The sequence below is a fragment of the Amphiura filiformis genome, chromosome 16 (genome assembly GCF_039555335.1).
Source record: "Amphiura filiformis chromosome 16, Afil_fr2py, whole genome shotgun sequence".
NCBI classification, from domain to species: Eukaryota; Metazoa; Echinodermata; class Ophiuroidea; order Amphilepidida; family Amphiuridae; genus Amphiura; species Amphiura filiformis.
Genome location: NC_092643.1, coordinates 4,545,901 through 4,665,799, shown reverse-complemented (window position 1 = coordinate 4,665,799; position 119,899 = coordinate 4,545,901). Strand labels below are relative to the sequence as shown.

General features: G+C 37.2%; 4 protein-coding genes and 1 long non-coding RNA gene across 6 annotated transcripts; 3 read left to right on the top strand and 2 right to left on the bottom strand.

Moving 5' to 3' along the window:
- Positions 1–10,663: 10,663 nt before the first annotated feature.
- LOC140135442 (alpha-crystallin B chain-like) lies at positions 10,664–12,304 on the bottom strand. The gene has a single exon (XM_072156937.1). The coding sequence runs from the start codon at positions 11,751–11,753 to the stop codon at positions 10,989–10,991; it is 765 nt and encodes a 254-aa protein (XP_072013038.1). The 5' UTR covers positions 11,754–12,304; the 3' UTR covers positions 10,664–10,988.
- Positions 12,305–22,365: 10,061 nt separating this feature from the next.
- Positions 22,366–42,097, top strand: LOC140135440 (ADP-ribosylation factor-like protein 2-binding protein). Its single transcript, XM_072156936.1, has 7 exons — positions 22,366–22,413; positions 33,341–33,398; positions 35,497–35,558; positions 39,178–39,284; positions 39,835–39,920; positions 40,867–40,963; positions 41,546–42,097. The coding sequence occupies exons 1-7, from the start codon at positions 22,395–22,397 to the stop codon at positions 41,696–41,698; spliced, it is 582 nt and encodes a 193-aa protein (XP_072013037.1). The 5' UTR covers positions 22,366–22,394; the 3' UTR covers positions 41,699–42,097.
- On the top strand, positions 25,565–29,858 carry LOC140135439 (uncharacterized). Of its 2 annotated transcripts, XR_011856513.1 has the most exons (3): positions 25,565–25,969; positions 26,954–27,072; positions 28,158–29,858. It is a non-coding gene; the product is annotated as an uncharacterized lncRNA (long non-coding RNA). The 2 variants fall into 2 exon arrangements; XR_011856512.1 differs by lacking the exon at positions 25,565–25,969 and having other exon boundaries at positions 26,808–27,072.
- Positions 42,098–51,955: 9,858 nt separating the features above from the next.
- Positions 51,956–95,121, bottom strand: LOC140135438 (nuclear pore complex protein Nup93-like). The gene is made up of 20 exons (XM_072156935.1): positions 95,039–95,121; positions 73,945–74,147; positions 72,985–73,102; positions 72,592–72,654; positions 71,995–72,198; positions 68,425–68,517; positions 67,555–67,694; positions 66,880–67,012; positions 65,592–65,689; positions 64,804–64,863; positions 64,139–64,216; positions 63,167–63,254; positions 59,397–59,688; positions 57,808–57,934; positions 56,469–56,703; positions 56,121–56,239; positions 55,164–55,281; positions 53,892–53,975; positions 52,809–52,946; positions 51,956–52,244 (listed from the first exon to the last, which is right to left on the bottom strand). The coding sequence occupies exons 2-20, from the start codon at positions 74,121–74,123 to the stop codon at positions 52,125–52,127; spliced, it is 2,487 nt and encodes an 828-aa protein (XP_072013036.1). The 5' UTR covers positions 74,124–74,147; positions 95,039–95,121; the 3' UTR covers positions 51,956–52,124.
- Positions 95,122–101,664: 6,543 nt separating this feature from the next.
- LOC140136458 (uncharacterized) lies at positions 101,665–114,699 on the top strand. The gene is made up of 6 exons (XM_072158181.1): positions 101,665–101,704; positions 106,438–106,583; positions 107,589–107,741; positions 108,458–108,657; positions 109,263–109,311; positions 112,783–114,699. The coding sequence occupies exons 1-6, from the start codon at positions 101,665–101,667 to the stop codon at positions 114,616–114,618; spliced, it is 2,424 nt and encodes an 807-aa protein (XP_072014282.1). The 3' UTR covers positions 114,619–114,699.
- Positions 114,700–119,899: the final 5,200 nt, after the last annotated feature.

Sequence of the window (119,899 nt, the reverse complement as noted above, 5' to 3'; positions counted from 1 at the left end):
TATATGATTCTATTTATTTATGATGTATACTTACATATATATATATATATATATATATTTATATCAACATGTGATGCAATCTGTTCAAGTTCAAGGCATTTTATCAAATTAAGATTTAAAGATGCACACTGGATGGTTGTGGCGGGAAATTTGAATTTCAAATGGGGTTGCCTCTGAATGAGTGACTCCATTTGAAATCTACACCCCCTGTGTGGAAGATTAAGGTCATGTCTGCCATAGGGGGTGTATGGATTTCAGTTTGAATAGCCCAATGTTAAAGGACAATGTACTTGATTATTTTAATGATCAAGTACATTGTATTTAAAAATACATACCAAGCATGGTTTAAAGGGGAGAGTAATGGCAGAGAACATGGACCTAAGAGCAGATTGGATCACATGTTGAATCACAGTATGTGCCTGGATTGTTTAGGCAGTTGAGTCAATAACTTAATATAGAAAGTCAGGAGTAAACTCCAGAATTCAATCACAATATCTATCATGGCTAGAAATTGTAAAATTCCTTATAATGTACATAAACCTATGCATTTCAGAGATGATTATCTAAGACCCAATGCATCAAAACTGTCCAAAATCATTGGTATAGTTCAGATGCAAAAAGCAACACCATTTCCATTTTTTTATGTTAAGGCCTGGGGTTAAGGCCACCAATGGCAGCTTGTAATTGACAATCAACTTTGAAATCCATTGTATATTTTTGAACCTAGGATCGAAAACAGCACATATTTTCTTATTTTGATTAGCAGGGGCGGATCCAGAAATTTTCAATAGGGGGGCACCATGGATGACGAGCCGCCGGCTTGGTGCATACACAAAGTCTCTGCAAAAATTAAGGGGGCGCATGCCGGTCCCGGCTCCCCCCTCCCACAAATCCACCTCTGATTAGCTGATTGATTGAAGTCATGAAATATTGGCACCGCATTTGATGATTAATGTGCATAATATCGCTTGCCCTGGCATGACATGCTTCTTTTCATGTAGCAGACATGATGAGCACTCACAGAGAACTAATAAGATGCCATTGGATTAGTGGCTTTTTAATTTACCATCCCCTTAGATGCTGTTGGACATGTTGGACTCATAAAAAGCGGGACTCATAACATCGTGGATTGATAATGATTGATATTCAAGCAGTTGGAATCAGCAAGTGAGCTGAGTGCGCTTTGCTTGTTGTGTGGTTGGTTCTTTTTTTGTGAACGTACATGAGTTTAATAACAAAAACTGAATAAATTTTACCTATTATGAACTCAACAAAGTCAAATATATATGCATTTAGAAGTGACAAAGGTGCTGATATGAGTTATTATTTGGTTTGTTTTTATTGATCTAAGTTTAGTTTTAAGGCACCAGTATATCACATTATTTTTGTGCTAGGTCTCAAAATCCCTGGGGGGAGGGTACTCAAGTTTGGTTTGGGTAGGGGTGTGTCTCTGATAATTTGAAAGGGTACCCATCAATATTCCAATACCAATATTGAAATTTGGACACATCGATATACCAAAATTGATCATTTTCGGCCAAATTTTGTTAATTTTTACAAATTTTCCTCCAAATTTTGGGGAAATTTCAAAAATGTTGGCTACAGTGAGGCAAAATTGGGTTATTTTCCAAAAACATTAAGAAAATTTGGAAAAAATGACCATCCATTTACCAAAATTGGCCTAGAAAATGGAGTCTTTTGAGAAAAGTCCTTTAATCAGTATACCAAATATGTTGTATACTTTGAGGGTTAAGGGGGTACTACAACCCTCGATAAATTCGTGTCTATTTTTGCATTTTTCTCAAAAACTAATAACACAGTGGTAACAAAAGTTATGTATATTATAGGGGCAAGGAATCCAATTACTACACTGGAATTTCAGTGACCCAAAGACAAGCGGTTTGTTATTTATGATAAGAAAAGAGGTACCGCCAGAATGTACCTCGTTTCCTATCATATATACTGAATATACTGTTACCAGTGTGTTATTAGTTTTTTAGAAAAATGCAAAAATAGTCCCAAATTTACCACAGGGGTGTAGTACCCCCTTAAGGACCAAAATCTGCAATAGCTGCCCCATTGATACAACACAAAAGTTGGCAACCATGAGAGTTACCAAATCTTTCAAAGGCCCTTTTTGCAATGATTTTTAATCAAATTTACCCCCCTTTTTCATGCAAAATCGAGGACAAAATTTGGCCAAATACAACCCCTTTTTGTGGCTTTCAATGACTAGAATTTCAAACACCCCTTTTCAATGACTAGAATTTCAAACATCCCTTTTCAATGACACTAAATATTGACATAAAATTACTGGATTTTCTCAAGTACCCCTTTTATCCAAATTTCGCTGACAGTCCAAATTAAATACCCCTTTTTTGCTGATTTCACGGTCAAATTTCGCGGACAGTCCAAATTAAATACCCCCTATTTTGCCAATTTCGAGGTCCTTGCTACTGGTAAAACGATTACCCCTTTTCCGCGCTATTTGGTAACTCTCATGGTTGCCAATTTTGGGTTGAGTTGGGGGGGGGGGGGTGTTTTGATTGTTTCTGTATTCTAAATTATAATGTACACATGTAAGAATATGACACTATTGCAGATAGGGCTTTGTTGCCCTAAACCCTCGACTTGTAGGGAAAATATAGACATTCTGTGGTGTGCCTGCTTAATAGTTCTGTCCCATCTGGAACATGTGGTGAAAATTACAAAGCTTTAGTGTAGGGGAGAATAATATTGGATCCAGAACTTATAAATTCCCCCAAACATACTTTGAAATAAATCGAAAAAAAAAATTATGAAATGTAAAAAAGTACAAGCCTTATTTGTTTTCCACATGTGGACCAATGTATAGCATCACACATCAATGCGTTCAGTCCCAGTGGTTCATTACGGAAAAACAATGGACGTTTTAAAAGTTGCATAGGAGTCAACTCTCAAACTGGGAACCAAGGGAGAACAGTGCCAGTGCATTGATTGGTCACCCCAGGTTAAATAAGAAATAAATAGATAAATAAATAAATAATACAGTTGGTCATGCCTATTTATGTGTTTGTCAAGGAAAACCTAACTGCTATGGACTCAGTTGCAACTTTTAAAATGACTTTTTTTTTACATAATGAATCATTGTGACTGAACGCAAGGTGTGACGTTCAATTAAGTCCACAAGTGTAAAACAAATAAGGCATTACATACCTTTTTACCTTTTACATTTCATAAAATATTTTTCCGATTTGTTTCAAAAAGCATTAGCATAAGTTGTTGTGGATCCTACAGTATATGATGTAATATATACAAAATTTAAGTGTGTGATAGATTCTTATAGCTAAAAAAGATTGCAGTATATGCAGTATAAATAAAAAATGAGTGCTTCCATGAGGGAAGTATTTTATGTTGAATCATAGAAAGGGATCACAAGACTTTGAGCCTTAAGTCTGATTAGTCTGATGGTTTCATTTGACTCTTGATTGCATCATCATCATCCCTCAGTTGCAAAGTTCTTTGTATTAACAGTGTATTATGAAATGCAATCGAAACTTTTAATGGCCAGTAACTGGAACACATTGCTCAATTGTTAATTCATTATGTCAAGAGAAAACAAGCAGTGAAAATAAGCTAGCATATTTATCAGCATTATTTTGCCTTTATACATATCAAATAATATATAATATTTGCAAGTTATTTCACTTCTAGCCTTGAATTTAAATGAATATACAGACATTTTGCCGGCAAAAATAGGTTTTAATTTCGACATCCCGCTACCCCTGTGGAAGATTTTGGAAATATGTTCCACAGGGGGAGTATGGAATGAACACATTAGCAGCTCCATTGAAACTCAACCTCCCTCTATGGAAGATTCACATTGAATATTTCACAGAGAGTATGTGAAATTCAAATGGAGCTGCTAATGTTCCATTTGAAATTCATACTCCCTCTGTGGAAGATATTTCCAAAATCTTCCACAAGGGTAGTGTGAATTTTAAATGGAACAGCCCAATTCAAGGAGAAAGGAGAACAATAAAAACGAAAAAAAGAAATAAGATGGCAACCTTAAACTAAACTGTCTGATAAACATACAAACAGAATGTGCTGTTTATTTGAGGGTGCTCTATTTTACTTAAAGAACATTTGAAGAAAATAGTTTAGAGTCAAAACTTTATCAAAATATTGATAATTTGTTCTTGCATTTTGGGTGTCGAAATAAAATGACTGTATATCACTTGAATTTAACGGCTAAAGAACTATAGTGTAAATAGCAATATGAAATATATCAAAACTGTGCAAGTAAGCTAAATCTTGTGTCAATATGTACAAGTATAATGTACATATCATATTATATTTACCTAACTATGGCAATGCTGGTATGGTAGCTATTTTTATATTTCGCTACCAATGGTCTGCCATCATTTTCCTTTTTCACATCTTTAATATTGGAAAAGAGGTTTGTTTCAAACCAGGTATTGGTGTATGGCTGTTTTAGCATGTTCAATGCAAACATGTTTTCTGTTTTGTGATGTGCTATCTCTTGAATGTTAACTCCATGCATTCTAGCAGTTGTAGTTCCTCGTTAAAGGCCTATTCAGTGAGTGATATGCTTATCAGGAGGATTGTAGAAATTATCCAAATTCAGATTTTGGCACCTCTGTTAGCGTAGATGTGCTAACATAGCATGTTAGTGATTAAGCCAAAAGCAGAGTATTGAAGACAAATGAGACATTTTACATGAATCTGTAATTTGCCTACTTAAGGAGGTACTACACCCCTATGGTAAATTTGAGACTATTTTTGCATTTTTCTCAAAAAATAATAACACAATGGTAACAAAAGTTATGTATATTATTGGGGCAAGGAATCCAATTACTACACTGAAATTTCAGTGACTCAAGACAAGCGGTTCAGTATATATGATAGAAAATGAGGTACATTCTAGCGGTACCTCTTTTCTTATCATAAATAACGAACCATGTGTTTTGGGTCACTGAAATTCCAGTGTAATAATTGGACTCCTTGCCCTATAATATACATAACTTTGTTACCACTGTGTTATTAGTTTTGAGAAAAATGCAAAAATAGACACAAATTTATCGAGGGGTGTAGTACCCCTAAGTTGAGAAATTAGCTGCATGTAATTGAATGGTGGTTTACCTTTCTCACTACTGCTGCTCTTCATTTCAAAAATACCTAATGACAATTTTAATGAATTATCCTTCACCTTTAAACAATTTTAATTTTTACACTTTCGCTGGAATCACTGAATAGGACTTTAATTTTGAGGAAGTTGCTGGTATTATTCAAAGTGCCATGCATGCACATCAGACTTACCCCCCCACACACACACACCCCCACACCCACCCACCTGCCAATCTCTTGTCTCTATTTGGCATACACAAACACTAAATGCATTTTGTGAAAGAATTGATAGAGCTATCCTGGTAAACACAAATGTTTCTAGAAAATGTTTAAATGTCAGGTTATATAAATGTAATATTAAGGGTATAAAATGTTTTCATAACATTCCAAAACATTTTTGAAAAATTGCTGCAAAACATTCTAACATAATCTAATTTAAGTTTGACAAAATATTTTACAAAAATGTTTGGAAAAAGTATGTATCATAGACCATTCCTATAATTGTCATTTTTCTGCTGTTGGTGGGGTGACCATCGATGTCACATAATAAAATAATGAAAGGAAGCTCAAGAAGGGTATCACATGATTATAAAATAATAAAACAATGAGTGTCAATTGTTTGAATGGTCTACTGCATACAACACAACATTTAAATGTTGTTAAAACGTTTTTAAACCCAAACCAAACCATATTTATAATGTTTTAAAAACATGTATGTGTTTGTCGTATAATAGATCTTGAATTTGGCATGTTGTAATTTCCTGATGTGAATTCCAAGTTTCATCTTCTTGGAGATGTACAATAATTATTAGCACAGTGCTTCTTATCCAAAGACGAAAGTATTTAATGAAAGAGTTGAAGTTAAATGTAATTTTATTTCTTGTGTTGTTGAATTGTATGTTTTGTTATATATGTACATTTTGGGTTTTGTTGTAATTATTATAGTAATCTATCTTTATGTATGGTAACAATTTATCATTCCAAATGTTATGTGTGTTATTTTAATGGAATTAGTTCCATAAATGTATCTTTCATATATCAATCACAATGTAATAATGATAGTCATTTAATAAACGTCACAATGTCAGCATATCAGCCAGCATTCATAAACTAGATAGCAGTCAATATTGTAAAAACTCAATAGTTAGCATATGTGCTTACTATCGAGCGCTTTTAAAACATGCAAACATGAAGTGCCCCATCCACAAAAGTGTAAAGGGTTTTGAGCATGCAAATCATCGATACACATAGTTATATACGAACAAGTAAACCTGTAAATTTGTGTCTCAACCCCATTAGCTCAGTTGGTAGAGTGCCAGACTTTGGTACAGTTTCATGTTTTCAACAGCGCTTGATAATAAGCACATATGCCTACTATCGAGTTTTTACGGTATGTGTTCAGTTAACTTAGACCAAGGCTTCCCAAACCTTTTTTTTTTTTTGCCGTGACCCAAATTTCATTAGAAAAATATGGCATGACCCACAACATATTATACAAATCAACTCGGAGGGTTTAGAGCCAGAAAGCCTTAATTCACAATGTGCGAGTTAAGGTTTTCTGGTTCTCAACCCTCAAACTTCTTGAAGTGTTGTTATTTACCAAAACTAATGTGATATGTGTGCCTGTTTATTTGCCTGTTTCTAATCATCCGAAAGTGGATCCATATCATACCAATTTTCCAAGAAAATTTGAACCATTTTTAAACCTGCGGCCCAGATATGATTTGTGGCCAAATTTAAATACAATTTCTCAAAAGTTTCACACACAAAAAAAGAAGAAGACTATTAAAATTTGGGCTCCAGTTAGGTGAAATTGTCGCATTTTTCGAAAGATTTGAAACAATTATAACAAAATTTAAACACAAATGGTTAAAACCCTTTTGGTATAAACAATTTTTGTTTAAAACAATTTTTGTTTAAAAAAAATTAATAAAAATAATTGAAAAGAAGACAATTAAAATTGTCTTCTTTTCAATTATTTTTATTAATTTTTTTCTTTTCAGTAGACGTGTGCGACCCCCTGTTGAAGTGCTCGAGATCCACTACCCCCTGTGGAAGTACTCGCAATCCACATTTTGGGAAGCCCCGACTATGACAACTCTGTTCAAGAATTTTAATTCCTTCCTAATTTTACCAATGCATGACCTTTGACGAAAGGCAAATCTTGATGCTGGTGCATGTGCTTAAGATTGCACTCAACTCAACCTTTGCATATTAAATGACGATAGTGATATAGTAAAAGAGTCAGTCTACAAAACATGTCTGCCTCAAAGCGAATGGACAATATTGATGCTATAGCGGGTTTTTAGCATATTATAAAGATGATGATGATGATGTAAAAGAACAAAAATCTCTCCAAAAGAGTGAGAAGAGTGTAAACCACTGGTATGATATAGGGATGTTACTCAAAAAAGAATTATGTCCTTTATATCATACCTTGAAAGAGTGATTTTCACTCTTTTTAAATAGTGATTGTCACTCTTTTATGAGTGATATTCAACCTCTTTGTAGTGGTTTTCATTCTTCTCCCTCTTTTACATCAACAGTTATTTACAGCATGCTTACCTGATTACCTCTACAAACATCACCATTTTACAGAGGTTGATTAACATGTCATTCTTCGTAAACAGGCTGATTTTGCAGTATGTGTTGGTTAACTAAAAGTTAAACGAAGTCTCTGTATTTTTCTTAATGAACCTGTTCCTTCAGTCCTAACTTTCAAATCTCTCTCTGTTGTCTTACAACACGTGATAAATAGAAAATATCAAAATAAAACATTTTCAGTACATATATCTTAAAAGGGTTTGTTTATTTATTTTTAACTTAGTCAAACTTTCTTTGGGATAAAACTGGAATTTGCTCATATCATTAGATTTATAAAGTTTACTTCGAAGACTGTTAAATATCAAAAATATGAAATATCAAATTTTAATAATTAGCCATAAAATTTGTATTGGACTATGTCCCGAATATCAAAAAAATCTAAATTATTTGATATGAGGACATTCCTCGTATTAAGGGTATACGAGGTATTGTTGGTCGAAGCAGCCAAAAAATCTATTTTCATTATCTGAATCAATATATTGAAAAATAACACTTTGGTGTTTTGCAAAAGTTCATTCTACAAATCATATACTTTGAAAACTTGCTTAATTTATTGTTGTTAATGAGTTATGTACGTTTTACCAAGGTGTTGTTGTTTCAGCCCTCTTTACAATATAATTCAAGAACCACAGGACCTACAAAAGTATATCTGTGATATTTGAATTCTTCTACACGCTCGATATGAATTGAGCAATTCAATTTTTGCTATAAGCTCACTACCATTCGCAAGGTGCTGCAAACTACTTTTTTGGCTGCTTCGACCAACAATACATTGTATATTCTTAATAATGCAATTTGATGTATCTGATGTGCTCTCATGGCCCATAAAAAGTACTGTGCAAACGTTGCTATCCGATCCCTTATAGATTACGTTACTTTCACGTGTGCCATTTTCAATATAGGGCGTATTGATTTAAGCCAGATTTGAACATTTAAGCCAGCCCACAAAACAACAAATTATTACAGGGGTTTTTTTTTAAATAAATTTAGGGAGTTCAAGTTAGTCGATGGCGTGACACCAAATAAGACACCGTATTTCAAATTAAGTGTTAAAATAACTCTTTTACCCAATATTGGCGCGTACATTTGTCGCATTTACGTCGACAAGCAACTTTTACTATAGCCTATTTACCAGTATTATACAACTTGGATCACGTCCAGCCAGTGCGTTACCCTGGAACTAATTTTTGCACGGTCAAAGACCATTTCACAAGTATACTTTTGAGTTAATTTAGCAAATAATACTTGTATACTTTTTCTCTTTAAAACCTGTAATTTAGTTTTCTCTTGAATAGGTTTTATAGGTCACGGACCATTTTCACGCGTCCAATAAAGTGTATTGATTGAATTGTCTGCAAATTGTATGATAATATGACGAATAATACTTTCGATTGAGTTTTTTATAGACGACGCCAAACTTGATAAAACAAACATGAAAATAAAATAATACGTTTAGGTTATTTTTAATTCATCTGTTAATAATTGTTATTCTACGTTACTTTACAACTGCGTGATTATAACACAATTGGATAATTTACTACAACGTTTTTGAGTGAAAGTTAATATCATTAAAAAGTCTATGACGGCATGATGAATCATACAAATACTATGTATAATAAGTAAGCATATGGGCTTTCTCGATGGGAATTCATAATAAATTGTACTATTTCTATGATACGCAGTTTGTTATCACAATACCGGTACAGCAGATCCATGTGGTCGAGCTTTCGTCAGACTTGTCTCTGACTTCACTATATGTACCAGGACTGATGAAGTCCGAGACACATCTGACGAAAGCTTGACTAGTCGCACAGGGACATGCTGCACCGGTACTGTGATAACCGACGGCTTACTTGTAGAAATAATATAATTCGTACTAATACTATTTGTACAGAGGGTCATACAAATTAATATACCATTGTTTTCATCCACTATAAAATTCAATTAATAAAAGTATTTGAAAGAAGTTTTACCCTGAAGTTTTTGGACAATACGTGTACAAATACACTAATTTAATTGATTTTCCCGCTATCTAGCCACAATAAATCAGACATTTGTAATCAATTTTATCATTTTAAAAGTGCATGATTATCATAGGCCTATAATACTCGTGCCATGAATTCGAGCACACTCGGACTTTATGGCATTTCCTAAACAGGTTATTCGAAAATCGAGAACAAGCTGCGAGTATTATGAATCAGAACTTCTGTTGCGCAAGAAAATTAGAACTTATGTTGCGCAAGAAAATATAATTTCGATATTGTCATGAGCAGATTATATCGTTGCAAGGCATTGATATCATGGCAACTTTATTCACGTCCGCGTCTAAAACTGCTCACTATATACGCATCCTGCAAAGCACATGCAATTTGGTATGTTTTTATACGTTTTAAAAATATTTTTTTCACAAAGTTTCAAAAAGTTTTAATATCATGTCGAAACACTCAGTATCAAAATTCAACAAAAAACATTTTTTATAATGTAAAAATGTTATTGTAAAATTATTTATCTTTTGTATCATTGTTGTAACTTGTTTGAAAAAGCCATGAAAACGTTTATATACCCGAACGTTTCTGGCAACCTTTGTGTGACCTTTGACAATGTTACGAAAACGTTTAGTGTTTGTCAGGTAGATAATTAATTATCATCCCGACTCAGTCGTGTCGTGTCTGACAATTTAGAGTTCCCGTCCATCCCCTAAAATAATGGTCGTAGCACCAAGATACGAACATAGCACCGTCTATCTACAAAATTTAATAAAAAGGCAACATTTCTATTGATAAATATTCTGCGATAGTCCATATCAAATCAAATGAAAGTCCGACATTGTATACGAATGAACTGGATCAATGGAAAGTTAATCTTTTTCATCATTAAATTCGAATCTGTTCGTTCCTTCTGATGGTTAACCATTTTCGTTGAGTCAGTATATCTTCGGTCTTCACATTCTGCACAAACATTAGGCTATATCTGTTATATCCTGGCACATGATATCAATATCCTCATGTTAAAAGCAACGCCACACGATGCTTGCATACAAGACTTATGCCATGATAAACGAGTCTCCGTCGTCATAAATCGCAGCCTCCTCAGCCATATCAGCCTGTGATTAATCATGTCATTTTATGTCAAAATGTTTAGCTGCATTAATGCCTTTGCATTAAAGCAGCATTCGTTTTCAATTCAAAGAATACTGTACTGATTAACAAAAAATCACATCCACTGTATTAATAAATTCGGTACCGAAATCAAGATCACTTAGCTTCTGCACTAGCCTCTGTTGCTGCTTCCCCCTCTGCAAGAGGGGCAGATTTAGCCGGCACAAATTGAATGGGTACCTTCTGCCCTTCAATCGCCTTGGCCTGCTTCTTTGGTGCCTCAATGGTCAGCGTACCATCGGCACTGAGCGACGACTTGACGTCTTCCGGATCGACGTCTTCGGGTAGGTTATATTTTCGCGTAAATTCTCGCGACACATACCCATGTTCGTCCTCCTTCTGCTCGTGTTTAGCGTGAACCAACACTTCTCCATCAATAACTCTTACATCAAGTTCGTCAGGGGCAAACTGCTGTACGTCAAGAGACACTGCAAAGCATTTTTCATCCGATTTGATTTCACTTGATCCGCTTGTTTGACGTTGAAAATCTGGTCTACGAATGTAATAAGTTTTCGTCGGATAGACTATCTCTCTCTTCTCACCTGTACTACTTATGGCACCTCCTGCTGGTTCGCCTCCGAAGTACTGTTCCCATATTTGACTCGATGGGAAGTCTCCGCCACTGGTACCGCCACTGGTAGTAACTTCCCGTCGGTGGTGTGTTCTTTGAGACTGAATTTGTGCACCTTCTGGAAATGATCCGGATGGGAAGGATCCAGCTGGTGGACCTTGTCCAGATGGACCGGTGAAGCCAGAACCGGTCCAGAATTCTGGTGGCATACCTTCATAACGACGTGACCAGAATTCATCTGGGTCTTGTGTAAAGAATGGATGGGAAAATGGTACTCTACGTCCAGCCATCTTGCTTGTATACTAGGTATCTCGTTCAATAAATTCTATGCTGAACAAAAATGTCACACAGTTTTAATGCCGCTCCGATAAGCACAGCAGTAGTCGAGCAATGCAGAATTGCGATAATGGCTTCTGCTTCTTAAAATTCCGGCGTAGTTTGCTCTCCAAACAGTATGCTATCACAACAGAAATCAGCGCTACTTTTCCTCATACATTGAGCACAGATAAGACTATGCTTAAATGATGTTCTAGAAGATGAGGTCAAGCTGTTTGTAATAAGACTCGAACAAGCTTGGCGAGAGAAATCTCTGGCATGTACGGCTGTTGCGTTTATATAGTCACCAATAGATATGTGGTGTGCCTTTGGCATACGCTATGCCCTTTGGCCCGTTGTATACCTTTTATTTCCAGATATTTCTAGACATGAACTCACTCAGACTGACTGCACTTGCACTTGCACTTGATAGGTCTGCTGTCGGCGGAGTATACTTTGATATGTGACACACCAGTGCACATCCTATATTAGCAATAGACAGATAGACATGACCCAAGTCTTTTTTCGACGCACCTGTTTCAAAATTGTGACAGGAGTGAAATTTACGACAAACGTGAAAATATGCCTTTATATATTTGTATTCAGTAGCCTACAACATAGCAGAGATGAATCATTTTGTGTGCTTGAATGTTGATTTTCCTCCATTGATAGTCATCTGGTTTAATACCAACGGTGTATAAAAGTTCGGGTGGTGTTTTCCCAGGTGTTTTTTTTTAGTTCGTTTGGTATAACACCGTTGGTTGGCCGACATTTGTAAGTGGTAGACAAATAATTATCGGGTCATTAACTTGGACTTGGAGTCAGGCTATTCACAAATTAAAATGTAAGCATATACATATAAAAATATCCAGGGCCAACCTAGAAAATTCTACTTTTGAATCATAAAATTTTGGAAATGAAATAAACGAGTACCAGTAAACCATTGTGCGTCTTAGGAAGAAAAATGGGCTTCTCTTTTTACAGTAATTAGTTCTCCAAATGTGTCTTTTTAAAGCTAAAAATGACAATGACACTTATAAGTTTTAAAGACACAATTCTATAGCCTTTTTAAAGATTTTTTCTTATTTTAGCAATTAATGTAATTCAATTATTCAACCAAACGTATAGATTGCCTGGTAGAATTGTCACGTCATAAATTTCGGCACATAGTTGCTCAATTAAATGCTTGGCATATTTCAAAATGCTTGGCATGTCATTTATTTCTACAGTGGAAGTTTTCTTTAACTAGTCATCTTTCATATTTGAAATTTATTCATCATCGTACAATCAATAAACAGTCCCAAATGAGCCTGCGGTCGGAGTACTAGCATTTAAGAGGTCACGATAAACATGTATGCGTGCTATCTTCAGTAGACGAACATAACGATGAGATATATATAATACCGTACAAATAAACACCGGAATGAGCTGCATGACGACAACATGATAACATCATACGACGCGATCCCTGCATGAGTGATTCATGCAATTAGTTGAGTTAAAATGATATTTTAATGTTCAATTTATATAAAAGCCTAAAATAGGCAATTACGTGTGCTATCTACGGTAGACGAGATAATGAGTTGACGATCTGTAGGCATAGAACGCAACATACACAAATTGTGCATGCATATACGAGAGTGTCTTGATTAAAACGCTGATCTTTCAATAAAAAACGTTTGAAACGTTATTTTTTTATATACGTTTGACATTTCTCCCCCTATTGTTATTATTTTCTTCCTTTCAGCATTGGTCAAGTTTAAAGAACCCCAATGTTTTCCGTTTAGTCACCTGCTTAATTATTGGTACAGTTATAGCATATTAATTTTGTTAAACTATGTTGCGTAATTATGTCCCTATCATTGCCTATGTAGACAAATCCAAAGGGATGAATCTATTACAAAATCAAAGAATTTAATCGTGTTAAAACTATAATCTAAGGGCCAAACGCTGCGGAATTGCATGGAATAAAAAATAAGTGTATTTTCCCATAGGATATCACAGAGTTATCACAGCAGGTCCCTTCAAGACTGAATTAGTAGGTCGGGATTACCTGCCTCATGGCTATATATCGTATTCATGGGTTCATATAGTGCAGGCAGCCTCATGTATGCTTACTCACCCAGTAGTAAATTATATTGCATGATGTGGAATATTAGCTAATATTATTATAGGTGATAAGTTCATGATGAGGCTGATAAGATTGACTACACGAGTTCATCTCTTTTATTGCAAAAATTAATATAAAATGCATCTTCAGTCGCGATGAGGTCCAAATCACTTCAAAAGATTAAAAGTAGTATTTTCACAAACTGGTGCCTGTTTTCTTACATTTCTAAATAGATTCTTATCTTTGAATGCCAATTTAAAAATACAGTTTATTCAGGACTCAAATACTAATAATTATCATTAATACTGTAAATAACAGAATAATAAATATAATCATCGGAAAAAATTACGGTAATAATTTCAATAATGACCGAGTTTGATTTAGCGTTTGATATTGCTTTACATAATTATAATTTACCCTGAGCTGAAATATGGTCCAATTTCCAATGGCATAGTTCAGACCACCCACTGCACAAAATTTGACCTCAAGGCGTGGTGTATGAGTTTTTGTACCTAAATTATTGAATCAATTCTTTCTCTCCGCAGTGTAAAATCACACCATGGTTAAGGACTCGGATAGCGACGTTTTCACGTATTTTATGCGGGACCTGAGAGCACATCAGACATATCGAATTGCATGAAAATTAATATTTCTGACATTTAACAGCTAGTCCTCGAAGTAAATTGTAAAAATCTAATGATATGTACTTTGAGTGTATGTAGCTGGGATGAAAAGCCGATGATCAATTCAAAATTTTGACCTTTCATATTGAATATATATAGATTTTTTCCTAAATTTTTTAATCATTTGCCATGATATGTGTATTAATCGCGAATTTCAAAAATCAAAATGAAATTCGATGTCTGATGTGCTCTCAGGTCCCGTGAAAATGGCGCTTTCAGAGCCCCTACAGAACAACTTGCCTAAATTTATAAGTCGATGAAAACTGCTTATGGTCGAAAACACATAATTATACGCTCTAGGCCTACTGTTTTCTCAAATTTTTGAATCAGAACCTTACACTATTTTTATACCTTAAAGTAACAAAAATGTTGGTCAACATTAAATAAAAAGGTTCAAAATGTTAGTCAACATTAAAAAAAAAAGTTAAATTGTGACCCTTTTTTACCCATTTTGTTTGAAACGAAGAAAAATTCTAAAATTTGAGAAAACAGTAAATAGTTCTTTAGAACATATGTGCAGTTTTCATCGATTTGGACATTTCGTAAATTGTTATGGTGGAAAAAAAAGTGCGCTTTTAAAGATAGGCCAACAAAACAACGTCTAAATTTTCATGCACCTGCCTGCCCATTGTCTTGTTCAAGTTGAGATCCCCATTCCCTAACCCATATTGGGGCTATTCCGCATTCAAAGAATTGGAAAGAAAGTCTGACACCAGTTCCATGTGAATTCCGATACAGCGTGTAATGTGCACGGCATGCCGAGTGAGTCAGCGGGTCGTTGACGGTGAACTTAGTGGTGTCAATTGTCTCAATTTGAGATGGTTGGATTGCAATGATAAGATAATTCTCACATTTCATTGTCAGGGTCACCGTAAATCATATTTGGTTCGCTGATTTACATTTATACCGTGTGAGAACAAAACGATGTGAATTTATGCAATGTCCGATCATGCCACTAATAAAAATCCCTTTAAAAAGGGATGCGTCTGGTCCAAAGAGAAGATTGGGTGCGTTGTGGGCATGGAAACAGACTTGAAGAATCAGGAATCAAATACTAGTATAATATGTACTCTCATGGCGTTTTATTATTCGACATATAAAAATAATTGTAGTTAGTGGTAATTAAATATAAAAATGATAGAAAGTTTTGATATCTTGACAATTATAGTGGTATTAGAGATATAAGATGCACTTGAGTTATGTCTGAACAATTATAAAAAAAAAGACTTAAGTGAATGTGCAAATTGTATTTGTCTAACTGATTGTATACTGTTTGAATAGTTTAGTAGGCCTAAACTGTTTGAATAGTAATATAGCAGCGACAGGTGTTTTCTCTAATTTGATAGGTACTTTTTGACACCATTGACCCCATATGACCTTTGACCAAGGATGACCTCTGATTGATGACCTCTGACCTTGGATGACAATTAATTAATTCATTCATTCGTTAATTAATTAATATTAATTAATTAATTAATTAATTAATTAATTAATTAATTAATTAATTAATTAATTAATTAATTAATTAATTAATTAAATTTTTTTTAATTTATCAGTTTTCAGTTAAAACTGAAAACTCTTTCTGTCACCATTTATTAATTTATTAAGGGTTAACATATTTTTAAACCAATCCCTGTCATAAAATATGGTTACAAAAATTGTTGTGTACTTGAGGGCAACACAACAATATATTTTTTTGGCCTAGTTTCATATCGCAAGTCTATTAAATGGTGGGATGGAGAAAGTTCACTGACATCGACCTAGGCCAGGTACGCATGCTGCCCGTCTCTGTCTCAGACACTGTATGTATATCTTCAGCTGAGTTATAACAGATAACTTCTAGAATGTGTCACTGGAACTCACTGGGGATTTAGTTCAGACACTATATCAGCGTCAGGTCCCGTGGGACCAGACGCGAAAAGCAATGTGAAAGACAAACATTAAAGGTGAGTGGTCAGATTTTTTGTCAAATTGTGTTTTTTTGAAAAAGTGGACTTTTTTCGGGGGGGGGGGCGATTTTGTGAAAAGTGGACTTTCTTCCCAAAATTTTGACCTTCATGACCAAAAAAGTCCAAAAACCCTGTTTTTGTGCTCGCTACGCTCGCAAATTGTGATATTTTTGGACCTTTTGTATACTTTTGCAAATTTGAGGCCGCACCCCCTCCCGCCTCCCCCGCGTACGGGCCTGTTTTTATAGCTCTCGTTGAGGCCTGATTCCCATGCTTTGAGTTAAAGGCTGTCACTTTTTAGCTCATAGCATCTAAAACGGAACATATTCCAGGGCTATAAAATTTCGTTATGCGAAAAATATGCGCTTCAAGTTCTATTGATCCCAAACATCTTCATGAGGCTGCCGTCGATCTGGTCGCACCCCTTTTAAAATGTTAAATTCACCGAGTTTTAGTCACCAATTTGTCCTTTCAAGTTCGCAAACTAAGAATGATAATTGTTGATATTTAAATTCAATGGTCTCAAATCCACTTTATTGTCAAGGTGTCAAAATGACCCAAAAAATCAGTACCACTTGATGCAGAAATCCTTTAACCTTAAAGTTACATCTGGTCTCTATTGTTTCGTAATGCATTGACAAAGTTTAACACAATAATATGAGTCAAGACCTCGATAGTGACACCAATTTCTGCATTCAACCGTTACCATGGTGAACGAAAACAGTGATACGAAATTGTGGTATTATAGTAATACAATGCTGTTGGCAATAATCATGATATTATAATCCAAACAGAATGAATATTGCTTGATATGATATGAATCATTCTGTTTGAATATCAGTATTTGTATCCATTATATTGAAAATATTTTGGCCTATCAACCGTAAATCTGGTGAAAGTGCAGTGATTGAATAAATAAAGATTAGATTACAACGTGAACAATGTCGTCTGGTCTGGTAGTATTGGTAGCATTAGAGTCTGTATAATAATAATTCAAACATTTGCTGACGAAAAAGTTCACACGCCTCCGCGTGCTTGTTCAAATATTTCGTATTTTACTCAAATCTATACAGTTAGTCAGTTACATTTCATATTCCCCATTTTCTCAGAACAAAAATGACGTATGAGAAATAGTGATCATGCACTTTTGAGGAAGAGCAAACAATTTGGTATAAATGTTGCTTTTATATCATGAACAATATTTAACATGGTTATTCAAAAAGACGCATCGTGTGTAGCATCATGTACATCCGTTTAATAATATGGATACCACATAATTTGGCATGTTTGGGGGAAAGATCATAATTGTCAAATGTGTTATACTTTCCATTTGCGTGAGCTGATATCATACATGTATAGGCCTATATAGCTGGCAGACTCATTATTTGAAATGCAGCTATTATTATGGCAAATTTGATTTTTAAAGGGGCATTTCGTTATCCATAGATTCATCCCCACCACTTTTCTCAACAAAGTTAAGATTTTTTATACAACCGGAAACCTCTGGCTACATAATGTTTTGTGCGTGCAAAAAAACATTGTCCAATTTGTATTTAGGTTATGTTAATAACAGAACGAAATTACAGCACAGTGGCCTATGGAGCAATGTAATAATATATTAGCGCCTACATGTACTCGCAAGCTCAAGATCGGAATTAGCTGAAATTTTGCATGGATATCTAGGCCTACTCAAAAATACTCAAAAAGCTCCATAAAAAGAGGGTGCTATGATCACAAAAAACTCCTTTAATCATGAAGATCTTCCGATCATTATGATGAAATAAAAGTACAAAATGGACGTTGTTATAGCAGATGTAAAATCAATCATAATCAAACCAGCTTTAGGATGGAATTCTTTTACATATCGACATTTTAATCATTCTGTGCTTTATCTCTATGATCTGCTATGTATGGCCTATGCATTAGTATTTGATAATTCATGGTATAAGCAAGTGCCATCTCGAGCCAAGCTTACCTTAGGCAATTTATATTTGGTTGTGATACCTTCACTAAGAGGGCGCGATTTATAAACTTCAATAAAGTCAGGTTGTGTTATTGGTAAAGTTATAGAGGGATACATGGGAAACCATTCAATTAAATACAAATCCAGTGCAAAGATTATCAACTCATGACAGACAAGGTGCATTTAGTATAATAAAGACCTACTTGTATAACACTAGATTGGCAATGATAAACTACATGAAATCGGCAGAAGATATATAGGTCATTGATGAAATATTCAATATCAGCAGATGCCATTGATAAAGTACAAAGGCTGATTATCAGGAGTAGATAGGGGCATTGATGACCTACCTGATTTGGCACTCGTATATATAGGCCATTGATAAACTACCTGATTCGGCAGTAGATATAAGGTATTGATGAACTATGTGATATCAGCAGTAGATATGGCATTGATGAACTACCTGATATCAGCAGTAGATATAGGACATTGATGAACTACCTGATTCGGCAGTAGATATAGGCCATTGATGAACTACCTGATATCAGCAGTAGATACAAGGCATTGATGAACTACCTGATATCAGCAGTAGATAGGACATTGATGAACTACCTGATATCAGCAGTAGATATAGGGCATTGATGAACTACCTGATTCGGCAGTAGATATAGGCCATTAATGAACTACCTGATTCGGCAGTAGATATAGGCCATTGATGAGCTACCTGATATCAGCAGTAGATACAAGGCATTGATGAACTACCGGTACCTGATATCAGGAGTAGATAGGGCATTGATGAACTACCTGTTATTAGCTGTAGATACAAGGCATTGATGGACTATACCTTATCAGCAGTAGATATGGGGCATTGATGAACTACCTGCTATCAGTAGTAGATATAGGGTATTGATGAACTATATACCTGATATCAGTAGTAGATGAACTATCTGATATCAGCAGTATAGATATGGGGCATTGATGAACTACCTGATATCAACAGTAGATATAGGGTATCGATGACCTGATATCAGCAGTAGGTATAGGGTATATTGATGAACTACCTGATATCACTAGATGTAAGACATTGATGAACTACCTGCTATCAGTAGTAGATATAGGGCATTGATGCACTACCTAATCATTATGGAACGAGCTTCCGGAAGCAATTAGGAGCATCTAATCCATCAACCATTTCAAAAAAATCACTGAAGACTTCTCTGTTTAACCTGCACTTCAACTGATGTTCCTTTTTTGAACTTGCACGGCTTATACCAGTACTGTGGCCGCCCCAACCCGGGGGGGGGTGTAGAAAATTCAATTTTGCCGCCCTTCCTCAACAGCCCGAAAAGGTTGACCAATTTTTCTCGGTCGTTTGAAAAGTGAAGAGCAAAAAAATTAAAAAAAAAGGTTTCAGGCGCTAGCGCCCTAAAAGCATCACATTTTGATGTATAGTATCATTTTTTTCAAAATTTTTATGCTTTATCAAATTTTTCCGCCCTTTTTATTTACTAATTCTTTTTGCCGCCCTTCGTTTTTTTGCCAGCCCTGTTGCTGCCCTTCTTCTTCCGCCGCCCATTCATTTTGGCCGCCCCCTGCTTTTACCCCGGGGGGCTGGCGCCCCCAAGCCCCCCCCCAAATACGCGCATGCATATGTATGCCTTTTTAATCTGTTGTCTTTGAAGAGAATTTAATTTTACTGCTGATACTGTGTTAACTAAAACTAGCGCTTTATAAATGTCTTTATTATTATTATTATTATTAATATCAGCAGTAATTATAAGACATTGATGAACTACCCGATATCAGCAGTAGATATGGGGCATTGATGAACTACCTGATATCAACAGTAGATATGGTATTGATGAACTACCTGATATCAGCAGTAGATATAGGGCATTGATGAACTATACTGCTATCAGTAGTAGATATAGGGCATTGATGAACTACCTGCTATCAGCAGTAGATATGATATCAGCAGTAGATATGGGGCATTGATGAACTACGTGATATCAACAGTAGATATAGGGCATTGATGTACTACCTGATATCAACAGTATAGATATAGGGCATTGCCATGAACTACCTGATATCACTAGGACATTGATGAACTACCTAATATCACTAGATATAGGACATTGATGAACTACCTGATATCAGCAGTAGATATGGGGCATTGACGTGATATCAACAGTAGATATAGGGTATTGATGAACTACCTGATATCAGCAGTAGATATAGGGCATTCAGTGGCGTAGCTGCCGGGGGGGGGGGGGGGCAGGGGAAAATGCCTAGTGGGGCCCCCCCCATTTGGGCCCCCCTACCGCAGGGCAAAATAATAAAGGAGTGAGAGAGATGGAAAAAAGGGGACTATATTATTATATCAAAATCAAGTCGCTATCCCTTGTATTCCCTTTTTTGTTTGGTGGATTTGGGTCCCCGCCCCATACAGGCTTGCCCCCCCCCTATAAAAAATCCCAGCTACGCCACTGAGGGCATTGATGAACTACCTGCTATCAGTAGTAGATATAGGGCATTGATGAACTACCGGATATCACTAGATATAGGACATTGATGAACTACCTGATATCAGCAGTAGATATAGTGCATTGATGAACTACCTGATATCAGTAGTAGATATAGGGCATTGATGAACTACCGGTACCTGATGTCAGCAGTAGATATAGGGCATTGATGAACTACCTTATATCAACAGTAGATAGGGCATTGATGAACTACCTAGTATCCGCAACAGCAGAGATATAGTGCATTGGTGAACTAGGCTGATATCAGCAGTATAGATAAGGTATTGATGATATTGGGAGTAGATATAGGGCATTGATGTTGATGAACTACCTGATATCAGCAGGATATCAGATATCCCTGTAAATTCGGCATATTACCTTAAAATTATAAATTTTATCATAAGTTTTTGAATTTTGCCCTAAAAAGGTTAAAATTATGAATTTCACCTCAGAGTATGGGGGGGGGGGGGCAGGGTACTTGTGCCCCTCACCAAAATTATTGAGGGGGAAGGGTCCCAGTCACCCGGTTCCGGAGCCACTGTGATATCAGGAGTATAGATAGGGCATTGATAAACTACCTGATATCAGCAGTAGATATAGGGCATTGATAAACTACCTGAATTCAGCAGTAGATAATTATAAAATAGGGCATTGATGAGGTCCCTGATATATCAGTAGTATATCAGCAGTATACCGGTAGATATTGGACATTAATGACATTATCAGCAGTAGACATGGTATAGGCCCTAGATAATTTATATAGCTTTTATGAACTACCGTACCTGATATCAGTAGTACTGCAGTAGATATTGGAGCTTTTATGAACTAACTGATATCAGCATAGCTAGGGCATTAAACTACCACCTGATATCAGCAAAATATAACTATTTATTTATTTATTTATTTATTTATTTATTTATTTATTTATTTATTTATTTATTTATTTATTTATTTATTTATTTATTTATTTATTTATTTATTTATTTATTTATTTATTAATTTATTTATTTATTTATTTATTTATTTATATATTTATTTATTTATTTATTTATTTACAGTATAAAAACCAGCTGGCACCTGATAGCAAAAAGCTGAATAATGTAGTACTTTAGTAGTACTTATAGCAGTATTTAATTAAATAATTATTCCCCCCCTCACGCAAATGTTTCTCAAGAGTCACAAGTATTTGTAAACAAGGGGTTTATACAAAAATGTATTTATAGGTTTTGTTTTTAATAATATTATGTTTGTTCAGTGTTTGTTTTTAACAGTTTACCTTAGATGTCCGGTGGAATTTGCCTGGAATGGAAAAAAATTAATGGAAAGTCTTTCTGTAACTAAAAACGTTCTCAATTATAAACTTTGTTCTAGAAACACTAAATTTACAAAATGGCTGCTGATAAGTCTGGTGAGTAACGGGACGCTTGTTATATTTTACAGACACAAATCCGTTGCTATTGAATGTTTTATGCATTCTTATTATTTAAAAAAATAGTTTAGATTGTGTGCGATTGAACAGGGGCATTATGTCGTGTTTACTTTGCTGGTAAATGAGACGAAATGCTGTAGGGCCCAAAAATCAAATTTTGCTGCACTGCAGAATTTGGAACCATTTTCCGAATTGATCATGTTGATTGTTGATATTGTTCGTAAATTTTTAAAATTGACATTATCATGCATGATTTTATGTGTGTTTGTTTGTTTGGTTTACAATTTTATCAAATTAGGGAAAAGCAAGAAACACCATGAGCATGAAAAGATGAGCAGATGATGAGTGGAAAGTGGCAAAGAATTTGTGAAAAATAATATAATATTAGGAATTTTCTTACAAAAATACATCATTTGCCATCTTGATGACTTGAATAAAAAATACTGAATTGCATCATGACTTAATAATTGTCAAACACGCTTAATGATAAAAACGGGGATTATTTTTAGAACAAAATGTTTGGGAAAGCCATTGGCATTGCACATGACAATGTGACATGCATACGTCTACGAGTTGGCTGCAGCAGAGTCCCGAAAGTAATCTTGAGAATAAAATTACGGGAGTGATCGTTTTAAAAGAGGAGAGCGTGGCCTAGCGGTTAAGGCATAGGACTGTGAACCCCAGTGCCGTACTATTACGCCGACTTTCGTATTCGGCGAGGAGGACGATTTCGACCTTTTGGTTTGTTTACAAACAGAGAGGTAGACAAAAAACCGTTCCGCTTGTCCAAACACTCAAGTATCAGGAGGATGGTCCACAATAGCGTGATTCACGTAACCTAAATAGGGATTAAAAAGCTGTCACGTAGAACCATGTGCTTCTATTGTCCAATTTGCCATCAAGATTTCATATGGAAACAGTTCAGACCCAGTACACGATCATGTCAGAAATTACTATTTTGTTCTGGGTCTGATTATTCGGACTATGTGAACCCAAGGGTCAAGGGTTCGAATCCCAGGTCCGGCTCTTTGTGTCCTTGAGCAAGACACTTCACTCTACTTGCTTAGTGCTTCGGAGGGCACTTTAAGCTGTCGGTCCGATGTACATGCATATTTTCTCACATTAATGTAGTGTGCACGTTAAAGAACGTCACAGGCTATTCGAAAAGAGCAGGGGATCATCCCGGTCATGTTGACTGTACTTCAAAATACACTCATCTACTCTAGGTTCCAGAGTAAAAAATAAGTACAGCTTGTCTGTACGCAGTGCGACAATACTCATACTTATGAGGGAGGCACTTATAAGGAAGAAGAAGAAGAAAAAAAAAAAGTAGCTTCTTGAAATAAGGCCAAAAAAAAAAAAGGTTTGTCTCACGAACCCGGCATAAGTATGTGAAAGCGATACAGCGCGTTTGTCTCACGGCTGACCGCCTTTTTAAAGGTTTTTTTTTTTTCCCCGATTTTCCGGTTCCCGATAGTTCGACCAACGTAGTAAAAATGAATTCCTCAATGTCAGAAAACCATCGAAAATGTCAGGCAGCGCGTATGCCATTAGTGTTGCAGATAGCCCGTAACCCACACCGTAGCCTCAGTCTCGCTAGTTTCACGCCATCCTTGCAACGGCACGGAGCGTAAAAAGCCGACGAAGCAAAGTGGATGCAATATAAAAGGACTTAGCCTACGGAGAACTCTGCGATCGAGTGAAGCCATGTTGTTTTCATAAATTTTTGTATTTTTTGTAGCTGTTTTTTAACGAATTTTTTACCGTTTATTTCAACATGATTGTTCGTATTCGTATAGTTAAAACAGGGGGGACTGTGCTGAGGAATTGGGCACTGCATCGGTGCGCCGATTCGGTTACTCTGAATGCCCTAAAAAATGAGTTGGTGTCGAGGCGAAGCTGTAACCCGTATTTTGCACTGATTTTTAATAGTGATCAGCTCTAGGAAGGCAAATAAAATACAGTTACAGAATATTAACATTGTAAATTTGTTACAATCGCAAATTTCCAATTTGCGAGTGTTCTGTTTTTGGTCAGTTCTTCTTTCTTTCTTTCTTTCTTTCTTTCTTTCTTCTGTCAAACTTTTAACGAGCCATCGTAGCCATATGCTTTAGGCTAATGTGACCATATTTGGTCACAAGGACCATTGGGTGGGGGCACAAATGTTACATGACCAACTCGGGGTCAAAGGTCATCCAAAGGTCATTATGGCCAAAATGAGATTTTCACTAAAAATGCTTCTTCTTCCATAAATTACATAACACAATGTCGTCACTCGCATACCTGTATTGCCTTTAGCCAGTGTCTAAAAGTTGTACAAAGAATTGGGGTCAAAGGTCATTAAGGGGGAAAAATCTTACAATTGCAATATCTCAACATCCGTAAGGGGTGTGGGTCTCAAACTCGGTGACAACAAATCTCATGACCAGAGGAACATTTTACAGGGGTCAGGTCAAAGGTCATGCAGAGGTCAAATTTTAGAAATGCATTTTCTGTACATCTGTAAGGGGTGCAGGACTCAAACTCAGTGACAACAAACTTAATGACCAGGGAAATATTTTGGAACACTTTGCAGGGGTCAGGTCAAAGGTTATCTAAGGTCAAATCTTATAATTTCCTTTTCTGGACATCTGTAAGGGGTATGAAGCTCAAACTCGGTGACAACAAATCTCATGACCAGAGGAACATTTTACATGGGTCAGGTCAAAGGTCACACAGAGGTCAAATTTTAGAAATGCATTTTTGGACATCTGTAAGGGGTACGAGGCCCAAACTCGGTGACAACAAACTTAATGATCAGGGGGAATATGTTGGAACACTTTGCAGAGGTCAGGTAAAATGTTATCTGGGGTCAAATCTTATACCGTAATTTCACTTTCTGTAAGGGGCATGGGGCTCAATTTCGGTGACAACAAACCTCGGGAAACATTAAGGTCAAAGGTCAGGTCAAAATGTCATTAAAGGGCACACCACCTCAATGCCTTCGGCAAAATATTTCCCTAAGTTCAGGTGTGCCATTTGCGCATGCGCGAAAGTAGTTTGATTGACAGATTTCACCTCTGACCTCGATCAGCTGTTTTTGCGACAGTCATAACACTGACAGAAGTATCCAGTTGCGAAAATCGAATTATTTGCCTCATTTTAGCGGCGTGCTTGGACTAGTTTGCAATAGTAATATTAGTATTCAATTCACTGAATATTTAGAGAAGCAAATGACATGATGGATAAGGACAGTTTAAGGCCACGGACATCGAATATACCACGAAAACTAGCTCGTTCACGTAGCGTTTTCGTTGTCCCACTGGCGTAGATTGCCTGGCGATCGGAGTGTTATCGTCAGAGCACCTCGGACTACACGAAAACATGACGAGATTTGTCCCATTCACCACTGCATCACACAGATCTGTTGTTCATGCACTGTCATGACTGTACATTCATGATCATTGCAATACAGTGTATGTCGTGTATGTGTATAGGCCTACCGTTCTCCTGGCTGAGTATGTTGGGTGTGTTGTTTGTACCTCGACTCTGCAAGGTGAGTTTCTTTTTATAACTCATTAATTTTTTTAATGCACAAGTAAAACTAAACGACACAACATTAATTTTAACTGGCAGTGAGGATTCGCTATAGTATAGACGAATCCAACGAGCCAAGTCATGGTCAGGATTTGGTCGGCCATTAGGCCAAGTAAAATAAAAAACATGTTTCACGTCCGGTTTTCGAAAAAAAAAAAAGGAGGAAGAGGGTCTTTTTATTTTCTATTTTTTATCACAAAATTGGTGTAAATAGCCATACTTAGAGCTCAGTGTTTTAGCGTATACAATAATGCCTGGAAAAAGGAGGAGAGTTACACCCCTCAAATGATCACAAAACCTTCCTAACGTGTTTCTTGTATCTTAACAAGGCTATAGAAAGCATCCTAACTTCCTAGACATATATTTTGAAAAGTTATAACCGAATTTCAAAAAATAAAAATATATTTGAAGAAACCTCAAAAAGGAAGCGGGAGGGGCGTGAAACATGTTTATTTTTTTATTTGGCCTTATTAGGGTCCCTGCATGCACCAAACAGGTGTTGTGAGTGCCCAATTGGGTGGATTAAACCCGCTTAAAATTTGATGTGAGATTCTTTTGTGTTGTAAACTGTCATCATTCTTTTGTCTGTGTGTAACACGGGTGGTAGAATGCAGTTTAAAATATCCTTCAAGGCCGCATCATTTCACATTTTAGGTGAGATAGTTTGGTCCCCGTCGCGGCTATGGCTGCCATTAAGGTGCAGGAATGCGTGAAATTTGATTCGTCTATAGGAAAATATGATTTTGACTTCATCTTTAGTCTCAATCCCAACCCACAGCAAGTGAGCAAACATAAAGTCTTGATTTTTGCAGAGTATGTAGGCCTACTATATGTTTACAAAGCAATTGTGTAAAAACAGAATTTTGAAAAATATTCAGGGCTTTCCCCTTAGCAAATGTTACAATGGCTTTAATTACAATGTCATACTGTATTGTCTTTCCAGAAACTGGCACACGAAAGGTCCATTCTGCAAGGCATATCTTCCAAAAATCTGAACTATAAACACACGCTGAAGCAAAGCACCTGCAACCGAACAGCACAGCTTTCCTTATTGAGGAGGATGTAAGTAATTTCATTTATTTACAAAGTTGTAGCCAAGGGGGTGCAGCACACCACACAAAATGCCAATACCTTATTCCTATGTGTTCCTATATTTAATTCTCAGGCACGACAGGTATATATGAAATGAAAGTGCCCCTCTGACAAAAAATAAAAGAGAAAATCAGAAGGGCAAAAGAAAAGAAAAGGGACAAGGAACCCTACCGAAATTAACCTGATCATGACCGAAAATAGTGTAAAATACGAAATTTTTGCGTGCTACGTCCCAATTAAGCCTTTTTTAGAAGCTCAAAGACATACAACCTCTCTATGTATAATTGTATGATGCAACTTTTTTTGCAATGCAGAGTTTTTTTGTGTACCACCTAAGTTTTATTTTGCCCTCCTTACTAAAAAAGATGGCTATGCCCATGAAACTATCCACGACTAGTAGACTTAGTAAATTACAGATTAGTGCTTTAAATCTGTCTCCGCTCTCACAGTTCATAAAAAAATTAAAATTGCAAAATGATTGCAAGTGACTACTTTTGACTTTATGACCTTTGACCTCACACCTATTGAAATAGCATATCATGACTCTGCTACAATAATTTATCATTTTGGAAGGAAAATCTAAAAATTTAAAAAGATAGTACATTAAGGCTTTAAGGGAGTACTACACCCCTGGCCAATTTTTTGCTTATTTTTTTGCATTTTTCATAAAAAATTATAGCACATTGGTGACAAGTAAGATATGTATAGGGCAAGGACTCCCAACTACTGTACTGAAAATTCAGCAACTCAAAGCAAGTAGTTATTGATTTTTTGATCAAATATTGGTTTTCCCTCATTTTTGACTGTAACTCCACAACTGTTGTCTGTGCTGATATAAAATTTCCAGTGCAGTAGTTGTAGTCCTTGCCCCTATAATATACATATCTTACTTGTCCCCAATGCCCTATAATTTTGAGAAAAATGCACAAATAGGCACAAAATTGGGCAGGGTGTAGTACCTACTAAAACACACAAACAACCTAGATACCATAATCCTGATAATAATGTGTAATAATTAATCATTGGCTATTATTTTATTTTATTCCAATTTCCAGGTGCAGCAGTACTACTGAGGATACTGGTTTCGTGAAAGACAAAGAGGATGATGGTTTGGAAGTCAACAGCTGGCATCTGTTATCTGTCGCATCACTCGCTAGCCGTACTATAGGGCTTTTTAAACACACTATATCCGAGAACTGCTAAAACCCACTAACCGCTCCACCCAAAAGGGGGAATTAGCAGTCTGGGTTTAGCAGTTCTCTGGATATAGCCAGGTTTTACGATATAGCATGGTTTTGGACCACCACAGTCAAAAGGCCGTAGTAGGGCTATCACTCGCATGCATTGAAAACTTTCCCAACATTATGTCAACAATTAAATTTTTTGTTGATAATCTTTTCTGGAGGGTGAACATTTGATGAGAACTTAAATACTTGCATAGTAATTTATGTGGTGCATAAACTAACTAGTAAATGTTTGCTCCAATTATTAAAATAATAAGGACCTCAACAAATGACTCTGACATCATGTGATGTAATCATAATGCATAGTTCCTTACAGGCTGTAAAAGTTGCATGGAATTATTGGAAATGTTCTAGGCACTTTTCTTTGGTTTGCCTCAAATTCAGCAGTGATGTCAATGTCTTTTCATGGCTGCGCCACACGAACCACCCTTTTTTGCTACACAATTAACTATACGCACACGATTCAATACGGCGCCCACCAAAATATGCACCTACGTCACTACTGAACTTGAGGGGAACCAATGTATAGCCAAGGTTCCCTAGTCCAAAAATACGGATCGCTAGTCCGAAAAAATAGGAAATGGTTCACAAGTCCAAAAATAAATAAGGTTTACAAGACCTTAGCAATGGAAAATCTGCAGCCATTAGGACTAGCGACCATTTTTTTCTTGGACTAGTGACATTTATGACTAGCGCACCTTAGGATTAGCGGATGCAGGATAGAGTAATTGTAGACCAAATTGTTTAGTAGCTGCTACTGGTTTACCTTCATCCCGTAAATATGATGAGTATCCAGTCCACTAATCAAGGGTTTAGGACCAGAAGGCCTAACTGCAATAGCTGCCCCATAGACATTTTGATAATTTATCTAAAATATGACACTTGGCAGCTATTGCAGATAAGGCCTCATTAATGTCTGTTATTTATTAAATAAATAAAAGAAGACCCTACATGTAAACCCTTAACATAAAACTAAAATAAAAGAAGTTCCTACATGTAAACCCTTGAATTATAAATGCTTTTAAAGGAGTGTAAGTGTTCATAGTTTATTATTGGCAGACACTGTTTCTTTCATGAAAGCTGTGACTGTGCATCAATGCATTCACACCCAAAGCCTTCAGGAAAGACTAGCCGATGTCAGTCAATGCTACAATGTAGTCTTTTGTGAAGGCACCATATTAACACACAAGCTGGACTCGAATTTCAGTCAGGGCCATTGCCTGCAGTTTTTCAGTTTTGGCCTTTGTGCCCTGATCTTTGTTAACTTCAAGGTGTTCTTCATTCCTCTTGACAAGTGGTGCCAAATGGCCTTGACAAAGGGTCCCCCCCAAATGAAGGTCTGAACAAAAGCCTTCTCAAAAGACTAGTGGCTGCCAATAGACTGTAAATAAATGGTCTTTTTGCACTCATTATCTCATACTTCATTACTAAATGTATTTTTACACCTATTTCTCTGGTACATAATTATTAGAAAGACAAGAGTTCATGAAATAAACAAAAATGCATGGTGAATATGTAGCTTTGATCATTGTTTTAATTTATTTTGAGATCTGTAAGGAAGTGAAAAAATAAAAGCACTATTTTTTTCATTAAAAAGTATGAAGAAGGAAGTCCAACAAACCAAAACAGTTGAACACACCTACTTAATAGATAATAAATGATGGGGATTTTTTTACTACATGTATCCTCTATTGTGTGATGGAAGATATCAATAAAAGTCTGCACAAAAAGTAACACAGCTGAAATATGCCTATAAGTTCAGAACTAGTAATCGTTTCCACAATATTTCTACATAGAAAGAAGGATGATTTATTTACGCTCATTTTGATACCCCATTTGTGAAATGTTGTACAATACTGATAACACAGTACATAGTGCTTTTAAAGAAAAACCACAAATTTAAAAGTTGCCATTTGCAGCAATCAATGGTTTCAATCAATGACTTCATATCAATACAAATAACCGCAACTTTCAATTCGGGTATTTTTCTTTAAAAACACTGCTGTGTTGTTATTATTGAACGAGATTGGACTAATGGGGTATCAAAATGCGCGTAAATAAATCATCCTTTGTTCTATGTTGAATATTGTGAACACAATTATTAGTTCAAACGCTACAGGCATGTTTATAACAGCTACGTTATTTTTGTGCAGTCTTTATTTTTATAATACAATTCAGCATATTCCTCTAAGTGATTGTGATCTGGGACAAATCCAAAATTGGATCTAATCTATTAGAAATATTCAATCTAGAATTCAATCTTATTTGAAAAAAAAAAAAAAAAACATTTGGATGGATTTTTAAAAATCTAATTTGAATACATCTAATTTGATTTTAATCTAAGGGGTTAAAAATCAATCTAAGCAATTTTAATCCCATATATTAAAATTGAATTAGATTGAATTCTAATCTATTGGATTGAATATTTCTAATAGATCTTAATAAATTTTCACACATTCTGTTACACCTAATTTATGAGTCCCGACTTTCAACACAAGTATTGTTCTTCAATTAGTGAGATTGAAGTGCGTTTCTGAATCCGGTCATTATTTCAGTCCTTTTTAATATTTCATTTGTTCCATGACTTCCATCTGCCTCCGCTGCAAAATGTGACATGAAATGGCTCACAGTGGCATTGGTTAATGGTGTCTGGCAGTTGGTTGTTACTTGTACAGTGTAGCTCTGACCTTTTAGTAGGCCTGAAAAAGAAAAAGATGATTTTAGACAATTTGTCAGGGTAAAGCTGGGACAGTGGCACAATCCTCCGCATGGGGCTGTTACAGCGGCTTTGGTTTGAAATCCTTGCCCACCCACTTCCCCCAAATGAGCACATGCATCTGTATTCCCCAGCCCCCCCCTTGGCGGTGGTGGCAGATTTACCCCAGCTAGCTGTTCCCTTGATTGCAATGAAAGTGTAGTTTTGCCACTGGTGCCCCAATCCCCCTCCACCATCGGTTGCACACCACAGGGTTCATTTATGTGCCATATTAGGGGCGGTGCAATAATTATCGGGGGTAATACAATGTCCGAACGACCCACCTTAAATGGCTTGCCCCCCCTCTCAGTCTGCAAAATAATCGCTTTCCTCCCTCTTTTGGCCTGCCAAAAATCTTTGCCCCAACACATGCCAAATTTTTGGGATCCCAATTTGCAAACCTTAAAAGGTCTAGATATGTTGCGAGCACAGCGAGCATGAAAATTTGCATATTTCAGCGTTTCCATACTGTTTTCCTAAGCCTTTTTAGAGCATTTTATTTAAAAGGCACCCCATGAATGTGTGCCAAAATTGCTTGCCCCCCCCTCGGATCGCTTGCTTGCCCCCCAATTTTACCCTCCTTCCAGGGCTCATAATTATTGCACAGCTGAGCCCCTAATAGGTAGAAGGGGGCTATCATTTTCTTCAGAAGGGGGGTCATGAATATACTGGGGGGGTCATAGAATTTTAAGACCAAAAATAGGGGGGTTATAATTTTGTAGCAATCAAAATAGGGGGGTTATAGAATTATTAAGGGCTGGCGACTGGTGTAACTTTTCTTACACTTTTTTGAACAAAATGTGCACACAATCTTTATACAATGCAAGATTTTTTGCGCACTCCGTGCGCCTTCTTTACGCTTATGGTCAAAAATTTTAACGCGTGTCGTGTACTCCGCTCTAAAATTTTGACAGAAGGGGGGGTCCTAAAATTTTTTGACCCACGATAGGGGGGTCGTAAAAATTTTAGCCCTTGATCATGATGGAGGGGGGGTCATAAAAATTGACTTCAGTCACCGACATATTCATGACCCACTGCCGAAGAAAATTACATCCCACTAAAAGGTGAATTCAGTCAAATTTTGCCATCAAACACTGCATCATTTTATATCAAATTAAACTCCTTGATTATAAAGAAAGCCAAAACTGAAAATCGTTTTGTCATAGCACTTTCCGTAGCAAAATTACATCTTGTCACAGATTGACTTTCATGATATCATCAAAAACATTCAGCCAACATTAGAAGCTTCAATTGGCAAAACAAATCAGGATCTAGGCTCATGATGGAATTTCCGGCTCATGACAGAGCAGCTTTTCTACGGTAAAAGGGAACTGCTATCAAAATCCCTCTAAAATTCCATGTGCGATTCTCTCATTACAAAAATAAATCATATATTTGGGTCAAGTGAAGTATTGACAACATATTCATATCTCCTTGACCGATCTTTTCTTTACGAGGAAAATTTACAAAATATTGTTGTATTTTAGCCTAGTCGTAAGAGATTCCCATTGAGTTTACATGTACGAACCTGTTATTCCCACCTAGACCATGCCAAAAACATGCCCACATTTCAACTCGATTATCTACCAAACTGGTCATAGATCTCCTACAATTTTTTGATATGACATAAATGAAAGTGTTACTTACCTAATGTATCCATTTTCAGTCGAGATCTATGACTGGAATTCCTGTAATTCGTTGCCAAATATTGGTATTTTCCTCATTTTGCACCACACAAACCAATGGAAAAAGTTACTTCGGGTTGCCGAGAAGGCAGGGAAAGTAGGCGGGGCTTGTGAGAAAAACTTCTAGAATCGTTTGAGTCGGGACGGTAGAAACACCGAGTGCATTAAAATATACGAACCCAATGTGGTGGTGTGATTAAAGGGTTTAATACATGCTATGCGATTGTCTGCGCTCTGTGAGCGCAAATTATCTCTAGTTGCTTCTCTTTCATTGTAAGACCACTTGTAGTTTTCCAATACCTGTCTTGTGATTTTCATTTGTCTCAGGCTAAAAAAAAAACAAAAAAAAACAAAAACGCATTAGCATAGCTTCTAAACCAAAAAAAAAAAAAAAAAAAAAAAGCATAGCACTTAGCTTTTTTGGAAAATGTTCGTGAGACAAACCTTTTTTTTTTTTGGCCTAAAGTACAGTATTTTGAGGCCTCTCTAACCTTGATATGAATTCATGCTGCAAAAAGACCAATTTTAATTAGTCTGATTTCATTTTACTGCAGGTGGTGGTGATGGCCCTGAGCCAATGGATTTTCAAGAGGAAGAATTGGCTTCATCTATGTAAGTACTAAGTAGATCATGCAGATATTCACCTTCATTTATTATTGGTACGGTACTTGTTAGGGCTGTTGTCGAGCAGAATTTTCATCGTTGACAATAGTCAAATCTCAAGATCTGATGTCTGCAAGTTGTCGACAAAGCAATACATCAATAAAGTCCAAATATTAAGTTCAGAGACCATGTTACTATCAATTACACGTAATCATATCGGTAACTTACCATAAAATAAAAAAGAGGTTTTTGTTAGGAGGCAGCAGGCGTATCTTTTCAATGTTTTAATGTTTTTCCCCCTTGCTTCACAGTCAGATAAAAAAGCAAAGTCGGCTGCAAATGAAAACACTACGTTGCCTTTTTCATTTGCTCCTGAGACAAACTTCTTTCTTTCATTAAAAAAAAAAGTTTTGTTGTGAAATGACTGAAATCCTGTCATTATGATACAGAGTGTACATTCAATGATTTAATTAATATTGTTTTTTTTTCAATGCTATTAAGATAATTAGATAACACTTTAATTCATATCATTTTATTTAGACTTTCATCACCAGTGTCATTTCAAGTTAATGTATAGATAAATAGATATTTGGGCCTTTTCTGTTGTTGAGTTGAGTCATATTTCCACTTCATAGTGTTTCAGGTCATATTAGAGAATTGATTTAGATTTATTAGAAATGCCTGTTTGATAAAGTATCCTGATATAATGATGGTTTAATGCTGCTATACAAAAATGACGTATTTGCTGCTTTTGATGTCAGAATTACACCCAAAAGTGCTTAATTTTGGTGCTATTCTTTTTCAGTATCAACAAGCCCAACCTGTTAAAGCAATATTATAACATTTTCATTCCAAATAGATAAGTATTTCTTTGCCATAAAATGTTAGCTTTTATTATCAGATATGTCCCCTTTTAATTTTGAGCCAAACAACCGAGGTAAAGCAAAGAAAATAGGAATTTACTACCAGCGCCGATGTCGCCAATGTGTATCACTCCGTCTGTTGTGTTACGGTACTAGTATCCTTTGATGTGTCAGTATATCCGTCCCGCACGCAATGCACGTACTGTGTTGTCAATATCGTGTACGCGTTCGACTAATATTTCCATCGTAATAATAAAACGCTGAATCCGGCGTTTTATTCAAAATCTCGGATTATGACAAAACTACAGCACCTATATAGTCTTGATTTTTTCAGGGTATGTTAGTTTAATAAAGTACAATATAATCAATCATGTAAAAAACAGAATTTTGAAAAACTATTGAGGGCGTTCTCCTCAGCAAATGTTATAATATGGCTTTAATGGATTGTCCAGCATGTCATTAATGACAAAACATTAAATTTTTAATGATAATTGATTTCATTCGAACTGGGGTATGAGCGTTTGGACAGTATTTATTTTGGGACATTAGAGCACATCAGACATATCGAATTGCATTCTGAATACGAAGAATGTCATTCTGATATCAAATAATTTTGATTTTTTGAAATTACGCAATTTAATACACATTTTATGGCAAATCATTAAAAATTGATATTTTTGATATTTAACAGTACTTGAAGTAAACTTTCTAAATCTGATGATTTGTACTTAAAGTGTATGTAGGTGGGATGAAAAGCCGACGATCAATTGAAAATTTTGACCTTTCGTATTGAAGATATGGATTTTTTTTCCCAAAACACCAAAAAAATTAGGTCTTTTGGGAAAAAATCCATATCTTCAATATGAAAGGTCAAAATTTTCAATTGACCGTCGACTTTTCCTCCTGCTACATACACTTTAAGAATATATCATTAGATTTATATAATTTACTTGAGGACTGTTATATCAAAATTTGAAAAATATCAAATTTTTATAATTTGTCATAAAATTTGTATTATATTGTGATTTTCAAAAATGTAAATTATTTGATATCAGAAAGACATGCTTCGTATTCAGAATGCAATTCGATAGGTCTGAGGTGCTCTCATGTCCCACAAAAATACTGTAAAAACGCAATAAACGCTCATTTTAGATCCCTTAAGAAATCTAGACTCATTTTGCTTTATTGTATTGCATAATTATTGTGTTGAGTTCACATATTTCTCTGTTTCAATTTTCCTTCAGGTCAAGTGTTTCAGATACCAAGTTTGATATCACCATTGGTCATATAGAGGACATAATTATGGGTGAGTATTGCATCACTGTCACAGTGTGTTTGTAACCATGTGTGTGCGGGGGGATGGGAGGGGGTACAGGTGTTCCAACATGCCTTCAAATCAGGGGTGTGTATTCTTCCAGAAAATTGAAATTATTCCCTCACCCTACCGCGCTGTGTCACATCCGTCCCCAGATTCTTCCCCACCTGAGATCCCCAAAAATGGACCTACAAAATGTATGTGTATAAGGGAAAATTTTAAGCTGGTTGCTATCTACATGTACTTTTCCTTATTTCTTGTAACCTCCCTTCCTGCCTGAATATAGGTATGTGTTGTCAGACCCAGAAACTTCTTTATACAACTGTTAGGCTAAGTTGTGAGTTGTTCTATTCTGTCTTCCCAAAAAACATCAAAGTCTTTCATAGATGGTACAGTCTGGACACTGAACCATTGCATCTACAAATGTAAGGACTAATAGTTCAAAGGAAAGACAGGCTGGCAAACATCTCTAGGCTCTTTATTATTTTCAGAGCTAGCTGTGATTTATTATTTACAGGGGTGTGAGAGTTCAGCCTTTTGTTTTGATTTTCAGCTTTTTTTTGTACCAGTACACTTGCTCTGTACAAATGTATAGGATCTTTCCAAATTGCAGCTTTTTGCTAGGTGTTTTTAGCTTTTTGCTAACTGTTTTCAGCGTTTTCAGCTCTATATGTGGTGACTCATATGCTCCTGATTTATAAAGCCTTAGAATTAAAATTCTTCTGTAGCAGAGTTTGGAGATTGCAACTGAACTATTGCATCTAGGCCTAGGGAAGGATAATCAAGGATTTGGATCTGAAGCTGAGGTTTAAAAGGGAAGATAAACTTGGACAATAGAGCTGTTAACTAATTGATGGTTCTGTCTTCCCTTAGAATCCCAAATACGTCCCTAGATAGCCATATGTCCAAACTAAAAGGAAAATGGATTTTGTATGAAATATGCAAAGCAGAGCTCCCTTAATCTTTGTGTGAATTATTACCTATAGTATGACCACTAGTCACTATTGCCCAGGCAGGGAAGAATTACTGACCCACCTTTTCTGTTTTATGCTAAAGTCCATGGTTTCCCTCAAAATAATTATTCCCTCCCCTTTGGGGGCGATTAACGGAAGAATAAACGCCCCTGCTTCAAATTTGTGGTGTGTGAAAGACCTGAAAAAAAATGGTTGGGACCCCAGTAATTTTTATAATCTTGCTATTTTGTCGGGTAATTGACCCTTATCCACCCCCCCCCACCCCCGGTCTATTTTGGTGAGGTGGAAGTAAAGAAGTTAGGAAGAAAGAAAGAAGAGAAAACTTTTTAAGAGAAAACTTTTTTCTCAGGTGCCATTTTGAACCAGGGACCAGACACGCACATACTGCCATACCTGGCCATGGGGGTTACTTTGGCCGGCCAAGCTTTCCTTGCTCATATGCCTATTCGCATGATGACGCAATCACATCTTGTGGGATACCCACGCTTGCAGATGCAGATGCTTTGTGAATTGAAACATTTTGCTGTATGGTTTGGTTAAGGGCTGGGGTAGCAACGTTGACACAGTATTTATTTTGGGACCTGAGAGCACATCAGACACATCAAATTGCATTCTTAATATGAAGAATGTCCTTCTGATATCAAATAATTTTGATTTTTTGAAATTGGCGCTATAATACAAATTTTATGGCAAATTATTAAAATTGATATTTTTAACATTTCACAGTCCTCGAAGTCCGAAAATTAAACTCCTTTTGCAGACAGGTAACACACATGACTAGGAAAAATTTCCAACCGTTTTTGCTAAAAATCACTACTGCCGGCAGTAAATATGAATATTTTTTCCGAGGAGCTTACAATTTTTATGGCTTTTAGGAAACTTTATTTATATCTTCAATACGGAAGGTCAAAATTTTCATATAATCGTCGCAATTTTGTCTATATTTCATACACTTTAAGTACATAGCATTAGATTTATGAAGACTTACCTAGTTTTGGTGAAAATGTGCATTTTGACATGACACTCGGGGCGAATACAGCGAGAATATGATTTGTAAATATAACAGCTGAATGCTGAGAAGTTTGCACCCGTCACTTTCACACCCAACCATTTACACATCCTGTCACACCGGCGCTTTGGCGTATTAGTCATAACTCATTACGGCAGCAAACACCGCTGGGAGTGGAATGCACAGCACGGGGCCAAAAATATCTCACGTTTGTTTTGCTGGTGTGCACATTTGTCTTTAAGAAATTGGCTAATTATTGTTTTTTTCTTTAGGCCTTAAATATTGGTAAAAGATCGGATGTTAAAAGAATTTTGTTGGAACTATAAATAGGCCTATGCCTACCTGATAACAATTGATTTAAATTTCTGACAATATTTCTGTAACAGAGTATTTTCTCTGATATAATACTCGTAATTATGTTTATAGGACTATCAATAACATTGTAAATAAGAAATCAGATTCAGAACTCATAATCGACCCAGGCCCCACAGCTGAAAGGCACCAAGCCGTGCAAAAAAGAAATAACAATTATCATAGTTGGCTCATTGATGGTCTCCGTAGAACACTATAGGCCCCATACAAAAATTGTGTTGAAAGTAATGTAGGCATATTTTGCACTTTCGCTCTATACCTAGGTAGTGAACCCTCGTTCAAGTGCACATTTCGCTATATGGAGCTATATGGATATTAGGCTATGGGACTGTAGAATTAGTAGGAACCTATTGAACTAATTTAAAATATATTTCCGGGGAAACAGCCCTAATTTATAAAATCTTCATTCATGAAAACATACCTGCAATTTGAAATTAAGTGAAGAAAGATTTTAACATAAATAAATATAATTATAATGCTATGGAACTGAAACAGATTTAATTTCCACATTATTATTTTGAATTAGAAATTATATCACTAATGCTTTAATTTCAGACATGAATTATTTTTCATGAAAATGCAATGTGATCAATGGTCTATGCAATGAGTGTGTATTAAATAAACTGAAGTTATGTGCATTGTATCATTATATCCACATACCGCAGTTAGTCCGTGCACATAAAAACTACATTACACAAAAAGAATCGGAGAACCACAGCAGCAAAATCTGTTGATGTCTCTTTAAATTTATCCTGTGACCTTTCTTTTCATTGTATTACAAATTTGTTAAGGCCAAATAAAAACATGTTTGTTTCCTGTAGCAGGTCAAAAAAGTCAAATGCGAAATTCATGTCTTCAAATGACAAAAATTACCTTTTTTGCTGCAAATTGGAATGGGAATTTACAGCGGGTCTCTCTGACACACACAAAAAAAAATATTCAAAAATATTTATGATCCCCTTTCAACCTGCAGATTAAAAAATTAATTAAAAAAAATGTGTGATGTTTTCTCCAGTAGTTTTTCACTACATTTGTTTGTTGTGTAATGTGTAAATGTTTAATCCAGTAGTGTTTTATATTATTTTTTGTGATTTTTCCAGTAATTTGTTTTTTATTTCTTTGAAAAGTGAAAAAAAAATCTAATGCGCAAAATAAGCCAAACAACGTTATGTGTGCGCTACAGGAAACAAACTTGTTTTTTTTTTGCCTAATAATATATTTTTAGTTAACATTATATGTGATGTGTTTCTTGCAGAGGATGGTTTTCAGACACTTCAAAGAGACTTCATGGAGAAGCATTATGAACACTTTGAAGACACAGATGAAAACAAATTTATATACACGGATATTCATAAAAACTATGTAAGTATTGAAAAGTAATACTCACCTATACTGCCCTAATGACATAAAAATTGTATTGCATGCCTGTAGCCAGGGGTTGCGATGCACCCTCAATGTATCAAAGTGTCCATGTTTTTGTGAACATTTCTTATACCGGGGTGGGGTACTTGGTACACATGACCACATGGGATGTGCTGCAAACATTGGTCCCAGTTTTGGCCATGTTGTTTGTTTGTTTTATTTCTTCTAAGTCAATTTGGTATATGGATGGGTCATCTTTTCAAAAATGTCCTATTTTTTTGGTCAAAAAATGACCCAAATTAGTCTAACAGTAACCAAAATGTTACAATATGCTAAAAATTGTGTGAATACTCGTAAAAACTTCAGCAATTTGCACTAAATTTGTCCAAAAAGTTTTAATTCTGGTATAGCGATGGGTCCAAACTTCTAGAAAAATTGGTTTATGGGTGGGTTCCCTTTTAAATTCTGAGCACAAATTTATCAAGGGGTCTATTACCACCTTCAACTGCAGCAAATGTAACATATCATTTGTTTTTCAATTTTTCCGCAGACTACACTTATAGAGACATACATTGATGAGCAGCTTAGATCCAGAATGCCAGGTTTTGACATGGATGAGTTCGCTAAGCAGCTAGAGTAAGTCAGTAGTTGTGTTCTGTATTTACTTTCTCTGGAAATTAGGTGCCAAATGAAGTATTTTTTCCAAATTTGGTACAATTTTGGTTAATAAAATCCTCATATATTGACTGCTCTCTGTTTCAGAGAAGAATGGCAATCCCTTGCCCAGATTGATGCGTGTGCCCTGTTAATGAGCTACATATGTGTAGCTTTATTTGCGCCGACCACCGTTTTGACGCGTAATCAGCCAATCAGATTACCGTGCCTGTTGTTATGATTGTCAGACGCTTGAATCAGCCAATCAGAATCCCATGTTTATGCTTGCTGTGCACGCTCTCAAAATTAAAACAACTGTCGTTCTTCTTTGGCAGAAACTGTAATTCAGTTGCAATACAGAATTGCACATTTTTGTGTGCCAAATCTAATTTTCATTGGGTCAAAATTGCAATATTATAGCCTCTGAGTAAACACTGTTTGTGTACTATTTTTGCTACTGGGTAAAATGATTATGAAGTGCTCCAGAAATGTAAAATACAATTTATCTTTAAATGAAAGTAATAAACCAAGGATGATTCAGGTAACACACAAAGTGTGTGGATAGGCAACTGACACATCTGAGGATGTCTGAGGATAGCGATGTCATACTTTTGATTTACGTAGGCTATATAATTGCTTTTGACAGCATCATTTTTCTTTTATTAATTATTCATGAGGTCATTAATATCTTCATAGCAATATCGTTATAGCAATAGCAATTTTGCGAAGCCCCGGATATAGCCTCCTTGTGGCAGCGTCATTTTTCTGCTTCAAATGAGATTTTTTAGCATTTCAGTGTATTGTTTTGGAAGTTTGATGGAATTTAATGTTCTCATGCAGAGAAAGTTTAGACAATATGTATGTTACAGTACATTGCTATTGCCAGTGAGATTAATTGATGTATTTTTTGTCCTGATCCTCTTTCCAGGAAAAGAAAAGAGAGTTTAGATGGTGAGGTATTTGAGATGCTGTACACTTTCACAGATTTCTTGACATTCAAGGAGTTATTTTTAGATTATAAAGCGGTAAGTCTACCACATCATGGGATAAAGTTGTTGTACAACACAGGCTTATTGGATAATATTATAAAGGGTAGTATAAAGTCCGATTCTTACTCCACATCGCAGCGCGATGCGATGCTTTTAAAACCTTGCATCATCGCGCGATGAAATTAAAATGTACATTTTAATTTCATCGCACGATGCTGCAATGTTTTAAACGCATGTGGGGCCTGCATCTCCTTTTATGGTCATTCTGCTAACCTTGGTTTTCCAGCAGCCAATCACAAGTGTGCGCACGGCTGCGATATCGCAGCGCGATGCTCTAAAGTTGAACAAAATCCAACTCCATCGCGGACCAAAATTTCCACCGCGCGATGAGAATTTTTATCGCCGAGCTCATAAAAACCTGGCTCAGATTTCAGTTTTCATAGCATCGCATCGCGCTGTGATGTGGAGTAAGAACCGGACTTTACGTTATGAATGTAAAGCACTTGATGTTGTTTTTCGTCGCATAATCACCATTTCATGTTGCTCACATACTATCATCCATCTGATATAAATATTAAAATCAATATCTATGATATTCATTGTTTTATCATGAAACAGGACAAAGAAGGCAGGACGGTTGATCTTAGCTGTGGTATCATGGTCACACCATTAGTAGAGGCACAGCCATCAGAACCTACAGCAGCAGCAGAGTCACAGCAAGGCGCATCATCAGCAGAATCATCAGCATCAAAACCACAGGGTGATCAATAACAGCAGGTTAATGTTTATTGCAATAAGTGTTTTGTAGTAGCTTGTATTCAGGACATATGAAGAGTTCTGATGCAAAATGTGATAGATATATATAGGCTGCCTTGTGTAAATTTTGTATTATATTTGTTATTTTATGTAACAAGATGTTATCACTTATTAAGGATACTAGCTTTGAGAGCTTCTTACTCTGATCGAGATATGAAATTCTCGAGAAATCTAAGAAGACTAAAAGAGCCTCTTGATGCTGATCAAGGGCACTTTTGAAAAGATGTCATTCTGGAAAAGATGTCATTCTGGAAAAGATGTCATTCTGGACACGTAATAAAGCAGTTTTTGTACTGTGATGACGTCTGTAAGCGGATTGAATGCGGGAATGTAAGCAGTTTTCCATAAGATAAGATTGTAGCTGCAGAACAGTGACTCTCTCAATAACTTTGCCTAATATGGTGAATTCGAGATAAGACGAAATTTGGCATACACGTCTCTGTCCAGGCCAGCTTTCTTTAGCAGTGGACGGATGCCGGCATTTATGACACTACATGAGCGCAGAACACAGCTTTAACCTGTCAATCCGCCAATCAAATTACAGGTCTGATGTTGTGAATGTGTGACAATTGTCATCGTAATAAATCAGCCAATCAGACCCCACTCACATGTTAATGCTGTTTTAGCTCATCACAGTCAAGTGAGTGTTCTTCTTCTGTGAAAGCTACTTCAATCGGGGTGAATACAGGTTTCAAAAAAAGAAACTTGTACATTAAAATATAAAAATAAGATTATCTGTAACAATAAAGATAGCACAGGGCAGCAATATCATATATCTCATTTTGCATCCAACTCTTCATTTTCAGTTTTCAGGGTTTCTTCTTGAGTGTATTCAATAATTTATATTCAAATTAATGTATGTGTGCTACAAAGAATTCCTGACACACTTCTTTGTTTATTATAATCTATGCCAGAAATTTGAATCTTAGTAGTGATATGAAAACCCCCAAAATGAGTCCCACCCTTTATAATGCATATCCAGTTTTATAGGATGTGTAATGACTTGGTTTCTGACATAGAACGAGTCGAAACATTTGGCAGAATGGGAAAACTGCTAGTTACCGTGTTGGAAACAGTTAAGTTTCTGTACTACATGAAGAAATCCTGAAAAGAGCTTTCAGTTTCAGTGCTAATAATAATGTTTGTATAATAATAGCAAAATATTACCACCAAATACATGTCTGTTTGCAGGTTATGTTTGTGAACTAATAATATTCAGACCATTCACCGACTGACAAAATCCCAGCATCATCTGTTATTATCTGTTCCAACTTCAATGACACCTGTGTCACTTTCAAAGTGGTATTAGAATGGTTTGATGAGACAGGTGCCTTGTTCAATTCCAATGTTTTATTGATTACATGTTTATTTGCTTCATTGCATTTACACCACAAACCACCTCTGACAGAGGATGGAATTTTCACAGTAGCTAGAACGCATAATAATGAGGGCCAATTGTCCAAGACTGACAGCGGTCTGTCGCATAATGCGAAGGTACGTAATGGTGGTATGATTTGCTAGCGGCATGCTATCAAACAATTGGTCCTCATGAATAAGCAAGAATTCTCAGCATACAAAGCATAGGGACTTTGCCTGTTGGTGAATGGTCTGTAACTCATTAGTCTTTTATCATGTTTTACAAGATCCCATATTTGGATCTTGTATTGCGGCTGTGGTATGGAACCACCAAGGTCTTTGTTTACACGGGGCATCGTATTTGAATTTACCATCATACCATGTAAGTTTTGATACAAGTTTGTAGCATATAATAGTAGGTGGTTCAGCTTTTCATATCTTTTAGAATTATAGAACCACCATTTTAGCCAGTGGTGAAACCAGGGTCTTGCTACAACTTACGAGTTTGTAGCACATACATAATAGGTGTTTTTACCTTTCATACCTAATGGAACTGCCAGGGGGTAGATTACCCCTTCTGAAAAATATCATCAGGTAAAAATTAAAAATGGCTGTTTTTGGATGGCCTTTGGGACCAAATTATCAGTGACTGGTATGTTGCCCTCTCGGAACACCAATGCTGGTTATGCGCCTGGGAACGGGTCCAAACATAAAGAGCTAAATCAGATTAGTTGTTCTTGTATGCACTCTGTAAACTGAAATATTAATTGTTCAATTGGGGGGGGGGGTAACACACAATGATGTAAGCAGATGACATGAAAACAAATTAGCACTGATATGTCATTGTACAAATATGCTTGGATGTATATATATAATTATACAGAGATTGTTTTGTGTCTTTTTCCATTTAACTGTGTTGGTATTTGTTATGTAGCTCTGTTGATAAAATTAGCCTTTTCGAAGCATGGCGTACACAATAGAAGGGCAGTCTTCAATATGGGTAAAACCCGGCAAATTCAAAAGCCTTTACCCATTTCATGCAGTGCCATCCTATTGTGTCCGCCATACCTCTAAAATGCTAATTGTCTGCGTACTTAATTTTTCTGTTAGATATTATCCAGCTATCTTATTGCTTTTTTGAGCCTACATTTACTGAATAGGCCTATATATCTTGATTTGAGAAATGTTGAGAGCTATAAACCAGATATAGTACTGTGGTCACAAAGAAGTTCCTTGAAATTTAGTAAGTTTGAAAAGGTGGTGTAAGCAATCCATGTTAGCTTGCCTCTGGTGCTTGATGGTATGTGTTCAAGATCCTGCAATGTCAATTCCTCTCGTTGTAGCAAATTGAGTTAGCTTGACATTCCCCTGCACAAGGAACTTACTGCTAATTATCCTATATGTAACTCAGGAGCTGATCCTGTCTGGAATAAATGTAGGTCGAATATAGGACTTTGGCTATTCATGATTTATTGAATGATTTGGGCCACCATACTGGTCGACTTTCTGTAAGCTGCCTTGTTTGTTCTGGCAGCACACTATTATGATCATCACTCTGTGGTTGGGTCACAGCATAGGGTGATCACTAACTCCATTGATTTATTTACTTTTTGTAAGAAAATTTATAATTTTGTGCTTAATTCCACATTATAAAATGTGAAATATCTCCCTATAATGCCCCTATATCATGTTGTATATAATAAGTGCTAAGTGAATAATGTGTATTTTGTAGCATATGAAGATCACAAACAAGAAATGCACTAAAAATGAAGTTTCCTGGGCACATGGTGCAACAAGCTGGAGGAGTACTACTTCTCACTCCTTGAGGGTTATACAAACAACATGTTGGACTAAAGGTCCATTCATTGCTTTGTGGCGCCGGTGCGGTGCCGCACTGCATCCTACTGCAAAATACTGCATTGCGGTATCGCAATAAAGTTAAACAACTTGGAAATGCAACAAGTTGCGTTGAGTTGCGGCAAATAGTGATTGATATATCGGCAACGCAAAGCAATTGCGGCATAGTATGAACGGACCTTTAGCCTTTTGGAATGACGTGTATATGGTTTGCATCTTTCCCATGTCATATGTGTGATGTATATCACACATTCCATATGAGATATGAACTGGATCACTAGCACATGTGTTGTTTATAAGACAACATTGCACAATACATTGCACATTTATGAAATCAACAAATAGTTATTCTATAATACCTTCACATTATGTTTTGTGGAATAAAGTGAATTAGGCACAAAAACCCACCATGTTGTATGGACCCGACCAACCAGATTTTACATTTTTGCTGTGTGCTTTTAAAATCACCTGTTTTTTTCAATGGTGGATTGATTTTGATTGAGAAAATGCTACCAAAATGGTCGGAATTTGTTTTACAGATTTTGATTATTTTAAGGGTTATTTCAGGCATGCGCCATTTTAAGGGTAATTTCAGACATGAACCAAAAGGAGAATTAACCCAACATAAAATGTTCGTCTGCCCCTAGAACAGGTTTTTTTTGCCTTATATATTTGGGAATTGTGCCACCGATTTATGTACATATTATAACCCACTGATGATAAAGAAAATAGAAAACACTGTATTATGTTAAATAATGATACCCACAAGACACAAACTTGAATGCAAAATTTAAATCAGTAGTCTTCTTTTTCATGTTAAATCAATTACTGATACACAATGCAAACTTTGACAAAGTATTTCCCACCTCTTTTTCCTCTTCATAAATCAACTTATTCTCAACTTGCTCACTCTATAATGGTGACATCATTTGTCATTTAAAGGCACTATTAGTGATCACAATATCAGACAATCTTTAAATATCAGACTTGCATTTTTATTGAGAAGTTTAGGTGTGCAAGAGATGAGACCAAAAAATGACTTTATAAGTTAAAAATTGGATGTTTTAGTCAATGTTGGAGGTTTCACTTATAGCAACACATAATTGAATGGCATTTTACATTTTCTCAACATTGCTGTTTTCTTCCCCTTTTTTCAATATTTCATGTGAAAGATACATGAGAATTTTATAGACTTATCCTTCACTTTGTAGATATTCCTGCAAATTTATTTTCAAAATCTTTATGGGGATCACTGATGATGCCTTCATGATATTGAGCAAATAGTTGAGAATAGGATTGATTCATGCCTCACTTGTGTCTTATCAGAAAAGAACATTTTCTTCTCTGCACTCCGTCTTGTCATAAAGATAATTGAGAATCTTTGCTTTAATTTATACTATCAACATTTACTAGAATTGTAACTAAAATATATTTCATGTAATTTATATGACAGTGAAAGTACCCACAAACTTTTATGTGTTCTCTTAATCATACGTATTCAGCTGAAGTCTGTCATGTAAAAAAGTAGTGTATATTGGTTGCAATAAATGTAATGTTCAATATATTCTGTAGCTAAAGCATAGAAGTTGACTTTTATGGTCATATCATACTAGCAATCAATGCAATTGAGAGACAAAATGCTGGTAATCAAAGGCTACTATCAATTGAGCATACTCTAAATGTGATCATTTGTGACGTGTCATGTCAAAATCAGACACTTTCGGGCAGGTTATCAAATTTGAGGTTTTTACATATCTTAAATATAGAGATATTTTGCTCCACAACGCTGTTTTCCCCAATGAAATCAGACATTCCTAAGCAAAGATATTGAGTTTGTAAGTTATGGTATTATAAAATTGGAAATTGAGATATCGGCCTTTGAAAATATTATTGACAATGTTGAGAGTAGAATTACCTTGAAAAATGTCTCAAAAAATACAAGATGCCAGTTATATTCCGGTCTGAAACTATCAGACAATATTTTTAACATTAATGACATCACAAATTCGCAACAAACCCAAATTGTGAAAAAATCACCCGGGCAGATTTTTGGCTATTTCTCCATTTACGATCCTGCCCAAAAGTGTCTGCTTTTGACATGACACGTCACATTTAGTCTTTGCTAAGTTTACTTGAATTCAGTTGGTTGTGATAACCTAATTTGCCAACTTGTGTTTTTGCAAAGGTTTATGCAAACAGTTTAAATGTTGTTAATCATATTTCTTGTATATCAAAATATTTGAAGATAGAACCAGGGCTTTTTTAAAAGTCAGATGCTACTGTCTATTTAGGTAACCCTATTTGGGGGGGGGGGAAGAAAGAAAAATATCAATGCTAGTATTTATAAGTAATTTTGTCACAGCACTTAGCATGAGTAATGACCAAATTAGTGCTAACAAAAACCAAATGACCAACAGTGTGCTGTGTTATATTTAAAGGAACTATTTATTCATCACTGCCAAAATCTTGGATGTAACCACCTTGATATAGTGTCCGTCCCTTCCATATTTTTACCATTCCAAACTTACCCATGAAACAAATGACTGTTGGACATTCATTGATGATTGAAGTACTGAAATCAAATATTAGTGGGTTTTCAGCTCTCAATTGTTTACTGTTACTATAATTAATTGCATGTAACAATTTTATTAAAAAGAAATACCCATAGACATATGTTTCCTCTTGCATTGATTAAGAGGTAAAATTATAGACCAGTATTTGAAACTCAACCTGAACCAAAGAAATACCAGTAGTTTCAAATTATGTAGTACTTTTAATAGTTTAATAGACGTGTACCTGAAATTAACTACATCAAATGAAATTAGGGTAAGAATCCTGCATCAATCCCTAAAGATTCCAGTTTGGGATTCTGGGTAACAAATGTGAATTGTGCAATAATTGCACCAATTGGCTGTTTTGCATATAAGGCAAAAAGTTACGATTAATTCTACATCATTTACCTGTATTTATATGTAGGTGCTATTATCAATGGAGGGTTTAATACACCATTTGACATCAGTACGCGCCACACCGATGCACAAATTGTTTAACGAACATCGTTACTGCGCATTGCATGTCAGTGTGACGTCAAATGACAACATCTCAGGTGTACTCGCAAAGGCTTATGGGATTTACCGAAAAAGTCAATTGACTCCATACTATTAAGCAGTAGTACTATTATGCAGTTAGGAAGATATTAATAATACTTATGTAAATTATATTTCTTATTTCGTACATTGGGGTATTGCAGTTGAAATCCATACACCCCGTGGAGGTGTAGATTTTAAATGGAGTCACCCATTCAGGTAACCCCATTTGAAATTCAGGTCAGGTGGTGTATGGATTTCAAATAGAATAGCCCATGGCCAAGTTGGCATTGTGTACAGGGTTGTGCTGAATTCTTTATCCCAAGAAATGAAGGCAGCAATATAGTTATTGTAAAGTGAATGTAGTACTATGTATTGTTCTTGTATCTTATTTTGTAGTGTTATATGATATTATATCACTCATACATAAATTCTAGACAGTTCATTGGTTGATTACCATTTGCCATTTTTACCATCACCCACTCAGTGTGAGTCTTTACTATCATGTGCTTTGCCGTGAGTGCGCCTGCGCAAAGCCGGCGCTGACTCTTGGACTCGCCAATTTAGTTATGGGTGGACCCCAAAATGTGAAGTATATCACCATAAAACATGGTGTTATGTTGATGAATAAATGTATTTCATACCTTAAATAGTATTTTAGTAATAGAATTTATGCATGAGTGATATAAAACAAATATTAACTGTCTTAAATTCGTGCAATGGTCGAAATATAATCACTCTGTGAAAGATGTATTGTTCCATTCCACTCGCCGTTCCGGCTCATAGAATGGAACAATCCATCTTTCACCTCGTGATTATATTTCGACCATCACACTCATAGACAGTTAATATTTGTATACCATTAAGTGGATATGGAGGATACAATTGACTTGGTTTATATTTTTATCAAAACAAGACATTTGTATGTTAGTTTATTAACCTAAGTTGTTCCGTAAGGCACACACGTCAGACCTATGCATAATGCACAAGCCAGGCTAGCTTAGCCTATAAAAAGCTTGCTGGTCATTTAGTTAAAAGGAAGATAAATAGCAAGATTAGAAAGAAGTAAAGATAGCTACTCCCAACAATCAATCTGCAGATATCCGTATTTATTTAGTTTGTATTAATTTAGATCTTGTGAAAAATTGCAATCCCAGTGGAGGTTTTGTAGAGGTTAAAACAAAAAGATTTTTACCATGTACACTTTTTTCAGTCACTTGTGTTGGATTAGTTCAATAATGTATCCTCCAGCGTTCGAAATAGGGCCGGTCAGCCGGCCATTGGCCTGTAACTTTTTGGATTGGCCGGTAACTTTTCTGACTGGCATCTCAGTTGCTGGTCCGGCTGGCCGGTAACTTTTTAAGGTCAAGCCCGGCTGGCCTGTAACTTTTGAAGGCATATTTCGAACACTGGTATCCTCCATATATGACTTGATGGCTACAGAATGTTGCTTGTTTGCATGTCATTGTATTTATAATCTGTAAATATTTGAAATGACAATTACATTAAAGTACTTTTGAATTTTTGAAAACTTCGTAATGTTTGCTTTCTTGTAGATAGATAAGATTCTTTAAACATTGGAATATCTGAGATTATCAGCTTGAGTTATGTCAAATCAGTCAAAGTTAATTTAATTTTACCATGTCAGTATGATAATTACAAAAAAACTACAATATTGAATGGCTTATTTTTGTGTGATTGCCCTCGATAGAAAAATATTCTTATATCATACTCAAAGCCATTCAATATTATACAATTGTTATGAATCTCCCCTTGGTTTGCTTTGACCAACCCTGGTAATGATCTATTCCAGTAGTATTTGTGCATAATGATGCCAAGATGACCCTTTAACCTCAACATCCTTCAGCTCCCCTACCCATGATTGTTGATACCAAATTTGTGCATGCTAGTAGTGACAGTTTTGAAATGCTACCTTTTAGTCTCTTTCTGCACGAGTTCAGACGAGACAAAAAACAAAACAAAAAACACTAATGCTATAAGTTTTATACTTCACAATGCATTTTAATACATTTATTGTTTTTCTGACATCTCATATTACATATCTCAAATACCAGATGAAAAAAATAGTTTTTGTCATTTTGAAAACAAACTTACATAATCATGAAATGTCTTGGCCTGGCATGATTGTTCCTGTCAATATAACCAAGACTTTGAAAGTAGACTCAAACCTTTGATTTATGCATGCATGCATGTGTCCTTTCTTGAGCCAGGCTAGGATCAGCACTAAGGGTACCAAATTTACTTTGTTGTAAAGCAGGCACCTTTTGATGAGAACCATCTAGTAATAAGGATAGCTCTTTCAAGTGTCTCCTTCCTGAGTAGTCAATAAATAAATATTTATTAGTCGATCCTTGGTAAGTGATACTTATATGAAGTGGGAGTTGATCCTTGATAAGGTGTTTTTTTAAAGGTCTACACAAGTCACACCACTTTCTTCTAGAATAATCTCGGGACAAAAATCCTAATTGAGGGTCATTTTTGAACCAATTTAAACCCTAGCGTTGGGCATTTTGTTGGTAGGCATTCATTTGCATGCTAGGGACTTTTATACATGACCCTCTTGAAAAAGTTGAAAGCATTTCATGCTATTTGGGATACATTTGAACTGAAATTAAACCATATCTAAGGGGAATTACCCCTTTTTGAACTGTTTTTGACAAACATGAAATGCAGTATTTACTGCATTTTAACTTTTAATGGCCTTCACAAATTGCTGTTTTTGTTTTTTCTTGATCCCAACAAAGTGCAGTAAAACAAAGAAAATTCTTATGTTCCCAAATGTATGTTGCTTCTCTTGACATCTTTTACTTTGATTGGTTATTTACACAAAACGTGTTTACATTTGTTTTATAAAACAGGGAAGCAACCTGACAGAAGTTTGAACTGTCTTAAATAATTGTATTAATAAACCACTTTTAGGTGCAAGTTTGTGCTTACAATGATGGCAAATTTCTACATCAAAATGGTGTCAAATGAAAGGATCTGTGGGAACATAATTAAAGACAGAATTGAAAAGACTAGTTTGCATCTGACGTCAGTGTCAATCAAATTCCCTACGACCCTGGATTGGTTACTAACACGTAAAAGGAAGGTCGATTCATTGGTGGTGCTGATCGGAGAAAAGGAATCACAGAAAATGGTGAAAAATTACGTACTTTTAAAAGGCAAAAGGCAACTTTTCTACACATTGTTGACATCAGGAAAGAAAGTTTCCTACTATGAATACCAGGTGGTGTATGACGTGCAGTCCCTAAATTCAGTAAATTTTCATCGTCAACCGTGTAATTCAATGGGATTATTTTGAAATTTTAAAAGCGCTTGAAATATCACAAACAAATAGGCCTATGTTGATAAATAATATAAATACAAGCTAAAACCGTTGGGGTTGAAAATGAACCCCACAAAACTAACCAGTATATGGAAAATGCCATACGGCCGGGCGGTTTCACGAGTTGCCGGCTCGATCATGTCATCCGCCGCCTGATGAATACCTAACTTTTGAGACATTTTGTATATTTGAAGGTGCAAAATTAACCATAAGATGCCCAGTTTTACCACAGCATTTGTAAACAAACTGTTTGATTGACAGATGATGTCAGAATTTTTTTAATTCTGTCTTCAATTATAAACAAGTTATAATATTATTAGTGACACTTGAAGATGAACATGCCAAAGACTTCTCCACACATCTTTCACATAGTCTCATTGATTCATATACCCTGTTTATCCCTAGAAAAGAACGGGAACTGGGTCACAATACAGTTTATCCCATGGAAAAAATGCATACTAAAAGTTTATGACATCATTCAACAAGCCAATCAGGACCACTCTTGCATATTTATGAAGCACAAGCATTACATGCTGAATACAATAATAACCAATGCTAATAAAGGGTGTAAAAACATTGGTTCCAAATGTTAACAGATTTTGGCAAATTTATAGTATGGGATAACTAGTGGCTTTCTCTTACTGACGACACAAAAACCGCAATGCTATGTATGCAAAAATAGAGATTCAGTCCCTTCCATATTTTATTACATAATTCAAGTGGAGGCCAATCATTAGTTCATGAGGACTTCCATCTGGACGAGTCTGGCGTTGGTGTCACCTGGCATTCTGTATGGGAGCATACCAGCAAATGTGATGAGAGCTTTGGCTTGTCTACGAAGGTCAACCAAGTGCTGCGGAAAAAGAAAACAACATGTTTGTTAGACACTGGAAATGTATGTGCTTTGATCAAAGGTAAATGCAAGTCTCAAATATTTGGATATTCAAGAGTCAGTTTGGAATTGAGCACAAGTAAGATTAGTATGTCTTATTTGCATCACTTAGTTTCCTTGAATTGTTTAAAGCAAACGTGCGGGCACACCACAAAGACAGACAAACAAGGACCTACATATTCTGACTGAGGACCTTGAACTTGGAGCTATAGAAAAAGGACTTTTTTACACCTTACCCTTTTTTCCAAACCATGGATCTGCTAGAAATGTTACTATCCAACCAATACCTGACCCTATCCCAGTAAACCAACATTCTTACAATGTTTACAATACGCTAGTGGGGAAAATGACCAAATGAAGTTCTTGCTTAGTGTGTGTCCATGTTTATGTATCCAGGTGTGTCCTTGTTTAAAGGTTTTTAAATACATTCACACACACCCCCACACATATACAAACAGACAACTCCCCCATGGGGGTGGGGATGGGTGGGGGTGGGAGTTCACACAGGTTGAAAACATAACCTACCCCTTCTTGCCCTCCATCCTCTGGCCTGTGTGGTGTCCTGGGTCTAGTTCTGTGATGTGAAGCAGATCTTGTTGATTTGTATTTGGTATACAGGATCTTCATGGTCGCTAGTAACACATCGGGTAGATTACGTCGGATCTGCGGAAATCAATTGCGATATCATTACAAAGGAGAATTGTGATAACACTTGCATTATTTAGTTATGAATATGACAGACGGCGAATCCGGATTAATCTTTTTGGTAAATTTATTTTCACGAATGCATTACATTTGAATTAGAGAACAAGGGATCAATGGTCTACATGATAGAGGGCAGCATATCATTTTTCAAATTTTTAATCAAAAGAGGGCAGCATACAAGGTTAGGTGATGGTGCATCACAGTACGGTCACCGACAGCAACCGTTAAAAAATCGATATGCTGCCCTCTATAGATATAGCATTGATCCCTTGTTCTCGAATTCAAATGTAATGCATGTGTAAAATGAATTTACCAAAAGCCGAATCTGGATTCGGCCGTCTGCCGTATTCGTAACGATTTGAATTAATAACCTAGAAATACTATTCAGCTTGTGTGTCAAATTTAGTTATATTTGTCTTTCATGATTAAACTTTTTTTTTATCAATATCAAGATAAAACAAAAAGTTTCAAATGCTAGGCATATCCTCAAAGGGGAACAATTATTTGAAGAGGAGTAATTTCAAGATTTGGCAAAAGACTGCTATCTACAACAGCACTGAGCATGATCACTTGCCGTTAGTTTAATGAAAAAGCCTTTCAAGCATTCTCAAGAGCTTTTGAAAAGCAATTCACTGCTATCACTAAGCAATCAAGTGTAAATCCAGTATAACATCTCATCAAAATTTCAGAACTATTATCTATTCCATCTCCAGTGACACCTTGTTAATTTCCCTGGACCCTTGGATGTATTGAAATAGGTATTAGCATATTACTTGAAAATCAACATAAACAGTGCTGTAGTGCTAGTTTTTGTGTCCCTCCACTGAACAAAAGCCTAATCCTACCCAGAAAAATATGCTTGAGGTGTCACTGGAGTTAAAACAGATAATAATGAAAACTTACCTCATCTGTGTATTGTTTGAAGGAGTTGACTCTATCATCCACTGATTCTGGGCTGAGTGGTACTAGGTACAGTTGCTGCATAGTCTAGGTATCCAATTGAATAAAAAAACAAACAATGATGAAATCATAAGTGACAACACAATCACAATCACAAAATTAGAATGATACTCCAATGTTTGCATGTCATTCATGGAGGGTAATATGTGATGTGATCAAGCAAAATGAGTCGATAATGAACCCACAAAACTAACCGAGTATATGGAAAATGCCATACGGCCGGGCGGTTTCACAAGTTGCCGGCTCTATCATGTCACTCGCCGCCTGCGTGTCAACTGCAGTTTCAATTTTATTTTTAATTCATAAATTTCAGAATTGTAAAATGTCATGACCATATTTGGAATCAAAATTAACAATGTTTCAAAATGAATACAAACAAGCCTAGTATTGGTTCAGTGGTTCTTAAGATAGCTCTTAATATTTTGAGAAATATCTCAAAACTTGGGGAATTTTTATGTTGAACCTCATGGCTAGCATGCAGAGCATTAATATGCAGGCTCATTGTATATTAAAAACAATGTCACTTTCAAAGCATATACCAAGAATTATAATGGATGACAGCTTCCTCAGACTGTAGGTGTATATTTACTGCCTTTTCCCTTAGAAACAACATAAGTACATGAAGTAATTTTCTACTTCACATAAATGATGCATTTGTCAATGTCTCAGTTGTATATCCATTGGCTGCAAGTTTGCAATTATGTGTGATATGCAAGAGCTCACTCAATACACAATGCATACCCTGTTAAAGTGCATAATTATCACAGGCAATTACACACATATCAGCTGATGGAGATGAATCTTATAGCCACTGAGCAATCAACCTGATATAACTATACTCTGTCTTGTCTCAAGTTGAGAGTAACGCCATGTTGGATTTTCCTGTGATAGATTTGAATCAGTGAATTTACGCAGTTGCGTCGCCAGGATATGACAAATTGCTTTCTATGTGTGTGTATATGCCTTGTGTGATTAGGTTAGCGTGCACTTCAAATGAGCCACTGCAAAATCCAACATGGTGATACTCGCAACTAGAGACGAGACAGACTATAAGGATGTCAACCTTCAATTAGAGGAAGCTATCATCAAATATGTTGAACGGTAAAATCATGGGGGTGGCATGTCACTATCCATGACACCAACAGGCCTGGAAGGGAAATGGAATCTTACCGTGAGTGCTCTATCCATGTCCCTAGCATGGTACTAATCACTTACCGTCAGTGCTCTATCCATGTCCCTTGCATGGTATTGATCAAAGAATGTCATGAGATCTAAGAGAAGATGGAATGATTTAGTAGTGGATTGGTTTGCACTCAGAGCCTGGTCTGCATATCTGAAGGAGACATAAAGAGCATAAAACAATTACAGGTGTTAGGTGCCATGATATTCATAGTTTCATACATGTGAATCAAAAGCGCAAATCATTTGTCCCTGCTCATGATACACTTACATGTAAATTCACATAAGCGCTCACCAGTGACATGCATTACACAACCATAGCAACTAGCATAAGTGCTGCACCCAACAGCTGTGTGATAACCCAGAATTATAAAGTGGGTCATCATAAACAAATGGCTGTCTTTGGAAAAGGTCTATTATAAGCTACTATGGAAAAGGGTAAATGAGAAAATATGAGTAAGAGTATTTTCTTTCTGGGATTGGTATAATAGTTTTCACCACGCTAGAGAAGCAGCTCTCAGTTTACGATTGTCTGACATTAGTATCCACAAGACATCTATTATGTCTTGTAGCTTCACAGCATAAGGACGGATAACATCACAGAGCCACTCTAGGCATTTACTCCCTCCAGAGGCGCATCAGGGGCTAGTTACCAAGATGAACGTTTTCCTCGATATATGTTCAGTATCATATACTGTAAAAGTGTTTACTTTAACAGAATATTAATTTTTGCGTTGAATGCAGCTACCGGGAAAATTGGGGTTTGGAGTTGGGGTTTCCAGCTCCTGACCTGGGTTTATATGTTCCTTCTTTGTTTGTTTTTTTGTGTTTTAAATACAGATTGATTAAAAAAAAAGTAAAGTAAAAGACCATTTTGGCCTTTGACAGCAAACTGACTCAGAAAAACCAGCCTCCTTATTAAAAGCGCAAAATCTGTTTTGTAGTTTCTTATAAAGATCCTGTGTGTTTACTTCGAGGGCAGATATTATTTACCTTTCTGCGATTGCTACCGCTAATCTTTGTAGTCTTTCTCTGGTGGATTGATGACTGTTAGGAGATGACACCACTGGGCTTAGCAGGCGATTTAATATCTCAAGTACCTTGTCTGTGTTCTAGAAGATAAATAACATGGATTCTAGTAGTTAATGTAAATTTTCAATCAATATTGTTATCACAACTTTTTGATGAATAAACAAAGCTAAACAATGGACAAAGTCAAGGCATTATTTAATACATCAGGAAAAAGGTGACTAAAGCATTTGGTCACTGCTAACTTAAAGGAATTGATGACTCAAAACAATTCAAAAACAGATTTACCAAAATAGAAACTAAAATTCTTACCCTTGCCAAATCATACAGTTTCAATGCATCTTCAAACAACCCTTTAGCTTCTGTATCCCTAGCAACTGTCTCTATAATCTTCTGTGTGTTGGTCTGGAATTTGTCTACTGCTCCAGGACGGCGTGTGCCATTTCTGTCTAGACATCCCAGGAGAGCCTCAAACTCTCTAGTCTCAATCACCAATTCACTCAGGCACTTGACAAACAGGTTTTCACCTTGAGAGTCTTTAAGATTCCTGTAGGAAAGTAACAATATTACATTAAATGAGGTACAAAGTTTGTATTAATATTCCTCATACTAAAATTTGTTCGGCTTATATAAGGCGGAAATTATTCAGCTTTTGTTACTGCGCACATAAAGTCCCAAACCACGCTCGCGTAAATTCACTTCATATAAGCGTGCGCCAGCCACACACTACACAACGCACAACAAGCGTAAGCACTGCGCCCCACAGCGTGCATGCCATTCTATATCAATACACAGTGTTATGAGTTTTTCTGCCTTATATAAACAGAACAAACTTAAGACATGATCTGATGCTCTCATTGCTAACAGGGGAATTTCCACCCCATGTGCATGATTTTTGTTGGGATGGGGAAACCCAAAAATTATTTTTGATATGTTAATGGCCTTAACTCAAGAACTGCCATGACTCATTTCCTATAGGAACAATGTGTTAATATTAAGAAGTACTTACACTGCAGTTTCTTAATCAAATGGTAATAACGAGAAACAAGCATCATTTTAGTTCTTGAAACAAGCACCTTCTTATTTTTTCTTAACACTATGTTTTAAGTACTTACTTTATGCCATCTATACGGCTAATCAAGTAGAATGTCTTGCATCTATTAACACTAACCTTAGTATATAGAAGTATTGCAGTGCTTCCCTGGGATCAGTGGCTTCAAATTTGGATGTGTATAAACTGATGACACTAACCTTAGTATATAGAAGTATTGCAGTGCTTCCCTGGGATCAGTGGCTTCAAATTTGGATGTGTATAAACTGATGACACTAACCTTAGTATATAGAAGTATTGTAGTGCTTCTCTGGGATCAGTGGCTTCAAATTTGGATGTGTATAAACTGATGACACTAACCTTAGTATATAGAAGTATTGTAGTGCTTCTCTGGGATCAGTGGCTTCAAATTTGGATGTGTATAAACTGATGACACTAACCTTAGTATATAGAAGTATTGCAGTGCTTCCCTGGGATCAGTGGCTTCAAATTTGGATGTGTATAAACTGATGACACTAACCTTAGTATATAGAAGTATTGCAGTGCTTCCCTGGGATCAGTGGCTTCAAATTTGGATGTGTATAAACTGATGAGACTAACCTTAGTATATAGAAGTATTGTAGTGCTTCTCTGGGATCAGTGGCTTCAAATTTGGATGTGTATAAACTGATGAGACGGGCAAAGTTGATTCGCCTCATCGGTGCTGGGTCATCTACATCTTTGCTTACTGTAGAAATAAACATAATCATGGTTTGGTTATTTAAAGCATTAGGCACCAGAACCAAATTTGGTTGATCTTTGAATCAACTGTAGATGCTGGTTCGATGCTTGTAATTAATGAATTATCAACTAATTAATCTGAATTACAGATAGATAGTATTGGTCAACATCCTTATATGCATAGATTCATATGTAAGCACAATTAACAATAGTCAATTAATCAAATTTTATAAATAATATGGATCGACTAACCATCAATGGTCGATCGAAAGATTGAACTAATTCGGTTCTATTGCCTTACTCACTAGTATGATGCTCAAAATTTTCTTTTGAAATTTCTGATCTTCACATGATTGTGAAGTACAACATATTCTAAAATAACCTTTGACTGACAGAGCTTGAAGTACTCCAATTTCAACTACATCTGAGCATTTGTATTGTACTTTTGGATCCTGAAGTACATTCACAACTTGTTTTTGAGCTCTAATTGGGGGAACTGATTTCTTTCTTTGATACATCATTACATCTTGTTTACCTGATATCAATTACCACGTCCTCAGCCCCTTGGTTTTGAGTCCACATGACTCATACTACCAGGAGGTCCCTTTGTTGTCTAGCATTGCATGACTCACATGATGTGTGTCATACTACGAGCGCAAGGATGGGTATCATCATTGGACATGAAGTTGCAATACACTCTGGCAGTTAACATTACCCGTAAATCATTTGTAAGAAAATTTGTCAGAAATGTTACAATTATTCCATCCATATTTCACTAGGATGTCTGATATTTTTAAAGCACTACTCATCCATTTCTTACAATTGGGGTTTAATGGTTAATAAATTATACACAATTCTCAGTTTGGAAAGCAGAAGGCTCCTATAAATGTGTAGGTATTTTATTAAAAAATTTGTGAGATATTGGAATTGTAACTGTGCATAATTTGGTTTTAGAGTAAGAAATTTTTCTGTGAAACAAAATTCACAATTTGACTTAAAAATAAAAGAGAAATAGTTGTTGAAATATTTGCTTCACAACACCAATTACATCATTCATAATGCAATCAAGGATTCTAAGTATGATTTGAAAATATCTTACAGACCAGCAGGGGCTGCTTTTTGAGGAGAGCAAGAGCAATCGCTCTCTTCTCACTACTGCTCTCCTTAAATATGATATTTTTAGCTCTCCTTAGTTACCCATTCTCTTCTTACATTCTACTGTAAATTGTCTAAACAGCTCTCCTTAAAGGCTCCAGAAGAGCTATTTAATGCTCTCCTGCAAATTGCAGAAGACAGTCCCTGGACCAGTGGACCCTTCTTTGACACCCCAAATATTACATACTAGAAATAAGGGGTGAGAGGTTACAGACTAAAAAGAGGAATATTACTAAAAAAAAAAAGCTGAAAACAATGTGAAATTTAGGTAAAAATGCCAAATATGGGGAAACCAGCTGAAAACACACACTTACAGAGTTGTGCTTGGATGTTGTCTGACATGGCCAGTAATCCTAGCTCATGAAGTGATATAGCAATGTGTACCGCATGGCATCTCAGTGATAAATCAGACCTTGATAAGAACTCAATAGCTGCTTCAAACTGTGCTGATAGGAATAGAACTTCAAAGTAGAGGAACGGGTTCTGATGGGCACTGAAGTGGTTCTCCCCGTACTCTTCAAAGAGCATGGTCTGTAGCTGTGGTAGGGCGAGGCGATCTGCAGGTGTACCAGGGCCAGGATCTTCTGTGACGCGGACTTGGCTCAGCTGTGTTTGAGGAAATATAAAATATATTCAATTACTAATTGTTAAGTGTGAGATGCTCATCTTGCTGATTATTGTACAAAACGCTATTCTGCAGTTGATGTGTGGCAATTTGGACGGTAGCTGATAGTATACACAACAGTTATGTACAAAATTTGACCACTTTTTTTACTGTCCTCAGCCCCCTGGTTCCAAGTCCACATGACTCATACTACCAGGGGGTCCCTTTGTTGTCTAGCATTGCATGACTCACATGATGTGTGTCATACTACGAGCGCAAGGATGGGTATCATCATAGGACAGATTACAACTACATGTTTAAAATATCATCTATTCTAAGAGCCTACACCATTTTTCATCTTGATGTGGCAGTGACATCAACACGTTGAGGCAGCTATTTTGCATGCGCATAACATCTTTAATTGCATGTGCGTGTGTGTATATGCCAATGCTTTGAGCAAACATTAGCGTGTGTGTACCCCAGTGCTTTGAGCGATGTTAGCAAGTTGAAACTGCGCCCAATGAAATGCACACTGACGTCACTGCCGCATCGGGGTGAACCAGTTTCTGGTCTTGGAATTGAAAATTATCCATAGTTTGATCAGCTCGTAATTATCATCGCGGATTAATATCAACATACTTTATTTCGAGAATTGTCTTGTGTAACCGCCAGAAGCATCACAAATAATTAATTCAAGCCCTATATTTTGTCTTTCTTTAATATGCACATGATAGACTAGACAGGTCATCTATGCACTTTTTAACATGGATCTACTTTTCGGCGTAGTTGTACTAGCCTAACAATTCCCACCAATTACAAGCTGATAAAACTATAAGGGCAAAAAGGCACTAACCTTGAGCCATAAGTAATCCTCTGTCTTGTCTGCAACCTCTGTATGATTCTCCATTGTATCACAGCATCCTATAACACAGTATACAGCCCTGATTACAAGCTGATAAAACTATAAGGGCATAAAGCACTAACCTTGAGCCATAAGTAATCCTCTGTCTTGTCTGCAACCTCTGTGTGATTCTCCATTGTATCACAGCATCCTATCACACAGTATACAGCCCTGATTACGAGCTGATAAAACTATAAGGGCATAAAGGCACTAACCTTGAGCCATAAGTAATCCTCTGTCTTGTCTGCAACCTCTGTATGATTCTCCATTGTATCACAGCATCCTATCACACAGTATACAGCCCTGATTACAAGCTGATAAAACTATAAGGGCATAAGGCACTAACCTTGAGCCACAAGTAATCCTCTGTCTTGTCTGCAACCTCTGTGTGATTCTCCATTGTATCACAACATCCTATAACACAGTATACAGCCCTGATTACAAGCTGATAAAACTATAAGGGCATAAAGGCACTAACCTTGAGCCACAAGTAATCCTCTGTCTTGTCTGCAACCTCTGTGTGATTCTCCATTGTATCACAGCATCCTATCACACAGTATACAGCCCTGATTACAAGCTGATAAAACTATAAGGGCATAAGGCACTAACCTTGAGCCATAAGTAATCCTCTGTCTTATCTGCAACCTCTGTATGATTCTCCATTGTATCACAGCATCCTATCACACAGTATACAGCCCTGATTACAAGCTGATAAAACTATAAGGGCATAAAGGCACTAACCTTGAGCCACAAGTAATCCTCTGTCTTGTCTGCAACCTCTGTGTGATTCTCCATTGTATCACAGCATCCTATAACACAGTATACAGCCCTGATTACAAGCTGATAAAACTATAAGGGCATAAGGCACTAACCTTGAGCCATAAGTAATCCTCTGTCTTGTCTGCAACCTCTGTGTGATTCTCCATTGTATCACAGCATCCTATAACACAGTATACAGCCCTGATTACAAGCTGATAAAACTATAAGGGCATAAGGCACTAACCTTGAGCCATAAGTAATCCTCTGTCTTGTCTGCAACCTCTGTGTGATTCTCCATTGTATCACAGCATCCTATCACACAGTATACAGCCCTGATTACAAGCTGATAAAACTATAAGGGCATAAAGGCACTAACCTTGAGCCACAAGTAATCCTCTGTCTTGTCTGCAACCTCTGTGTGATTCTCCATTGTATCACAGCATCCTATCACACAGTATACAGCCCTGATTACAAGCTGATAAAACTATAAGGGCATAAGGCACTAACCTTGAGCCATAAGTAATCCTCTGTCTTATCTGCAACCTCTGTATGATTCTCCATTGTATCACAGCATCCTATCACACAGTATACAGCCCTGATTACAAGCTGATAAAACTATAAGGGCATAAAGGCACTAACCTTGAGCCACAAGTAATCCTCTGTCTTGTCTGCAACCTCTGTGTGATTCTCCATTGTATCACAGCATCCTATAACACAGTATACAGCCCTGATTACAAGCTGATAAAACTATAAGGGCATAAGGCACTAACCTTGAGCCATAAGTAATCCTCTGTCTTGTCTGCAACCTCTGTGTGATTCTCCATTGTATCACAGCATCCTATAACACAGTATACAGCCCTGATTACAAGCTGATAAAACTATAAGGGCATAAGGCACTAACCTTGAGCCATAAGTAATCCTCTGTCTTGTCTGCAACCTCTGTGTGATTCTCCATTGTATCACAGCATCCTATCACACAGTATACAGCCCTGATTACAAGCTGATAAAACTATAAGGGCATAAGGCACTAACCTTGAGCCATAAGTAATCCTCTGTCTTGTCTGCAACCTCTGTGTGATTCTCCATTGTATCACAGCATCCTATAACACAGTATACAGCCCTGATTACAAGCTGATAAAACTATAAGGGCATAAGGCACTAACCTTGAGCCATAAGTAATCCTCTGTCTTATCTGCAACCTCTGTATGATTCTCCATTGTATCACAGCATCCTATAACACAGTATACAGCCCTGATTACAAGCTGATAAAACTATAAGGGCATAAAGGCACTAACCTTGAGCCATAAGTAATCCTCTGTCTTGTCTGCAACCTCTGTATGATTCTCCATTGTATCACAGCATCCTATAACACAGTATACAGCCCTGATTACAAGCTGATAAAACTATAAGGGCATAAAGGCACTAACCTTAAGCCATAAGTAATCCTCTGTCTTGTCTGCAACCTCTGTATGATTCTCCATTGTATCACAGCATCCTATAACACAGTATACAGCCCTGATTACAAGCTGATAAAACTATAAGGGCATAAGGCACTAACCTTGAGCCATAAGTAATCCTCTGTCTTGTCTGCAACCTCTGTGTGATTCTCCATTGTATCACAGCATCCTATAACACAGTATACAGCCCTGATTACAAGCTGATAAAACTATAAGGGCATAAGGCACTAACCTTGAGCCATAAGTAATCCTCTGTCTTATCTGCAACCTCTGTATGATTCTCCATTGTATCACAGCATCCTATAACACAGTATACAGCCCTGATTACAAGCTGATAAAACTATAAGGGTATAAGGCACTAACCTTGAGCCACAAGTAATCCTCTGTCTTGTCTGCAACCTCTGTGTGATTCTCCATTGTATCACAGCATCCTATCACACAGTATACAGCCCTGTAATTGACAAAATAGTCATCCTATAGGTAACTTCGTGTAATTAAATGTTTGATTTATACATAGGATTATTACACAGGACATGTTGAAGGTAGTGTTGGGCGACATGCACTTTTCTGAAGTCGACTAGTCGGAAGTTTGAAAGTTGTAACTTTGACCGAGTCAGCGACTTTGGTAGATCATAAATTTTGAGGTTGGATTGTTGTAAACACAGATGAAAACAATGCATACAGTCATCAAACTTGTATAATAAATAATATTTAAAATTGCATGCAGCAGAATTTTCTTTATTTTGAAAATTCTGGAAATTTTTCTTTTTTATTTTGTTAAGACAATGGAGAAATTAACGGCATAAAAGAGGCATTTTATAAGCTGGTAAAAAGTCAACTTTGACAATAGCAAAAGTTGAGTTGCCAAATGTTGTTAACAGTCGTGACTCCGACTTAAGTCAACTGAGTCGCCCCATACTGGTTGAAGGAAAACACACAATGTCATACCAAACTTCCTGAAGAAATATCAAGTAAACCACTGTTTTGACTCTGTCCTCAGCCCCCTGGTTTAGAGTCCACATGACTCATATTACCAGGGGGTCCCTTTGTTGTCTAGCATTGCATGACTCACATGATGTGTGTCATACTACGAGCGCAAGGATGGGTATCATCATAGGACGGCGTGATTCAGAACTATATTATCAATCGGTGGCAGTCATTATTTATCACAAACAAAATGTTATTAGATCCAAATTACTGTAATCAAATTAAGCCAAGAGTCATTAGATTCTAATCATCTTGTGTAGAGTGTAAGCTTTTGTATAATCAAGACTGATTCATTTTCTGAGAACAGCTGCCAACCTATTTATGTCTTGTCAGACCTACATAACATACCTTTTGTAAGGATCTGTGCTATTTCTGACAGCTCGTCTGTAGTGCAGTCTAAGTTTTGTTTCTGTTGATGGTGATAACCTTTAGAATGTAAAAAACACATTTGTAATGTTACTTTTGATTTTTTATGTTGAGAATACAAGCCATGGATTTAGAGAATAAACGATAGGAATTTTTGTTTTGACCATTATCTACCGTGTGATAGACGACAGGCAGGTCCAATATCTTGATGCCGACGACTACGATAACAATATTGGACCTGCCTTTCGTCTATCACATGGTAGAGGAACTTCCTATCGTTTATTCTCATTCTTATTCAGTTAACTATTAACTAAAACTAGTTTTATTTAGGAAAAAAATAAGTTACCAAACTGACGGTCATGAAAACTCACCTTATTCTAAAATGAACAAAACCTGTTTACAAATTCAGTTGCAAGTAGTAGTGCGTTGCGTATTACTCACTATGCCTTCAACACGCTATTTATGTGCAGCTAGTGCACACCTCTACAAGAGTGTTCGAGTAACGACGCGGACCATGTGATAGACGGCATGCAGGAACTAATAAAATTCAGCACTTACAAGCTAAACCACATTCACTGACTATGAATGCCTAATGCTGGGTCATTTTAATCCCAATTCATCACATAACCCTACTGTAGTGTACTTACCTTCTTTCATCACTTTGCATGTATTCTGTCAGATACTCCTGAAATTCACCCAAGTCTTGCCTGAAAATTGAAATAATAATAATTTTATTAACTTATTGAAACAGAAATGATGCCAGATTTATGTGAGGAAAATGTGAAATGAGATATATCAGCCTTCAAAATTTGAGTCCAGTAAGTCAATTTATATCGTCCATGTGAGGTAAGTACACACTTGGCACTAGCATCCAGTGTAATGGGCTATTCTATTTGAATACCATGCCCCTTATCCTGTTATGGCAATGCTTACCCACAGCCTGCATGCCAAAATCTTGGCCCTGTGAAATGTATCATGGGGAGAATGGAAGCCAATACTCCAGCAAGTCACCACTGCCAGGAATTGAACCCAGAACATCATGCATCACATACATTGTATCCTCACCACTGCATCACACATTTTCCCTTGCAAGATGGTTCACATATACACTGCTCAGAATCCATTCTTGTAGAGATTCTCCTAAACTGATTGACGTTAATCAAAGGAGACTGTCACAGATTTTTTGAGCCTACACACTAGGTAAATGAGGGAGAATATAAAGATCCCCATAAAATGCTGTTGGAGGAATCCAAGTGGATTATGGTAAAGTAAAACAAATTTAAAGGCTCCTGTAAAATGCTGTTGGAGGAATCAAAGTAGATTCTGGCAAGGTAAAACAAATCTAAAGATTCTCATAAAATGCTGTTGCAGGAATCCAAGTGGATTCTCACAAGGTGAAACAAAATTCTACCCTTACAAGATAGTTGACACTTACGCTGCTCTTTGTACTGTATCCAAAGCTGCTTCCAAGTCACCACATCTTAAACAATAGTAGACTACAGGCCATACTGGATGCCCATCAACATCTCCATCCTGAATATAAAAAAAGGGCAAATACTATCATTACAATACTATTGGCCAGCGGCGTAGCTGGGATTTTTTCCAGGGGGAGCAAGCCTGTATGGGGCGGGGCCCAAATAGACAATTTTGCCAGGCTTATTGATAATAATCGTATGGTATTGCATATCGTATGGATTAAAATATCTCTCTTCCCTCCTCTCCCTCTCTCTTCTCTTTTTCCTCTCTCTCCTCCTTTTTCCTTGCACTAGGGGCGGGGGCCCAAATAGGCAATTTTTGTCAGGGGGGCGATCGCCCCCCGCCACTGCTATTGGCACAATATTGAAAATTGCTTGAAATAATCAATCAGTCATGTTCTCATGCCTGCATTATACTTGCAAACACAGTGGTCACAAGAGAACTAAATTGCTGGTGACCACATGCTGGTAATGATTGTGCAAATGCCCTGATTTGACTGCTAGCAACTGTGATCAAGGCTTATATTAAGCAGACACCACAGCTTTTTTTACCCCCTGGTTCCTCAGTTTTGGCTCCTAGTGTGTCCAATATTTACACTACAAACTATAGGACCAGGAGCCATCTTTGGGACCAGGAGCTCATTTTAGCTTTTGGTCCAAGCATACTTAATAAAAGGCCTGACTGTGATTTGTGCAACTTCAAGTTACACCAAGATTAACTGGTAACAACTTGGCACTGTGCATGCTAGTAACTTCTGATGGAGTAAGTGTTTCAATATTGCTATGCTTCTAGTGACTGCTTAGTATAGTAGGATACGACCATTAATGACATTTAGTTTTGACCTACTCTTTCATTTCTTTTCACTGCATGAATCATAATTTCCGTTTTTGTGACTATTGCTTGTTTACCTGATATCAATTACCATGTCCTCAGCCCCCTGGTTCAGAGTCCACATGACTCATATTACCAGGGGGTCCCTTTGTTGTCTAGCATTGCATGACTCACATGATGTGTGTCATACTACGAGCGCAAGGATGGGTATCATCATAGGACATGACTTACTCTGCATCTGTATGCTACACAAATTTCATTCTTAGATGGAAGAAATAACTTTTGAATGATTAAGTCACATAAACTACACCATTTCGAGCACTGTGTTATGCACAGGGCTACTTGGAATCGGAACTCTCTGATATAACCTCTTTGTAAAAACAACACCAGAAAAATCACATCTTTCATGTCCTTACCTCAAATCCTGGTATGAATTGAGGAAGCCTGACTTTTAGGAATCCATGAACCAGATGATAGGTGCCTGGTATACCACCAACTTGAGCTTGCTGTAAATTCTCACTGATGATAGTACTGATGTATTTCAAATAACTGAAATAGAAAGAATATAATCAAGGTAATGATAGCACACATATGAAACATTGAAACTAACTCAACTTTCTTTGGCACACAAGCAACTCCCATCAGTTGGCAGTTTGTTGGAAAATACTATAGGATTTCCTGTCTTTTTTGATTGGGACATACTGGGAAATATTGAAAAATACTAGAAAATACCCAAAGAGATTCAAATCTTAAATCCAAACTAGAATTAAGGTTCCATGCCCTTATTTGCTGGTAGGAATTTTATGGGAGGGCACTTTTTGGTTGTGCCTAAAATTCCACTTATGTCAAGGGAGCCCATAGTGCCATTAGGTGAACCTTTACAGTATAGCAAACTCTCTTGAACATTAATATACATGATGGATAGTTGAGTTCAGTGGTGCAGAAAGTTCATTGATTCCCTTCCTAACAAGCTAGGAGAAGGGTTAAACTACATGGTGCTATGTACTCATATCATATCTCTACTTTCCAGCACCGAGTATTATAAGTATATATGCAATGCATTCATAATTTAACAAGAGCTCAGTTCTAACCTTTGTTCCAAGAAGCCCTTGGCCTGCTTGACAAATGCAACTTGCATTTCCTGTGTGGTCCTTGCTATGATTGGATTAGCTGAAGTCTGCAGTGGTAATGAAGTCATTTCACGAACCATGGCCCACATATTGGCAATACGCTATAATAATAATACCACAATAATACAATAGATACAAGGTATTATTAAAAGGCATTGTTATACATTTGCATATCTTGTGTTATTTTTTACTAAGATTGAATTCTGTCACATAGAGTGTTGTCATAACTTGGCTATTCTGTGGATCCTCCAGAATTTGAAATGCAGCCTCATCTTCACAAAAAAGTTTAATTTATTGTCCAATTTGATATTCTCTCAAGTTTTGCCTATGAAAATGCTAATGCAAAAATGAATAAACAGAAAGTGTACATTCCAATGCAAAGTTTCAATCCAGATCTGATGAGTAAAAGTGATAGATGGAGTAAAAGCCAGGATGGCAAGTCTGCAGAGCTGATAAATGATATCAAGTTATTATCTTCATCTCATGTACCATGGCTACAGATTTGTAACCACTTTTTAGCTCTACCTTTAATAGCATGTAAGCTACATTGATACTGATGCCACCAATAGAACGCGAAGATTTGCCCCTTCATTTTGCATACCACTTTGTCCAATTTTTTTTCTCATTGTTTCACAAAATGCAAAAAAAACCAAAACACACACACAAAAAATGCAAAAATTATTTACAGTTTCAAAAGTTAAAGGTTAAACCACAAACTTGATACTAAAATAGCACTTACAGATGTACAAAATCTAAAAATAATGCATATTCAAAAATATGCAGAATCAATACTACACTTGTTCCATGTTAAAATCCAGACTTTTTTTATACCTTATCTTCAAACTGCTGTCCAACATGTTCAAAGAGTTGAATTAGATTGGGTCTGACTCCACCATGAACAACACTGTCATTGTATACATACACCTGTTGGAAACAAAACAAAATCATCATGTTAATTCAATGCATTATTAATACATATCTATCAACAAGGGTGAAATTAACAGCTTTGCTATAGCTAAAATAATAGTTTTCTCGAACCTGAGAGCTCAATTGGCACGCAATGACAATTACGTCAAGCCTACAACGCCTACCACACACGCTTTGGGTAGCACTGCATTTCCTGTGTTTGCACAATAAATCGCGCTATTGTGCTATTGTGCCATTCCACTAAACTTGCGACATTACGCAGTGCATGCAGTACGTTCATACTCCCAGGATCAAGAAATTTAATTAATATTTTCGGTATACCAGAACTCAGTTTCAGGACTCAATTTCAGCTTACCAAGAATTTTTTTTATGATTTTAGGAAAATTACAAATATTGGCAGCAAAATACACTATCTAGAAACACCTTCGCTAAACTACAAGATTCAAGATGGCAAGAATTTGCACCAGTAAACAAGGCAAAATACTGCCAAATTATGACACCTTTAGGAAAATAACAAGAAATATCCCACAAAGATCCCATTTTACTCTTTATCATCATCTCTATTTTGCATCCAATTTAGCCAATATTATCCGTGACGAATATAACTAATTCATCTCAGATATTTTAAACATTTAGGCCTAATGATCAATATCACATACCAGAGTAATGAGAATTGGCTCCTGACCAGGACCAATCATTGTAATCAGAATTGTAATGGTCTTACCTGTCTGGCATAAGCCATTTCCATGCTATCCATGGCACTCCTTCCTTCCATAGACACCCCATCTCTTGATAGGTTCTCAGTTTCAGGTGCAATATCAATTAGATCTTGACCGGAACCAATCAATGTGTCTTACCTGCCTGGCATAAGCCATTTCCATGCTATCCATGGCACTCCTTCCTTCCATAGACACCCCATCTCTAGACAGGTTCTCAGTTTCAGGTGCAATATCAATTAGATCTTGAGCGGAACCAATCAATGTGTCTTACCTGTCTGGCATAAGCCATTTCCATGCTATCCATGGCACTCCTTCCTTCCATAGACACCCCATCTCTAGACAGGTTCTCAGTTTCAGGTGCAATATCAATTAGATCTTGACTGGAACCAATCAATGTGTCTTACCTGTCTGGCATAAGCCATTTCCATGCTATCCATGGCACTCCTTCCTTCCATAGACACCCCATCTCTAGACAGGTTCTCAGTTTCAGGTGCAATATCAATTAGATCTTGACCGGAACTAATCAATGTGTCTTACCTGTCTGGCATAAGCCATTTCCATTAGGGTGCATCAAACGCCCCTCATATCAACCATATTTTTTGTACCTAGTGTCAAACTGTGCCATTTAACTAGAAAATCATCCCCTCCAAATTTAAATTCAATCTGAGGTCGGGAAGGGGGTCCACCGTGAGCTTCAAGTTCGGACAAAGGCAACCAGTAAAAGTGCGGCCGGCAGCTATTGAATTATATATACAGTTATACATACATATTAATAGCTGCCTTTAGTGAATGTTTTTATAGTACCTCATATCTCAGACAATACTCAATAAAATGCAAATCCATTTGAACTAAGCAAAAAGGCAGCTATTTTCAGACATATTTGAAGTCATAATAATAGCTGCCATGTGCACGTTTCTCTATTTACAGCCATTTCTGCATGGAAAATGGGTCCATGATAGGTGTCTTTTACTTAATGACAAATCAATCAGGCAGCTATTTAGTTTTCATTACTTTATACTGAACATCACTGTGGCTGCCATATGAATAACAATGTAATAAATGTACTCATCTATGTTGCTTATCAGTCCATATGATATTGGTAATATCATTTATGCTCTCTCAGATTAGGTGTCCGTTTTCTATCTTGCTCCACCACTTGCAAGACATTTTGATAATGTTCCTAACTCTGGGCAGCAGCTAGGAAATCTGCACTGAGTTCCACGCCACGTTCTGCTGCATCATTTACCACATCGAGCTACATTGACGGCTCTAACATTGCTAAGCGATTGCAGATAAACTGAGGACTCGGGCCAAGTGTCAACATTGTCTGCTAGGAATTTGTCATTGATCTGCAGGATTTTCATAGTGAACCTTGCCTGCAAAATCAGCTAGGACGACTGTTGACTAAGTGATATTCTCAGGGTCAGGGAACTTTGGCTTTCCAAAGCCTGCGCCAAGCGAATATATGGCTTTAGTGCTGCTGCATCAGGTTTAAATTCAAGTAGCCTTCTCGCTAAAGCGTGTCTCTATTGTACTGGTACCTTTCCACTGAAGAGAGCAAGCGGTGCCATCTCTTCGGTGAGATACATGTACCACAGATGTCTGCTCAGGGCTTTGTGGGTTTGCGTGCACTTGCTGCAACACCGAAATTGATATCGGCATACTGCAGGAGGCGCTGGTATAACTGAAGATCATTCCATGGCGGGTCAGAAGCAACACTGCATGTTATCCAGCAGGAACTTAAGATTATTGTTGCAAATACAACAAATTCACATATCTTTGGTAGCTGGTGCTTTGTTGTCACAGTGCCTTGCGGAAGCTGTTCAATGTGATTCTGCATTACAGAGATTTTGATACTATACAGCAGTTTGGACATACATGACTAATGTAATTGATTGGCTCGAGTCCTTAGCTTTACTGCTATCGCTTAACAATGTTAGAGCCGTCAATGTGGTAAATGATGCAGCAGAAAGTGTCTTGAAACTCATACAGATTTCCTAGCTACTGCCCAGAGTGAGGAACATAATCAAATGTCTTGCAAGTGGTGGAGCAAGATAAAAAACAGACGCCTAATCTGAGAAAGCATATCATATGGACTGATTAATATTAAGCAATTTATTACATTGTTATTCATATGGCAGCCACAGTGATGTGCAGTATAAAGTAATGAAAACTAAATAGCTGCCTGATTGATTTGTCATTTAGTTAAAGGCACCTATCATACACAAACTTTAAGCTTGTAGCGCGTGATGGATCCATTTTCCATGCAGAAACAGCTGTAAATAGAGAAACATGCTCATGGCAGCTATTATTATGACCTCAAATATGTTTGAAAATAGCTGCCTTTTTGCTTAGTTCAAATGGATTTGCATTTGATTGAGTATTGGCTGAGATATGAAGTACTTTAAAAACTTTCACTAAAGGCAGCTATTAATGTGTGTATAACTGTATATATAATACAATAGCTGCCGGCGGACTTTTATTGGTTGCCTCTGTCCGAACTTTAAGCTCACGGTGGACCCCTTCCTGACCTCCGATTGAATTTAAATTTGGAGGGGATGATTTTCTAGTTAAGTGGCACAGTTTGACACTAGGTACAAAAAATATGGTTGACATGAGGGGCGTTTGATGCACCCTAATTTCCATGCTATCCATGGCACTCCTTCCTTCCATAGACACCCCATCTCTAGATAGGTTCTCAGTTTCGGGTGCAATATCAATTAGATCTTGACAGGAACCAATCAATGTGTCTTACCTGTCTGGCATAAGCCATTTCCATGCTATCCATGGCACTCCTTCCTTCCATAGACACCCCATCTCTTGACAGGTTCTCAGTTTCAGGTGCAATATCAATTAAATCTTGACCGGAACCAATCAATGTGTTGAGTATCCTCTGCTTCTCTGTCTCCCACTCATTACGCATGCTGTCCCAGAAACGCCTCTCAGCTTGCTCGTAGGTCTGTGATAAAGTTGTATAATAGGTTATTATACTCTACACAAGTTACACAACCCACTTGACTTCCCTCAGGGAATATATAAACATGCTTGATATAATCCAAATATCATTTCATTATTGTTCAGTTTGGTATTTGGGATGCAAAAGGCTGTACCCAATGCTTTGTAGAGGAGACTACAAAACTTGTAATTAGTTTTGGTGTCATTGTTTTCGAACACATAATAAATAACAGCATTTCTAGCCACATTGAATTCTGAGGTGACTTTCTTGAGAAACACACAAAGATGGTGGAGTCCACACTCTCCTTGTGTAACCTCTTTAGAATAATTTAAAATCATGCTACAGGGCTTCAAGGTATGCCACTCTAACTCTAATATTAATTGATTTACAACTTACATTCCTCTTGGTCTCCTCAATCACAGAGAGTAGAGCATTTTCTCTTTCGTTGCGTAAAAATCCCTGCAGATAGAAAGTATAAAAAGATTTTATGCTTAGTAGTCTTTACTCATTTATTCTGAAAATGCATACAATTTATGTTCACATTGTAGCTACAAACATACACATACACGTAAACCATGTTTTGTCAAATCATTTTCTCCATGTAAATACGGAAGGCTTATTGAATCATGCCATGATATCAATACCTCATTATTCTCATTCTCATTGTGTGACATGGTTATTGTCATGTGATCTACAGGGGCATGATTGTTTGCAAGTTGGAAGGGTCTTTGCTGAGAACTGTATGAAGCTGGGTTAGATTTTAAAAGATTTTATATTTTTTATAAATACCTGGATATCAGTGTCAGCTACTGGTTCCAAAGGTTCAAATGTCTTTGCAGCACTCAGTGTTTCTAGTCTATGTGAAATCCTAGGAACATCAAGGCCCTTGGAGCCTAATAGGATAGAACTATTTCATAGAATGTGAAAAAGAAAAAAGACAAATTAATTAATAAAGTACTTAAAGTGGCATCAGAGTTCACGAATCATTTTGCCAGAGAATGAAATTATTAAGGAAATTCAAAGTACAATTATAATTATAGAATTGATCAAACTAACTTGATTCTGTAATACAAGTTTTAAATGGTACGGTCAGAACAATAAATAAGGTAGCAATTCACAAATCATGACCTTATATCCAAAGTGAGTGTCAATCAAGGTAACCATAATGTCCTCACAGATGTTTTCTTTCATTTGAGTCCTCACTCAATGAAAATGGTTACAAATTAAGGAAACAGGCTGTGAACAGAATCTGAACAGTTCTGAATATGGACCCAGTATAAAGAAGAAATAAACAAACAAACAAACAAACAAACAAACAAACAGGCTGTGACTCACAATCTGAACGGAATGTTGTATTGAAATCCATGTTATGGATTGCTTGTTTGTGAAGCAAATCAATGGTTAATGTTGGCATTCACTGAAGCGAAAAATAACAAATTCTGTTGGGTACCTACCTTTCATCAGTTTTCGTTTCATTTCTGCATCATTTGCTTCCATTTATGTTACCTCAAATTTAAAGAAACATCCTTGCAGTCATTATGATTACCTTGATTTTCAAATGTACCAAGCATAGTTATGCTGGCCATATAAGGACAGGAACTTACATGAAGGACAGCTAAGTACTGAATTTCCAGGACTGAATCATCAATTTTTTGAAAATTTTTGAAAATTAAAAAAACAGTTTGAGTTCCACTGAGTGACCATACTTAGTTGAGGACAAACACGCAAATTTTCTTGGTCTTAACTTACGCCTTGACATCCGCAGCATCAGGTGCCCCAACTTGGGCAGTCTTTGTCCAGAGCCTTTCGCTGGTTTCCATAATCTGACGCAAATTGCGCTCCACACGTGGTAGTTCGCCACCACTATCTACATCTGCTGTGAGCTGTTCAGCATCACGAAGCAGGTCTCCAAAACCTTCTGGGTCCATCCTGCCTGGATTGGAGTTTACTGACTACATAAAAAGACAAGAAAATATAAATAAATTTAAGCCTAGATACTGTCCAGTCCTGGGCTGAAAATTTCACGACTTTAAAAAAAATAATAAATTGGTATTTCATTTAATGTTTGTGAAAGTTGTCATTCATCCAGATTTAATAAATATTAAATTGGAATCATTAAACTAGTCAACTGGACTCATTTTTATTTTGAGAGGCTACAATACTGTCGTCAAGAACATTAATGTAAGAAGTTAGACTCAAAGTCAACGACATCTGGCAACCCCACCTTGTCACAGGTCAATGACCTTTTGCCGCCATATCCTCAGACTGCCTGAAGATGCACCTAGGATAAGGGGCGATACTGTAGCCTCTCAAAATAAAAGAGTTCATTTAAACGTTCACACGTGTAAACGTCCCAGCACTAATAGGCGCCTGTGTATTAATTAATTAGTAATTAAAAGCATTATTACAAAAAACTACACATGTTTTCAAGTTTAACTTTAAGTTGGTGTTAATTATTGAGAGAGTTGCTACATGTAGTGCTACCTATAACATATATCAAAAAGTACATGTTTTGTTAATTTTGAACATGTAAATTGTAATGGAAATTGTGCCCACCTTATGACATATGACCATATACGATAGAGAATACTCTGCCACACATCACAACACATCATGGAAAATCGGACATTTGAATATCACATGTACGAGTCGAGTTTTGGCAGGGGATTGGGAGGATATTGTATGTATATTGTATATTGCTCGAGAAGTCTAGCCAAGAATTTGCTCACCAATAGATTCACATTCCAGGCTAGAGACCATTGCATTCAAAATCGAGTCGGATTTGCTAAAGCATGACACCGTGCAGGGGTAGCGCTAGAACTAAACACTCGAGTGTCCGCAGGGACCCCCGAACTTGCAAAAAATTAAAAAGCAGGGGGTCCGGAGTAGAGTTTGGTGAGTCCCAGTTGCACAAATGCAGCATAAATAGTATATCTGCAATAGCGCCAGTTTGAAAAACTGGGGGTCTGCAGGGACCCCTGAACTTACAGAAAATTTAAAAACAGGGGGTCCCAAGTCTATTTTGGTGGGTCCGGGACCCCAAAAAGCAACTTAGCGCTACCCTTGACACCGTGTACAGCAATGGAAGAGAAGTAAACACAGCCGATCACAACAAGCGATTGCATTAATGTTGCTAAAATTACAATTCAGCGAAATTTTAGACTGTCCAAAAAAGGCAAATCTTGCTCAAAAGATACAGTTGAGCTGTTGACTCATCGAAATAACTTTAATCCAAATTTCAACATTTTTTTGCATTAAGGGGGTACTACAATGTACACCCCTGCCCAATTTTGTGCCTATTTTTGCATTTTTCTCAAAAATTATAGCGCATTGGTGACAAGTAAGATATGTTTATTATAGGGGCAAGGACTACAACTACTGCACTGGAAATTTTATTTCAGCACAGACAACAGTTGTGGAGTTACAAACAAAAATGAGGGAAAACCAATATTTGATCAATAAATCAATAACTACTTGCCTTGACTTGCTGAATTTTCAGTGCAGTAGTTGTAGTCTTTGCCCCTATAATATACATATCTTACCTGTCACCAATGCGTTATAATTTTTGAGAAAAATGCAAAAATTGGCACAAAATTTGCCAGGTAGTACCCCTTAACAGAATAAATAATTTCCGTTCCGGTGCGCACGCGTCGGACCAAGCTAGCATGAAATTTGATTTCTCGTGCAAAATTTGAGATTTGTTTTCATCTCTGTCGATTACGACTCTTCATTTCTCATCAAAATCTCAATTATATTTTGCACTTGCCATTATTTTCATGCTGTTGCTCCGGCTCATGCACACCACGTAGTGCGTCTATTCTCACTTATGTGAGCTTGCACTTTTAAGGAAGGGAGGAAGGAACGAACTATGTGTAACAGGGTGGAAAATTTCGTTACGCAATAAATAAACACATCCACGCAGATGGAAAACTTGTAGATATACGATGATAATGCTCCGGCTTTAATATGATAATAATAAGTATAAACAATATTCCTGAAGATGGATGCAATTAATGATAATATGATATGAAGACTAAGTTGGTGTTGATGTTGAGCAGTTGGAGGCTCAGATGGAAGTGACTTGCATATCACAAACCCAGATAAACAAAATTAAATTTCAAACTCTTCAACAGAATACCTCTAATCCCTAACATACTAAATATAATGCATATTAAAACTACTTTTAAAAACTTGTAAAAGAGATGGTAGAGATGAGAGGCTTCCAGAAAGTAAAGAATGCCCTATTGTTGTCAGATAAGCAAAATGCAAATACCTTAAATCCCAGCCTATTCACTAAGGTCCTTCAGTAAACATTATTAAATTAAGTCCTAAACAGTTTTCTCCCTCACTCTCTCTCTCTTATATATTTGTTAACACTATTATCTAACTATCTATTGTACTCTCTATATTAGTTATTCTAAATAAACAATCTTTTTCACTAGGTTCCACCATTGTAAATAATTAGTTATTCTTTCTTTATCCTCCAAACATTTATGCTCCTATTATTAAGACCAGCCTTTCTGGTGCCCGTTACATTCACCTCTGCTGCCAAGAAAATGATGTCCTCGGCATTTTACATGAAATTTGTAAGATGATAATTTGAAGAATGTTGCCAATTTCAACAAAAACATAATGATCAAGATACACAATGACTGCATATTATACTAAGTGATGTAACTATCTCTTTTCAATTTAAACTGCATTATGACTAGCTAATTTGGTGTGAAATCCAAAAGGTACACTCTGCTGTAATCCTAAGTATTAATAAAAGAATCAATAGGCATATAACTTTCATGGCTACATCCAAATCTGACTTTAAAACAACAAAAACTGGAATTTGCAAAGAGTTTATAAAAGAATGAATGTTTAGAAGAAAACTTATATTAATAAAACACTTTACTTAAATTGACGAAAGAAGCCTACTATCTTCTAACATGCAAAAAAACAAACAAATATGAATATGATGGTAATTAAGTCTTCTTTTTTTATGATGATCATTGTGGTGGAAAGTAATTTTGGAAAATAAACCAAAGGCCTATAAAATAAGGTAGAATACATTTTTGATTCTATTTCTTTAATTAATTGAGTCATGTGAAAAAAAAATAATAACAATCAAAATAAACAAAATAATAACTTGCGTGTAAATGACGAATAGAAACAAGTGAATAACTTTGCATAATACGGTGGAAATAGAGCAAATTATAAGATGACAAGATAAATTTTATGAACTTAAGATGGAGGATACATAATTAACTAATCATTAATATTCCTGACAATGAAATCAAGAACAAAATAGAAAACATGATTGATGTTTCTACAAATAACTCTTTCATGTAGATGACATAAAATAAAATCAATATCACGATGAGGCATGATATCATAAAATAATAAAACATTGGTGAGTAGCTATTTGGAAAAATGTGATGACATGTTGCGCAAATTAAGATCATCTTTTCCTGTGATCCTCATGCCAAAAACATAATTAATAAAATATAGGTTTAATTTGTATAACCTACACTACTCAAACAAAATAGTGAACCAAATAGGTCCTTAAATGTAAGCTTACATAACTTTTAAAAACAATCCTAGCAAACCATAATCTTTATGAAAACAATGTTAAGGTTCATAACTTAGGTCATATCAAATGGCATCTTTAAAGAAAAATAAATTATGAGATAAATTTGTTGGCAAATTACTCAAGATGGTATCATGATGGAAATGAAAAATGCTTTTTTTTTTTAATAACGGATGCCAAACAAATATTCAGATGATTTGATGATAATTTTGGATTGACAATAGCATGCAAATTGGATCTCTTTTGGTAATGATCTAAAATATGTCAAAACACAAAATACCACAACAATAGGTTTAGTTTGGAAACCTGTTCAAATCAATTCATAAAACATTACTCACACTTAAACATATGATGAAAAAAAAAATCAGTTTGCAAAATGATAATCAATAAACTTGTAAAATAACAGGAGACTACTATCAAAAACTCTATTATGAAGAGAAATTGGTTTTGAGCAGTTAGCACTAAATGCTCAACTGAACTCCTTTGGCCTACATAAAACATGGATAATTTTTAAAAATTGCAGTGAAAGCAATAAACAATTAAACCATGAAAAAAAAAAAATAATACCACTTTTAAGAATACAAAATTTAAAGTTGAATACACTGAACATGATAATGAATATAACCAGCCAAGGGGTCGTATAGTGGCGAATACATACTCTTCATGCTCACCCCTGCTGCAGAGAAAATGTTGTCCTCTACATTTTAGTGAAATCTTCAGATGATAAAATCATGTAAATTGTACAATACTTAGGAGTTTAATATTTTATGATAATTTCTTAAGCAAATAATGTCATTTGAAATGTTTTCAAAAGTCAGTTTACTTTTGTTGCTCTGCTGTTCGCTGATAATAAACCTTCCATCTCCGATAACAGTTGTATAACGTAGTGGTGATGAGTTCCTGCTCTTTGCTAATGTAAAATAGGCGACATAATTTATCAAGCAAATGTCCGTATTGTTCCATGTTAGTATGTTGATGATTGCAGAAGATTTTACTTGCGTTGGCACTTGTTGCATTCGTGATTTCAGAGTCTGAGTATGGTGTGAGAGTCGTTTCAGATGGGTTATACAAAGTGCGATGCGAGGGGTGGGTGTTAATGACATCATACCCAGATGGGCGAAAAAAATGATATTTCCTAAGTACAGTCACAAATGGTGGTATAATATCAGTAAGATGTCCATGGTGGTCAATTTCTAGAAGGTGTTGGCATAAACATAATAATACTTCCAAAATATCTTGGGATGGGACACGACGGGAAATATCTTCCAGTTGACACAATATGAGAAAATCAAACTTTCTATCTAGTAATTTATCGCAACAGTCATCAGTGTGTAAATTGCTCAGTTTTTCCCAAGCTTGAGACATAGAATGTTTTTCATGTTCACTAACGAGGTGATTATCAATAGTTGCTGCATGATTAATAGCTGTTGGTGTGGAAATCAGTTCAGAGTCAGAGTCACAATTAGATTCAGATGATGGATCTTCAGGAATAGTATCAACTAGGGGAATAATATCATCAGGTATAGAGTGTTCACTTACATCACTAGTATCACATGGGAAGTCGTCAGAGTTATACTCAAACATATCATCATCAGTGTTACTATCAACATAATCAGGTTCAAGATCAGCTTGACTTTCTGGTTCAGTTGCATGACTTTCATCAGTTGGATCAGTTTGCATTGTTGTACATGTAACAGGTTGATGCTGGACACTAATCACACTATGGTTGAAGCGTGGTCTGTCCATGGCAAAGCTACTTCCACGGACACACATGCCTCCAGGGCCGGTGACGTGAATGGCTTCTGGAGTGCGTCCTGGAACAAGCACAAGATCGAATACAACTGCTTCACCATCGCCTACACTTGATTGAACTTTTGCAGGGTTGTTCCTGGTGATTCCACGCCAATGTACAAACACATCTTCGTTAGTATCATCGCGGGTGATGAAACCATAACCGTTCTTGACGTTGAACCACTTTACGTGTCCTGTGACTTTGCGTGCAAGAAAATGAGGAGTATGTAGACCGGGATGTAGACCTATAGATGGATGACCCAGATGATGAAAGCGGCGACACAAAAGTTGCTGCTGTCTAAGATGAGCAATTTGCCACTCCAAACATTCTACTCTGGAAATCAAATTTGCAGTAAAATCAGGCATGATGATGATAAGTTCCGAGGGTCGTGGGTGCCCTGATCCAATTTGTTGAAGAAATGTTATCGCCAGGGGCGTCTATTCTTCCGTTAATCGCCCCCAAAGGGGAGGGAATAATTTTACCCCTTTGGGGAAGAATTTTGCATTTTGAAAAAGACACAAAAATAGAGGAATAAAAACAGAAGAAAGTAAACAGGATTCAAGGAAGATTAAAAATAAAATTAACTAATTTGGGGGTACATGTATAACTGGAACATGTATTATTATGTTTTATGGCTATTTTTGGAATGAAATAGATGGTCACTGGCTGGCAGTGACTGCTCTACAGGGTAGGTGAATTCATCACGTGTCATTTAGGGAAGAATTATAAATGGGTACATAGCATTAGCATACATGTAGTGGTCCCTTGGCTTTTACCCATTCCCATCCCAAAAATAATTATTTTGAGGGAAACCATGGACTTACATGTAAGCATAAAACAGGGAAAAGCTGGGTCAGTAATTCTTCCCTGTCTGGGCAATAGTGACTAGTGGTCATACTATAGGTAATAATGCGCACAAAGATTAAGGGAACTCTGCTTTGCATATTTCATAAAAAATCCATTTTCTTTTTAGTTTGGACATCTGTCTATCTAGGGAAGCATTTGGGATTCTAAGGGAAAGTTTATATTCCCTTAAACCTCAGCTTCAGATCCAAATCCTTGATTATCCTTCCCTAGGCCTAGATGCAATAGTTCAGTGGCAATCTCCGAACTCTGCTACAGAAGAATTTTAATTCTTATGCTTTATAAATCAGGGGCATGTGTGTCACCACATGTATAAAAGACCTGAAAACACTGAAAACATTAGCAAAAAATCTAAAAACAATTTTAAGCTGCAATTTGGGAAGATCCTATACTTTTGTACAGAGCAGGTGTACTGGTACAAAAAAAGCTGAAATCAAAACAAAATAGCTGAACTCTCACACACCTGTAAATAATAAATCACAGCTAGCTGTAAAAATAATAAAGAGCCTAGAGGTGTTTGCCAGCTTGTCTTCCCCTTGAACCATTAGTCCTTAGATGCAATGGTTCAGTGTCCAGACTGTACCATCTAGGAAAGAATTTGATGTTTTTAGGGAAGACAGAATAGAACAACTCACAACTTAGCCTAACAGTTGTATAAAGAAGTTTCTGGGTCTGCTCTGACAACATACTATATTCAGGCAGGGAAGGGCGGGAACAAGAAAATAAGGAAAAGTACATGTAGATAGTGTAACAAAAATGGATTTTCACTCATTCTCTAAAAATTGGTTATTTGAGCTCGTGTGAGGCTTATGGTCTTATTTTTGTATTGTTACACGTACCTATCTCTCTTGGACTAGTTATCATGATTTTTATAACCAAATTTGATCAATTTTGATTCGTCCTCGATTTCGATGTTCTGGTCATGCATTTTATAAGCTTACTGAATGAAGAGTATTGTATTACTCACCAGTCACTGATTTTGGTCGCCAGATTTTCATGACCCAAATTCTTTTATTGTGCAAATTAATAAAAGTTTATTGTAAAGCACAGGTGGAAATACTATCAAAATTACTTTTATTGAAATCTGAAATGAATTTCAGCTCAAATTAATTGATTTAAAATGATTTGTTTAGTGCATATTGTCGATCTGGGAAAGTTTTGATTTGTTTACTAGTTGCCAGTTCTTTGTCGATTTTGGGTGTAATTCTCTGAATCTAGTAAAGATTCTGTCAAATTTATGCCCTGGCAACTCGCTTTTTATTCTGGAGATCGACCCGTATGGGGATGTCTATATGGTCGGATTCTCGCTTGTCTGGGTTTGCGCCACGCTCGTTTTTCATGTTTTTCAGTCAATCAGAAACCTTTTCGGTGAGTGAGTTCTCGTGAGCAGAATGTGCTGTTTTATTGCTCACGAGAAAAGGCGATAAATTGCTCGCGAGCAAGGAAAGTGATTTTTCTGCTCACTCAATTCTCGTTTTGTGCGTGTTTTCGCGATAAATTGCTCACTATAAAAGCGGCTGCTCGCCAAAATTGCTCACTTTTTGGTTTGACGCTGCCAGGGGCAGTCACGCCCCTGGTCAGCTCTGTCACAGCAGATTTGAAATGAGACTCATCGGGCATTGGAAGTGATTGCCACTCACTGCCGTAGCCTCACTTTCCTTGACATTGGTTCACTAAATTTCAGCTTCGATGTGGAAGACATTTAATGCAATTTATGGGAACTTTCAGCCAAAAATGATGGTCAAAATGTAGCAGACGACATGCAGCCATGTCAGCAGTGTAAAGTGGGTTGTCATCTTGAGCCTTTTTCAAGGCTAGCCTAGCTTTCTCCACTTCGTAGTTTAATAATTTTTTTTTCCCATGAATGCTTAATTGTCTCCCTCAAAGATAGGCCTATAGAACTGCACCATTTTTAGCATCTTTACAGTCACAAATCGTCATAAATCGGTAAGCTTAGGTGGCCTAGGCTGCTGCCTTGCGACTTTTAGCGCCTGTAGGTGGCTTGGAAAGTTTAAGCTTACTTAGGCTCTTTGGGCCTTCTGCTTCTCTTGGACATCTTGGTTCATCGTGACTGTTAAACAATGGTTTAATCATCATTAATTTAATTACGATAGAATATAAAAGGGGAAGTTCCTAGTCTTCAAGAAAGGCTAAGCTTAGCCTTGCATTATGATGTGCATGCATGCCATGCAGATGGTGGCTCTGAATTTAGGTGTTATGAATTAAAGGCACACTCGTCGTTTATGAATTAAAAAGGAACTTCCAGTTTATTCTATCAATTGTGCAGTTCTATCTTAAGCAGAATCAAGGAAAGTACGTGGAAAATCTGCCAGTGACTTCAAAATTAATTAAATAGGCTGAAGCCTATTATTTTCTGAATTTATTTATTGATTTTTATATCACAAAGAAATTTGACTTCTGATTGGCCTAAATTGCTCAATTGCCAAACTGATAGACAAGCTGGCATCAGTCGAAAGCTCCCGCCATGAGTAATATTTTTAAGAACCAGTGAAATTCGCTCAATAAGAATAGTTCACCATTTTAGATGGCATTTCGTACAGTTTGTCTTTTTGTCCAGTCGTTCCAGGTTCCGGATTCTCAGTATTCACCACCGCGGCCCAGCCGCGTTACAAATTTTTGGTGGCAGCTTGTGTGGATGAACTTTGCTTCTTAGGAGAGTTGACCTTCTTCATCGATGATAGACCTACCGAGTACTGAGAGCGTCCGGAACAGCCTGGACATGAATTTCGACATTCCATGGTAAGCTTACCTGTGCTGTGGCTTCGCATCTCTATTTACATGTTTAGCCTATGGTGTTGTAACGTACTGATTCTACGCCGCTTCAGTAAGTTCAGTTTCTATGCTACCCATGCCGTGTCTACGCTACCAATGCTAGCATATGGTGATGTTTATGATGTCAGAGCTGAGTCTGAAATGCTTCAAAGCCTTTTGACATGTTTGAGCATGTGAGTGCCTGTATTCCTTTATAATAATTATGGCTTGAAAATGCAGCTTCAGAATTGAGTAGTATCAAATGACCAGTCTATCACCTTTTAATATGCAATGATGTAATTGCAAGTATTTACAACTGCATAAATGTTCTTCATGTTAACTTTTATCAAAGGTTGCTATACTTTTAGTGTTGCCAGATTGGCCTACAGTCACAGCCTCATCTTACATTATCTGGTGGTATAGCAATCCTAAGGTTGGTAGACAACCCAACTCCGAGATCAGATAGAAAATACTGTGGATGGTGATCCAGGCGCTGTAACAGGGACTACAGGCACAGCAGCAGGGGCTCAAGGCGCTGTAGCAGGGGCTGCAGGCGCAGTAGCAGGGGCTGCAGACGCTGTAGCACGGGTTGCAGCAATGGATACATACAGTAGTAGACGCCACTGCCCATTGAACTGGAAGTAGTCGCAAGGCCACGTAGTAACCACCCGCCGCTCCCAGAGAAGGTGCTCGATAAAGGAGTGAGGAAGAGGGCGATATAGCGCCATGCCTGGAAGATGTATTTTTACATGGGAATTTGTTGGAAAGGACCGGTCCGCTTTTACTTCACTGTAGCCAGGACGAGCAAGGTAAGCTCAGCAGCCAGTGGAGGTTTTTGATCGCAATGGTTGAGTAAGCGCCATTGTTTTGATCTGGTACTACGCCTTGAGACGACTACTACAAAATGGGTGGAACCTTAGGATGATTGCAGGGAGATAGTGAGAGTGTGTGAGACTCTTATCATTCTACTTTATTTACATAAACCGAGAGAGGTAAGATGTGGCTGTATCAGCTGTGCTGTACTAATAATTGTACAGTGCTGCTGACTGGAAGTTAAGAATTGAGTGGCTACCAACCAACAACTGTTTACACCAATTTTGAAAATTGGCATCTTTATTAATTTCTTCAAATAGATCTCACCTGGGGTGATGAATAATAACCACCTTTCACCTGTATGACCTACTGGTGTTGCTGGTACCACTTCATCAGGGGTCATACCATGTATTCTGGGATGTTGACATTGATGCTTGCAGTACTGATCACACTGTAAAATTCATTTTCAATATTTCCTACCTACCTTTCAGGGAGAGATGGTTTGGCTACACTCAACCTTGCCAACCTTGATGATCAACTTTATTTGATAGAGAAGAGAAGTCTTACATGTACCGTCAATTTTACAAAATAACTGCAAAATGTCATGTTTTATGGTATTTAATTGTTCAACCAACTTTAATAATTCTGATGATTTGGTACTACACATTGTACATGTACAACAATACATGTATGATGCTATCAACTTGACTGTGTTGATGTGAATTACAGAATGTACCATTGCTTCGCTTGTGTAAACAACCATCTTTACTAGTTGTATCTTTTCAGTAATGGTTCATCAGTCAGCATGTGGTGACGGTGGTTCTTCAGTCTTCGATGGTTCTTATATTCAACCTGGAGATGGCACGCACCTGGGACATGTTGCAATGAGAAGTTTGACACTGGTATTATTTATTCTCTACCTTGGGCTCAATGTTGACAGGGATTGTCTTGCAAAGGTCTTCCTAGTACGGTGTTATGTCTTCTTTAAAATGTTTCATAAAGCAAGCGCTGGAGACCTCAGTGGTGGAAATGTTCACGGGTCACAAGACGAATAATTCTTGGCAATGATGAGTGCACTAAAATGACTTAGGTATGGAATTGGTAGATATAACCAGTTTAAATCCTGTGCATTTTTTTAATGAAATTTTGGCTTTTATTCAAATTTTGGTAAATTCAATTCTCTTTTGAATTTTAATAATAGTTCACAATTTAGATTGTTCACTTAATTCAGAAATTAAATAAAATTTCGAGGACGAAATTCTTTTCAGAGGTGGGGGTAGTGTAACGAAAATGGATTTTCACTCATTCTCTAAAAATTGGTTATTTGAGCTCGTGTGAGGCTTATGGTCTTATTTTGTATTGTTACACGTACCTATCTCTCTTGGACTAGTTATCATGATTTTTATAACCAAATTTGATCAATTTTGATTCGTCCTCGATTTCGATGTTCTGGTCATGCATTTTTATAAGCTTACTGAATGAAGAGTATTGTATTACTCACCAGTCACTGATTTTGGTCGCCAGATTTTCATGACCCAAATTCTTTTATTGTGCAAATTAATAAAAGTTTATTGTAAAGCACAGGTGGAAATACTATCAAAATTACTTTTATTGAAATCTGAAATGAATTTCAGCTCAAATTAATTGATTTAAAATGATTTGTTTCGTGCATATTGTCGATCTGGGAAAGTTTTGATTTGTTTACTAGTTGCCAGTTCTTTGTCGATTTTGGGTGTAATTCTCTGAATCTAGTAAAGATTCTGTCAAATTTGCGGCCCTGGCAACTCGCTTTTTATTCTGGAGATCGACCCCGTATGGGGATGTCTATGGTCGGATTCTCGCTTGTCTGGGTTTGCGCCACGTTCGTTTTTCATGTTTTTCAGTCAATCAGAAACCTTTTCGGTGAGTGAGTTCTCGTGAGCAGAATGTGCTGTTTTATTGCTCACGAGAAAAGGCGATAAATTGCTCGCGAGCAAGGAAAGTGATTTTTCTGCTCACTCAACTCTCGTTTTGTGCGTGTTTTCGCGATAAATTGCTCACTATAAAAGCGGCTGCTCGCCAAAATTGCTCACTTTTTGGTTTGACGCTGCCAGGGGCAGTCACGCCCTGGTCAGCTCTGTCACAGCAGATTTGAAATGAGACTCATCGGGCATTGGAAGTGATTGCCACTCACTGCCGTAGCCTCACTTTCCTTGACATTGGTTCACTAAATTTCAGCTTCGATGTGGAAGACATTTAATGCAATTTATGGGAACTTTCAGCCAAAAATGATGGTCAAAATGTAGCAGACGACATGCAGCCATGTCAGCAGTGTAAAGTGGGTTGTCATCTTGAGCCTTTTTCAAGGCTAGCCTAGCTTTCTCCACTTCGTAGTTTAATAATTTTTGGTTCCCATGAATGCTTAATTGTCTCCCTCGAAGATAGGCCTATAGAACTGCACCATTTTTAGCATCTTTACAGTCACAAATCGTCATAAATCGGTAAGCTTAGGTGGCCTAGGCTGCTGCCTTGCGACTTTTAGCGCCTGTAGGTGGCTTGGAAAGTTTAAGCTTACTTAGGCTCTTTGGGCCTTCTGCTTCTCTTGGACATCTTGGTTCATCGTGACTGTTAAACAATGGTTTAATCATCATTAATTTAATTACGATAGAATATAAAAGGGGAAGTTCCTAGTCTTCAAGAAAGGCTAAGCTTAGCCTTGCATTATGATGTGCATGCATGCCATGCAGATGGTGGCTCTGAATTTAGGTGTTATGAATTAAAGGCACACTCGCTGTTTATGAATTAAAAAGGAACTTCCAGTTTATTCTATCAATTGTGCAGTTCTATCTTAAGCAGAATCAAGGAAAGTACGTGGAAAATCTGCCAGTGACTTCAAAATTAATTAAATAGGCTGAAGCCTATTATTTTCTGAATTTATTTATTGATTTTTATATCACAAAGAAATTTGACTTCTGATTGGCCTAAATTGCTCAATTGCCAAACTGATAGACAAGCTGGCATCAGTCGAAAGCTCCCGCCATGAGTAATATTTTTAAGAACCAGTGAAATTCGCTCAATAAGAATAGTTCACCATTTTAGATGGCATTTCGTACAGTTTGTCTTTTTGTCCAGTCGCTCCAGGTTCGGATTCTCAGTATTCACGCGCTGCCCAGCCGCGTTATAATAGCAACCAGCCTAAAAGTTTCCCTTTCGGGTCCATTTTTTTGGTTCTCAGTTGGGGAAGAATCTGGGAACTTATGTGACATTGCGCGGTTGGGTGAGGGAATAATTTCAATTTTCTGGAAGAATAGACACCCCTGGTTATCGCCAAGCGAAAATTGCTCAGGCCCACGTTGAAGACGCCAATGTAACAGGATGGAAAAATCCCGCTACGCAATAAATACATAGACACGGATGGAAACTGGTAGATCTATGATGTTATTTTCCGGCTTTAATAAAATAATAATAAGTATAAACAATATTCCTGAAGATGGATGCATTTAATGATAATATGATATTAAGACAAAATTGGTGTTGATGTTGAGCAGTTGGAGGCTCAGATGGAAGTGACATGTGTATCACAAACCCAGATAAACAAAATTAAATTTCAAACTCTTCAACAGAATACCTCTAATCCCTAACATACTAAATATAATGCATATTAAAACTACTTTTAAAAACTTGTAAAAGAGATGGTAGAGATGAGAGGCTTCCAGAAAGTAAAGAATGCCCTATTGTTGTCAGATAAGCAAAATGCAAATACCTTAAATCCCAGCCTATTCACTAAGGTCCTTCAGTAAACATTATTAAATTAAGTCCTAAAAAGTTTTCTCCCTCACTCTCTCTCTCTTATATATTTGTTAACACTATTATCTAACTATCTATTGTACTCTCTATATTAGTTATTCTAAATAAACAATCTTTTTCACTAGGTTCCACCATTGTAAATAATTAGTTATTCTTTCTTTATCCTCCAAACATTTATGCTCCTATTATTAAGACCAGCCTTTCTGGTGCCCGTTACATATGTAAAAGAGCTCATTTCAAGATATAGGCCGTCGTATCACACGACCTGTGTGTGATATTACCACCAAGTACCGGCGGTGTTTGCACAGTATAGAGCAGAAGAAGAAGCAGAAGCATGGATCATTTAATTTTTACCAAGGTTCGTATATGTGTGCGACGTCAAGCGTGTGCATTGGATCTTTTGTGCAAAATAATACGCGCTGGACGGCTAGCAGTACGCTTAATTTGTAAAAGGAAATCTGAATAACAAAATAATCTGTTTAATCAAGTAATTTTGTAAGCACGCATATATGCTATCAAAATTCAAATAAAATTAATTAAATTTTATTTTGCGATGTGTTTTGCCAGTCTAGATTATTAGAACGAGGAACCCATACCGTACTTAGCTCTGCTAGTACGGTATGGGAGGATCTGTATGCAGAAAGCGAGTGCAACATAATTTCAATTAGAGCAATTAATAAACAGTACAAGGCTCCAGAAGCTTAAATATCTGCATGTTTGTCATATTAATTACACGGGTTGTTGTACTTCTTACCTAAACGTGCATGGCTGAAATTGTAATTAATACTCCATTATGAATCCAGAAAAAAATAAGTTTTCCGGAGCACACAATCCCAATGTAACTTCAACTTTTAATGCCAGAATATGAAATATCACATGATCAGATGTCACGTGGTACATGTCAGCTCTGTGCCAAAAGCGATGTTTAGGCTGTTTTCCCAGTCGCTGCAAAAGCATCAATTATGACAAAAGCCACCCATGGCCGTACGCAATCAACTAATAAACGATGTGCACTTGTCTATGAATCAAGCCTTTGGAGTAATTCGCCCTGTGTAATTAGAGTTTGACACATAAAATATGACTTCCAATTTTAGTGCCGTAGGTTGCATGTACTGAAGTTTTTAGATGCATTTTTCATCTTTTTTTGGTGATTGTACATGGTCATTTTCACAGTAAAGGGTGTAACTTTTGATTTTTAGGGTCAAAATTTCAAACCACTTAAATATGTTTCTGTTTACTGAAATCATGCATAGAAGCAACTTAAATTCCAGTAAAATAATGTTTCAAGGCTTAAACCTTTTGATTTCTAATAAAAAATTTGACATTTCCTTAACATTTTGGTTAAAATCTAAGAAAAATGTATTTTACATATGCTCAGAAAATTATGACATGAAAGCTGGAATACATGTGAAATTCCATTCCAAAGTAAGTCTACAGATATAAGTTAAATATTATACCAGGTTTTGCTATGTTTGTAATTGCAGTTTTGAAAATTTTTAACATCAAGTGTCATTTACAGTGGAAATTTCCCAACCTTAAACATATTTTTTAAGTTTTAATTGGGTTCCTAAAATAATTTGAATGTCTAACTTCATGTACAAATACTACTTGATGAAAGGAACCTGCCAGCCAAGTTTCACAGAAATTGGAGTTATTTTTTAGAATTCGCAATTCAAGCGATTTGTGTTTCGGAGGCTTCAGTTAACAACACTGGTGATCATAAAAGTAAAATATTTGGCTAACTACTACAAGTTGACATGAAAAAATAGTTTAAAAATATCACAATTACCAATTTTCATGCTTTGCATCTAAGTATTGAATTTCAGTTGTGACAAAATTTAAATTATCACAGCAAGTCATTTTTTTTGTTTCGGAGGCTTCATGTTAACAATGGTTAAACATTGCAGAAGTAGTTTTTTTGAAAACAACACTGTTGGGATCATCTAAGCTGTTATTTTCTTGTGTGTATTGAATTAATGATTCTATGCAGCAGATATTGTAGATTAATCACACATTATTTTTTTTTTTCACCCATTTGTTAAGTATGGTGTTAACTTGCATGTGAAGCCTCCGAAACAGGTTTTCAAACATTAACCATAATATCATTTTTTTTAAATTTATGACATTCTGCACATATCAAGTAACAATAACAATGCAGATATCAATATGGCACACGCCATTTAGATGTGCAAAGATGATAATTAAGCTTATTGTTGTTTCGGAGGCTTCATTTGTTTCGGAGGCTTCAAGTGTTAACGGAAAGTTTGTATTGGGTCCCATTTTCAAACGGTGATATATGTCTCCACGATTTAAAAACAAGTGACTTGAGGATCTACTTTGCTACATTTTGATAAATAGATTGGATGAGCTCTTTTATTTATATTTGCCCAAGCTAGCTGAACAGTTTGTTTCGGAGGCTTCAAAAAGTTAACGGAAAACGGCTCTTTGAAGTCAAGATTTTATAAAAATTTTAAAAGCTTGCAAATCGACTAATTTTTGTTACCCATTTCAAGTTAAGATATCAACTGTTATGAATCAAGAAGAAGTGAAGAAATAACCAAGAATTATGAACCAAAGCTATACCCGCAAAGTTTGTTAACAATTGTTAACGGAAAATGAAGCCTCCGAAACGACAAATATCGAAGTCCGGTTCTCAAAAATACAGGGCTGTACACAATTAAATCTAATGTGGCAGTGTTTACTGAACATATGACCATACTTTCAGGATAAGAAAAATTATCCATGAACTAACTGAAGAAAACACAGGGTTTTACAAAAATGTTACTGTTTTTTATAGTTTTTCAAAATGGCAATATTAAGTACATTTAAGCCTACTAAAACTCAATGCAGTAACTCCCAAAGATGATTATGCTACCCAAGGTAGCTGCTAACTAGATGACTTATGTGGCCAAAAATCATGGAATTCTGTGGCTTTATTAGAACACTACGGATCAAAATGTTAAAAATCCAAAGTTACACCCTTTACCGTGAAAATGACCACATGCAATGCAGCATATGGTTCTTTTCATAAGGAACACAGGATTAGTTTGATGAACAATTTAGAGTGAGTATATGTGTACTTTACTGACAAATCGATGCACTCAAACTGAGATGCCTCTTCTGTGCAAACTTAAAATAGGGCAGCGTCAATAACGAAAATGTCATACCGATAAATGACACGTCTGTTTTGCCCGGTTTTTTAAAGTTTGCCTTGGCTCTTGCGAACTACTAGATTATTATACGAATATACTGTTATACATGTACCGGTAAATGTATTGTTCTCAAAAACACATGGTTTCTCTACCTATGGCGCCCTAGTTGAAATACAGCAAGATGGTTCATTTTGCTCGAGAAACACTAGCCACGAATTTGCTCACGGATGCGCTCGCATTCGTGGCTAGTGTCCTTTCGTATCTAATTTCGGGGGGTAAACATATTACGTAAGACCACATAAATTATAATGACAATACAACATGATAAACATACCCGAAATAACACCCTTCTATCTAACTTCACTTACCATTCTGTTACTATACGTGTTGGTGGCATAATTCCCAGATAGTATGTCCCATTTAAAGTGTACTCACATGAATATTTCGGCACATTTGTGATAAAAATCGCTCCCTTCTTTTCCGGTGATCGCATGTTCAATGGATACACGTGAATAGCAGGACTGGCCAGCTCAGGCCCATGCCAACTCGACCACAAAGTAATTCGCCCCTGTATAAACCCACTTAGGTTTTTATGTGTAGATGCCATGTTAATTAGAAGCCGCAATGTGCTGTGGCTGTGCAATGATTATGAGCCCCCCCCCCGGGAAAATTTCCGAACGACCCATAAAAAAATCGCGCCCCCCTTGGCCTGAAAAGTCACTTGTCCCCCTCTCGGCCAACCAAACAATTGCTTCTCCCCCCCCTCCATCGCCAAAAATTCCCCTCTACTTTGTACTCTTTTAAAACAGATCAATCAAAATTCCTTTTTGTTATTGTCAATTTATGTTACTAAACTCGCCACAAAATTAGTTCTGTGAAAGTCACTCACATAGGGCGTGGTACATGTATACAGTCACTTACGGAGCACAGCCAATTACATTGTTTGTCTTTATTGCTATGATGTACCGTCTACCAGGCAGGGTGCGATCTAAAAAGTCACTCACATAGGGCGTGGTGTAAAGTCACTTACGGAGCACAGCCAATTAACTTGTTTGTCTTTATTGCTATGATGTACCGCTCTACCAGGCAGGGTGCGATCTAAAAGTCACTCACATAGGGCGTGGTGTAAAGTCACTTACGGAGCACAGCCAATTAACTTGTTTGTCTTTATTGCTATGATGTACCGTCTACCAGGGTGCAGTCTAAAGTCACCTACATAGGGCGTGGTGTATTAAAATCACTTACGGAGCACAGCCAATTAAATTGTTTGTCTTTATTGCTATGATACACCGTCATAAGTCACCTACAGCACCCTGAAATGAATAGGGCGTGGTGTAAAGTCACTTACGGGACACGGCCAAATTTGACGGGAGATGCAGATAGAGGAGAGCCAGACATGATGGAGGCTTGAGAAAGGGGAGGGGGGGAGGACAGAAACAGTAGTGCAGCGTGCTCATCACATGGGGGAGGGGGGCACCGACCATGATGGGGGGGGGGCACCGGATCTGATTGTCGGGGCAGACCCCATCCCCCCACACAACACCTAAAATGGGGACGGAGAGGCGGGAATGGGGACGAGAAGATGGTGAGAAAAGAGAAAAGGAAGGGCGTAAAAATAGGGACGATACTGACCGTGCCCCCCCCTCAGTATGCTGGCTGCGCGCCTGGGTACCGTGACAGGTCAGAGCCAGCCATCGGTACAGGTGTATACGATGGCGGAAATTGGGACTCGAGTTCGGGTTCGAAAAACGTCTGAGAACTGGATCGAGGGAGGGATTTTGAAGGCCGGGTTTGAAGGGAGAGAGAGAGACAGAAATATAGTGAGAGAGGGATGGAGAAAGTCACCCAGGTTAAGTCAAATTTTATTTAAGCCTCATGCATTAAAAAATGTCTGTGTGTTGACCACTTTTCTTCAGATCTTCAATCATCAGAGATCCCAACATTAACACTATACAAGTTTGCACAAAGCACATGATCTGATCGTTATAATGGCTTTATAAATGTCACTTTTTATAACAAAAAACTTTTTAATCAGTGGGTCACTGTTGTGGGCGGGCTAAAAGTAATAGCCAATTATCTTTTCCCATTTGCTTTTGGTAAGTGATCAAAATCAATTCCCAGTTTCCCACGCTATTTAGAATGTGCACGGCTAGACATCTCGGCACCTTGCCATGGTATATTTCCTGGGAAAATCCGCTTATTTTCAATATTTGCGGTGAGCTTTTTTGCGAGTTGAGCGGTGAACATAAAGCGATGGTTTGGTACTACAGTCATGGTACAATTAGGGACGCACCATTAGATTCTCAGGGGGTAGGAAGTTGGGTCGGGGAAAGAAATTTTGGTGCCGCTGAACGAGACGGTGAAGGCGGCGGCAAGGTTTTTTTTTAATTTCGTGCATTTGTACGCAGTTAGGTGGGGGAAGTATTTTTTTTTAGTGTTGGTGGGGAAAGGTTTTTTTTTGGTCATGTTTGTTCAAAACTTCCTACCCCACCCTGAGAATCTAATGGTGCGCCCCTTACAATCATCATGCTCATGTTGACGCATTGTTTTATCTACGGTGAGGTAAGGGACGCACCATTAGATTCTCGGGGGTAGGAAGTTGGGGTAGTGGAATTTTTTTCCAGTTTTTTTTTTTTAATTTCATGCATTTATACACAGTTAGGTGGGGGAAGTTTTGGGTTGTTTTTAGTATTGGTAGGGATTTTTTTGGCTCAAAATTTCATACCCTCCCCTCCCGAGAATTCTAATGGTGCTATCCATATTTTTGCCAATAATGTAGTTTCTGATGAGGAGCATTGTAGACACCCAGTTGGTCGTGAGCAATTATTTTTTATTTTGAACATAATTGGATAAAATTACTTGAGTCGCAAGGGTTTTACACGGTCGGTCGGGTTACCAGAAATTTTTATTAGGCTTTATATAATGATGAAAAATTAGCAAATTCACGAAAAACATTGCTATTTAAAAGCTATATTAGGTTATTTTTTCTTCACTAACTGTGACATTTTTGTTTCACCCTTGACATCAAATTTATTTTTTTTGCCAGTGGAGCAATTTTTTTGTTGCTCAGATGGCATTACATTTTTTTTTCAAAAATATACCAAGCCCCCCCTTGATATCTAATGGTGCGCCCCTTACACATAAAAACGTGGTTTTATACAGGGACCAAATTTGCGTGTGGTCGAGTTGCCTTGGACCGAAAATGCCCTGGACTGGTTCATCGATCGGCAAACATAACAGGTGTTATCTGAATGAGGTAATCTCATACACTAAGTGACTGTCCAGTCATAAATCACCAGAATTTACGTGTGTACGATAATCTGATAGGTTGAGATTATTTTCCACGATGTGACAGCTACAATAAGCGGCACTGTAAGCAGCGCTGAATTAGGCTCCAGATATCATCTTATTTTTGAGGATCGTATGTAACAAAGATGTCAAAAGGTAGGGTTTAACTCAATTGCTTATAATGGCACGCTTATGAAAGTTTGTTGTGAACCATCCGGCATTTTATCAATGTTTACATGCAAGCAACTTTGTGTACCGGAAGCCCCACGAAATCATATAGCTCCGGTCTCTAACGCAAATCAAAGATTTGCGTTAGAGAATATGCTCGAACAAGGTTCATTTAGAATTGGGTAAATGAATCATGAAAGTACTCCGTCCTTCGGAGGGGACGTTAAGCCGTCGGTCCCGTGTGCAGAGAGTCATACCTGTACATGTATTTCGCAGCCAGTTTCGAAAAGAGTAGGGTGTTAACCCCTGACTGTTCCCATCCCGTCCCGGTGTTCAAATGGACCCCAATGGAAATAAGCTTCAATAGAGGCTTTCTTGGGTTATCCTGGGTTGTCAAAACCCGAACAAATCAAATCAAAAATGTTAGATATCTAATTAAAATCTGCATTTTATGATTTTAGATGGATACATTGGATACTGATGCAAGACTTCCGAATTCGGCAACGTGATCACAAAGTTTCAATTTTTGTCCCCTAAATATATTGATCTTTAAACACTCAACCAGTACAAATTAGCCATATATTAATCCAAAAACAACCAATTTTCTACATTATCAAACTAAAAATATCTTACTCTCAGCAAAACACGAAAAATGTGTAATTTTAGGCCCTTCCTCAGATCCCGCCGTGAAAGTTCTTCGGCATCGATGACCTTGGTTGACCTGCCGATTTCTAGATCTTGTTGCAAAATTTAAGTCTCAAAATACTCATTATTGTGATAATTTTCGGAATTGGCTCGATCTGTATTAAGTGGTTTCTGCTATTTTCCATTCTTATTCAAATCATTGAAGAGTTATTAATCCATTTCTTTTGATAAATTATTATAATTTTAGAGTTTCTCTCACTTTAAAAACGCTTCACACCCTCTTGTGAGCAAATGTGGACATGTCAACAAATTCATGAAACAGACAGTAACTTTTGCAGCTCAACTTTAACATAAAATTGCACTTCAGTCAGCCCTGGTCAGCATAAGTTTGAAGTATCTGGGTCATCTAAAGACAGTTTCGTCTCAAGTGAAGGGATATGAAATGTTGCAAATACTGAATAGTAAGATTCCCTAAAAACTTCATGACTTCAACTTTCAATTCAAGTTCAACATGAACATGTGCAACTCACATGCTCAATTTCATTTTCATTTTTTTTACCATGTCAGCATTTATTTCTAAAGCTGAATTTATACTTGATCGCATTGCAGAAAAGCGATTCTCACGCATGCTCAGTATTACTTACATTTCCAGAGCTGAGCGTCGAGCCGATCAATCGATTCAAATCGCTGAGGCAAAAACGACATCGCTTTTGAAGAAATCTCAACTTCCAGCGATATCGCTTGACACATGAATGCGTCAACCAATCATATACCGGTACAAACATCTGGAGCTATTATTTTGCTAATTAATTTACCTTTCTCGATTATTAACTTATGGTGATGAATTATTTCAAAGCAATAATTATAGACAGCAACTGATGTTTTAAAAATGTATTTTGTGGCATTTAGAATGTTTTAATTGTCGTCTGCAATCGCCATATAGCCATGATAAGTATAAATGCAAAAGCGACAAGCGATACATCGCAAAATTCGGCGATTGCCCATCGCTTTCCAAAAGCGTTTAATCACAATCGCTCGGCTATTGAGTATAAATTCATCTTTTAATACAGCTTTTACAATTTTACATGAGCCATATTCACTCGGTCGGACATCCGTGAATATTGTCCCTTCGTCCCCTTTTCACCAACTGCGCGCATAGCAACCAGCTCGAGAAAGGGTAATTGCACATGCGCACACTGGTTTTACAAGGCTATTTCCCCTTTGTGACGTCAGCCCGACCAAGAGAATAGCCTCATCGATCATTAGGGCAGGCAGGCCTGTTATCAACACATGACAGGGTTCGCAGGTTTTTGCCACGGTTTTAACCGTGGCTTGATTTGACATGGTTGAACCACTTGCATGCTTGGCAAAAACAGTTTTTACTGGCAAAAACTAAAAAAGTCATTTATATTTCAGTTTTTTCATCTAAAACAAATTATTAATAATTTCCTGAGTGTACCAAGTCCAGATTTTGTAAAATTTTGTGAGTACCGTATTCGTTGCATTTTGGAATACAGCTCTTTTGATTGAAGAATGCGGGTGGAAATTTGACTAATTATGGGTTTATTACTCAGTAAATGAAAATTGCAAATGAGAAACATGTAAAAATGAATATGCAGTTTAATAGCGTAGCAGGCTGACGATATGTATACATGAATTTACTATTTCTGAATCAAACTAACTTTTTCAGCTTAATTAAAGAGAGCCCAGCATAAACTCAGTTGATATGAAGGATAAGATGTCCCTACCCTGTGTAAAGATAGTCACTTGTGCTGAGCATGAAATTGGTCACTTATCGCTCACTGTTCAAAATGTGACATCTACACCAATTACAGTCCCGAAACTGTCTACTTTTTAGCCGACCTCAATTCCAAACATTTAGTGATAGTTAAAATGCGATCCGCAACCCTTTGGTTACCTTTTGACGAATTTTTTGAAATCTCCATGAGTCTCCGTGTCTGAAATTCCCGGTACAAACATCGAAAATGTCGCAATTCTCAGTTCTCGGTGATGATACTATATCCGCCTCGCTGTTTTCATACATGAATATGCATCTCTCTGACCCCTGGCAGGTCAATAACGTGGCGTTGATTTCAACCAATCCGATCCACCGTTTAATAAGCAGCTTGATACTGACGTCATATCTGAGGTGACCAGGAGGCAGGAGCTACCATTTTGGTAAACTGAACTCGACTCGTATGCGTTCTTTTGGTTCACATAAATCGAACAAAATTTTCAATAACGGGTAATAGTATGATTTCAATTTTTATTAATGAAGTTACTTGTAGTTTTGAGGAATGACAAAGTTGTTTTTGGAAACTTAGATGTTTGTTTCAACTGATGATGTAGGATCGCAAGGTGAGTGAATTCGTGAAGAGATTTGCTTGTTTGAGTGATAGTAGGATACGGGATGTAGGCTAGTCCTCTGTGTTTGACCGGCTCCGACGCCTCAATTCACAACGTCTCAATTGCAGTACCTGCTTACCAGACAGCAATACTGCGTATTGCTGTATGGAACCAGATATAAGATGTCCCAACAGGAACAAAAATTTTTTTTCTCCAAATTATATTAACAAATTTTGGTTATATTTTGGGTCATTTTCTAAAAAAAAAGCCCGACCGGCCGACCGTCCCTACTTGAAAGGTCGTCCTCGTGTAGAACAAGTTTTTGTTGTTTTTTTCGTCGCCTTACAGGTCAATAGTCTGAGAACCAAAATTGTTATAAATATTAACCTTAATACTCACCCTAACCTTATAAGCTAAGCCCTTAATCCTACAGGTACGGTAACACTAAACCTAAACATGACCCTAATCATATTCCTTTAATCATAACCCAGACTCTAATCCTAACTCTGACCCAAACCTATAGCCAGAGTCTTAGCCAGAAATCAGAAACCACCAGTCCAAGCAGATACCAAAATTTGACCCTCAAATATAAAACAACTTGTCTATACCCATGGAAGGGTCACTGGGGTCAAATATGTCCTGATTTGGCCTTTACATGTCACTCTGAATTAGTCTCAAGTTCATATAACCAGCGGTCGAATTCGATGGTATCGCATCGCATTTTGCGATGCAATTTCCATCAACTGCTATGCACTTTTCCAAAATGCATCGCTAAAAGTGCTACACATAAATTTGAGCTAAATTTCACGTCGCATTTGCCTCAAAAGTCCCCCAATGCATCGCTATTTGCGAGCCAAATTCCACGACACGTCGCATTTACCTCAGCTCAAAACACATCTGGATGATCTGGAATTCCCCGAAAATCAAAATCATCACACAGTCGGTATTTGCTCATTCTCGTTACATTTAAGATAATTATGATGTATTCCGTTGCAAAAATAAGACAAAGCAATGTTGGGTACCATATTGCGGAATCTGTCGTGGTTGATTGCTTATAAGTCATGCTTATGTTTACTAGCGTTACTCCCCCCAATTATGCGAGAGAATGTCGCCATTGCACGCACTATAAACTATACACAAAATCATAACACGTGTTCCTGTTGAAGGGAGTTACCAAAACCATAAAATCAGCGACCTTCGGAAGCTTGCAATATTTTTACGGGGATGAGATAATGTCGAGATAATGTTGAACAAAAATTAGGTGAAGAGTTTACTGAAGACCTAATCTGGTTTTATCATTTCTGAAGGGTTTTTTTCATCTGTGGTATTTTTGCTGTTCTTTATGGTCGTCGAGCCACTTTACCAGGTTTGCAAAATTGCAACATTATTTTTCAATGCTCATTCCTCACGGTAAAAGTACAGGCCTACCCTTTTTTCAAATGCTATGATCCTGCTTTGTGCATATAATTATATTTGCTAATTGCCCTCAAACTGCCCTCGAGCGTGACATGTGATCGTCTGGGGGCTTTATAGCCGAGATTTGATGACAATGACAGAAGTTGTAGATTCGCTACATAAATACAAATATTGCATCGCATAAAATGCTATGCATTTTTCTTTTTTTGCATAGCAAAATAACTGCTATGCAAAATTTGGAAACTGCTATACAAACATGTGTTTTGCATCGCACAAACAGCTATGCAAAAAATTTGACTGAATTCGAACCCTGCATATAACCTTAAAATCATCTGTTTTAGAGCTATCACATCTGTAAAATCCATTAAATCCACCCGTCTAAAATTAGATTAGGCCGTCTTAAAGACGTGTGGACGCATGGCTGGCTAAGACCTTGCCTATAGCCCTATCCCTAACACTAATTCTGTAATACTAACCCTGACCCATACCTATCAACTGTCCCTATTTAATAGGGATTACAGTCCCTATTTTTACTGAAACAAAAAGCATGAAAGAGAGCGATTTTACCATGTGTTCGCATGTCACAAGTTCGTACCCTAAGAAGGTGGAGGTGTTACATTTTTCTGAATGGGGCGGAATGAAAAATGTTATATTGCAACAACCCCTTGTCCTATTGAGCTAGATGAGGTCTCATTTTAAAGCTGAAGGATGGGGTAAAAATTGTGGAAAATGTCAATGAAACAGAAGTTTAAACAAAAAAATGGCAGCAGTTTACATTTGAAATTGCAGGGGTGGAGCACAGCAGGTGGGTCAGGAGCAGGTGGGTCAGGTAGAGGTTTTGTGTGCTGAGTGAATGGGAATATTGTTTTTTGTCATACCTAGACATGTTTTGCAATGAATATCTTTTAAACAATACATAATAAGGAGCTGTTTTAAGTATTTAATTTTGAGTAACACATCAGAGAATTGTTCTGAAACATTTAAACATTTTCAGTATCAGCAGGGAATAAATAAAGATTGGGAAGCGTCACTCGAAGATAAATGTAATAAAACTATGGATGCCGCCATTACCCTGCCATCGCGTAGGCCTGGAACACTACGCGATTTCTACCGGCTATCGCATCGCGCCCGTGCTCGCGTTCAAGAAATAAAATTACCCGTGAAAATCACGGCTTGCTGCAACCAAGGTTAGACCTTTTCAAGCCTGCAACAGCGTATTTTTTCAAATGTTGAATAGCTGTTTTCAATACAATTTAATAATATTTTTAGCGCATCCATTAACTTAATTTATTAAATACATCAAATCGACCAACAATCCCACTCTCCAGACCAAGATTTATACAAGAAAATTTCAGTTTCAATCGCAAAAATTAACCTTAATTTCGCGCCTACACGTAAGACTTGGCAATAGTCTATTCAGATATCGTTGTCAAGCTCGAGGTGATTGACCCTTGATGATTGACAGTCGGGAACGCTGCACTGTTACGGCGTAGTCATGGTGCTGGGAGCTGCTGGTAGCGTTAAGGTGCTGGCGACCGTCGAGTCGACGGTCGCCAGCACCCCTTTTCCCAAGATGGCGGCGTCCATGCTGGTACCAAATTTGTGATTCCCGGCAACTTCTGTATAGCATACCGTAGCGTGCAAATTTGGCCAAATTTGGAGAATCGGCGAATCACTGTCAACCCCTTGGTATCAGTACTTGTAAAGTGGTACGCTCATTTGCATGGAATGCACTTGTAATTCCTTATGTATTCTATTGTTTTCTAATATCGAATTTGAAGAAACAGCATTTTGCCACAGCATGCTTATTAGTCACCCTACTATGCTAAAAGTATACATTTTCTGGGGTGAAATTTGCTGACAAATTCAAAATTTGCATTCAAAATTGAGTTGGTTGAAGTGTTAACAAGTTGTCCTTAAAAATTGAAAAAAAATATTAATTTTACGTACTTTTTACGCACCCTGTATACAAGACGCCTTTTATTGAAAGAGTCATTTATTGACTCCAAGATGTTCACAATCATGTTTGGAACATATTCTGATACAAAATATTCCAAACACTCTATTTCAATGATGTGCAATGTAAATTGCTCTGATAATAGTCGAAAAGGAGAAAAATGCATTTAAAGTTTCAAATTTACATTGAATCCTGTACAGTACGGAAATTAGGCGGAAACTGTCAGTTTTCGCAAAAACGGAACATATTTTTTCTTCAAAAGTCATGTTGATTAATAAAAGGGTCAAAACCTCCAAAATATCCAAAAATCATTTTTTGGTAAGTTTTTTTGGCCTGTAACGCAAAATGGACCACCTTCTGACATGCGACCATGTGTCCCTATTTTTGCAAAAATATGACTATAGTAATATAATGTACCGGTATAGGAAATTCTCCCATTTGTTCCTATTTGTGAGGTTTTGAGGTTGGCAGGTATACTGACCTGAACCCTAACCCTAACCTAAAATCCTAATGACCTGTTCAGACAAACAAATGTTTCCAACATTTCAATATTCAAATCAAAAAATAATCATGTAAAAATATGAATGTCAAAGTTAGTTCCATACAAAAACAATTTCCTGAACGAAAAAGATGGATCTTTCATTCCTCCCATCCTCTAGATTGTCCTTTTCCCTTGATCTCATGACTTTCTTTCTGATCTACTTCTGATTACAGTGTGGACTATTTTCTGTTACTGGTACAAAAGTGATTGAAGAGTACCAGGATGTTGCCTGTTGTTACGAGTCAAAACTCTGCTGGAACCAGCAGTGTTACAGCAGGAGAAAGAACTGCATCCAGTGCACCATCAACTTGTAGTAACAATGAGAACAACATCTCTTGCACTGCCACAACTGTGATGGCCCAGACTCCAACACCCAGCTCTGGTGATATCCCAGGTTTGTTGTTTTGAGTGTACATTTAAGTGTGTTTCAACAACTCTTCCTATACCTTTGTACAGGAGCCAACCGTTGTTAATCTGTGATGAATCCACAGTCCAGTAGCGTATACACGAACGCAAGGTTATGCTTACGCATGAGCGCGTAAAATTCGTCATGCCTGGAACGTATGCCTAAACATGAACTCTCTTATGTTGGCGGTAGCAGCTAAATATTACCGCTTTATTCTTTAGTTTTATTGCTGATATCAACAGAGAAATACCGCAATCTTCTTGTAAGGTTGAGTGGCAATGACAATGGACATTCCGGATGAAATAATCATGTGAATTGGACATCTTTAACTTGTTTTGTTGTTGAAAGGGATTCAATCTTGTTTCACTGTTGTTCATCACCGATTAACAACTCGCGTCCGGCACGTCTGCGTGGTTTACTTCGCTCGACCCTCACGAATTAAACCACTCAGACGACGCGGATGCATCGTTGTTAATCGGTGATGAACAACGGTGAAACATGATTGAATCCCTAAGGAACTCAATTAAGTCCAGGGTGGACTTCTCTTTGAGATATTGACTTTCAAAACACAGTGAAAATGTCATGCTGTAAATCTTCTGAACAAAATGGATGCTGATATTGTTATCAATGTTGTGACAAATGTCAATGTGACCTATTGAATTGTAACTTTCAAACAAAAGCATTGGGTAGTGCATTTTTAGAGTGATTTATCCCCATTTCAGTTGGGTTGAAGAATGACCAATGTTTCACAGAGACTATGAAGTCCATTATACTTCCATTAGACAGTGGTAATTTGCAGGGTTATAGCTAGCAGACTTTTGAGTGCTGGGCAGGAATTTAGTGAAACTTGATATTTTATAGCAAGATTTTACCAATATTGGACACTTTTAGGATAAATAAGGTAAAATACACATATTTTCTTTGAGTTAGAGCCAGCCCTCGAATTAAGGATCTGAAGGGGCACAGCAACTTTTTTAGGGCAAGTTGAAAATTGCCTTGGATTTTGCCTGAAAAAAAGTGAAAAGGCAGGGCAGCACGGCAGTTTGTAATATTTCAAGAGGGCATCATGGCAACTGTTGAAAATTTGAGAAAGGCACCAAGGCAATTTCTCAAAAGTGAAGAAAACACACACAAACATAGATAGGTGATTTTTGTCTCGCCTGAATGTTCAGGGAGAGACTTAGTAATCACTATGGTGTGTGTGTGGGGGTGCGTGTGGGGGGTGTGTGTGCGTGTGTGTGTTCGGAAAAAGCTTGTGAACGCGTTATCTTGAGAACCGTAAGTGCTATGATGATGAAACTTAATAGGGGGTAGCATGACCAAAGGGTGTCGACCTGATTAGATTTTGCGCGCAAAATATGGTAATTAAGTACCTAATTTGCATAATTTATGCGTAATAAGCAAAGTACCTTGTGAACAGATTATCTGGAGATCCGTATGGGGTACAGTGACGTAACTTGGTGGGCAGTAGCGTGGCCAGATGTTCTCGACCTGATTAGATTTTCAGTGCAAAATATGCTGATTAAGTACCTAATTTGCATAATTTATGCGTATTTGATGCGTATCAAGCAAAAAACCCCTTGTGAACAGCTTATCTGGAGATCCGTATGGGGTACAGTGACGTAACTTGGTGGGGAGTAAGCGTGGCCAGATGTTCTCGACCTGATTATATTTTCAGCGCAAAATATGCTAATTAAGTACCTAATTTGCATAATTTATGCGTATTTGATGCGTATCAAGCAAAAAACCCTTGTGAACAGCTTATCTGGAGATCCGTATGGGGTACAGTGACGTAACTTGGTGAGGAGTAGCGGGGCCAGAGGTTCTCGACCTGATTAGATTTTGAGCGTAAAATATGGTAATTAAGTACCTAATCTTCAGACTCGGCACCCTTCAACCCAATGGACTCAATGCTAGTTTCAACAGTTTTAAATTTTAATCATTATTTTCTTCAGCACTCCCTTTTTCTTATACTTTTTCGCGCGGTTTCCCCTTTTCACTTCACGCGTTTCAACCTTTAGGCCTCACTTGTTACGCTCGCTTGCGCCCCGTTTTTTGATATTTTTTGTATTCTCCGTTTTGCGTGCATTTTTTTAATTAAACATGTTTAACGCTCTTTATTTATATACGCTCTACGCGTTTTTACCTAGGCCTACGCTTATTCTTGCGCGACGCCTATAATATTTTTGTACTCGCACACGCGTTTGCGCATTTTATAATTATATTTTATTTTCCGTCTCGCGCGTTATGTTTTCCAACTTTAACATGTTTAACGCGCTGGATTTGTATACGCTCTGCCTGCTTGTCGCTCATGTGTCGCTTACGTGTCGCTCCCACCATTCACCTGCGCTCGCGTCTTAATCATGTTTTAAATGTTTCTCTTGTGTAGGCCTCATAACACTATTTTTGTCACCTGACGAAGGGCGAGGCCCGAAAATTCGTGTAATAAAATCAATATTCTTTTACGACATTATTATTATTCTTCGCTTCTTTGCTAATTTGCATAATATATGCGTAATAAGCAAAATATCTTGTGAACAGATTATCTGGAGATCCGTATGGGGTACAGTGACGTAACTTGGTGGGGAGTTGCGTGGCCAGAGGTACTCGACCTGATTAGATTTTCAGCGCAACATACTTTATCCAATTTCGTGAGGTCAAAGGTCACATACAAGGTCAAAGGTCAACTGAGGTCACCAAATATTTTAATAATTAATTTTCAACTGTGCATCACATATCCAAATAACAGCTTGATCGGTCATGTAATTAAGGAAATATGACGACTTTAAGATAGTCGCTTTCCATGTAAAGTATAGCAAAGTAGCACTTTCAATGAGTGATAACTCTTAAAGGAAGCATCTTTCTGTTTTGATTTATTTGATGAAATAGTTCTTTGGTATTGCCAAATTTGATTTTTCAGCGCAACATACTTTATCCAATTTCGTGAGGTCAAAGGTGACATACAAGGTCAAAGGTCAACTGAGGTCACCAAATCTTTTAATGAGTGATAACTCGTAAAGGAAGCATCTTTCTGTTTTGATTTATTACTTTGAAATAGTTCTTTGGTTTTGCCAAATTTTGGGAAGGTCATTACGGGGTCATCCGAGGTCACTCAGGGGTCATCTGAGGTCAAGTTATTAAAAACTGTCGTATGGGCATGAAACTTGATGGGTACACTCAACATTTGAAGCCAAATTTTTGGAAGGTCATTTTGGGGTCACCAGGGGTCATCTGAGGTCAAATTAGTAAAAACTGTCGTATGGGCATGAAACTTGGTGGGTACAGTCAACATTTGAAGCCAAATTTTTGGAAGCTCATTTTGGGGTCACCAGGGGTCATCTGAGGTCAAATTAGTAAAAACTGTTGGATGGGCATGAAACTTGGTAGCTACAGTCAACATTTCGAGTCAAATTAAAGGAAGGTCATTTCGGGGTCACCAGGGGTCATATGAGGTCAAATTAGTAAAACTGTCGGATGGGCATGAAACTTGGTGGGTACAGTCAACATTTAAAGCCAAATTTTGGAAGGTCATTTCAGGGTCACCAGGGTCATCTGAGGTCAAATTAGTAAAACTGTCGTATGGGCATGAAACTTGGTGGGTACAGTCAACATTTCAAGGCAAATTTTGGAAGGTCATTTCGGGGTCACCAGGGTCATCTGAGGTCAAATTAGTAAAACTGTTGGATGGGCATGAAACTTGGTGGGTACAGTCAACATTTAAAGCCAAATTTTTGGAAGGTTACCAGGGGTCATATGAGGTCAAATTAGTAAAACTGTCGGATGGGCATGAAACTTGGTGGGTACAGTCAACATTTAAAGCCAAATGTTTGGAAGGTCATTTCGGGGTCACCAGGGGTCATCTGAGGTCAAATTAGTAAAAACTGTTGTATGGGCATGAAACTTGGTGGGTACAGTCAACATTTAAAACCAAATATTTGGAAGGTAATTTCGGAGTCACCAGGGGTCATCTGAGGTCAAATTAGTAAAAACTGTCGTATGGGCATGAAACTTTATGGATACAGTCAACATTTAAAGCCTAATTTTTGGAAGGTCATTTCGAGGCCACCAGGGGTCATCTGAGGTCAAATAGTAAAAACTGTCGTATGGGCATGAAACTTAGCACGAGGGGTACAGTCAACATTTAGAGCCAAAATTTTAGAAGGTCATTTCAGGGCCACCAGGGGTCATCTGAGGTCATATTAGTAAAAACTGTTGCATGGGCATGAAACTTGGTGGGTACAGTTACCATCAGCCAGATAATCGTGCCCAGCCGATAACCGCCAAATTCATTTACCTCTCTACCAAAAGTTATCGCAAAAGCAGGCGGTCAGAAAAACAGGCGAGACTCGTGGTTCGAGAACCGCCTTGTATAATGAAGGGGCATGGCTGGGGCACCGACGGCAAATCCATTAGAGGGCATGGCAAGTGACTGCCTTGGGTACAGGACATATTTTGAGGGCATTACGGCAGTGGGGATTGGCACCCACGGCAAAATGCCATGGATGCCATGGGTTAATTCGAGGGCTGGTTAGAGTGGTGGGCTCCAGCATTTGGGCTCTAGAAGTGAGTGGCTGCCTCCACCGCCCACCACGGCCCAGTGTGGCTTGGTTACCAAGCTAGTAATTTACATGTCTGGATAACATAAACAAAATTGGATTAAAAAAAACAAGAAAACACTCGGTGTTCACTTGTGTTTACATAACCTTTTTGTATTACTGCAGAGAGAATAGAAGTCATAGTACCAACTATTGCCGAGTTAATGAAGGACCAGCGTAATCTACTGTGCACAGTGGAGGGATGTGGTAAAATACTGGCTACACCTCCAGCACTAAGGATGCATCTGAATAAAGCACATGCAAAATATGAGGTGAGTCAATCAAAATTTGAGGTATAATGAGGTTACTTGATGTAATCCAGAGGAGGGCCACTCTCATCATAATCATCCCTGAGGTTGACCTCAACTGCCACCACATTCAACCACTGGGTCATCGCCGAGCAGTGGGGATTTCCTCTTATTTTCACTGCATGTTTGATGACAGAGCACCAGACCCATTGTGCCACCTTCTATTGTAGCTCATTCAGTTGGCCCTTGCGTAATGTGCTCTATCAGATCGCACAACGTTGCTGTGAAAATTCCAAGCTTCAAATCAGGATTTGCAGAGCTTCAAGTAGGAGGTTAATAGCTATCTTGGCGCCAACCCGTTAGTGCTATCTACATGTAATAGATACCTGCTGTTAACACTTAGATTAGCGTGACATAAAAAAGATCAGGCAAGGTCAAATACTCAAAAAAGTAAGGTGCCAATGTCAGCTTTTTTCAGCAAGAATTGTCAATTGCAATTTTTAAGTTATTACAGCCATAAGAAATAACCAAGCCTGAGAAAAACAAGGGTGAAGTTGTGTTGAATTTTTATTGAGACATCCTGTCTCCCACTTGGGTTTATAAACATACTGGTCATTCTTTTAAGGGGTACTACACCCCTGGCCAATTTTGTGCCTATTTTTGCATTTTTCTCACAAATTATAGCGCATTGGTGACAAGTAAGATATGTATATTATAGGGGCAAGGACTACAACTACTGCACTGAAAATTCAGCAACTCAAGGCAAGTAGTTATCGATTTATTGATCAAATATTGGTTTTCCCTCATTTTTGACTGTAACTCCACAACTGTTGTCCGTGCTGAAATAAAATTTCCAGTGCAGTAGTTGTAGTCCTTGCCCCTATAATATACATATCTTACTTGCCACCAATGCGCTTTAAGTTTTGAGAAAAATGCAAAAATAAGCATTAATTTAGGCAGGGGTGTAGTACCCCCTTAACAGAATCAAGTCACATACTTCATACTAGTGTATCAATGTTCTTTTTTCAGAATCCACAAGAAAAGGCAATGTTCAACAGCAAATATACTACAAGTTCTGATTCTTCTGCTCCAGTCAAAAAGCAATACTACTGTCCCATAGCAGGCTGTTACCGATCTCAAACTGGAAGTAAACCATTCCCAAAGATAAGCTTACTCAAACAAGTAAGTCATATATGCACTACAGGTAAATGTACATAGGTAAACTAATGTTTTATTAAAGAATTCACTTCCAATCTTTCATGATTTTCACTCTTTTACAGTGGGCAAATGTTATAATTGAATCTGCTCACTACTAAAATTAATATGCTAGTCTTAAGAATAATTCAAAACCAGATGCCATGTTCCATGCAGTTGTAGTCCCAGTATAAACTGAGAATGTGACGACATTTACATTTACATTGGGTATTATCTGGTATGTCCCAGCTCATTTAAAGGGGCATTTCGTGATCCATAGCCTCATCCCCCCACTTTTCCCAAAAAAAGTTGAGATTTTTACACCACTGGACACCTCTGGCTACATAATGTTTATGTACCAAATATTTCTTGCAGATTAATTTGTTTAGCAAAAATATCGGGATGTGAATTGCGTGCTGGTGCACCAGAGCGAAATTACAACACATTGTCTATGGAGCAGTGTAATACACATAATCATGCATAACTCGCAAACGCAAAATCGGAATCAACTGAAATTTTGGAAATAAGCTTTTTTCGTGGATATCTACTGAAAAATGTCATAAAAAGAGGATGCTAGGATCACAAAATCCTCCTTTAAACGTCCAAATGATTATGTCTGTGTTCGATCTTCCTAGTTACTAGGACTACATGCAGTTACTGATTTGTTTTCCAATTACAACTATTGTTGTATGTCATTTCCCTAGCACTATGTAGCTATACATGCAGAGAAGAAATTCCAGTGCTCAAAATGTCTGTCCCGTTTTGGAATGGAGAAATTACGCATCAAACATGAAGAGACTTGTGGAGTGATTTACAATTGTGGTACTTGTGGCTGTGGTTATACAACTAAAGGGGCACTTTGGAGTCATGCCAAGTACCAGAAACATCAACTGCCACCAGATTTGTAAGTCAATCATTTCTTTTAGGGATAGCTTCAAAACTCCGGTCGACCGCTGGTATCCTGTCAGAACCATTTTCTTTTATTCCAAGCAATAGAAACTGTTCTTAAGTTTGGAAGTGACGTCAATGCTTTTTTGCGGTTGTGCCATAAACATGCCGAAAAACCACCCTTGAACTAAAGTATAGGCATAATCGCATGTTTTGCCGGTGGTAGAGTTTTGAAGCCATCTGTTGCAACATCTATACAAAGATTACTATATCATTTGTCACCTGCAATATTGGCCAGCCCATCCATTGTAACACAATATTAGATGGGCAAAAGTAAAAAATTCTATCTTTTATTCTCTAAGCGTGTGCACTCTAGCACTTCAAGCGAATGTTAACAATTGAAACTGCAACCAATGTAATGCGCACTGATGTCCCTGCCACATCAGTGTGAAAAATGGTATAGTTCATGTAAACTTGTATGGGATTTTAGATTTACAATTGATACGCGTCGTAATGCGGCCCATACACATTCAGTTGTTTGATCTATATCAAAAACCCTTGATTCAAAATCTACCGTTGTACACGCACAATGGTAGATTTTGTATCCACTCCTGCATTTAGGGTCCGCATAATATTGATCAATAACATTGGCCGTGTATGGGCCGAATTTGTAAGTAATGCTGGTTTCATACTTTCCTCTGAAGATGAATTTACTTCACTGCTCATTCGCAGCAGATACACTAGCGGTGACCAGCGACAAGCCAATATATCGATCACTCCACCACTTTGCCACGGCGGCAGCACTGCAGGGAGTTGAATTAAAATCAACTCGCTGACGTATGAGGACAAAATACGATTTTGAAGCGGTGCTGAGCGCCAAGAGTGGCTAGTTTCAGAGTCATGCCACTGCCGCTCAGCGGTGTGCCGCTCCGCTTGCAGAAAAGTACAAGCAGCATGATGAAGCGTCATGCTGCTCAGCGGCAAGCGGCAGAAAGTATGAAACCAGCATAACAGGGATTTGTAATGGAACACATAGATATTAAAGCTATGTCAAGTAAAGAGTCATCGCAATTCTACAACAGGCTACGTGCGCTACAATGTATTAAAAGTTAAAGGAAATACACCTGTGGTATCAAAAAGTAATGCCCCTGCATCCCAGAAATCGGCCTGTTCTCATCAACTTGGGGAGGAATCAGGCAATGAGCATTATTTTTCACTGAAATCAATTATGAAACAGTCAAAAGATGTGAAGACCCTCCGATGTACATGTATTTCATTTTTGTCTGCATCATGAAAATTTTCATTTCTTGGTCCCATTATAATAAAATTCACAACAAATAGCTGTTAAGGCCAAAGTAATGGAAGACACATTCGTCCACGACCGAATTTGATATTTTTTGATATTTATCAACACTAAGATGTATTCTTTCACTTGAAACTGATAAAATACAACTTGCTAATATTTATTCGTATTTTAGCTTGATTTATTTCACCCTTTTCAACTCTAAAAACTCACATACAGTATGTAGCTTAAGTCAGCTTAGGAAATTGGCGGGAAATAATGAGTCAGAAATGCGCGAATGCGAAATATTGTGATTCTGCTTGGCGATTCGCGTCGCGTGTGTGGCGCAACTCTGCTGGCGTATGTCCAACGAGTCAAAGGCGCATTCGGTATGTTGTTAACGCCAGCAAATGTGGTGTAAACAAAACAAAAATTTGCAGTCAAAATGCCACTTAGATTTTTTAATCATTTTGAATTTTGGCGCACTGAAAGCAGATATTATAGATTCATTGGTGCAAAAAGATGCATATTTAGACCATGCACCAGATACAGCTTTTACAAGTGTGAAAGTCTTACCGTTTTAAAATTTAAGGACGTTTTGTGCATAATTTTGACATTTTTTTACTAAAACGTCGATTTCTCAGAGTTCGCTTTTGACAATATTGCACGATTTTTGTGACAAGATAACTCGAAAAATATGCAAGCAAAGGGTAAACTTTTTGCACTATCCTTTAGAGTACATCAAAGTCTAGGGAAGGTTTTTTCATTTTTTTCAAAATATTTGTTTTAAACAAAAATATACTCCATTGTGTGCATTTTTAGCTTAATAGAGTGACAAAATGGCTTTTTTCACATGTTTATTTCAATATTTGAAAAAAAGAGACAAATTAAAAAAAAAAAAAACCTTCCCTAAGTTCATGTCTCTTCTTCATGAAAAGCTAACTGAATTTTTTTACTCGACGGATTTTTTTTTCTAAGTTGTCACAAAAAATTGGGGTAAAAAGTGAATTTTGTGATTTTTCAAAAACTTGAGATTTTTGAACAAATCTGAAGTCACCATGGGATTCCTTGACTAATATAAATTAAAAAAATGTATAGTTTTATATACTTTGGACATATTCTCTCCCATTACTCTGCCCTTCAGCCCTCGAATTAACCCACGGCACCGACGGCATATTGCCGTGGGTGCCCACCCCCATTGCCGCAATGCCCTCAAAATATGTCCTTTACCGACGGCAGTCACTTGCCGTGCCCCTAAATGAAGTTGCCGTGGGTGCCCTAGCCGGCTAGCCTTGCCCCTTCATTATAAAATAATTAACAAGTACTGGTTAAAACCCCGAAAAATTGTGGAAAATTAAATCGAAAATCTTGAACACGATCGCTATTTTGAGCATCGTAACCCAGCTATCAATCATAGTTTGTTGTCAATTAATATTCATTACCTCTACGTAAGCTTACATATTCAGCCAATCACATCGGCTTTTATACATTATTATTTATAATCTGGTTGCTAGAAATCTGACTTCATTTGCCCGATTGGTCAGAGAAATACCTTCAACGTACTATCGACCAATCAGAAACGCTGTTAGTAACTATTAAAGCTTCCTGTGTCGTGAACAAAATCCGAAGCGCTGGGCAAATCAATATTGATCTCTCGATTAGCAAACATTGACTTCCCATTGCAAACCGATGGCGATCCCCTTCCGTATCGTCTTATCTTGTACATGTGAGCCCATCTCTAGATATGTTTTGCACGAAATAGTTTTTATCCCGGCGAATTTGATCAATATTATTACCAAAGTTACAGCTGTTTCATTGCTGTTTGAGTCAGTTTGCAGCTCAGAACTAGGGATCGCAAAATTTAAGTAAATTAAACTGTTGATTTTTGATTGCTTTGTATTATTCATTCATTCATTCATTCATTTATTATTCCATATTATTTAAGTAGGTTTTTTGAGCAAGCAGGTTAGTTTAAGTGTAAAGTTGAGAGTCGAATTTTACTTTGGTGTCGAATTCAGCTGACAGCAATGCATCTATTCGCTTTTGAAAAATTGCCTTGGTGCCCCTCTCAAATTTTCAACAGTTGCCTTGATGCCCTTTTGAAATATTACAAATTGCCGTGCTGCCTTGCCTTTTCAGTGAAAATCCAAGGCAATTATCAACTTGCCCTAAAAAAGTTGCCGTGCCCTTCAGATCCTTAATTCGAGGGCTGCTGCCCTTAAAGCCATAATGTATGATCTTAATAAATTTTTGTTCAAACCTGATTTTTTGGCATATTTGTAATGCTTACACATGTATCAACTTACACTTATGTACTGGAATCAGCCACAGTTGGTGTGTTTGTAAGACAAAAGAGCGATTTTGAATTAGTGTTCAGTCGACTTGGTCAGTTCTGTCATGACGTAAATGCGACATTGCTTTTGACACAGCTGTTAAACGATATGCTCGATCAAGTATTTATTCAAACATCATTTATAAAGGTAACTGCCATTCAAAAGTACTTTGTGATTCACCTAATGGCACACATGGGTTCCTTTACCTTTAGCGTAAATTTCACATACAAATAGGTCCCTCCTTTGAAAATCCCTGCCAAGAATTAAGGGTTTGTGCCCTTATTTGCTAGTGGGAATTTTAGGGAAGGCACTTTTAGTTTGTGCCTAAAATTCCAGTTATGTCAAGAGAGCCCATATGCACCATTAGGTGAAATTTTACGGTATGATAATCAAAGAAACTGCAGCATTATACATTCACCCGATTTCCTGAATAGAAGAAAATAAAACAATCAGACTGTACAACTTACTAAAAAATCCCAAACTCTTAAATCTGATCAACATTTACTTAATTTCATTCTCATTTCAGTTTAAGCAGACCACTCAAACAACACCAAAAGAACTACAAAAACAGCAGGAACAGCGTCTGAAACAAGAACGGCAAGAGCAACGAAAACACCAACATCATGTAATGAAGCAGTTTATGAAGCAGATGGACAGCGACCGCAGACAGTCCATAAAAAGGAAGAAGGGAACACCTTTGCCCATATTGCCCAAGCTGCCTGTAGTTTATCCAGTACCTGTGTTATCACACGCCATCCCTAAAATAACAGTAACTAAAAGTACTCAGACTACCCCAGTTAGAAGACCAAGAGGACCAAATAAGAAATCCATTCCAAGTAAGAAATTCAAGAAAATGGTTAGTACTTCAATCCAAGAAGGAGGGCATAACATAAGCATGCAAACCTCTGCTTCTTCACATTGTATGACTCCACTTTCTGATATGGTACCGGATGTGCAAAGTTACCAAGACAGTGGTGTGAACACAAGCTTTGTATCGGCAGCGCATATCGAAACACAGACATCGGTTGGTGCATATCAGAGTACACACACATGTACACAGACCCAGGGTGATGTGATAGTACGTAATGCTTTGTTGTCCGCTAATATCGAGACTCAAACAACATGTAGTCATACTCGACTTGTTCAGTCATCTACTCAATATAGCAATATGTATTCTGCAGCGACGGCTGAAACACAAACTGCCCATCCTAATCTTTCATTACATCAGGGTTCTCTGTTTGATATAGATGCTATGCCTGGAGTGAATAGTTCACAGACAATGAGCCAGGTGACGCCACATCCTGCGGTTCAAACCCAGACTTATAGTGCGACTGTTTCAAGTAGTGATGCTCAAACCGATAATTGGTTGTCCGCCTTGTACGAATCCTCGACTAACAATTCGCCAGGACCGGATTCTCCTGGAAGCGCTTTAACGCAACCAGCAGGTGTCCCTACACAAACTGATTTAAGCTTTCTTGATATGTTAAACTTTAGCCACAGTGAAACACAAACTATGAATTCGCTTGCATCATTCATGATGGAAAGCAGTTCAACTCAGACCCCACTCAGTACTCCAAATCCCTCTAGTAGTAGCAGCACCACCACACATTTGCAATCTACTGAGGCACAAACCCATACCGCAGGATCTTTCCCCTTACAATCAACTGAAGCACAGACACAAATGGCAGGACTTGCAGGATCTCTCCCCTTAAACACTTCCCAAACCCAAACCAGCTTTGGTGACCTTTGCCTTGGTGATGTCTTTCTGTCTGAATCTCAATCACAAACAAGTCCTGGCGTACCGTTTAGACTAGATGAAAGCCTCTCGTCTAGTCATCAGCAAACGCAAACAGGTTCTCTGTGGCATCAGAGTACCCAAACCGCTGCAGAGAAAGAATTGGATGCAGCTCTGTCATTACTGAATCAATACACACAGACTAGTCAAACCAATCTCAGGAATGACTCACCAAGGCCAGACAGCCTCTCTGAACTCGAGTTCACCAGTATGCACACCCAAACGATGGAGGATGTCCTAGCTGTGCTTGATAACGACAACCAGTCAACATCGGTTCAAACTGATTTTGATTCCTTTGGGGTGTCAACTGAGAATCCTGCATCATCGTCGGGTAACTCTGGTGTCGCCGTGCAAACCGATACATTGGATTTGCCAACTTTCCAAGATTTGGACTCTTTTGCAGGGGATCACAGATCATTTGGGGTGTCAACAGAGAATCAAGCATCATCGTCAGGTATTGTAACTAGTAACTCAGGTGTAGCCGTGCAAACCGATACGTTAGATTTGTCAAATTTTCAAGATCTGGACTTTTACGCAAACTCAAGTAGCAGTTCTCAAACATCTTGAATGATGGCGATATTCTGTAAGTCAATTACTATCATTAGTATTATGCAATGTGTATTTGTTTCAAGGTAAAGACATGATGAGATCAATGTGAAAACCTACAGGAAACCAAAGACATGGCAGACATTCATGCAAGCTGCCTTAAATTCAGTGACAGTATTATGTGTGAATGTGTGAATATAGAAAGTCATATTTGAAGCACTTGTCTTATGTTATGATTAAATATTGTGGAGAAGAATCAAGAACTGTTAATAGGAGACAGCAGCGCTTGAGATGCATCTTGTCATTTGAAGGACAGGGGTTGCATATATCTCATACATATATTTCTGTCATCTGATTGGTTAAAATGCAGTTCCATGTACATGACCTTTTTTATTTCGACCATTGCATGTTTTCATAGCAAAAATAAAATTGAATTATCCCAGAGTGATAGTACCCCTTGAACCTCAACCCTCAATCTGTCTTCAAGCAATAAAGTGTGCCAGTCAATTTAACGAATGCGTGCTGGATGCTGAACAGTATGCTTATTAGTGTTGCTCGGGAGCATTTATATTTATCAGCAGGCCTCGAAATAAGCCAGAATTTCTGAGGGCCATTTGGGCCCTTGATCATAAATGTTTGAGGGCCCTCACAAATTTTTGTGGGCCCGAATTTGGCCATTGGTTTTAACTAGTATGAACCCCACAAAAAAGTGAGCAAATTGTCACAAATTTTGACTTGCCAGTGATTAGGCCTAAAAATAATTGTTTGATTGGCGTAACCCGACCTACCCTAAAATTAGGCTCGACCCTAACGTTTTTTATTGTTTTTTGGCAAAAAAAAAAAAACAATTAAAAAAAATTAATTAAAAGAAATAAATAAAAAAAAAAAGAAGAAAAGTTCCAAAGCCTTTATCAAACGAAATTTACAGCGTAAAAAAAAAAAAAGAAGAAAAAAAAAGAATCCCGACCTACCTACCCAAAAAATTTTTTTATGTTACGCCAATCAAACAATTTTTTTAGGCCTTAACTGCAGTACAACTACTAGTCCAATCACAAATAAGTGTGAGGATTCATCACAAGAGCTGCTGACCTAAAAGTCATAAGTTTAATGTGTGATCAAATTTTTAAGTGACCTACGGCACCTAAATTGCAGATATGACTTTCTTACTCTCACACCTTGAGTAAATATTTGTATGAAATGGGTTGATTTGTAAATGTACTTGCAGGATTGGTGGATGAACCTGTAACTCATCTTCAACCCGGGTTTTAAAAAAGCTGTTTAATACACCAGCATATCTGAATACCGTATATCCTCCAATAATCACCCCCATTCAATTAAACGCCCCCACCATTTTTTTTTTTTTTTCAACCAAGATGTTTCAAAAATGCTGATATTTCCATGCTATCTTGTGTAGCAAGCTTGCCAAGGTCACACACGACCACTATATGGCATCAATAGTTGGCGAAAGTCTGTTCGTAAACCCAGAAGTGAACTGGAAGTGATAGTTCATAAGATCACAGTTTGTCATTTCAGAGTGAGTTTAAATACCTAATGATTTTAACAGGAATTATCGTTCTAAAAATGACCTCTAAGAAACGCACCTCTTTTGGAAAAATGCAACGACCCCGGGGCGGCTATTCGAGGATATATGGCAGTACAGGTTACTCAATTCAAAACTGTTATTTAAATAGGATACTTAAATGATAACTTGTATTGCTTGATGTTTATTTTAAAGTAATAGAGAATGAAGAGATTTGGAACAGCATTGGGCTATTCCAGTTGAAATCCATTCACTCCCTATGGAAGGCATGACTTTATTAATCTTCCACATAGGTTGTGTGAATTTCAAAGGGGTCACTTGAATCTACACCCCCCAGTGTGGGAGATTAAGGTCATGTCTTCCATAGGGGTTGTATGAAGGCACAATGGGGCAGCGGAGCAGGCTCTACATACGTCGCAATCGCAGGGTTGTGAGTTTGAGCCCTAGCTGTACTATCGTGTTGTGCACTTGGGCAAGATGCTTTCCCTCTCCAGCTTCACTCTACCGAGGGGTGAAATGGGGAGCTGTTAGGAATATTATCCATTGAGCTCTGCCCAAAGGTATGAGCATGCCTTGAGCAGTGCATGGCAGTTCTAACGACAGCATAATAAATTCCAAGATTTATTTATTATTTATTTATGGATTTCAACTGGAATAGCCCATTAGCAATTAATGATAGAATAATGTGTGCCTAAAACTCAAATTCCCCTCACGGGAAGAAGAGAATGCCAGGTAATTTCTTCATACTCTTTTAGTTCAAGAAATATGGATCAAAGTAAGGTAAGTTCTGATTCAATCTTCCTTTTTATTTTATCTTGATGCACTCTGAGATACCCTGAGATGTTTTAATCCAATCTGTCTGTTCCCATAGCTAGAATGGTTAGTACATCAGACAATGATACTCTGAGAAACTATTCAAAATGTATAATTAAATCAATCTGTGAAGATTGTTGAATTTAGTCCACAGTCATCGGTGTCTGAAATAAGAGGAAACAAGTAGGTTACAACATAAGCATATATTCTGCTTGTCCTCAAAATATTTCACTTGTCTTCAAATTGTATGATTTTTTTTTTTGTGCAACAATAATTTTTTCCATCAAATTTGTTCAAGTTTTGTGTAAATCCATATTTCCATTGGGCTGAGAAGCAGCATTTGCAGTGTCACTCACTTCATTCTCTTTACTGTCACATAATTAGGCATGGGCTCTTAGAGCCATATTTCTTGACAAGACTTGAGTTTACCATTGTCTGGACATATGACTGCAATTACGTTGCCTGCGTGCTTTCTACATCTTCTGAATCGCTTCTGTTTGAAGATCTTGGTTTTTCTCATTTCCAGGATTTTGACCCATTGCGTTGTTTGATTCTGTACATCAGAATTAAAAGCTGATATCTGAAGTAAGTATTCAAGCCCTGCTCTTTACAGTCGCATAATTAGGTATGGGCTCTTAGAGCCATATTTTGTGACAAGACTTGGCCTGGGTCATACCATTGTCTGGACACATGACTGCAATTATGTTGCCTGCGTGCTTTCTACATCTTCTGAATCGCTTCTGTTTGAAGATCTTGGTTTTTCTCATTTCCAGGATTTTGACCCATTGTGTTGTTTGATTCTGTACATCAGATTAAAAGCTGATATCTGAAGTAAGTATTCAAGTCCTGCCAGATGGAAACAGGGCTTCAACATAGTATGTTTGATGTCAATATCATTGCACATAATTAGGTATGGGCTCTTAGAGCCATATTTACTTGACAAGACCTTTTGGGTTATACCCTTGTCTGGACACATGACTGCAAGACTATCTTGCTCAGCTTTCTTTACATAAAATTCCAGGCATTATTGCAGAATTTTGTCAACTTTCCTTGTGACCTAAACTGTTTATTTTTTTTTTACTTGGTAGATTTAGCCTGAGATGTTAGTTGAGTTGCTTTAGGTGCAGATGGTGTGGCTTTCAAGTTTGCTGTATCCCCAGATGGTTTTGCGCCAGGTGCAGATGCTGTGAAATGAAGAAACAATAATTGAAAAATTATTAGTTTATTTATGTTCAATTTGCATTGACCTAAGATGAACTTTGAATTTCTTAAATTTGTAATAATGGAGAAATTTTGTTTTTTTATAAATTTTCCAGTGAAGGTCTGAGATGATTCCCAATAACTTGGCTATATTTCGTAGCCGAGGGGCATAGTCATGGTTTTAAGATCACTGCGGGCCTATGTCTTAGACCACAGCTATGTCTAATTTCTGTCTTTGTTGTCACCTCTTCTTTTCCGCAGTTTGAAAACTGGTCTTTTGGAACCTCTTGATCAAATATTCCTGTGTCTTGTCAAGTTTCTTGTCAAAGTCAAAGTTAAAGTTGACTTGACAAAGTACCTCTACAAATGTCTTCCAAGTGAGCATCAACAAATTCCAACTCATTGCTTGCCCACCATTAGACTTTTACATCCACATCAAACAAATTTGCTTTATCATATTCAGTGTGTATGATCTCTGGTTTAGACTGAATTGGTTTTCTTACTGCTGTGAGGTGCCACTGACTTTTACCCACAACTGCTGCCACTGGTTGGGATTGGGATGGTTGTCATTCTTTGGACACTTTCATCATTTAGAAAATTCAAGAATTAAGATTTGAAAATGCCAAAAATAGGGGGGGGGGAGGATGGCTCTTAAAATAGGGGGGAGGATGGCTCTTAAAATGGCGATTGCAAGACCAATGGGAGCACTTAGTTGTTGGGAGAGGGGCCATAAGAAAAATGGTAGGGTTTTACTATATTGCATCATTCCCCCTTACAAGTGTTTGTGAATGGTCCCTTTACTGCAATATAATGGAAACAATGTTAGTTTGATGGTACAAGCTTAAATATAGAATTTATATACAAATGCTGTATTTCGTCAAATAGTCGCCCCCCTCAAATATACGCCCCCACCACTTATTTCAACAAAGATGTTTCAAAAATGCCAATATTTCCATGCTATCTTGTGTAGTAACCTGGAAGTGAACCAGAAGTCAGTGTCTCTAGTTCATAGTTCGTCATTTTAGAGTGAATTTGAAGTTTACCTAATGATTTTAACGGGAATTATCGTTCTAAAATAGACTTGAATAAACGTCCCCCCCCCATTGGGAAAATGTAACGCCCCAGGGGTGTTTATTTGAAGAAATACAGTATGAACCTTTCTGAGAAAATACAATGTAGTACAGTACAGGTCGCAAGAAACTAAGCGAAACACACCCGTGGCCCACGATAATCACCACGAAAATCTGCGAAAATACAACGCATTATCAACCCGTGTGTTTTACAGAATCAACGCGTGTGACAACGCGCGGACCACGGACGGCAAACAACATGATCAACGAATTTCACACACATCGTACCCACACCTTGGCGTTGACTTTGCGTTGACTTTGCGTGGAATCGTGGGTTCTATATTTGTCGAGAAAGCCTAAAATATCCCGACTCTTGATCAATATCGATGTATTGTTATGTCAAGTGCATGTCAACAAGATGACAAAGGATGTTAAATGTAGTCAACTTGAAGCCAAGTGGTTGTAAGTAATTTAATTATTTTCTAGTAGGCCTACACTGCAGTGTGATTCTCTTTCTTCTCTGGTCTAACCCAGATTATTCTGCTACCAGAGTTGAAGAGAGAAACAAACTTTACAGCATGAAACCAAACCAAATGACTTCCCGAGCTCCGTCCATCGCCGGTCACGGCGATAGCCGAAACACTCATCAGTCTTCACGGTACGAACTTCGTGGGATAGG

Coding starts and splice junctions, on each gene's coding strand:
- LOC140135442 (XM_072156937.1), bottom strand. CDS start 11,753: ATGGCTGGACGTAGAGTACCATTTTCCCATCCATTCTTTACACAAGAC.
- LOC140135438 (XM_072156935.1), bottom strand. CDS start 74,123: ATGGACCCAGAAGGTTTTGGAGACCTGCTTCGTGATGCTGAACAGCTC. Junction 72,199..72,591: donor TTGAGGAGACCAAGAGGAAT/GTAAGTTGTAAA, acceptor ACTTTATCACAG/ACCTACGAGCAAGCTGAGAG. Junction 57,935..59,396: donor CAACATCCAAGCACAACTCT/GTAAGTGTGTGT, acceptor TTATTTCTACAG/TAAGCAAAGATGTAGATGAC.
- LOC140136458 (XM_072158181.1), top strand. CDS start 101,665: ATGGCCCAGACTCCAACACCCAGCTCTGGTGATATCCCAG. Junction 108,658..109,262: donor CATCAACTGCCACCAGATTT/GTAAGTCAATCA, acceptor TCCTGCATTTAG/GGTCCGCATAATATTGATCA. Junction 109,312..112,782: donor GCCGTGTATGGGCCGAATTT/GTAAGTAATGCT, acceptor TTCTCATTTCAG/TTTAAGCAGACCACTCAAAC.
- LOC140135440 (XM_072156936.1), top strand. Junction 35,559..39,177: donor TATAGAGGACATAATTATGG/GTGAGTATTGCA, acceptor TGTTTCTTGCAG/AGGATGGTTTTCAGACACTT. Junction 40,964..41,545: donor TATTTTTAGATTATAAAGCG/GTAAGTCTACCA, acceptor ATCATGAAACAG/GACAAAGAAGGCAGGACGGT.